Here is a 135,812-nt window from a genome sequence, read left to right as displayed (position 1 = left end):
CCCCCCCACCACCACCCCGCTCCCCAGGCTCTGGACTCCTTCACTAGGAGGCAGCCCAGGATGTCCCCTGCGTCTGATGGAGGAGGCAGCCTGGATGGAAGAGGAAGGAAGCATTGGAGCTTGGGAATGGGAAAGCCTAAAAGGGTTGATGCCATCTTCCTCTATCCTCCACCCCCATCCCAACCTCCCACCCTACAAGAGGACTCTAGCAAGCAAGTGTCTTTTCTTCTCTTCCACAGGCAGGTACGGGCCTTCCAGATGCCAAAGAGGTAGGCCTGGGCCTTCTCTGGAGCCCTAGGGGTCACCAGGCCAGTGCCCAGTTTAGCCCCACCATCCCTTGTTGGTGGCTTCTAAGCTCCCGCATTCCCTGCTATATCACACCCAACGCTAATTCATGTGGGATCTCTTCCTCTTTCCCAGCTATTCCCAGCTGATTGCTGAGTGGCCAGTGGCCGTGCTGCTGCTGTGTCTGGCTGTCATCCTCCTCTGCACCCTGGCTGGACTGCTGGGGGGCCAGCTACCCGATTTCTCCAAGCCCTTACTGGTGAGGAACCAAGGGGAGGGATGGGCCCCCAGGCCTGGCCACCTCAGCTCAGTCTGGGGCAGAAAATGGGAGTGGCGCAGCTGGGAGTGGGGAGGCAGCAGTGGGCTCTCCAGAGAGAGCTGGGAGATGGTATAGAGGTGATCCTCGTGTCCAACAATCCAGGCAGGCGGGCCAGCCTTCCCTACTCCAGGGACCCAAAGGGGCAGAGCCGAGAAGGGAGAAGGAGAACTCCCACTCCTGCCGGCCTGATCTTCTCTGCCCTCCCCCCTGCAGGGCTTTGAGCCTCGGGACACAGACATTGGGCGCAAGCTAGTGGTCTGGAGAGCGCTGCAGTCCCTCACAGGCCCCAAGAAGCTGCTTTCCCTTTCTCCAGACCTTGAGCTGAACAGGTAATGGGTTCCCATCTTTCCACTGCTGGGGGGAACCGGGGAAAGAACGAGGCCTCCAGAGAGCAGCCGAAGGCAGGTCAGAGGGCCTGGCATAGATTTCCTCTCTACCTCAGCTCAAACCCCCATACCACTCTGAGCCCCACACCCTGGAGCAGTGCCCAGGAGGGCATGGTCCGGCCTCGGAGGATGGTGGAGCCCCTGGAGGCCAGAGGGCAGGAGAGCTTCTTCTGTGGCCCCCCTGGTAAGCTGCAGCCTGGCCAGTTCCTGGCTTTAATGGTGGTTACCCCCCTCCTCACCTACGAGAACAGGAGGGCCCAGGAGAACAAATTTGGGCAGACAGAAGGGGAAGGAGCCTGGCCAGTCACATTCAAGCCAAGGAAGTTGAGTTACAGCTGGGATGAGGAGGCAGGTCTCAGGTGCTCCAGCCAGGTAGGGGCAAGCTGGATGGGGGTGTGCCACAGGGGAGGGATGCAGGCCCAGGATCAGGCAGGCAGGCACAGGTTTCAGGCTCCTGGGAATCTAAACCTCATATGGCCCTGGGTAAGCATCTTCCCTTCGGTGGGCCCAGGACCTGGGGCCAAAGGGTGAGCTCTGGGCGGTGTGTTGCAGAGAAGAGCTATGCACAGCTGGTGTTCATGTCCACCTCAGCGGGCAGCCTGTGGAACCTGCACGCCATCCATTCCATGTGTCGCATGGAACAGGATCAGGTGAGCTGGCTAGGGAGGTGCCAGGGGCTGGGTGGGGGAACCAGGGACACCAGGGACCTGATCATAAGGAAATACAGCTGAGCCAGGACTCCCAGCCTGGACTAGGAGAGAGCATTCCCTGCTTAGAAAATTACTGCAACCCTGCTGAGAGGTTCTGGGTTGGCAGAGAGAGAAGAGTCAGCTATTTCCAGAAGAGCCAAGACACAGGTGCTGGAAGACAGACCCTGCAGAGCCTGGGGATTTTCGAAAGGTCCTGAAAAGGAGCCTCAAGAGCTGTTGAGGAGGCCCCGGCCCAAGGCCCCCAGCCCCCATCAACCCAAGCGCTGCAGATCCAGTCATGCTAACTGGAGAACCATGTGCTATAACATCTGAAGAAAGTTTCGCTACTAAAAACAGTGTGAACACCACTAGGCTTAAAGAACATGTGCTCTGGAGTCAGATGCCTGAACTCAAGGCCAGCTCTAATACTCCTTGGCTGTGTGACCTCAGACACATTTCTCAACCTCTCGGTGCCTCGGTCTTTGTATATATAAAATGGGAATAATGGTAGTTTCCTCATAGAGGTGTTGTGACAATGAAACAAGGTAGAATTTGTAAAAAATATAGCATAATGACTGACAATAGTGATCTCTCAATAAATGTTAATATTGTCACCATGATCTCAGGCCCAACGCCATACATCCAGTTGACGGCAGTACAGGGCCTCTGATTCCCAGGCTAGCATTCTCTGTAACTACACCAGCTATTGTAATGTCAGCATCAGGGTGGGAGAGAAAAACAGGCATGAGGTCTGAAAAAGAAACAGCCCTATCCCTCACAAGGTTTAAGCAGACCAGTGGACAGAGATAGGGGGCTAGGGTTTGGCAGTGACCCTGATCCTGGAATGTTTTGGCCTCCACTTTTCCCACCTGTCCAGTTCCCTGGACACTTGGCCCTGTTCCATCTGTGGCTGCCACTTCCACTCCTACTTCTGTCTCAGGCAGTGCAGAGTTGGGGTGTGTGACCTGCTGGGGCCCTTAGGGCAAGACCTCTCAGGCAGAGGCCTGGGGCAGCATTCCTGAGGCTGCTCTTTGACAGAGTCAAGATGTAGCTGCTGGAACCTGGGCCTGACCAGTCAGGTTTTGCTGGGCAGTCAAGATACCTCTCTGCCTCTGCCCTGCAGCCTGAAAGGAGGTGAGAGGGCCTCGGACAGCGCTGGGGAAACCTGGGCCCCTGCACTGCCCCTGAGCTCTCTCGTGCTGTGTGTGTCCTATAGGTCCGCTCCCATACCAGCTTTGGGGCTCTGTGCCAGCGTACAGCAGCCAACGAGTGCTGCCCCAGTTGGTCCCTGGGCAACTATGTGGCCGTGCTCTCCAATCGTTCCTCCTGCCTGGACACTACTCAAGCCGACACAGCCCGCACGCTGGCCCTGCTGCGGGCCTGTGCCCTCTACTATCACCGTGGTGCCCTGGTGCCCTCTTGTCTGGGACCCGGGAAGGACAAACCCCCACGCTGTGCCCAGGTTCCCACCAAGTGCTCCCGGAGCAGTGCTGTCTACCAACTCCTGCACTTCCTGCTGGACAGGGACTTTCTGAGTCCCCAGACGGCTGACTACCAGGTGCCCTCCCTCAAGTACAGCCTGCTCTTCCTGCCCACCCCGAAGGGTGCCTCCATGATGGGCATCTACCTGGACCGCCTAGCCGTGCCCTGGGGGCTCTCTGACAACTACACATCCATCACTGGCATGGACCTGGGCCTCAAGCAGGAGCTGCTGAGGCACTACCTGGCCCAGGATACGGTGTACCCCTTGCTGGCCCTGGCCGCCATCTTCCTCAGCATCGCCCTCTACCTGCGCTCCCTCTTCCTCACACTCATGGTGCTACTGGGGGTGCTGGGCTCCCTGCTGCTTGCCTTTTTTCTTTACCGAGTGGCCTTCCGGATGGCCTACTTCCCCTTCGTCAATCTGGCGGCCCTTGTCCTGCTGAGCAGCGTCTGCGCCAACCACACCCTCATCTTCTTCGACCTCTGGCGCCTCAGCAAGAGCCAGCTGCCCTCCGGGGGGCTGGCGCAGCGCGTGGGCCGCACCATGCACCACTTCGGCTACCTGCTGCTAGTCTCGGGCCTCACCACGGGCGCGGCTTTCTACGCCAGCTACCTGAGCCGCCTCCCCGCCGTCCGCTGCTTCGCTCTCTACATGGGCACGGCTGTGCTGGCGCACCTGGCGCTCACGCTGGCCTGGCTGCCCTCCTCCGCGGTGCTCCACGAGCGCTACCTAGCGCGCGGCTGTGCGGCCCGGGCGCGCGGCCCGTGGGGCGGCAGCACGCCCCGGCGACTGGCGCTGGCGCTGCACCGGCGGCTCCGCGGGCTTCGGAGGGCGGCCGCCAGCACCTCGCGCCTGCTCTTCCAGCGCCTCCTGCCCTGCGGCGTCATCAAGTTCCGCTACATCTGGATCTGCTGGTTCGCCGCGCTGGCGGCGGGGGGCGCCTACATCGCTGGCGTCAGCCCCCGCCTGCGGCTGCCCACGCTGCCGCCTCCCCGCGGCCAGGTCTTCCGGCCCAGCCACCCCTTCGAACGCTTCGACGCTGAGTACCGTCAGCAGTTTCTGTTCGAGCGGCTGCCTCAGGGTGAGGGCGGCCACATGCCTGTGGTTTTGGTGTGGGGCATCCTGCCGGTGGACACTGGCGACCCCCTGGACCCTCGCAGCAACAGCTCTCTGGTGAGTGACCCTGCCTTCTCGGCCAGCGGTCCTGAGGCCCAGCGCTGGCTGCTGGCACTCTGCCAGGGAGCTCGAAATCAGAGCTTCTTTGGGGCCCAGCCAGAGGGCTGGCCCACGCTGTGCTTCGTGGAGGCCCTCCAGCGCTGGATGGAGAGCCCCGGTTGCGCCCGCCTGGGGCCTGGCCTCTGCTGTGGCCACTCGGGCTTCCCCTGGCCCCCCCAGCTTTTCCTGCACTGCCTCAAGATGATGGCTCTGGAGCAAGGCCCCGAGAGCACCCGGGACCTGGGAGCCCGCTTCAATACCCAGGGCGGCCTGGCTGCCCTGGTCCTGCAGTTCCAGACCAACTTCCAGTATAGTCCAGACTACAGCCAGGCCCACCACTTCTACACTGAGGTCAGCTACTGGCTGGCAGCAGAGCTGGGCAGGGCACCCCCCGGCCTGCGCCGGGGTTGGTTCACCAGCCGTCTGGAGCTGTACAGCCTGCAGCACAGCCTGAGCACCGAGCCTGCTGTGGTGCTGGGCCTGGCCCTGGCGCTGGCCTTTGCCACACTGCTGCTGGGCACCTGGAATGTTCCACTTAGCCTGTTCTCTGTGGCAGCCGTGGCAGGCACCGTGCTGCTCACGGTGGGGCTCCTGGTTCTACTCGAGTGGCAGCTCAACACTGCTGAGGCCCTCTTTCTCTCTGCCTCTGTGGGCCTCTCGGTCGACTTCACCGTCAACTACTGCATCTCCTATCACCTGTGCCCACACCCTGACCGCCTGAGCCGCGTGGCCTTCTCGCTGCGCCAGACCAGCTGCGCCACGGCAGTGGGGGCTGCAGCCCTGTTTGCAGCCGGTGTGCTCATGCTGCCTGCCTCGGTGTTGCTCTATCGCAAGCTGGGCATCGTCCTCATGATGGTGAAGTGCGTCAGCTGCGGCTTCGCCAGCTTCTTCTTCCAATCTCTCTGCTGTTTCTTTGGACCAGAGAAGAACTGTGGGCAAATCCTCTGGCCTTGTGCCCACCTGCCATGGGACGCCGGAACTGGGGAGCCTGGAGGGGAGAAGGCAGGCCGCCAACGACCAGGGCCAGTGGGAGGGGCGCCTGGGTCCTGTCCAGAGCAGTACGAGTTACAGCCCCTGGCACGACGCCGGAGTCCCAGCTTTGACACTAGTACAGCCACCAGCAAGCTGTCCCACCGGCCCTCAGTGCTCTCTGAGGATCTACAGCTGCATGATGGCCCCTGCTGCTCCCGGCTCCCACCAGCCCCTACCTCCCCAAGGGAGGTGTTCCTGGACCACCAGGCGCTCTTCAGCCAGTGCCCAGCCCTGCAGACCTCCTCCCCCTATAAGCAGGCTGGCTCCAGCCCCAAAACCCGGGCCAGGCAGGACTCCCAAGGGCAGAAGGCTGAGCCCGTGCAGGCATCACCAGAAGCCCCAGCCCACTCCCCCAAGCCCAAGCCCCAGGTCGCAGAACCTCCTGATTGCCTCTGCTCCTCAGCCAGCACCCTGGAGGGGCTCAGTGTCTCTGACGAGACCTGCCTAAGCACCTCTGAGCCCAGTGCCCGTGTGCCAGATTCCGTGGGTGCCTCTCCAGAGGACCTGGATGAAACTGAGCAAACAGTACCTGAGCGGGGCCAGCTGAATGGGAAGCGGGACACGCTGTGGCTGGCGCTGAGGGAGACCGTGTACGATCCATCACTGCCCGCCTCCCACCAGAGCAGCTCGTCCTGGAAAGGCCATGGTGGGCCAGGGGATGGCAGCCCTGTGGTGCTGCCCAACAGCCAGCCAGATCTGCCAGACGTTTGGGTGCGCAGGCCCAGCACCCACACTTCAGGCTACAGCAGCTGAGGGGGGCCCTGAGAGGCCGGACTGGGGCCCAGAGCCTGTCGGGGGTGACAAGGCAGGGGCAGCAGCAGGCTAGAGCCTGTTGGTGTTTCCTCACATCAACGTGGAGGGGTCTCACTCTCCAGCTGTGGATTTTAAACCCTGCCAGATGATCCAGCCTTGGTAGGGGCTTCTGCTTCCTCCCCACATCTAGAAGATTCAGTGGAGGGGTACGGGGGGGTGGTCTTTGGAGTGAAACGCCAAGCTCTCCTTGTGACCTGCTAAGGGCTCGTCTGCCCCACAGTGCCAACCAGGACCCACCCTCTGGAATGGGGAAGGCCACAGGTGTAGCTCCATATATCAGAGGAGGCTGACCTGGCCCCCATGCCAAGTGACAAGAAGGTCAGTGGGACTAAGGCACCCAGTCCTTGGGACCCTGCCAGGGCACCTCACCAACCAAAAGAGCCCTGGGAAGCCTCAGCAGCCTCCTGGACCTCACACCTTTCAGAGGCTTTTTATCAGGACACTTCCTTCTCTTTGGGGATCCTCTCTGGGCCAGAATTGGGCTGGGCCCTCTGTCCTTAACTACCTGTGCCCCTCACAGCCCTCAGTCTGACCAGGAATTTGTCAAGACCAGGCAGAGATGGCTGCTGGCAGTGAAGTGGAGGAGGAGGAATGGTCAGCCTCAGAGCACCCCTAAATTGCTGATGGTCCCTCATGGGGAGCTGCATTGACATGGAAGGGTCCTCTCCCCTGTTAACAACAATAAGAATCCTTTACGTCCTGCATCTTTTAGTTTGCAGAACACTTCCACACCCATCGTGTCCTGGGAATCTCACCACTTCTGTGTGGGGTAGCCTACAGTTGGTCAGGTCCTCTTGCCGCCAGTTTACAGGTAAAGACATTGAGACTAGGTAAGGTTAAGTGATTTACACAAAGTCGCGTAGCTAGTAAATGGCAGAACAGGCTTCCTGACTCATTCCACCACAACTGCCACTCTCCTCCTGTCTACCTGCCCCAGGGACGTTGGCCTGTGGCTGTCTTGATCTTTGGTCTGACACCCTCTAACAACCTGCCTTCGCAGATGCCTTTCAGTAAACTCCCCTCCTTCCTCACTTTAGGCCTCCATCTCCAGAAAGAGCTACGTTCTGAGCAAGCCTGGAGTTCCTCCCCATCTCCCTCATGCTTCCCTCCAGCTCCAGCTGAGAAGCCTACCATCCATAAGGCATCCTGGCTGTTCTGATTCCCAGGTTCAGGGTCAAGAGGAGGAGGCCTCTTCAGTGGCCACAATGTGTGGAGAGTCCCTGCCAGGAGACGCACTGAGGGCAGTAGAGGCTGAGAAGAGTTCAATTAAGGCAGGAACTCAGGGCTGCCCTCTTTAGGAGTGTGTAAGTCTGAAGCTGTTTCGCAGGTCAAGGTCCCAGCTTCCTAAGGACGGGTCTCTCTAGGGGTACTCAGCAGACCAAAGGCTGACTGCCCCCTCCCCAAAGCAAAGGGTCTCTCTGGAAGGTTTTATCCCACATGAGAGCTCACGACACCTGGAGCTTCAGCAAGTTTACTGAACACCAACTCTGCCTATGGCACTACATGGGGACAGAGGCAAGGAGGGAAAATCAGACATCTGCCCTAAGGAGCTCACTCTCTAGCTGGGGAAACAGCTCACACACACATGCAGGCATCGATGGGTCACTGATAGTAGCATGCAGCACGTGCTGAGGGCCATAGGCCTGTCACCATGACTATTGCTGGAGCTCAAGTACCCAGGAATGGTAACCAGGAAGGCTTCCTGGAGGAGGAACGACTTGAGCTGGGCTTTAGAAGTCCAAGTATCTCAAACTGGAAGGGACCTTAACAATCATTTATTCCAGCAGTTTTCAAACTTTGGAGCCTCAGGATCCTTTCTTCAAAGAATCCTTGTGTGGAAACAGTATATAAAGCAGATGAAAAGCAGCCACTCTGGTGGGTGCTGGGGGTGGGGGAGTACAGAGCCAGGTCAGCCTCCCTTTCTACTGTGCCTCTCAGGGGACCCTGGGGAACCCCTCAAGCTCCTGGTGACTCTGAAGAATGTGATGCGAAACCACTGATGCAGGTCATTTTATGGATGAGTATCACAGAGGGGAAGGGACTTTTCTAGGGCCAAAGAGACAGTCTGTGGCAGAGCTGGAGGCAAATCAGGGGGTGTTTTAGGGTTTTTTTCCTATATTGTTGAGCCCTACCTCCCACTCCGAGTAACCCATAAGAAGTGAGGCCAGAACCCCAATGAAAATATGGGCGTTGTGGAAGAGACAGAAGACCGTGGGCAGAAATGACCGGTTATGTCGGCTCCTTTGCAAGATAATGATACCCATTTGACTCCCGACACCAGGAAGGAGAGACAGTGACTAGGACTAACTTGGACCATCTCCCTGGAGGTCCGCTGGGACCTCTCTCTTCATGTCCCAGTAGAATTCAGCCTCTCTGGCCTGGCTTCTCTGCACCATGGACTATATCCTTCTGTTATCACACAGCCAGGCTGAGAGAGCTCTGGTCTCGTCTGGGACCATCAGCCAGAGGGAGGACAAGGTGAGCCCTTCTTACTGAGCATAAGCAGAAGTCTGGCCTTGACTCAAAAGCGAGTCCAACATCTTAGTGGTCTCTCAGTGACTCACCGCGGCTCTTCTGCCCTGTGTTGTAGGAAGGCAGCAGGGCCCTGGACGGAAAGGACCTGCTCCTCTGCACCCTCTTTCGTGTCTTGCAGGGGGAGACCTTGATGTCTGGGACTGGAGCGTCAGGAATCTGGCCTGAACACAACCAGTGAAACGTTCGAGAGAGCATGAAGTGGTGGCTGGGGTGGGCATCAGGGATCTGGGGACAACTGAGGGCCCTCCGCAGGGTCCCCTTCTGGCAGGCTGTGGCCACACAACCCTTCAGGAAGGCAGATGAGTCAGAGAAGCCGAGGCACCCACTGGATTTGTTCTTTACACCAGTGGGCCCAAAGGACTGGAAGAACCCAGTGGTAATCCAAAACATCACCTCACACCCAGAGTGGCCCGAACGAAGAGCAGGCTTCCCACAGCAGTGGGTAATCCCGCCCGCCTCTCTAGCCCCAACTTTGGAAAGCGGGATTTGAAGCACTTTCTATTTCCTCTGAGTTTCAGCAGATCTATTATTATCATTATGGGTGGTTACAGTGAGTGTATGGCCCTGGACACATGTGGGGAGAGGCTTAGATGCATGCTGTGAGGCAAGGGAAAACCAGTCAAAGCATTCACGATGGCTCTGGAAAATTCGAGAAATGCTTTCTTAACACTGAGACACTGCATGAACACTCATTTGGGACTTGAGGTCATTTCTCCTATTTGTGCCACAGGTCCTTGAACTCACACCCAGAGCATGAGTATATGTACCGTATGTTTTAAGAATGTAACTTGGAATAGTTTGTCACTATGGGGAAACCCATCTTTCCATGGCTTTGGTGACAATGTTAGAGATTGAATTGACCGGCAGAATCTTAGATTTTACGGGCACATCCCATACCATGATATTTAGGCAATATCTCAGCTTGAGCCTGATTCTGAAAGAGACATCTCACAGGAGATTTATAAGCCAAAGGCCCTCAGCCCCTCCAACTAACTCCTTCTCCCAGCGCATGACAAGACAGGGAGGTGGGGGAGGGGTACCAGGAAAGAGGACATATTGGAGAGTTTCTGATCTTTTCTTCCATGGTGGCCTTATCTTGGCCTTTGATAGTACACGTGGGCAATGACAAGCTCTCTGGCACCCATGCCATGCATCAAGATTTGCTTGGAAAAAAAAAAAAAAAAAGATTTGCTTGGGGGTGGGAAAAACAGACATTCCTTACAGTTTCTAACCTCACCCTTGTTCACAGGGACAGCAGTAACTCAAGGTGTAGTGGTGTTTATGCTTAAGAGAAGAAGCTGTAACTCAATTCACTGGGAAGATGAGAAACAAAAGAAAGCCACTGTGTGCTGTGTAAATGGCTGGCTGTCCCAAGCCACCTTGCACTGAAGAGCCCTGGAAGGACCTTGATAAACTTGTTATCATGAGGCCTCTGTGTGGTTATTCATGTTAGACCTTAACATAGGGAAAAGATCAACATTTTACCAAGTTCACAAACATCAAACAAGAGCTTCAGGATTGCTAACGAATATCACTCAGCTGGGCAGACTGACGTAGATTTGAATCCATGACCTCCAACCTCACCTGCAGTCTCCGCCCTGCCTAGCTAGCTTCCATTCCAGTTACTAGTTTCCATTCTTTGCAATGGTCATTTCATACTTTCTCTACCTGCTTCAGACATCAGATGCCCTTCACCTCCCTGCACCCCGACTTTCAGTAGACAAAAAACTCATTATTCATGAAGAAACCTAGAGGCATCAGAGTGAAATGTGCTCACCTTCAAGGCACCAAGTCCCCAACTCACCTACCGTGCTCCTACTGGCTTCTCAACCCATCTCTTCTGTTACAAAGAAAGAAGCAGTAATGGCCCCAGCAATGGCTTCACACACTTTGCATGAGAGGCCTTCAACTAGGGCTTGCATTCCCACAGAGACATGAACACTTTCTAGAAGGTAGGTGGGCACAGATAGTTTTAAGGGAATCAGTTTCAAGAGCTTCCTTCTTCATAATTTTCCTCTCCTCATATTCATCAGCCTAAGAAGGAGCCTTAGGTCGGCAAGTTCGCCTCCCCAACCTCCACTTTCCCAGTTGACCCTTCCTTCATTCTGACTCCTACTCTGGCATCTCCCTCTGCAGTATTTTCTGAAAAACAAATAAAAGGACTACTTGAGAATGCTCTGCTTGAGGAAGTCCTTGAGAGAGCAAAGCCAAGAACATCCAAACATTATTATAACTATTCCATATGTTCACATAGCTAAGTAGAGACTTAGAAAAAATATATATATATATTTTATTTTAAATACCCAAATTGAACTTGTAGAGATGAAAACTAAAATGTCTGATTAAAAAAAAAAAAATCCTTGGATGGAATCAACGGTTTAGACGTTTTAGGAAAAAAAAAAGGATTAGTGGACTTGAAGACATAGCAATAGATATTATCCAAAACGAAACACCAAGAGAAAAAAAAAAGTTTAGAAATGAATAAAGAGCATACACAATATACAACAAGCAGAAAATATGTCCTTTACAACTATTTAACATTATGAAATAATTTAGGCATCAACTAAAAATGAAGAGGGTGCATTTTAAAAATATATTTTTTGTGAGGGTACATGCACAAAGGAGTTTGAAGATGCTACTCTAGGTACCATCTCCCTTGCCCCTTTCTCTATGACTTTGCTCTTTTGATCATCCCATCTCCCTTCTGAAGCATCCTATTCTTCCTCTCAGCTGGCTCACTCCCATAGGCACATGTACCCACTATTATCTACATCTTCAAGAAAACCCTTCCTTGACCCCCACAACCCACCTTCAGTTATTGCCCAATTGTTCTAACTCCATTCACAGACAAACTCTTCTGCACCCGCCATCTCTGCTTCCTCGTCTCTCATTTACTCTTCAATTTGTTCCAGTGTGGCTTCCACTCCAGCCTCTCCACCAGAATTCCTCTTCTGATACTCAACAGTGACTTTTGTGTGTGTATGAGAAAACATATGCATGAGTTTATTCACTGCAGGATTTTGTACACACCAATGACTTCTCTGTTGCTAAATTAAATGGGTTCTTTTAAATTCTCATCTTGCTTGCCCTTTCAGTTATTTTCAATGGTTTATCACTCCCTTTTTCAGCAGTTTACCACTTCCTTCTTCCTAGCTTCTAAGACACCACCCTTTATTTATTTATTTATTATTTTTTTAAGATGTTGGGGGTAGGAGTTTATTAACTAATTAATTTATTTTTGCTGTGTTGGGTCTTCGTTTCTGTGCGAGGGCTTTCTCTAGTTGTGGCAAGCGAGGGCCACTCTTCATCGTGGTGCGCGGACCTCTCACTATCGCAGCCTCTCCCGTTGCGGAGCACAGGCTCCAGACGCGCAGGCTCAGTAGTTGTGGCTCACGGGCCTAGTCGCTCCGGGGCATGTGGGATCCTCCCAGACCAGGGCTCGAACCCGTGTCCCCTGCATTAGCAGGCAGATTCTCAACCACTGCGCCACCAGGGAAGCCCCTCTTTATTTTCTTCTCACCTCTCTGACACCTCTTTATCAGATGTCTTGGCTGGCACCTTCTAATCACTGCAGCTTCTAAGTACTGCCATCCCTGTCCTTGGTCCTAAGGCTCTCTGTACACTTCTTCCCTGGTGATCTCATCCAATATCATAGCTTTAAATACATATGTATACCCATGACTCCCAAGAGTATATCTCCAACCCAGACTCTCCTCCGGGCTCAAGGCTTGTATTTCCAGCCGCCTACTTGACAGCTCCACTTGTATGTCTCAAAGGCATTTCAGGTTTGCCGTGTTCAGAACTGAAATCTAAATCTCTCCCCAACACAAAATAATGCCTCTATCCACACAATTATTCAAGCCTGGGAGTCATCCTTAAGATATCCCTCCCCCTTACTCCTCCTTCCCCCACATCCAGTCTAACACTAAGTCCTGAGATTCTGCCCTCAAAAGCTGTCTTAAATGTGTCCACCTCTTTCCATGTCCACTACCACCACCACCATCCTGGCCAAGCCCCCATCATCTCTCACTTGAATGATGAGAGTAGCTTCCCAACTGTCTCTCTAATTCTGCTCTTGCTCCCCTTCAATCCATTCTCCTTGGAGTAGCCAGAGTGAACTTTTTAAAATATAAATTGGGGAATTCCCTGGCAGTCCAGTGGTTAGGACTTGGCGCTCCCACTGCCAGGGCCTCAGGTTCGATCCCTGGTTGGGAACTAAGATCACACAAGCTGCGCAGTGCGGCCAATATATATATATATATAGAATGACACTCTCCTGCTCTAATACTTCAATGATTTCTAATTACCCTTAAGAAAAAAAATCTCAAAAAAAGAAAAAAAAATCTCATTACGTTTGGACTACAAATCTCTTTACCTTTGGCCTACAAAGACTGCCACTTGACTTCTTATTTCTCCAGCTTTATCAGTACCATTTGCCTCCCATCTTTCAGTCCCTCTAGGAAAAGCCCATTCCTACCTTGGGATTTTGCATTGCTCTCCTCTTCCCCATTGCTCATTTGATTAACTCCTACTCATTTTTGTTAGTCAAACATCACTTAAGATGTCTTCCCTGGTACTTCCCTGGTGGCACAGTGGTTAAGAATCTGCCTGCCAATGCAGGGGACACGGGTTTGATCCCTGGTCCACATGTCTCGGAGCAACTAAGCCTGTGTGCTACAACTACTGAGCCCGCATGCCATGACTACTGAAGCCCGCACACCTAGAGCCCGTGCTCCACAACAAGAGAAGCCCCCGCAATGAGAAGCCCACACACCTCAAGGAAGAGTAGCCCCTACTCGCTACAACTAGAGAAAGCCCACGTGCAGCAGCGAAGACCCAACGCAGCCAAAAAAAAATGACTCTGCAATTTAAACTAGGTTTCCCTGCTTTTCTCTCATAGCACGTTGTACTTTCCCTTCATAGTTTTACTATAGTTGATGAATATATATTTATTTGGGTTTTTTCCCACTTAACTGAGATACAGTTGACAAGTTTGTGTGACTATTTGTTTGCTGTTTCCTGGATTGTAAACTCCCAGAGGGCAGAACCCAGGTTAGTGCTGATATTTGCTGCCCTCATCCCATCTGCCCACTTAGAATTGTGGTCTGGCACATAGCAGGTGCTCAATAAATAGTTGTTGAGCGAAATGAATTAGTGCACTGTTTAAGAACCCTGCCCTGTTCCCTAGGAGTAGCTTTGAATCTCCGCTTAAATTCTGGATAAGTCTTATTAAAGTTAGGACTGAGGGTAGGTGTTGCAGGTATTTCAGCTCACAGACCCTCTCCAAACCTCGCCTGCCACTCTCCACCCTGTAACGTGTAGTTTCCTGCCCATCCCTCTCTGTGTTCCTGGCTATCCGGTATCATGCACCATCCCTAACAATCACAGACCAAATAAAGAGAAAGATTGTGACATGGACTCTAAACGTGACCGCGTTTGCGTCCCAAGGCCGGAATAAGACGCCAATGACTCATAGCTCCATTTAGGCCGGCAAAGCGCATCACTCCCCTCCCCCGCCCAGACCTGGGGGATTCCACATCCACCGCGAGGAAGCTCGCGCTCGTGCCTCGATTCGGATCTTCCGTACAGCATGGCAGCCCCCGAAGGCGTCGCCCACGGCAGTGCATTCCGTACAACATGGCCGCCTACAGAGAGCGCATCGCAGCCCTCTTGCCCGGCCACCGGAAGTTTCCGTTTGAAACCCAGGCGGCAGACCCGGTCTGCGGTACGGCAGTTATTGCCGAGCGTCTTTCGAAGCAGAGCGACGAGGCCTGCGGGCAGGAGCAGCAGGCGTCTGGGTTCGGCTCTCCTGGGGCGGGAGACTGGGCTGGATGTGGGAGGCCGATGGGATGGGCTGAGAATGGAGGATTTTCTCTCTCCCGAGTCGCGCTCTTCTGGGGCCCTCCGCCTGCTCGGGCACCCTGGCTCACTCCTGGGTAACATTCGCCTTGTACCTTCCAGGCCCCAGCCGTGCCGCCTCGTTACGATGACCAGCGTGGTCAAGACAGTGTACACCCTGCAGCCCCCCTCTGTGCTGAGCAGCGGCCTGTCCGCAGGTGGGTGTCCACGCCGCCCCTGCCCCCGGGCATTGCGAACTGGCCCCGGGTGGTCAAGCCAGGAGTATGGGGGATCAAATCGGTGGAGGGGAGTGGAGGGCTCCGGCAAGGGAGGGGGTTCTATCGGCTCTGACATCCTACTCTAACTCCCCTAGAACCGGGCTGTCTAGGCTTATGATGGGAGTTAGGGGAAGGGCCACATGGTGGGAATTTAGACTTGACCCATACCCCTGCTTCCCCAAACCGAACTCTGCTGCATTCACCAAGTAGTTTTAAGTTGTTGATTATTCTACAATATTATTTCCATTAAGCTAGGAATCCCTTTTTAAACATTTACCTGTTTTATTTCCAGACGAGCTATCTGGAAGGACTGGGTTTATTGTCAGGGAGAAGAGAAGAGAGTCATATGAAAAGCAGGATACTTAGGGAGCACTAGGGTTCACACTGTGTCTGGTTCCCATTTGTAACGGCACAGTGTCTCTTATATAGTACATTCTCAGTAAACATTTGTTGAGTGAAGTGAGAGAGAAGGGTCAGGCCTAACTAGTATTCGAGAATCTTGGGAGAAGAGAGATGGTTAAAAGCAATGTTTGGGACTTCCCTGGCGGTTCAGTGGTTAGGACTCCTCACCTTCACTGCCAAGGGCCTGGGTTCCATCCCTGGTCGGGGAACTAAGATCCCACAAGATGCCCTGCGTGGTCAAAAACTAAAAAATTAAATAAATAAATAAATAAAAATAAAAGCCGTGTTTGATTGCTTTGCCATTTGCTTTGTGTTACTGGGCTTGCGGCTGAAAGTCATCTCCTAAAGTCTGCAGTTGCTGAGCTGCCTGATCTAGAGATGATGCACAGAATAGGCTCCAAACATCAGAACCTGCGGTAGGAGATTTTGAAGCAGCTATTTAAGATCCCTTCCCGGATGACTCCATGCAGTTGACCGATGGGCAGTAGCAGGATTGACCTTTGAAGTAAATGGGCTTTACTTCAAAGGCTTCAAAGGGTTCTGTTTGTCCTATGTTGCTTCAGAACACCTGAGTGGCAATTCTGGCATCAGCAACACCTAGGAGTTGATGGAGGAAATGGAGCCAGTCTTAGCTGCCTTTCCCTTAGAAAGCAGTCTCTCGTTCAGTGGGGAGCGACTGGCATCTCCCCAGCCAAGTTGGAAGTTTTCATCTCTTTGCTTTTTTCCTTGTCCCAGCTTTATGATCATATGTAACTTCAGTAGTTTAACATTTTTAGGCTGCCTCTCAGGATTTTAGATTTTAGGCATGGGTTGGTTGTTTTTTAGTTTTTTGAATAGGTAACATTCAAAATAAGGAAATATCCAAAGTGGGGAAACAATATACGGTGAAAAACAAGTCTTCCCTTCCTTGACACCAGCCATCCAGTTCCCTCCTTCGCGTCTCTCATTTTAAGGAGATGGTCTTTGTTAAATCCTGCTAAATTTTTCCTATGATGCAGCTCTTAGGATCTCACAAATATGGGTTATTGAAACCAATTCCAGTCAATGAAGAGTGTTAATTTTGATCAATTTGCTATGGACACCTTTTTGCATGAGATAGATTTCTTATTGTGTGTTAACTTATTAATACTTGAGAGAGGAGAAGGTAAATTCATGCACTCAAAGTTACCTTTTACTGCCAACAGAGACCTCAGAAAGAACCTTTTTAATACTTGTTTTGTGGGTAAGGGGAAAATAGGATGTAAGTGCCGATTGAGTGTACCTATAAATGAAGTAATTTGTTAGCCTGAGAAATCATATTTATTCCAAACTGTTGTGCAGCTAGAGTCATCAAAATAAATCTTTATCAAACACAAAGTTTCCTAATCCCTGTGATCCAGTGCTTTGTACCTCATTTCTTCAGCTTGATTTAATTGTTATGGCTCTTAATTTAGGTCAAGCTTAAAGGAGCCGTTTTACAATGAACGAAGTGAAAGTTAGTATAAACTAGAAGAATCCTGTGCATGTGCTGGGGGTGCGTGCTTAACTCCAGAACAAGTTACTTGAATTTGCTATCAAATGTAAGTGGTAGAAAGATGTGTGTGGTAGAGGGCTGGCATAAGGGCTAGGGGGACCTCTGGCGAAGAAGAATGTCATGTCAGGGCCATTTCTCTGGTTATCTGGCAGTAGCCTAGCAGGATCAGAACAGAATACCAAACAGGGAACCTAACGAGCCTCTAAACTTAACAGTGGATAAACAGTTTAAAAGGGCTGGTGGTAGGGGCTTCCCTGGTGGCGCAGTGGTTGAGAGTCCGCCTGCCGATGCAGGGGATACGGGTTCGTGCCCCGGTCCGGGAAGATCCCACATGCTGCGGAGTGGCTAGGCCCGTAAGCCATGGCCACTGAGCCTGCGCGTCCGGAGCCTGTGCTCTGCAACGGGAGAGGCCGCAACAGTGAGAGGCCCGCGTACCGCAAAGAAAAAAAAACAAAAGGGCTGGTGGTAAAGGCAGTCAGCATGGAAGAGGGAAAGAAGAATAGAGGAGCTAGTTTAGAGATGGTCTGTGAAATAACCCATGAAACTGTGACGTGTTCTATTTATTCAATAAGTAGGTTTTGAACCTCTGTTAATATGCCAGATACTCTCCTAGATGCTGGGGCACAAAGATGTCTCTTAGAGTACTAGTTAGGGAGCCAGTCTGGTCAAAACAACTAAGCAACTGCTGAAACTCGAAGCAGCTTGAGTGTAGCCTTAGGAGAGCAGGCAGAGTGCTTAGGAGCTGAACGACATAGTTCCTTTCAACTGCTGTGTGACGAAGGACTCAGCTGTGTTCTGCCTTGCTGACGGCCACACTGCCTCTCATCCTCTTTGCTGTATGAATCTCCACTTTCACATCTATACCCTCTGGCCATTCAGTTTGCTGTATCAGCAAGCTTTTGGCTACCCTCAAACACACTGTACTGTCACATTTAAAGAATTTTGGTTTCTATTCCCAATTGGTCTAGAAGTCTTATTCTTCCGAATTTATAGAGTTGCACTGTTGGGTCATGATGCGTGGGATTCCACCCTCTTGTTTTCCTTTGCAGATGCACAAACTCGAGCCACTTCTAAGAGCCTATTACCTGTTAGGTCCAAAGAAGTCGATGTTTCCCGACCTCACTTAGGAGATTCAGAAAATGATGTTACAAAAATCATCAAACCAAGACGAGACAATGGGTGAGAGTCAGAGCATCGGTATCCAATTAGAACATTGGGCTAGAAATTGCTCAGTACCAAGAATTAGGGCTTTTGAGAGCACAGGGTATCTGAAGGATTGGCCTGTAGTCAGTGGCCTATAGCAGTGCAGCATTGCTGACCTGTTTGTCAGAACCCTCTGTGTTGATCAGGTCAGAAGAGGCACAGCCAGGGTTACAATAAGAGCTATTCTTTCCTCTCTCAGCATTTGCTCTGAGTGTACAAATAGCAGCAGTGCAGTCAAACCAGCCTTAAGTGGTAGTCGTGGCGGGTGGGGCCTAGTTGTTAGCCTAGGTTGCTGCTCTGAGCAGTCCAACCCAGTGTAGTATGCATGTGTGTCCCTCCACCTGGTGTTCAGCTCCCGTGTGAGTGAGGCTGACATGAAGTAGCCACACTGTCTTGAGCCGAAGCAGGTCTGTCAGGTTGTTGAGGTGGTCAGGAGGGGAGCCCGTGCCCTATTCATAAGCTTTTTTCAGTAGTCTGGGCTGAAACAAAAGTGCATGGGCCCTCAGAGCTTCTCAAGCTTGGGCTGTCTGGGACTTGCCTGGCAGTCCAGTGGTTAAGACTCTGTGCTTCCACTGCAGGGGGCGCGGGTTCGATCCCTGGTCAGGGAACTAAACTCCCGCATGCTGCACACGGCCTGGACAAAAATACAAAAAAAAAAAAAAAAGTAATAACAGTACCGTGATTCTCTGATTGATTTCTTTGTTGTTGTTATTGTTTTAATTGAGGTATAGTTGACATACAACATTGTGTTAGTTTCAGGTGTACAACATAATGATTTGATATTTATATATATTGCAAAATGATCACCGCAGTAAGAATAGTTAACATCCTGATTTGTTTTTGCTTCTCTAGGCAGCTGAGAGCTACAGACACTGCCACCAGGAGGAACATCAGGAAGAGGTGAGCGTCAGGGTAGATGAAACCTGGCCACCGTTTTAAGGTAGTGGAGCTCAATCCTGGTTGCACATCAGAATCACTCACAGGACTTGTTTTACTGTGTTGGAGTCTGATGCCACCCCAGAAATCTAGATGGTATTTTCAGGGCTGAGGCACAGCCGATTTTGAGAACCACTGTCAGGGCAAGAATCAGTGATGCTACCATCTTGAGTACCAGACAAGAGTTTGGGGGCTCCATGCCAGGACCACTGCCCCAACCTAGCTATGGCCCATCGGCAGGAGCGGGAAGCCCTCAGGATGGGAGAGCCTGCGTGTGGTTAGTGAGTTCGAGATGAGTGTTCTGCTGCTGCTGCTGCTGCTGAGATTCTGGAGAAGGATCCATCTTTCTCTGCTTGAGACTTGCTTGGACATTTTGCAGTCCTGCAGACAGAAATAACATAAGTTGAAAAGTTTGTAGACATAGGTTTTAATTCCACATCTGTTATTTGGGCATGACTTAAAAGTTCTGAAGACAAAATACTATCAAGGACTCAGAACTTTGAAAAGGCTTAATATTGATGATGATAATGGCTATTACTTTTTTTTGATTTTTTGCATTTTATTTTTTTATACAGCAGATTCTTATTAGTTATCTATTTTATATATATTAGTGTATATATGTCAAACCCAATCTCCCAATTCATCACACCACCACCACCACCACCACTTTTCCCCCTTGGTGTCCATACGCTTGTTCTCTACATCTGTGTCTCTATTTCTGCCCTGCAAACCAGTACCATTTTTCTAGGTTCCACATATATGTGTTAATATACGATATTTGTTTCTCTCTTTCTGACTTAATTCACTCTCTATGACATTCTCTAGATCCACCCATGTCTCTACAAATGACCCAAGTTCGTTCCTTTTTATGGCTGAGTAATATTCCATTGTATATATGTACCACATCTTCTTTATCCATTCGTCTGTTGATGGGCATTTAGGTCACTTCCATGTCCTTGCTATTGTAAATGGTGCTGCAGTGAACATTGGGGTGCATGTGTCTTTTTGAATTACGGTTTTCTCTGGGTATATGCCCAGTAGTGGGATTGCTGGGTCATATGGTAATTCTATTTTTAGTTTTGTAAGGAACCTCCATACTGTTCTCCATAGTGGCTGTATCAATTTACATTCCCACCAACAGTGCAAGAGGGTCCCCTTTTCTCCACACCCTCTCCAGCATTTGTTGTTTGTAGATTTTCTGATGATGCCCATTCTGACTGGTGTGAGGTGATACCTCATTGTAGTTTTGATTTGCATTTTTCTAATAATTAGTGATGTTGCACAGCTTTTCATGTGCTTCTTGGCCATCTGTATGTCTTCTTTGGAGACATGTCTATTTAGGTCTTCTGCCCATTTTTTGATTGGGTTGTTTGTTTTTTTGATATTGAGCTGCATGAGCTGTTTATATATTTTGGAGATTAATCCTTTGTCCATTGATTTGTTTGCACATATTTTCTCCCATTCTGAGATTGCCTTTTCATCTTGTTTGTAGTTTCCTTTGCTTTGCAAAAGCTTTTAAGTTTCATTAGGTCCCATTTGTTTATTTTTGTTTTTATTTCCATTACTCTAGGAGGTGGATCAAAAAAGATCTTGCTGTGATTTATGTCAAAGAGTGTTCTCCCTATGTTTTCCTCTAAGAGTTTCATAGTGCCTGGTCTTACATTTAGGTCTCTAAAACATTTTCAGTCTATTTTTGTGTATGGTGTTAGGGAGTGTTCTAATTTCATTCTTTTACATGTAGCTGTCCAGTTTTCCCAGCACCACTTACTGAAGAGACTGTCTTTTCTCCATTGTATATCCTTGCCTCCTTTGTCGTAGATGAGTTGACCATAGGTGCATGGGTTTATCTCTGGGCTTTCTATCCTGTTCCATTGATCTATATTTCTGTTTTTGTGCCAGTACCATACTGTCTTGATTACTGTAGCTTTGTAGTATAGTCTGAAGTCAGGGAGTCTGATTCCTCCAGCTCCATTTTTTTCCCTAAAGACTGCTTGGGCTATGGCTATTACTTATTAAAAGTTTTGTGTCAGTAGCTGTGCTAAGAATTGTACATGTATTCTCTCTTATCCTTCATGATAATAATATTATGAGATGTGTGTATTAATTCTAGAAATGAGGAAACAGTCTCAGAGAGGTTACACAACTCCCTGAAGGTCATATACCACTATGTGGTGATGCCAGGATTCAAACCAACCCGACTCCATAGCCCATACTCGTAACCCCTCCACCACTTCATCTAAGTACGATTATCATTACAGCTATAAGCCACTGAGTAAAGAGAAATCAGAGGAAGAGCTCAAGGATAAGAACCAGCTCTTAGAGGCCGTCAACAAGCAGTTGCACCAGAAGTTGATTGAAACTCAGGTAAGTGATCCACCAGACCTGCCATCAGCTGCACTGGGTGATGCATGTGGAATCCTGAGGGGCCACGCCAGGTGCCTGAGCGCAGGAGAAGATGCCAGGCTTGCGCTGTGGCTGCCCCTGAGGAATGGGGCAGGCCTTACCTGTCTGTGTGGCACCCCTACAGGGAGAGCTGAAGGACTTGACCCAAAAAGTGGAGCTGCTGGAGAAGTTTCAGGACAGCTGTCTGGCAATTTTGGAGAGCAAGGGCCTCAACCCAGGTAAGAGATGGCACACAACTGCCTTCAAAGGAGTCAGTGCATGTGCCCCTTCCTGGGTGATTCTGGACTGTGCATCGGGGTCTGGCATGGTGTCAGCTGACCCAGTCAGTGCAGGGGTTGCCTAGCAAAGCCCTGAAGATTTGGGGGAGCTCCACTCTGTTCTGTTGTGATGTTGACTTTGCCTGCCCAGCGGAGTTTTAGATGGTTGTGCAGAGAGGATTCTCTCCTTCTTATCTGAACACTTTATACCATTAGTTTGGTGCTGACAGGTATGATCTTGCAAATACATCAGAAATATTTTCTTTCTTTCAAGGGATATAGCATACAGGTAACCTTCACAGGTGGAGAGAGATATAATACTGTTGAAAGGGTTCCTAAAGCTGGCTAGTTAGCAGAATCGCGGTGTTTAAAATGTGATTCCTGTTCTGAGCCTTCCCTAGAGGGCAGAGTCTGTCACAGAGAGGAAGCGGAAGAAGGGGTTACCCCAGGACTGTAAGAGAGCCTGAACTGAGGAGCCTGAGAATGCCCAGGGAAGGAGCCCAGGCTTGTTTGAATTAAGGAGTGCTGACTTTGAATGCTGCCATTAACCTGTGCATTTTAGGATATATTCTTGATAGTCACCATATATGTTTTTGGATGATTTTAATTTCCTACGTGTATGCACTGTTTTTACCGAAAATAATAAAAATTTTTAAGGCCTGAAAAGCTTTTAAAAATAGTTTTGTGTATTGTTAACGAACCCAAAAAATACAACCTATACATTTCTTTTGGACAAATTTTCCGCTGAGCTGAGGAGAAAGCAGGATGAAGTTTTGGCCATATCCATACCTAGAGAGGAAGGGGAGATAAAATCCAGCTCTGGAGGGCAGGCGTGGGTGACCTTGCCAAGGTGAAAACTCAGGGGAGAGAGTTTTCAGATGCTTAGAGAAGTTCCCCTCTAAGGGAATTTTAATTTTCTTTTAAGTTGCAGTTCCCTAGGCAAGGCTGACTTTGTTGTATTTACTGGTTTTAGGCAGTGAGACCCTGGCGGCACGGCAGGACTCCACCACGGATCACATGGACTCGATGGTGAGGGTGTGGGTGTGAGTGGGCGAAGGCCCCGTGAGCGTGAGGCCCTGCAGATCTAAGCAGGTCTCTGCCGTATGCTCGGCAAAGCCCACGAAGCAGCCTTCGGTTATCCAGGGTAGTGGAAGAGGGTGGTGGATGTGTACTCAAAGTAGCATATTTTACTCGGAAGGTGACTTTGTGCTTACAAACATGAGGGAGTCTAAGTTGAGAATGTACCAGTTTAAAACCCGTAGTAGGGTGGACCGGTAGAGACAGCTTTCTGGTTTCTCTGTTCTTTGCTTTACCAAATTTCTCCCCTTATTCCTTTGCTGAGAACTGTGTCTTACAAACGTCCAGCCTGAATTAAATCTGCCTTCTCTTTGCTTCCCTCCCTGAAGTAGAGGGCAATCGTTTGCACTTAAAGCCTTTTGAGCTTCTGTGATCTATTCCCCAGGAAGATCAGTTGTCATCTTAGAATCCTAGAATACTGGGTATGGAAGCCTTCCTCAGCTCCCCCAGGCGATTTATCACCCCTTTAGTGGCTACTGCCTTTCGTTCATATTACCTGTGTAGCACAGAGCACGTGGAGGTGGGGTTCTCTGTCCATGCTGTGGACTCAGTTCTTCCAGGCCCACGAGAGAACCCGGCACGTTTGCGGACACTCAGTCAGTGACTGAACAGATGGGATATTAGCGATCATCTGATTCAACTCCCATGAAGAGATTAGTTTATATGAAGAAAGTTCTCACATTTCAATAAAGATTTGTTACTACCTTGTACTTTTCTCTTAGCTGCTGTTAGAAACTTTGCAAGATGAGCTGAAGCTTTTTAACGAAACAGCCAAAAAGCAGATGGAGGAGTTACAGGTGAGAGGCAGACATCTCCGCAAGGCAAAATTACCATTTCCTACCACAATAGGTGGATCTGTGGAGGGCTCTTTCTTATTTATCTCTTTATTCATTTTTTTTTTTGTGGTATGCGGGCCTCTCACCGTTGTGGCCTCTCCCGTTGCGGAGCACAGGCTCCGGACGTGCAGGCTCAGTGGCCATGGCTCACGGGCCCAGCCGCTCCACAGCATGTGGGATCTTGCCAGACCGGGACACGAACCCGTGTCCCCTGCATCGGCAGGCAGACTCCCAACCACTGCACCACCAGGGAAGCCCTCTTTATTCATTTTTAATAAACTATTTTGTAATAATTTTAGATTGCAGAAAAGTTGTAAAGATAATGGAGAATTCAACTCCCCTAATACTAACATCTTACATTATCATGCTGTATTTGTCAAGACTAAGAAACCAATGTCGATGCCTTACTATTAACTAAATTCCAAGACTTTATTTGATTTCACCATTTTTTTCAACGAATTTTCTGTTCTAAAGACTCTTAGAAATGTTCACATCTGCAGGGCATGAGGCAGTGTGCAACACGCTAGGTGGCTCCAGGTTGACAGTTGACACCTGTGTGAAATCCATGCTGTAGAAACTTGATATCTCAGGGAAACCTGTAATAGGAAACCCCGATTCTTGGGTCTGGACCACTTTGGATTGCTTGGATGAACCATGGGATACTACACGGAATCCTAGAGTATTTCATTGCTCCAGTTGACATAACAGACTCTGTAGTAGAGAGAGACAATTCCTAAAACCAACACAGATAAACCTAAGATAGAAAAGACAATGTCTGTCAGTATCTCAAACAGAAGCATAATGTTCTGGTTATGGTATTGTCTTTCCTATGAGTCAGAGTTTGGTGGTTTTTTGTTTTTTGTCTTTTTTAATGTCTTTCCATGCAGGCCTTAAAGGTAAAGTTGAAGATAAAAGAAGAAGAGAGGGCCCAGTTCCTAGAACAACAGACCTTATGTAACAGTCAAGTAAATGATTTTACAACAGCCCTTGAGGAAATGGAGCAGCTATTAGAAATGTGATAAAAAGCAGGTGGCCACATGGCTCCCTCTTGGGGATAAACTCTCAGAGGAAGCCACTTAAGACATCTGCTTCTTGGCCATGATCTTCTAGGACTCACCACCCCCAGAATGAAAACAGTTTCTGCAGTTCATGCTGGAATGGCAATTCCTCCTTTAAGCAAGCATTCCCAGCCTTCAGATTGGCCAGCTCTCCTGAACCTCACAATACGTAATTGAGGCCTACAAGAGAGGGGGCCTGAAAGCTTGGATCAACCTCCTAGGCAACAGAGCGGCACAGAATTAGTATCAGGAGACTAAACCAGCCACAGCCAGAGAAGCCAAAAGGTCACATTCAGACGTGTGGGAAGAAACAGTGGTGCACAGGTGCTTCACGGGAGACATCACTGAGGAGCCCTGCGGTCCCCTCGTAACTTGGAACGCATTCTGTCCCATCCTGGTTGGGCTCTATAACCTCACTGTAAATTTACAAACTGGAAGTTACCTGAAATGGTTTAATAAATGGGGTGAAGGTATAGATAGCAATAACACCTATGAAACAATACACCTTGGAGCTTTTAATCTAAATCAGTTCTGTTTTTGTTTTTATAAAGTGTTACTTTTACAATAAATATTTCTGTAACTATTCAGACTGCAACACTGGCAAATGAAAATAGCCTTTTAACCTAAATACGTCCACTGAATACTATTGAACTAATCTAGGTAACAAGTTCAAGCCTCCAGTTTCACCCAGAATATTTTTCTTCCACTCATTAAGTGCTCTGTAGCTAGTGCCCCCCACACACACCCCAACCCCATCTTCCAGGAACATTAGCTAGTCTTCTGTGGTGTTCCCTGTTTGTAGCAGTGGGTGCCACACTCCGTCCACCAGGTTTGTGTCACTAGCGGCCTGCATTCCTAAGTATGCGTGTATCTCTGCTCTTGCTTTGCACGGCCAATCCTGGACCTGGCCCCCGGATCCTTAGTCAACTGAAGTCCACAGCAGCCACACCCCACCCCTGCAACCGCCAGTCCACCAAAGGCACCGCCATATTTCATAGTCAAACTAGGCACACTTTGGCTTTGGCCATCTCCCATTTTTTTCTGCACCTCTCCCAATTTCTTCAGCAATTCCCCCTACTCTTCAGCATTATTGGGGCTGCCCAGAGCCACCCAATCAAGTCAAGTAACGTCCCACCCTAACTTATAAGGCTAAAATTCTTTTCCTTCATACACATACAACATTCACACAGTTGGTTATGTCCCAAATATTTTGATAGGGAAACCCAGTTAAATAATTCTCACTGGTGACAAGGGCTGAATATTTTCTTCTACCCATTTTCAGGATGTTTATTGTTTAAAAGATTTTTACCCAAGTGAATTTGTAATTGGCATTTCTGGTCCCCCCAAAAGTTCTACTTCCTTCTTGGAAGGAAAGGGTGGGAAACTCAGCTGTGCGATCCTTTCCTCCTTGTCGTGCCTCCCTAGTTAACTCCTAAGAATGGAACTATCCCAACTCCTCCATTACTCATCTTGCCCAGTGTTGAGATCCTGTTTGCTCAAGGTCTGGCCTCACAAGGGGCCTTCACCTCACGGCGCTGCTTTGCACCACCAGCCAGCATTTGTGCAGTCTTGCATTTTCTTGTCTTCCCTCTGACCTCTGCTGCTCCATCTGCCTTTTGTACGTGTGGAGGTGTTGTGGTGCTTATTCTGATCTACAGCCTCAATAAATTCCTGCATTACATGAACCAATGTGATCTGCACCCTCCACTTTGTTAGACGCTATAGGAAACTTTAATGTAGCATGACATTCTTAACCTCAGAAATGCTTACAGTACATGGGGTGAAACATTGCACAGGTAATATACAAGTTGAATAACAAAGGCAATAGTTTACTAAACAGTGGGTTGTGTGATATAGTTGTGTGCTATAGTAGTTAACTCTGAGCTAGTTCGGTTGGGGGAGGCTTGATGGAAGCGGTAAACTGGGGTTGAAGGAAGAGTAATATTTAGGGAAGCTAGCTAGAGGATTGAGAACTTTCCAGGTTGGTGAACACATGGAATTTGGGGACAGTAGCGCACTCAGAGAGGGCATGGAAGCTTCACGCCCTTTCCCCATGCATCTCTTCCATCTGGCTGTTCCTGAGTTATATCCTTTTCTAATAAACCAGATCTAGCAAATAAAATACTCCTCTGAGTCCGTGAGCCATTCTAGCAAATCAGTCAAACCCAAGGAGGGGATCGTTGGAACTTCCGAGGAGAAAATAAAATTATGAGAGACTGAAGAAAAAAAAAAAAGTTGAGGGGATATCCAGATGAGTCTTGAGGAACTCAGTAAGAACACTGGGCTTCTTCAGAAGGTTCAAGATGAGAGGGGAGGAATTCCCTGGTGGTCCAGTGGTTAGGACTCTGTGCTTCCACTGCAGGGGACATGGGTTCGATCCCTGGTCGGGGAACTAAGATCCCGCAGGCCGTGTGGCACGGCCAAGATATTTAAAAAAAAAAAAAAGATGAGAGGGGATTATATCTGACACTTAACCGAGCACTTGCAATATGCCATATGTGATGTTTATGTGTGTTCCTCCTTATGTTCATTCTCATGTAATCCTCATTACAGTCACACAAGGTAAGCACTGTTAACCCTTTTTATAGCTAAAGAAAAAGGCTCAGAGAAATTATACGAAATTAATCCATATAGTTAATTAATGAAATTAGTTAATGAAATGAAGTTGATTTGCCCAAGGTCAAACAACAGGCAAGTACTGGAGAAAGATTTGAGCCAGGGAATAATGGGAGTGGAAAGTACATGGTGCTACTAGATGTTTTGAAGAAACTTAAATGCAAGCTAGGAGGTGTGGATTTTTATCATCCGGGCCAGAAGTTTACAAACTGTCTCAGTTCATGATGCTCCTGGTGTCTCAATATTTTATGACACACCAAAAGTAATACCTAAAAGTTCTAAATACCTAAAAGTTCTATTTTTAGTAGGTATTTGAAAAAATAATACAAATAAATCTAAAGAAAATATTTTTATTTTTAAATAACTACAATTATTTACTAATGGGATGTGGGGCGCAGTTTAATTTCTCAAGCCTTGGAATCAAATTGGACACTACCACCTTCCTATCCTGTTTGACACTGAGAGGAACACAGCATGACCTAATGTTGAAACTGACCTACTTTGAGCTAGTACTTCACATGTTGTCTAACATGTCATGTATCACTGTGATTCCCCCAGAAGTTTATCCCGTGGCATCCCAGTGAGCTTGCTGCCTAGGGATGCCTTTCACAGTCTGGGAACCATGAATCTAGGCAATAAGGAATCACTGATACATTTTGAGCAGATAATCACCATAATGAATGATTTAGAAAAAATGAATCTAGCACTGTGTGAAGGATGGATGGCTTGCAGGATCTTAGTTCCTGAGCCACTCCTTGGGCAGGCAGGAGGTCATGGGGCACTACCATAGCACCTTTTTTTCTTTCAGTTTTATTGAGATAAAACTGACATAGCAGTGTATAAGTTTAAGGTTTACAGCATAATGATTTGACTTACACACATCATAAAATGATTATCACAACAAGTTTGTTACTTTGTTTTTGGCCATGCAACGTGGCTTGCAGGATCTCAGTTCCCCGACCAGGGATCAAACCTGGGCCCCCAGCAGTGGAAATGCAAAGTCCTAACCACAGGGAATTCCCATTAATTTACTATTCTTTTTCTAGGTTCTTAAAATAGAAGATGAGGTAATTCCATTTCAATTTTTATCTTTTCCAGTATATGCATTTACAACTATAAATTGTCCCTCTAAGGGCCAGGTACCAGCATCCCAAATTTTGCTATGTCCTATTCTGATTATTTGTCTTTCTGTTCAAAATATGTTCTAATTTCCATTGTGATTTCTTCTTTCACCTGTGGATAATCTGGCTTCCTGTCTCATGACTCTCCCAAAACAATTTTTGATAAGGTGTGTGAAATGAAATTCACATTTTATGGCAAGACAAGAAAAATTTAAATATAAAAAAATTTCCTCTGCCCTTTAGCCTCCTGTCTCCCCTCTACTGTGCATTGTGTATCTGCATTTTGCCTCAACAAAACCTTCCCTGCTGGCAGAAATACCTGCTCAACCATAAACAGCAACATCCTCCTAGCAGGAACAAGGCAACGCCTTAAAAGACAACATTTCTTCTTGATCTTGTAAAGGGGTCACAACGACCCATCAGTTTGCACTTGCCGATCTGGATTGTGTAAACTGTCAGTGATACGTCATCTAATGTACGGCTCTGTCTCAAAAAACTTATGTAACTGTGTTTTGACTTCTAACAGGCAGAACAGTTCTTGGAACACAAATTTGAGGGTTACAGTACTCAGATTTGGCTCAAATAAAATTTTCCATTTCTCTCATAGATTGGCTATTGATTAATTTTTCATCGAAATATGCTTGGTGTAGTCAGCAGGATACCAGAGACAGCCACCAGAGGACACCTGGAAGATGCCTCAAACCGGCACTCAGTACCAGCATGGGTACTTTGAGCCTCACCAGCTTCTCAGCATCTCTCTGGTGTTCTCGTGAGTTCTCCTAATACCCAGATCTTGTTGTTTTGGTGATGATCCTGAAAATTTTATTTGGGCTGGTTTTTACTTGTCTTAAGGGGCACGTAGGAATTTCCTAGGCAGGGTCCTAGGGGGATCTGGACAGGAAGTCCAGGGAAACATAGGTAGCTGGGTTTTGTTAAGTTCGGCTTAAATCAAGAAAAAAAGGGGTAAATTGATATCAGGTCTTAACAAAACTTTTTTGTTAGTGAAATGAGAGACTGAGTTATTCAGCTCTGAAGAATAAAGGGACATTTTGCTCCTGGCCACAAGGCATCCTCAGGTGGCTGAGGACCTTGCAGAAGTGTCTGAGGATCAATCCTTACTATGCGCAGTGGTCCTACAAGGGAACCCCACTACGACCATTAAGTAAATGCTGCTTATCTGTGGGGTGCAACAGAAGCTGATAACTTAGCACTCCCCGCACCCATGACAGTCTTAGACTGTCACAGGGAGAAACAGAGACACATAAGAGTCAAACCGACTGCTAGACTCAGAAGCAGTGCACATCCAGTCCACCACACTGTCCTCAGAAAATTGTTCAGATCATATCTCATACCTGAACCAGACTACCAAACTAATAATGGGAAATCATGCCTCACGGGCCAAACAGCTCCCGGATGAATAGCCACCTATGGGAACCCCAGCTGGGTTTATGTATAACACCCATGAAACTGACACTTGCAAGCGTTTAACTTAATGGGAAGGTCTGACCAAAAATCATTTGTCCCTGAGATGGCCAAAATGGGGCACTTTCGATTTACCTAAGTTGGTAAATTTTATTTGCACACTAAATTAGAAAAAGCCGGCTTAAGATCAAACAGCTAGAATGGAGACATTTTAATTGGTACCTGGAAGCCTCAAAACGAGAGAATGATAAAATGGCTTCATTGTGAGAGACAGATCAGAAATTATCAGAAATGGTGACTAGATTAGCAAAGACCTCAGAAGTCATCACTGCTTCTCCTCCTCTCTCTCCTCCTTTGTCTCCTTCGTATCCTCTTCTTTCTGAGCTCCCCTATGCTGACCTCTCTGCTCTTCCACCTCTAATCTCAAAGGAAGAACTTGTTGAGTCTAAGGGAAAGGATAAAGACAGCCCTAAGGTAATAGCCACCCCCTTTAAGGAGAAACCTGCTCTTACCTATACACCCTTGGACTAGGACAGAACTTAAGGCCTTAACTAAGGAATTTCCAGATTGTTCACAGGATCCCTTGGGGTTTGCTAAACAATTTCATCTTACAGTAAGAACTTATGAGCCTGGATATTCAAACTTGTACCAGCTTGTACATTTACTAGTCCCTGAAAGTAAAGCAAAGGAATGGCTCCAAGAGATAAATTGGAAGGTGCCTATGGAAGATTTTCGCAAACATGAGGCTGCAGATCATCAGAAATGTAGAGAACTTGCCCACAATCGATATCAGGTTATTCCGAAAATCTTCTCCACCTGGGGGTGGGGGAACCTTTGATATGAAAGGCAGTGAGCTGAAGAAGAAAACATTTTGGTCTGGACAAGCTGACAGAGCCTGGCCTTTGTCTTAGCTGTGTTTGAGAACTTGGACTAATGAATGGGGCACTGTAAGAAGGAACACCAAGTGTTCTCATTAAATATGTAATCTCCTTTATTCCTCCTTGCAATGGGTAGTATTGTTTTCATTTAAAGATGATGAAAGGGGGGACTTCCCCTTGTGGTCCAGTGGTTAAGAATCTTCCTTCCAACATAGGGGACTCCGGTTTGATCCCTGGTCGGGGAACTAAGATCCCACATCTCACAGGGCAACTAAGCCCGCTTGTGCCTCAACTAGAGAGCCCACGCGCCCTGGAGCCCGAGTGCTGCAACCAGAGAGAAGCCCGAAGGCCACAACGAAAGATCCCGCGTGCCACAACTAAGACTCGACGCAGCCAAAAATAAAATAAAATAAATAAATATTTAAAAATAAATAAATAAAGATGATGAAAGGGAATTCCCTGGTGGTCCAGTGGTTAGGACTGTGCACTTTCACTGCAGAGCGCCCGATTCAATCCCTGGCAGCTTGGCCAAAAAAAAACCCGGTGAAACAGAGTCTGAAAAGATCCAAGAAACTTGCCCGAAGTTCCACATCTAAGTAGCAGGATTGCAATGGTGTCCCTGGATTCGGGGCGCTAAACTACCTGAGATGAGTTCTTCAAGGGCATTGACCACCCCACAGAAAGGGAAATTAGCAAAGCAAGGAAGGGGATAGAAGCCGAATTCTATCAGCTCTCCTCTTTCCCCTCATATACCATTCTTCCTTTCCTGTCTCCCTGAAATGGAGCAGGACCCTGTGAGGCCCTCCTGTGTACAAATCCTTTCTGTGTCCCCATTTATTGTTTGTAGGAAAGAGGCATTAGCCTCCTAGACCTTCCCTGAGTGCCAAAGGGCAGATTCAAACAGTTGCTAAATAGAAAAAAGAGGGAATGCAGAAACAAAGGAGGAGCTGTCAAGAAACTATAGTACAACAATAAAGCAGGGTCCTGGTTCCTCCAGAAACCAGAAATATACCTAACAATATCTTTGAGTTCTTCTGCTAGAACTAAGGCCCCACCTAGGTGGAAGATGGTAACTTCAGGCCGAGCACCAGATTCCTGAAACACCACCTTGTTACCCCACCACCAACCAATCAGAAGAAAGTCTGCACTTAGTGGAAGATAAGGAAGACTCTGATCCCCCCCTCCCCAAATGATTAACTGCGAATGGCTTCCCCCCTTTCTCCCTTTAAAAACTTTCATGGTGGAGCAGACTCTTCAGAGTTGGTTCTTTGACACGACTCTGCCTTCCCCCCAGGTTGCCTTCTGAATAAAGCAACCCGTCCTTTCCAGCCAACACTTGTCTTTCCAGCAGGAAGCAGCTGAACCCGAGCAGCTGAGTTCGGTCCACCATCACCCCACCCCTGTTAAAAATAAGTTCAGATTCTTGTTCTTAGGCACATTAAATAATTTGGAAGACAGCAACTCCTTAACAACCCCTTTCCCATAAAACTCAATCGAACTCAACAAACCTTGTTACATAATAAAGCAAATTCACTGAGTTATAACCAACGTGTACCCTAGAGCAAGCGCTCTTTTCCCCGATTTGCTTTAACAATGTATTGCTAAGCAAGGGGCACTCGGGGCTTTTCCTTTTGCTTTTTTAACACTTGCTTTCCCACATATGTTTGCAGTTAGGGGCTGCTATTTTCAACGCAGGGGGAATACTTATCCTCAACTCAAAAAAGAAGACACTCTTCCTACTCGTCCACTTTAAAAAGACCCAAACTTGACATGACCCCTGCAGGTCCAGCTCCCCCAGCAAGCGCACCAGCCTCGCGGGGCGTCGGTCCGCAGGCGGTCACCGCTGATTGGCTGGTGCAGTGGCCGGGGGAAGCGCGGCCTTCCTCGGACAGTGGAGGGTGATTGGCTGCTGGAGACCCACCCCCTCGCCGATTGGGTGGCGGAAGCGAAGCCGGGGATTGGTGGAGCGCCGTAAGACTCGCTCACAGCTGCTGGGGCTCAGGCTCCCAGGACAAGGCCGAGATGGCGACTGTAGCTTGGTTACTGGGTCGACGCGTGGCGAGCTGGAGGCCACGGCCGCCACTGCAGCCGCTCGCCGGCCTGATTACCCAGCGGGCCAACTCGCTGTTGCCCGTGGACGATGCAATCAATGGGCTAAGCGAGGAGCAGAAGCAGGTAGGGAGCCTGACCCCCCTCCCGGCCCATTTTCCGTGCTCGGTGGTCGCCCTGGCGCTCTTCTACCCAGCGCCCACCCAGCCGCGGCGTGTGATCCGGGGGCTGTAGGAGCGCCAGCGCGGGGGCGGCCGCGGGCCCCAGTCTCCCCTCTGTGGCGGCAGCAAGGCCCGGTTGCCGGAGTTAGACGAGGAGTCGAGGATAGGAACGCTCCTGGGAGACCGGGGATGGTGGGGCGGGGGGTGTTTTGGTGGAGGATTGGCAGGACTACCCGCGTGCGGCAAAAGGGCCCTCAATCTGTCTGAAGTCTTCTGACACCTCAATACTGTCTACGGCTGTGGTTCTCAAACCTGGTTAATCATTACCACGGAATCTTTCAAATACACACCTTGGGGGTGGAGTTGAAATTCACAGTGTATATAATTCTTCAACCTAGCGGGTCAAACCACAAAGTTGAAAAAAAACTTGAAAGATGTTGTTACGAATGTGGCTGAACCAGAGCCATTCCTGGAGGAAGGAGACTGTTCACTTGGACACTGGCTTGGAGTTCCCGGGGAATGTGATTCTCCTGTGGCTCTAAGCAAGTGCCTGAGCTTGCCCAGAACCCCAAAGTCCACTTGTATTTACAGTCAGCAGACAGAGCTTTGAATCACCTCAGGCAGAAAGTGTTCAATCCTAGTTCTCAAACTCTCCTGCCAAAAGGAGTTTCTAATCTCTCTTGAATAATCCCTTTTACCCAAAGGCTCAGGGACAAAAAGGAGCCTGACACGTGCCAGGAACTGAAGGGGGTGTGGCTGGAGCACAGTGAGTGGGGGATGAGAAAGGTACTGGGGAAGGCTGGATAGGCTGCAGGGGTCACCTCACACGGGGCCTTCCAGTCCTGGGTAAGGAGTTTGTCTTAATTTTTTTTTAATGGTTAAAAAAAAAAAGCATAGTTAATTTACAATGTGTTAGTTTCAGGTGTACAGCAAAGTGATTCAGTTATACATATACATATATAAGGAATTTGTCTTTTTTTTTTCTTGCGGAACGCGGGCCTCTCACCGTTGTGGCCTCTCCCATTGCAGAGCACAGGCTCCGGACGCGCAGGCTCAGCGGCCATGGCGCACAGTAGCCGCTCCGTGGCATGTGGGATCTTCCCGGACCGGGGCACGAACCCGTGTCCCCTGAATCGGCAGGTGGACTCTCAGCCACTGCGCCACCAAGGAAGCCCAGGAGTTTGTCTTTTAAGGACAGTGGAAAACCATGGAATGATTTATGTAGGGGAGTGACATTTAAGAAATAATCTTCAGGGACTTCCCTGGTGGTCCAGTGGTTAAGACTCTGCACTCCCAACGCAGGGGACCCGGGTTTGATCCCTGGTCAGGGAACTAGATCCCACAGGCTACAACTAAAAAATCCCCTATGCTGCAGCCAAATAAATAAATAAGAAATAATCCAAATAAATAAAAGCCTAATAAATAAATAAAAGCCAAATAAATAAATAAATAAAAGCCTAATAAATAAATAAAAGCCAAATAAATAAATAAATAAAAAGAAATAATCTTCAGAAAGAGAGGGGAAGATCATCTCTGAGGAAGCATAAACTGGTGGGGCCTCTAAGTTTCAGTTTGATGCTCTTTGGTGAGGTTACTTGTGTCCCGTTTCCCTGAAGGTGTCCTCAGTAGTGGAGACGCTGTCCTCAGGGGCAATTATGTACCGTTTCAGCAGCATCTGTCCACGTCTCTCCCTCTAGCTTCGTCAGACCATGGCTAAATTCCTTCAGGAGCATCTAGCACCCCATGCTCAGGAGATTGATCGGAGCAATGAGTTCAAGAACCTGCGAGTCAGTAGTGGGGCCCACTCTGAGGGGCACGGGGGGCAGACTGGGAGCTGGGCGGGGATGGCCTGGGAATTGTACTGCTGCCTGGCAGAGTTCTCATAGTCTTCTGGTAAATGAAAGCCCCCTAAGAATGCAGCCCCTTTCTGTGAAGCCCTTGGGTCTTGTTGTTCCAGATATGCCAGGCCCCTGTGACTGTCTGCTTTCTCACAACCAACTATACTCACTCCATTCTGTTGGCAGGAGTTTTGGAAGCAGCTGGGGAACCTGGGAGTCTTGGGTGTCACAGCCCCTGGTGAGTATGGTTTCTTTCCCTACAGAGAACTTTTCTTGCATGCGCCTTAAAACCATTCCCAAAAGAAGCAGGAAAGGAGAAGAAAGATCATACTCGGAGAAACCAGAGTCTCTTCCCACTTGGAGCTGAGAAAGTGCCCAGTGACTGTCAACCCAGAGAAGAGTAAACTCTTCTGTGTCTTTAGGCGGTGATGTTAACAAGGCAAAGAATTTAGGTCAGTGTGGTTCACTTGGGTCACCCAGTGCATGCTTAACAAGTTCCCCCAGGTGATCTGGGGAGTTTAGAAAACTCCAGATCAAGCAGTGGTCTGAGTACCTCAGTCTTACTGCCTCGCATAATCCCTAGGCTCTGCCCTACCGGTAGCATCGAGGCAGTACCGCTCAGGACAGTGTGTTCCTGTGGGGGATGCCTGTGTTCTCTGCCCACAGCTGGGCCCTAGAGCTCATCTGGAAGCAGACGGAGGTAGAGGGGAGAGGGATGCCGTTCTGAGCCTCCACAGTGAGGTGGCCAGATGATGTTTTTAACAGGCTGTCCCTGGGCCTGTCCAGAGTCCCCTGTGCGTCTTGCTACTTGTTTCCAGGGGGAGAGGGCAGGGAGCTGGTGGGCTTTGTTTCAGATGTTGGCCTCTAGAGCAAAGGCCAGGCCTGGCTTGCAGTGCCTTGTAAAGAGGTGAGCCTATGGCCTCGCCAGCCAAAGCCTGGACAGCCCACCCTGCTTTGGCCTGTGTTCACTGGGCATTAGAGTAGCGGTGGACCACAGTATTCTCTCCTTACATCCTCCCCTCACCACTTGGAGACAGTTCCTGGGATTTAAGCTGATCGTACAAAGTTACATCATGAGTAATGATGTAACCACTTAAAAATTAATTTAGGCTATCTTAACGTACAATAGTAGGGGGAAGGTTGCTGGGAACTCTCAAACAAGACTCTCCCATTGTGTCTTGGGGGTTTATGAGCCCCCATAAAGAATATTCTTCTGAATCAGATGCTAGTTAATGGAAGAAAGAGGCAGTTAGGAATCAGATGAAAACCCTATCCAGGGACAACCTTGAAAAGAAAGCCAGATATGAGTTCTGGTTTCCACATGGTGTCCTGGTAGCAGTTTCTAACGTTACCCGCCCATGGGCTTTCCTTCCTGGAGTCGTGCGGGTTGGGCTAACCCTTCCCTAGAGCCAAGGACCAGCCTGACTTCTTGGTCAGAGTGAACATACACAGAGGGCCTTGCCAGGGTTTACCCAGACAGCAGGGCGGAGGGAGGGGAGGCTGGCACCAGGTAACCTAGCCTCTTTGATTTTGATGTTTGGGATAAAGCAGGAGTTGCAATGACTGTTTTCTGAACCATGCCTCAGCTGACCAGAGGCAGCAGCAGGCAAAACCAATTCTGTGAGCTTGCGAGCAGGGTCCACGGCATCCGCCTGTTGACCTTGCTAGAGGGAACTTGGAATAGGTGCTATAAGAGTGTTCCTCTACTGCAAATAAATGTAAGATTCCTCTCAGTGTCCTCATTTAACCGGGCTGCCTTTTCCACTCCCCTGCGCCCCCCACCCCGACCCCTAGTTCAGTATGGTGGCTCTGGCCTGGGCTACCTGGAACACGTGCTGGTGATGGAGGAGATATCCCGAGTCTCTGGAGCAGTGGGTCTCAGTTACGGTGCCCACTCCAACCTCTGCCTCAACCAAATTGTTCGTAATGGAAACGAGGCCCAGAAGGAGAAGTACCTCCCCAAGGTGAGGAAATGGGGATGGAGAAACACGCTGATCGCATGGTGCAACCACCAGCCATGAGGCTTCTCCCCCATTGGGGAGGGCTGGTCAGCCTTGCTTTCTGTAGCATGCTGCTGCCCAGAAACTGATAGGGGTAGGAAGGGGTCAGGGATTTGTTTTAAAATACTTCAGTCAGGGCTTCCCTGGTGGTGCAGTGGTTAAGAATACGCCTGTCAGTGCAGGGGACATGGGTTAGAGCCCTGGTCCGAGAAGCTCCCACGTGCCGTGGAGCAACTAAGCCCGTGCGCCACAACTACTGAGCCTGCGCTCTAGAGCCCGCGAGCCACAGCTACTGAAGCCTGCGTGCCTAGAGCCCGTGCTCCGCAACAAGAGAAGCCACCGCAATGAGAAGCCCGCGCACTGCAACGAAGAGTAGACCCCGTTCTCTGCAACTAGAGAAATCCCACGCAGCAACGAAGGCCCAACTCAGCCAAAAATAAATTAAGAAAATAAAAAACTAAAATATGACACTAAAAAAAAAATAAAATACTTCAATCAAAAAAATTAAAAATAGGAACTTCCCTGGTGGTCCAGTGGTTAAGACTCCGTGCTTCCAATGCAGGGGGCGTGGGTTCCATTCCTGGTCGGGGACTCTCAAGCCGCATGGCACAGCCAAAAAATAAATTAAAAATAGGGCCAGAACACCTGAGTCAGTCACTGGACAACATTTACTGAGCATTTTAAGAAATGAAAGCCTAGGACTAGCTTCCCTTGCAAAGGGAATGGGAATAGAAGAGAAAGCTTCAGGCTTGTGGCTATGGGGCTTCTCTTCTAGGACTTTACCTATGCCCGGATCTGAAAGAAGTTGGAAGGGGTGTCATGTGACCAGGCAAGACATGGTATCAGTGAGCCCCTGTAGGGTATTTCTGAAGTCATAACAAGGCCCTTTGGGGTTTTCCTTGCAGCTGATCAGCGGTGAATACGTCGGAGCCCTGGCCATGAGTGAGACAAACGCTGGCTCCGATGTTGTCTCCATGAAGCTGAAAGCAGAAAAGAAAGGTGAGGATCCCCTTGATTGGAGAGCTGGAGTGGGCAGAGGGACAGACCTTCGAGGTGAGGGGGCAGTGACTGGAGGTGGCCTCTGCTGGGTTTCTGGAAGCACTTAGCAGTTGGCCAGCTTTTTGGTCCACAGAAGGTCTGGAGAACTGACTGGTTGAGACAGGCCCATACAGCTTATGCAAGTAGCCAACTTCCTGTCCTTAGGGGACCACTATGTCCTGAATGGCAGCAAATTCTGGATCACCAATGGCCCTGATGCTGACGTCCTTATTGTCTATGCCAAGACAGATCTGGCTGCCGTGCCAGCTTCTCGGGGCATCACAGCCTTCATTGTGGAGAAGGTGAGTGTAGGGGAGTGTATGGCGGGAGGCTTTTATCTCCTGAAAGTGGCACTAGAGGTGACCTCCTTCAGGTGATTGCAAAGACCATCAGGGTTTGTGTGCTCTGCCAAGGCTCCCTCCTGGGATGGGGCTGAGGCGGGAATGGAGACTGAAAGGAGGGTGGCCAAAAAGTGGAATTCAGGGAGGAGGGGTCAAGTCTGAGGACGGTGGAGCCATCCACAGAGCTGGGCTGTCCGGAGGTCCAGGAAGATGAGGACTGAAGGGAGGCCACCAGCTTTGACAACCAGGGTGTCACTGGTGGACTTGGAGAGAGCAGCCGCGGGAGCCCAGGGTATGAGTGAGGATGCAGGTGGAGACCGGAGACCGCACCTTCCAAGTCTTGTCAGTAAAAGCACAAGGGAGACAGCAGGAGTTAGAATGAAAAGTTGGGAGTTTCAGTTTGCTTTTAGGAATGGTAGAGAACTGAGCAAATTTTTTGGTAAAGAGAAAAGAAAATAGGAGAAGGAGAAAGTGAGATGCATGAGAGAGAGTGAGCAAAGCACAATGGTGAGTTGAGGGAGAAGAGGCACAGGTGGGGGATGGTGATGGTGATGGTGGAGGAACCATCTGCCTAATGGTCATGAAGTAGGAGGCCAGGGCCCCTGGGAGGGCGGGGGGACCATGGGGGCAGGGGAGTTGGGGGCAGAGAGTTTCGTGAATGAGTGTTTTAAAGATTTGCAGTACCCTCCATAGGGAGAGGGAGAGAGTGTTTCGGAATGGGACTGGAGGACAAGAAAAGTGAGCCCCCCGAAGGGCGTGGCTGAGATGGGAACTCTGCAGGTTGAGTCACGCTGCTCTCATCTCCTAGAGGGGAGGGAAGCAGCACCTGGCAGTGCTCTGATGGGCATATGCCAACGTGTTCTGCATCTGATTAGTCCAGGTCAGAGCACACAGGTGGTTGAGTTGAACCCTGGGTGGGACTCCATTAGGTACAGGTGGCAGAGGAACAAGGGTACAAAGGAATTGAGTGGGCTGGGGAGAGTGTCTTCGAAGTGATTTCCTGGGGCTTCCCTGGCGGCACAGTGGTTGAGAATCCGCCTGCCGACGCAGGGGACACGGGTTGAACCCCTGGTCCGGGAAGATCCCACATGCCGCGGAGCAACTAAGCCCGTGTGCCACAGCTACTGAGCCTACGCTCTAGAGCCCGCGAGCCACAACTACTGAGCCCGCGTGCTGCAACTACTGAGGCCCACGCGCCTAGAGCCCGTGCTCTGCAACAAGAGAAGCCACAGCAATGAGAAGCCCACGCACTGCAACGAAGAGTAGCCCCCCTCGCCGCAACTAGAGAAAGCCTGTGCGCAGCAGCAAAGACCCAACACAGCCAATAAAAATAAATAAATTAAAAAAAAAATCTTAAAAAAAAAAAAAAAGAAGTGATTTCCCCCAAGGAAGGGAACCAAAGCCAGGAAGGGTCAGAAGGGCGCCGGGGAGCTGGCATTTCACTGGGAAAGAACCGGTCTCCCGAGAACTGGGGAGAACGCAGCCAGCAGCAGGGGAGGCTGGGGTGGAGTGTTAGGGCAGCGCCTCCAGAAATGGGGTGGTTGCATACAGAGTAAGTAGACGCTGGTGTATCAGGCAAATACAGGGACTTGATGGAAAGATGGTTACTTCCCAGGGGTTTCCCTTTTCTTGGCCCCCTTGGGGACTGCTCTGTAATCAGGACCACCTTTTATTCCCATAAAGGGTATGCCAGGCTTCAGCACCTCCAAGAAGCTGGACAAGCTGGGGATGAGGGGCTCTAACACCTGTGAGCTAATCTTTGAGGACTGCGAGGTTCCTGGTGAGTCTCTGAGAATGAGGGAGCCCCTGTCCTGACCCCATCACACGCTGAGAAAGCCCATCTCTGGCTTGGAGAGCCTCACCATTGTTAGCTCACCAATGGTATGTGGCCAGAGAGTGGGCCTGCCACTGTGCCCTTGCCCACTGGCCCATAGGTGTTGGTCTCAATCTGGACAGCTGTCCTTCCCGGCCAGAGCTCCTGCAGCTGTATGCCCTACTGTGGCTTCAGGGAAGGGTGGTGTTCCCTATGTGGACCACACACTGTGCCTGGGGCTGGTATTCCAGTATCTGGAGTAGAAAGGTAAGATCTGCCCTCACCCACTCACGTCCTTCAGACGTCCTTGTACGTACATTTGCCTGTACAGCCTGTGTGAGGTATTCATTAACAATGCTAAAAAAAAACAGCTAAATAAACTGATGGAAGCTGGACTCGGTGAAGGGAAGGCAGTTCAGTTTATAGGTATTTCTCCCCTGAAGTGTAAGTGAGCGTGTGGCACATCATGAGAGAACCAGCACGCCTGCCATGCACTGATGAGACGGAGGGCACAGATTTGATCACCAGTTAGGATGGTTCTGTGTCTCAGCCATAAACCATCCCTCTGCCCCACGATCCGCCACCTGAGAAAAGTGTGCTTTAGTCATAAGGAGCATCTAGGGAGGGACAATCAGTGCAGAGCCTTCTTTGTCGGCAAGGAAAAAACTCCACTAGCATTAAAGACAGGTCAGTGGTGTCAACTCTTTGCACTCAGCTTCCTGCCCACACCTCCCCAGGCCATCCAGTGTCCTTGCTTCCTGGGTGGGGAGGTGTTCAGCAGTTTCTGTCACCAGCACCAAATGGCCCATCTCCTGGACAGGCTCTTCCATGGACCACCCAGGGGAGGGTGGAGGGTAGTATTAACCAGAGCAGACTCAACCTGGGGGAAAGAGTAATTCTCTGGTTCCTTTATGGGCACAAGTGTGTTGAAAAGAAAAATTGGGAGAGGTTGGATGACTTCTAGACCAAACTAGCTTTTCTTCTTTCCCATCCAAGGCAGCTCAAGAAGAGAAGGGGAGGATCTAAGGATTGGGCCTGTGTGTCTGGTCTTGGGGATGGTGTGTGTGTTGGGGGCAGGGTGAGGGGAGCATGTCCCCACTAACAAACTCCACTTCTGACTGGAAGTGGTAAACTCCATCCTTTTTCCTCACCTGGAGCCCTAGTTGAAGGTCAGGTAACATATTTTAATGCCTTGTGAGAGAGCCATGTTACTAAACCCAGCAACTTTTCTAAAAGCGAGGAGGCTGTGGGCAGCTCCCTTGCCCCTGACCAGCACTTTTCCCTGCAGCTGCCAACATCCTGGGCCATCGAAGCAAGGGCGTCTACGTGCTGATGAGTGGGCTGGACCTGGAGCGGCTGGTGCTGGCCGGCGGGCCCCTCGGGTGAGTGTCAGGCTCGGGGCGGGGGGTGGGCGGGAGCTGGGCTCTTGTAGCCTCCTCAGCAGGTGGTGCCGCAGCCCTCCCCTTGGGGCCGATGGGAGCCTGTACCTTATCTCCTGGAGACAAAAAAGTACCTTTCCTCTCACGTTTACTTTCTTTGCACTGAAGGCAAGTATCATTGGGTGACAGACACAAGGCCTGAGGAGCCACCCTGCTTAGTTACTCAGATGTGAAGCAAGACGCCTGAGCTCTAACCATCTACGAAGGGTCCCGCCACTCCGCCTGGTCTCAGGGGAAGGGGCACTCACTGCTGGGCAGTCAGTGTGGTGACTGAGCAGGGCTGACAAGGGTCCTCACGCTCCTTTTCTCCTCCCTGAGACGCCAGCTCCTTGTCTTGCTGGGCTGCCCCCCAGGCCTTTCCACACTAGCATTTGCCCCCCAACCAGCAATGGGGTAACAGCGAGGCCCCTCGCCAGTGTTCTCTCCTTCCCGCAGGATCATGCAGGCCATCCTCGACCACGCTATTCCCTACCTACACGTGAGGGAAGCCTTTGGCCAGAAGATTGGCCACTTCCAGGTGAGTGGAATGGTTTTGTTAAGATGTACTCTTTCGTTGGGTTCAGGATTTCTTTAACAAATGAACAAATAGGGCACTTGCTGTGGGCATTTACTATCCTTCGTCAAAAAAATGAGTTTGAGGGACTTCCCTGGTGGCACAGTGGTTGGGAATCTGCCTGCCAGTGCAGGGGACATGGGTTCGAGCCCTGGTCTGGGAAGATCCCACATGCCGCGGAGCAACTAAGCCCGTGCGCCACAACTGCTGAGCCTGTGCTCTAGGGCCAATGAGCCACAGCTGCTGAAGCCCGCGTGCCACAACTACTGAAACCTCAGTGCCTAGAGCCCGTGCTCTGCAACGAGAGAAGCCACAGCAATGAGGAGCCCGCACACCGCAATGTAGAGTAGCACCCGCTCGCCCCAACTAGAGAAAGCCCATGTGCAGCAACGAAGACCCAACACAGCCAAAAATAAATAATACATAAATTAAAAAAAAAAAATGAGTTTGAGGGAATGCCCTGGCGGTCCAGTGGTTGGGACTCTGTGCTTCCACTTCAGGGGGCCCAGGCTCGATCCCTGGTTGGGGGACTAAGATCCCGCAAGCCTCAAGCCTCGTGGCATGGCCAAAAAAACAAAAAAATGAGTGAATGCTTGGGGCGCAGGCTTCCTCAGCATGCTACCTGGCTTTGAAAGCTGTCAGGCAGTTCATCTCATGTCACCTCCCTCCCTGTTTGAGATGAATGAATGAGGCATTGTAGGGTTGGAGGGTGAAGGGAGCAGATTGTGGGGAGGGAGTAGCATTTTGAGTCACACTTTCTGGGCTGCGGGACGGTCGTGTGAGTGGAGGATGCAGCAATGCATCCAATGCATGCAGGAGGCAACAATGCAGCAGCAGCTCTCTGGCCTTAACTCCAGACCTGCTGCCATGTCTGTCATCCTAAGCAAGTCCCACCACCTCCTCTCTGTGCCCCGGGTCCCCATTCCCGGCTGTCAGGTTGCTACTGCTGACCCACTTGCGGTAACTAGGGAATGATTCTGAGAGGAGCGTGTCTCCACCACACTGACCTGGGGGCTCCCTTTGTGTGCAGTTGATGCAGGGGAAGATGGCAGACATGTACACCCGCCTCATGGCCTGTCGGCAGTACGTCTACAATGTCGCCAAGGCCTGTGATGAGGGCTACTGCACTGCCAAGGTAAGGGCTGGGCCCAGAGGAGAGCGCGCCGGGGCAGGGGTGGTTGCTGGGCCCCCTCCCCTCCGTGTGGCCCTGGCGGGGGCCCTGCTGACACGGAACCTCCTCCCACAGGACTGCGCTGGGGTGATTCTTTACTCAGCCGAGTGCGCCACACAGGTAGCCCTGGACGGCATCCAGTGTTTGGGTGAGCGGCCCCCACTCCTCACCCTGTGCTTCAGCTGAGCTGCACCTTTAGGCTCCTCCTGCCCCAGTTACTGGGAGGACATGGAAAAGCAAAGAAGAAAACTGCCAGAGGCCACAGGTTGCTACTGTCTCCAGTAGTGCCCCCCTCTTACCCTCCCGGCCTGGTCCTATGGGCACTGGGGAGTGGGGAAGAGGAGACGCCTCAGAGGTGGAACAGCCTCACTTCAATGCCGCATAGTGGTTAAGAGCACAGGCTTGAGCCAGACGGCCTAGGTTCAAATCCTGGCTCTACCACCGACCAGCTTTGTGACCTGTGCAAATTGCTTCACCTCTCTGGGCCTGGCCCCCAGTAAGTGCTATGCAGTAGTTTCTTGTCCCCCTTCTCCATGTTTGCCAGTGGTTCTCCCCTACCTTTGCCTGGCATCCTCAGCACTCTGAGTGGACTTCCGGCCTCCTGTCCACCCTCCCCACAATTAGGTAATCCCCACCCCATCCCTCTCGCCACCTTTTTTTTTTCTTTTAATTTATTTTTGGCTGTGTTGGGTCTTCGTTGCTGTGCGCGGGCTTTCTCTAGTTGGCGGTGAGCGGGGGCTACTCTTCGTCGCGGTGCGCAGGCTTCTCATTGCGGTGGCTTCTCTTGCTGTGGAGCACGGGCTCTAGGCGCATGGGCTTCACTAGTTGCAGCACAGGGGCTCAGTAGTTGTGGCTCGCAGGCTCTAGAGCGCAGGCTCAGTAGTTGTGGCGCATGGGCTTAGCTGCTCTGTGGCATGTGGATCTTCCCAGACCAGGGCTCGAACCCGTGTCCCCTGCATCGGCAGGCGGATTCTTAACCACTGCGCCACCAGGGAAACCTCTCATCACCTTTTGCTGCTTCTCTTCAATCAGTCTCTCCTCCTAGCCCATTTCTATGTATTTGATCTTCTGTTTGCTTTCCTTGCTTTGCCCACTGCCCATCACTTTTCCTGTTGTCCTTTCTCCTGTGCCCAAACCATGGCTGCAGGTGGCAATGGCTACATCAATGACTTCCCCATGGGCCGCTTTCTGAGAGATGCCAAGCTGTATGAGATCGGGGCTGGGACCAGTGAGGTGAGGCGGCTAGTCATCGGCAGAGCCTTCAACGCAGAATTCCACTAACTCCAAGGCCCTTCATCCCCTTTCCCAGCACCTAGAGGCCTTTCTCTGGAAGGAGAGACGCGGCAGCTCTTCTCCAGGCAGGCCCTGCCCACCGGCCCAGGGAAAGTGTGCAGCAGCTTAACATGGACTCCTCAGGAAGCATGCTGGCTTTTCTGGGGCTCAGTGGGAGGGCTTTGGTGACTCTGCGCCCTTGCTCTCTAACGTCAAGCCTGATGCCCCACCCCCGCTCCCAGGGTGAGCACCTTTTTTCCTGGTGAGCCCCTGCCAGGGAGCTCTCTGCTCAAGTACACAAGAAGCGTTGCCCCTCTCCTTCATTTGAACTTGGTAGCGTCTTTTCTTTCTGGGGAAAAATACCCCCCAAACCTAGCCTCTGTTTCTGCCAATTTCTAGAGGCATCAGCTCTCAGCAGCTTGTGAGTGGGCACCCCCTCTGCAGCAACCCCTCCATCCCTCGTTCTTTAAGCTGAAATCCTACCACTGGGGTAGAGGTCTGGAAATAGGCATCTCAGAACACCTGTGCCACCCAGAGTCCACGGTGGGGCAGAGGTCAGCGTGCTCGTGAAGGACGGGGCTCAATGCCTCCAGCACAACGCTGCCACCGCCACCGTCCAGTCCTGGCCATGTGACAGCCCACAGCTGACTGGGCAGCAGGCCTGGGTTGGCTGGCTTAACTCCAGCCAAGGCTGCCTGCATACATTTCTCTGGACACCCTATGGCTAATTTTGTTACAACTGCACAGTGGCTGCTGCCATTTTGTATTAAACATTTCGTGAAGCAAACCCATCTGCTTCTAAACTGGTGTTTTGGGGGAGAAGCAGTCTACTTGCTACTGCCTTCTGTCTGGCTCCAGCCCTATGTCCTTGGAGAGTGGCTGGTCCGGGTCCTGCTTCTGGCCCTTCAGCCTGCTCATTGGTGATAGGGGACACAGGGGTGGAATCAGCCCTTAGGATAGAGGAGTTCTCAACCTCCCTTTTCCAGATCTCCCAGTGATTTTTTAAAGAAAGGAGGGAGCGGTAAGAGTCTTGGAGCTAGAAGGAAGCTCGTAAGTTTCTGGAAACCATCCCCATGTTTACGATCAAGACAATTTGATTTTCCCAAGGTCAGAACTGGAGCTAGAATCCAGATCAGCAGAAATAGGGGTTCTGGGAATGCCAGGCTGGGGCCCTACTACATGGTCGCCTGGATGGAGAGTGGGACAGTTTTGGGTTGTCCCACCCCATCTAATTCCCTAAAAGAGAACTGGTTTTCTTGGCCCTCAGCCCAGCAGCGCCTGTTCTGACTTTTGGTCCTGGCCTATAGCCAAGAGCTGTTCCCAGCCTGATGCTTGTGACAGGTGGAGCTAGCTCCTTACCAGCCCCAGCCCAGTCCTATCCTGAGGGGCTTGTGGCCCTGTCCCTTCACTTCCCCACCCTGCTCCCTACTATGTTGGAGATGAATGTGGCTAAAATGGTGGTCTTGCTGGTTATAAAGTGTAGCTGGAACGAACAGCCCGAAGACGTTCAGAATGGGATGCTTCATCCAGTCAGTGTGGGTAACGGAGCTCTGCCACCAACTTGGGGAGGGTGATTTTTCTCCCAATGCTATATGTGAAATAGAAATGTTATAAAATAAAGCCAAAAAAGTGTAGCCTGAGTCATGAATGATGGGAGAGCAGGGGGCACTGGTTCTTGGTATTTGGGGTTGTTATGTGCATTGTGCAACTCTGCAGTACCAGCTCCCAGCACCACTCCTTCCTGGGGCTGCCTCATTCCACTCCAGTTTCAGGCAGGTCACTATCAGCCCAGCTCCCCTGTTGACTACCATGCCATTCTTTGTTCTCCTACTGTTTGCCCCGTCGGATGGCAACAGCAGCTAAGAGAATGGTTTTCCAAGTGTGGTCTGGGCACACCCTTTATCAGAATTTAGCAACCTGTAAAAAACCCAGATTCCTGGATGGGACCCAGACCTAATCACATCCCCAGGGGTAATTATAAAGCACAGGCAACCTTTTAGAACAGCTGATCGGGGGCCTAGAGGACACACCTCCAGAGGCCTGAGTCCTAATTCTAAACCCATATAACCTGGTAATGACAATCGCTCACCTATATAGACCTCTCAAGTCTCATACTGACATATTAGCTCCTTTATCCCGACAACCCGGTGCAGGAGACAAGGTTGCGCAGGGCCCGCTTCCTGAAGACCGGTGAGTTGCCCACGGTACCCGAAAAAACGCTAGGGGAACCGGCCACGCCCAGACGTGGAGCCAGCCCTGGCGTCAGTTAGGCGTTGGGGCTGAGAAAGGGCGCCTCTTTTTTATTTGGGGGCGGACGCCCAGTCCACGCCCCGCCCGGCTAACCCAGGACCGTTAGCCGCGACCCCCAGCCTAGGACAGGTCCAGGGTCCAGGGTCCTCCCTCTGTCCCCCTTCCGCGAGGCGCCGCACCCGCGGCGGACCCCGGCTCGGGCTCGGGCGCGGTTCCGTGGGTCCTGCGTGGAGCTCGCCTGACCCCTGCCGGCCGCCCGCCGCAAAGGCAGGGTGCTCTGGACTGGAGGCTCGCAGTCTCGTATTTCAGGATGCACAGGGCTCAGCGACGTTTTCTTCTGCCAAGTGAGGACATTAACGGGGGGGGGGGGGAAAGCCGGCTACTCTCCATCTGTATCGTTTCATACAGGAAAGGCCACTTTTAGCAATTTAAAAAGTAGAAAGGACAGAAATTCAGAACAAAGGCCAGGGGATTTTTTTGCTGGTGGGGGTGTGTGTTTGTTTTATGTGCATGGGTTTTAAACTAGGATAGTTTAAAGGCTTATTCAAAATCAACAACAACAACAAAAAAAAAAACTGCAAACCCTCCCCTACGCCCAGTTCCAGGATGAAACTCCTTTTGAATCTTTAAGAGATTTCGTTTGGTAATTCACTTCATGCCTTTAAGTGATATGCCGACTTATTGATTTAACTGCAGATGGATCTTTCAAGTGCACACATTTAATTTATAAGAAGCCCACTACATGCCTCATTTCCACAGGCCAGCAACTGGGGGTCCTGGAATCAGAGAGTTCAGATCCCCATCCACATTCCTGGCTGTTGCTGCCTTTGCCCACACTCCTCATAACCGGAACCCAGAGCCACACTAGTTCCAGCGCCCTGTGGGATACACCTGGTCACTCGGCAGGGGCTGTTTGTGAAGCTGGCCTCTCCTACACCCACCCACCCACCAACTCTCAGACACAGCTAGCCTGTCAAAATAGTTCTTGGATCCACAACAACCTGACAACTTGCCTGCCTCCTTCCAATCCACGCACCTCAACCCTTCCTCTATACTGAGCCAGAGTGAACTACCAAGCCCCTAAATACTTTGGTGGCTCCCAACACCTATAAGATCTAAGGTTTTGCAAGGCAAATATGACCCTGATCTGCGTTGGCCTTCCCCTCCGGCTGCTCCTCTCCGCATCCCTGCTGAGTACTTGTGTTCTGGTTGCAAACAGTCCTCGTGACATTGTTTCTTACCCTGCGCCTTTGCCCCAGCTGATCCCTCTGTGGAGGATGTCTTAGCCCTTCACCTTGTTCTTGCTTCCTCATCCCTAAAGCCTCAGTTCAGGGGCTGCTTCCTTCAGGAAGGCCTCCCTTCTCCAACCTTTCCCACTCGTCTGTCCCCATCTCACCCATCCTGAGTGGAGCCCCTTCTTGCTTCTCCCTGGGCATATTTGCAGCAGTGGGCTTTCCCCGCTGTCGTTTTTTTTTTTTTGGTTTTTTTTTTGTGTGTGGTATGCGGGCCTCTCACTGTTGTGGCCTCTCCCGTTGTGGAGCACAGGCTCCGGACGTGCAGGCTCAGCGGCCATGGCTCACGGGCCCAGCCGCTCCGCGGCATGTGGGATCTTCCCGGACCAGGGCACGAACCCGTGTCCCCTGCATCAGCAGGCGGACTCTCAACCACTGCGCCACCAGGGAAGCCCCCCGCTGTCGTTTTTATCTCATCTGTGTCTGTTTCCCATGCACCAGGCTAAGAACATAAGGGTCAGGATTGTGACTGAACTGCCTTTATATGCTCACCATCCAGCACAGTTTCTGGCACATAATAGGTGTTCAACAAATGTTTATTGAAAGTGCAGATGGGAGGTCATGTGATATTTAGCTCACATTTTCCAGGTACCATAGTTATTTGTATACGTGATTACCTCTGTATACAGTACAGATCTTTGAGGTCAAAGACCATTTCTCACTTATCTGAACACTCCCAACAGCACCCAGTGCTCACAGTAAGTGCTCAGTGCCTAAGTTCATGCTGAATGAGTGAAACAACAGGTGGGCCAGAGCCCTGGCCTAATCCTCAGAGTTGGCAGAGACAGCAGAGCCAGCCGGCCTCGCCTGGCCCTGCTTCCCCCAGGCCTTCCCACTCTGGAGTAGCGGGGCCCAGCTGCAGAGGGGAGGCCCTCACCTCCCATAGTCCTCTGGCCCCCCTCAGAAACAGAAAGGAACTGTGATGAGGGACCCTGGCCCCCTCTCTGCCAGCTGAGGACAAGTGCAGGGATTGGATACAAAAAGAGGGCAGAGTCGGGGCACACACCATCCTTTTTTTTCTTGTATAAAACGTAGAGTATATTTAGAAAAGTATATAACATGCATGTATGCAATGTGAAAAACAATAACACAAACTCCTGTGTACCCAGCACCCAGGCCAACGAAGAGAACATTCCAAGTACCTTAGAAGCCTGTGTGCCCCTCACTGACACGTTCCCCCCAGAGGAACCATGACCCTGAATTTAGTGATAATCCTCTCCCTGCATTTCTTTATAGTTTCCTACCTCTGTGTGTCTCCCTAAACAATATTATTTTGATCACCTGTTTAAGCTTTGTGCAATGGTACTCATACTAAATATATTCTTCTGTGTCTTGCTTCTCTGGCTCATCTTTGCATAGTTTTTAAAGATTCATTCACGTTAATGAGTGGAGCTTTAATTTGCTTACTTTTTTTCTTGTATAGTATTCCATTCTGTGAAAATACTACAATTTAAGTATCCATTTTCGTGTTGATGGACATTTGGGTTGGTTCCAGTTTGGGGCTACTCTAAAACATTCCATATGTGTCTCCCAGTTTATGTGTGCAAGTCTCCAGGTACACTCCCAGAAATGGGATTTCTGTGTTGTAGGGTATACATGATCAAGTTTACTAGGTAATTCCAAACTGTTTTCCAAAGTTGTTGCGTGACCTATATTTTTTAGAATGATGCCACCAGAAGTGACCCAGGGCAGAGGTGGCACGCCAGCCCCAGGGCCAGCCCCATGAGCTTCTTTTCAGCAAGGGAGAAAAAAATCAGACAACAAAAGAGTGTGCATTGGGGCTTCCCTGGTGGCGCAGTGGTCGAGAGTCCGCCTGCCGTTGCAGGGGACGCGGGCTCGTGCCCCGGTCCGGGAAGATCCCATGTGCCGCGGAGCGGCTGGGCCCGTGAGCCATGGCCGCTGAGCCGGCGCGTCCGGAGCCTCTGCTCCGCAATGGGAGAGGCCACAACAGTGAGAGGCCCACGTACCGCAAAAAAAAAAAAAAAAAAAAGAGTGTGCATCACTGCTTCCCTGCCCAGGCCTATAAGCCACAGACAACAAACCTTTATGGACAAGCTGAGAACCGCGCTGGGCCAGCATTGAGTTAGTATAGACCAGCCTCAGAGAAGGACAGTTTTGTTTCCACTTACTCTTCCAGGCAGCCCAACACAGCTTTGCCCCGGAAGACATGGAAGAGTATGGGCTAGACAGGTAAGTGGGAGTTTTCTTGGAGAGAGGAACGATATTCCGAGCCCAGGGATCTCAGCACAGGCAGGATCCTCCCCCCACAGAGGACAGGGGATCAGTGGAGGAAGTACAGAGGGCTGCTTTTGCCAGCAATAGACGGAGGGAAGAAAGAAGAGAAAACTAGGGCTATGCAGGGAACCACAGAGATAGGCACATCTCCATCCAAACACACCTGTGCCCTGTGCCCACTGGGCAAACACGGGTGCACACATACAGACACGTACACGGCTGCACGCACCAAGAGACAGGTTGTTAGACATGCCGCAGGAGCGGAGGCAAGGAGCGTGAGCTCGCAGCTGCCAGAGGGAGATAAGCCCAGCACTGGGGGCCACCTGCCTGGCCCACCTTGAGAGTCCCCCCCGGCGCATCCGCCTGGGCTCCAAGAGGCAGCCTCTGCAAAGCTGAGTATTTTCAGGGCAACGCAGGGCCCACCCCAAATGCTTGTTCTATTTATGGGAACGGAGTAGCAGAGTCTCAGTCCATACCTGAGTACCTTGCCTGATGCTGCCAGGTTGGGCAAGGTTGGGTATACAGTAGGTCCCTTTACTTGCTGAAATAAAATTATTTACTTAAATTTATTATGAGATGAATTAAGATCTAAAATCGGAGGAGGAGGAATCTGAAGTGAGAAGAGGCTGGGGAGGTGAGACCCGATGTCCTTCATAACCGGCCTGCAGCCTACCCAGCCCTTTCTTTCTTTCCAGACTCCTGCTGTTGGCCCAGAGTGCAAGGGTGGGGTTGCGGCCATTGCAAAGTTGTTCATTAAGACTGGAGGGATGGGAATTTTGTATGACTTCACTTACCTGGGAGAGCAGGGACCTGCTCTCCAATGCTGAGACAACTTCCAAAGTCCAGAGCTGGCAACAGTTCAAGCTAAAGAATCACCACCTAAAAAAGCTATATTTTACTCTTTTACACGAAGTTTGAATCCTGTTTTATCTCTGATTATAATTAAAACTTGTTTCTGCAAGATTAGCGAAATGATGACAATTGATGAAGTTCTGTAATGGGCACATGGATTATTCTGTAATGGGCACATTGCATTATTCTCCTTTGTGTTCGAAAATTCTTATAATAAAAAGTTAAAAATAAAAAAATTTACAAATAAAATAAAAAAAAAAACCACCACCCAGATATGCAGACCCAGCAAGTGCCGGCCCCTCTCACTACCTCTCTCCCTGCCCCCGCCTCCTGGGTGCCTCTGGACAGAGTACACCTTGCAGTAGATCCTGCAAGGCTGAGAAGAGGGCAGGTGGGAAGCAGGTTGGCCTTTGGGATCTTCATCTGCCCTAGGTACCCTCCTTTCCTGGGAGGCTGCCTGGCTCCAGAGTGAAGGAAGGTGAAGTCCACACTGGGAAGCAAGTGGGGCCCTGCCTTTTCTTCTCCTGTGCAGGATGCCCGGGTGCTTGGAACCCTGCCCCACACACCCATAAGCCCCATTCACCGACCCCCTAGGGGCCTTTCGAAGTTTCATGCTGCAGTTTTTCTGCTCTCCCCACCTGATCACCCAAATTTCCAAGTGGGCTAGAGACTCATGTCCTGGACTCCTCAGCCTGGGAGAGGCCCCGGAGGTGCCTCAGAGTATGTGGGGCCTTCTGTCAATAGGCAACAGGACAACCTGTAAGTAAGGCTGTGAGCCTTCCCCAAAGAAGGGTCAGAGAAACACAGGCTCCCCGGTGTTAGCTCTGAGGTATCTCCCTCACTAGTGTACCCTTCCCTACTTCCCTATCCCATATTCTGCATTCCTTAAACTTCCACATTCCCCTCTGCCTTGAGGATGGGGACCCCACGTGGCCACTCCTGTGGGCTCAGACTTCTTTCTTCCCCACAAGGTTCTCTGAGCTGTCCCTTCCCTCCACTCCCTGCCGCCCCAGCCTGCCCCACTCTCCAGGAAAAAGCCACCCAACTCATTTCCCTGCAGCCTCATAGAAACTTCATCACTCTGCACCTAGAGAGTATGCAAGGGTTTCCTGGGGTCCACCACCCAGTCACACCGCCAGTCAATGGATGGACCTGCTTATCTAGCCTCCTGCCCCTCAGCTAGAGTACCCCAGACACAGCCCACTTGAGTGACCCACCTCTCCACCCCGCCCCCAATCCCCAGCTTGGTGAAGAATGACCGGCATTGAGGGGCGCCAGGATTCAAAGGCGAGGAACAGTTATGGGGCCAAAGGAGCTTACAGTTTAGTTGGGGAGATAGATGTGAAACACTGATAGACATTTAATCACGCCAGCCAGTTCTAATGTTATCCATTCTTTAAGACCTAGCATGAGCACCGCTCATCCAAACATTCTCTGTCTGGTTTGCTGCTGAATCCCCAGCATTAAGCCTGGCTTAACGGAGGTACCCACCATTAAATACTTGCATAATGAATGCCTTCCCTGGGGGGCTACAAGAGGGGACCACCTGTCCTCCTGTCACCCTTCACCAAGCTTATTTAAATGAAATCAGATTTAACTAAAACATCCAGGGCGGACTTGCAGGGGGAGAGGTATAAGAGGACAGGGGAAATCCCAAGGCTTCTCCTTGAACTAAATTCTCCGATCTTTTTAGTAGCAGCTAAAAGAGCAGGGTTCTGGGGCCACAGATTCTAGCTTCTTGGAGAAGCCATCTGGACTGTCAAAGCCAGCACCGGAACTTTTATGTCTTCAGATTTCAAAGTCTGCCCTGTCGAACCCACAACTGTTGTAATCTAGTCACTGAATTAAAGTCAGAAAATTTTATAGTAAAAATAGCGGCAGGGCCTGGTGGGCAGTGTGGCAGCAGGAGGTAGTTTTCTAAGCGGATATGGAAGGTCCAGTGCTGTGCCCACCTGGCAAAGCAGGCAGACTGCAGAGCCGCTGCAGCACAGGCAAAGGCTTGCTTTCTTTGCCAGTCATTCATTTATTCATTCATCATTCAGTAATTGCTACTGAGAACTACCGTGTGCAGGCGCCCTGCCAAGCTGTGGGGAAACGGCAGGACCCAGTGCAGAGGCCTTACCCTTGCTGGCCTGGCTTGGCTTGGGAGGGAGGGAGTATTGCCGGTTCAGGAGTGCAATTGGCGGGGGGGGGGGGGGGGGGGGGGGGGGGGGGGGGGGGGGTGCGGTGGCGCTGGGTAGGGATCAGGGAGCCTCCCAGCTAGGGCAGCCTCACTTGTCTGTCCCATATTCGGATTTTTATCCTGACAGCCAGCAGGAGCCATAGAAGGGTTTAAGCAGGAGAAGGTTGCAATGTGATCAGTTTTGGGAAGATCCCTCTGGCTGCTGCGTGGAGAACAGGCTGCAGAGTGGGGATGGGGGGATGGGGTGGGACAGGGCGGATGCAGGTGCTGGGGCTGCTGTGCTGGGGTTGGGAGGAGGTGTGAGGAGTGGAGGTAAATGACAGTCAGGCTGTGGTGATGGATTAGATATGGGTGGTGGCTGAGGAGGGAGAGCGAGGTGCCAAGGATGACTCGCAGTTTCCTGGCTTTGGAAAGTGGGTGAGGGCTGGTGCCTTTACCCCAAAATCGAAACACTGGGAGAGCGCTGGGTTTGCCTGTAGTTGGAAGTTGGTTGAAGTGTATGTGATGTCCCTGAAAGACCACATTATTTCAGTGTCAACATGAGTGCAGAGGGTAAGCAAAGGGTACTTTTGATGAGGGTTTGCAAAAGGAATATTCTTTTTATAAAGAAATATGAAAATACACTCAAAACATTTTGCTTCCCTATCTAATAGTGAGATGAATGTTGCTCACAGCAACTTCATGTGTAAAATCCAAACTACTTGCTAACAGACACTTGGAAAACACAGAAATGGAGGTTTGGGGAAGCTCATTTAGGAACAAGAGATGAAGGAACAACTAAAAGTGACAAGGCTGAGGGCTTCCCTGGTGGCAGTGGTTGAGAATCTGCCTGCCAACGCAGGGGACACGGGTTCGAGCCCTGGTCCGGGAAGATCCCACATGCCGCAGAGCAACTAAGCCCGTGCGCCACAACTACTGAGCCTGCACTCTAGAGCCCGTGAGCCACAACTACTGAAGCCCGCGTGCCTAGAGCCCGTGCTCCGCAACAAGAGAAGCCACCACAATAAGAAGCCCATGCACCGCAAGGAAGAGTAGCCCCCACTCCCCGGAACTAGAGAAAGCCCACGCGCAGCAACAAAGACCAAACTCAACCAATAAATAAATAAATTTATGTTAAAAAAAAGTGACAAGGCTGGGATCTGAATCCTGGCTCCTCTACTTATTAGCTGTGTGACTCTGGGTAAGCGATCGAACCCCTCTCTGCCTCAGTTTCTTCATCAGTAAAATGGGAATAATAACTACCTGTTTCATAAGACTGGCTGAAGATTAGAAGAGAGTGTATAAAGGACTTAACCCAGTTCTGAGCTCATGGAATCTCTCCGGGAATGTTATCTATCACCACAGAACACACTCTGACAGAGAGAAACAAATGAAAAATAAAATTGCTGACTTCCCCATATGCATTTCAGTAAAGAAGAAGCATTGCCCATATAACCAATCATGATTTTTGCAAATCCCCTTGTAAGATTTTTAAAAATTAGGATAATATTCCCAAATCAGGGGAAATGTTTGTCAGACCTCATGCCTGACTCTTGGTGTCACCTGACCAGCTATTTATTCTCTGACTCAGTCTCTTGGCTGGGGGCTCTTCAGTTTCAGAGGGGCTCTCCTCTGATGGGTGGAGGGGTGGCTGTCCAGGTCAGACGCAACGTAATCAGCATCACCTTTCAGGTCCACTGGTGCCCGAACAGTGCCAGGTGTCAGTGGCGCTGTGGTTGGTTAGCATGGCACTTGCGGCCCAGACTTTAGTTTGGGGGCCTCTCCAGGGGGTGTCTCTGCTGGGAAAAGCTGATCTTGGGCTCCTGTGCATTCATTGAGGTTGAAGGAAGACGGCCAAAGAGCCACCAGTGACTCTCTGCCTCTGCTCTTGGTTTCAGAAGACTGGGGAGGTCAGTGGCTATGGCTAGAAGCCTGTAGGAGATGGAGGCTTGGGGAATGTGATTACCGATGCCACCGAAAATCTTTCCAAATGCAGAGGAAGATGGCCGGGGTCATGGAGACTGCCCCGGTGTTGGGAGGGTGAAGCGGGAAAGCCTTGGGGAGAGAGGCTGGCTCCTCCCCCAGACATAGCAAAGAGAGGCATCCAGCCTGACTGAGGCCAGAGGGGGACACACTGCAGCTGGGTGGACAGGATACAGCCACGGGCACCACGTAGTAGGGGCTTCCAGTGTGAGACAGGGGTGCAAACAGGACTTGCAGGACTGGATTCCAATACCAATACAGAAACAGGGCAGACTGCAGGCATGGCAGGATGGGGGCATGATGAAGTAGACTCATAACTGCTAATGCTCTGAGGGCATTTGCTGTGGGTCAGACACTGTTCTAAGTACTTTGCATGTCTTAAGAAGCTATAGAGCCAGGACTCCAACTCGGGGAGTCTGGCTAAAGCTTGTATTCTTTAACCACTACATGAAATGTGAAAAGAGCAAAGGTTTTAGACCTACAAAGGGTGAGACCTCTGTTAACCCTTTACGCTAAGTGCCATATTTATGTTTTTACATTTTATTTATTGGCTGCGTTGGGTCTTCGTTGCTGCACGTGGGCTTTCTCTAGTTGCGGTGAGTGGGGGCTACTCCTCATTGTGGTGCGTGGGCTTCTCATTGCAGCGGCTTCTCTTGTTGCGGAGCACCGGCTCTAGGCGCACGGGCTTCAGTAGTTGTGGCACGCGGGCTCAAGAGCGCGTGGCACACGGGCTTAGTTGTTCCTGGCATGTGGGATCGTCCCAGACCAGGGCTTGAACCCGTGTTCCCCGCATTGGCAGGCCGATTCTTAATCACTGCGCCACCAGGGAAGCCCTAAGTGCCATATTTTAAAAAGCAAAGGTAGGAACCACTCCAAGTCTGTGTGATCTTGAGCAGTTACTTAGACTCTTCAGGTCTCAGTGTCCTTATTCATTTGTAAATTTAAGAATAATATTAACCTAAAAGGGCTGTTGAAGATTAAAGAAAGAAATGCGTGTTGAGTGCCTGCCCAGGCCTTCTGTAAGACCCCTGGCTTTGGAAGACATGGCCCATTCCAGATCTGGGTTTCCTCATGGTCCCAGGAGTCTGCGGGTCTGGGCTCAAGGAATCACAGTGGGTACACTCCTGGATTTCCAGTCCATAGCCCCCCGGGTTCCTCAAAGGAGGGGTCCCCTTAACATACTCCTATTTTGACATCTGAGTGGACAAGTGTCTTGATAGCAGTGACCCCAAGGAAGCTGAGGTCCCAAGCGACCCACACCCAGATCATCACAGACGTTTCGCGTTTCTGGGAACCATCCTCCCCACTCCATTAATTTATTTATTCAGGTGCCATTTACCAGTTACTATTCAGCTCATCAAACATTATTAGGCACCTACTACTTGCCAAGCATTACACCATGTTCTTGGGAGTAGTCACCCAGAAGAGCCCACACACTCTGGACCACATTTAATTTCCCTTTTCGTCTGCAGCCTGGGCCCGTGAATCTTGGAGCATGCTCAGTAAACAATAATAAACGTATTATGAGAAATAGGCTGTGAGAATGTAATGAGGATCTCCAAGTAAGGCCCAGGGAGGCAGACACTCCAAAGGCCTGGACCATGACACACATCTGTGTCTCTGAGGCCAGAGTGCAAGGATCACAAACCTGAAGACCTTCAGGGGTCAGACACACATAAATGGTGGAAGAGGGCAAGGTGGAACCACAGCACACTGGAGCATGCCTGCCATGTAAAGATGGCATTTGCTACTTGGCACCAGCCTAACTGTTGCAAGTGGAAACATGGGCCAAAGGTAGCCAGATCTTGATTTTTCAAGAGAAACTGTAAATCTGGATTTTTCTTTTAAATTTCCAAACATCTCAGCATTGACTCCTAATTTTAGTCTTTTTTGAAAGCCCTGTGAGAAAAAAAGCTTGTCAAACAGAACTTGTCTGCCTGCTGAATTCTGCTCAAAGTTTGCCAAATTGGGCCCCCTGAGTGGATCTGTTCAAGAGGAGAGGTAGAGGGCTATCCTGGAGCTAGGTTCTGAGGGACCTATAATGCCATCCTTCCTTGGATCCAAGGATATGCGAGACACACAGGAAACCATAAAGAGGAAGTTGAAGCCACAGTCCTGTCTTCCAGGGTTTATAGACTCATCACAGAGACCCAGGCAAAGCAGGAGATGGTCAGGAAGGCATAGCAGGAGGCAGTGTGGGACCCCTGGGAGTCCAGAACATCAGGGAGTGAGGTGGACCTAAGCTTTGGGAGACCTTCACCTGAGCTTCAGAAGACCTTCCCAGGAAGTCAGGCTTGAGTCTCTGAGGATGAGGATTCCGGAGACAGAGAGCCCAGGGAGCTCCAGGAACAAACAGGAATGGGTATGACCTGTGCTGGAGACCCCAAAGAAAAGCCCTGGAAAGTTTGCTTCCAGGTGTCTGGGAAAAGGCTAGAAAGTGCCGGGCGATAGTATGAGGCTTCACTGATACGTTCCCACCCTGTCCTACTCGACCTGGCAATACCAACAGTGGTCGTGGTCCAAAGGGGCAGACAGTGGGGCATGGCTGTCCAGGCTCATAGAAATCAGGGCTGTGGGCTGGGTCCAGGGGATCCAACCCTGACCTGAGAGTCAGACAAGCTGGGGTATAAGTCTCACCTGTGTGACTTGGGACAGTCATTAACCCTTCTAAGCCTCAGTTTCCTAACCTGTGAAATGGCAACAGTGATCATGCCTGCCTCCTGGGATTGGGATGAAGACGAAACCAGCTCTATATGGTTTTTAATCACCAGTGTTCACTGCCTGAGAATTCCAGTCCCAAGTGGAGCAGAGAAAGAGCACCTGGAGGGCAAAGCTGGTCCCCCTGCTTGCCGACTTCTTTCTTGCCACTGCTCCAGGAAATGGCAGGATGGCTTAGAAGGGGCGAGGGAGGAGACGGAGGAATTGGACCCTCCCCATCCCTTCCCCGGGGAGAGAGAAGGTAGAACCCGTACTTGGCGGTGGGAGCCGCGCTGAGAGGGGACTCTTCCCCAAGGATAGACCCTTTCTGCCCAACCCACCTGGAAGGAAGGGCGGAGACCGGAGGTAAACTGTCCCTCCGAGAAGCCAGCGTTGGGTGGAAACCAAGGGGCAACATGCCCCCTGCATGAGCTATACCCCTCTGCTCCCCCAACTCGCCTCCCCAGATCTCTGTCACGCCCAGATCTGACCAGGACCTTCCTTCCCCTTAAGAGCCTTCCGTGAGCGATACCTTGGGATGAAGCCCCATGGCAGGGCTTACAAACCCGGGTGGCTCCAGTCCCGCTCCAGCCTCAACTCCCGACTCACCGCCTACTTCACAGCTCTGCGCTTTTGCTCAAGCCAGGACCCCTGCCCGGGGCGTCCTTAACTTTGCCCCTACCGATGGCAGGTCTGCGTGGAGAATGCCTGCGCCTTCATAAAGACTTTGCTCACTGCTTAGCCCTTTCTCGAACGTTCTCGCACCTCACCCCAGCTGCACACCAGGGGCAGACCTTGGCACCCCTCCTTTGGCTTCCTCAGCAGCCACTGCGTGTTCCTGTCAAGAAGTTATGTTTGTCAAGCTGTTTTCTGTCTACTTGTCCTTCTACCCCGAACACATCCCAGCCCCCGACTGGAAGCTTCTTGAGAGCAAAAAAAAAAAAACAAAAAAAAACCCACAACAAAAAAACCCCAGTCTGGTTCCTCGTGGTAACCCAAGGGCTGGCCCTTTGGCCGGGGGCATTCTGACCCCTCCAGAATCCCTCCGAGGATGGACAGCTGGGCAGGGGCAAGGGCGAGTGGGCGGCTGGATGGAAGAACTAGAGAGGCGGATGGGGCCGCTTTTGCAGAACCGGAGCGGGTGGGGGTGGGTGAGGTGAGTCCTCGACCTTCTGCAGCCGGCTCCCGCCGAACCCAGCCCACCCGGCCCCGCTCCCGCTCCCGGGGCCGGTGCCCACTGGGCCAGGTGATCTCGAACCTTCTCCCTCTCACACCCCAACAACAAACAACCCTCGCGCTCTCCCTCCGGAGAAAGGAGGTGGAGCCTGACCTCAGCCGGAGGCTGCAGCAGCTGCGGGAGGTGCGGGGGGAGGGCTCGCAGCTCCGGTCCTTGGGGGAGCCTCTCCTCCAGGGAGTGGCACGGGTGGGGGCCTTGGCGGGTTCCCAAGCGCCCGGGAAGCCCTCCGGCGGCAGCCTCGACCCTCCACGGGCGCAGGGAGGAGGGGCAGAAGGGGTGGCTTCATTGGAAGCCTGCTTCCGACTCTCCTTCTCGGTCTGGAGTGCCCTCGTAACCACCTCCCCCCTTCACACCCACCCTCCTCGAACCCTGCGGCCGCAAGGGCCGGGTAGGACTGAGGTGCCGCGTTAGCAGGAGGGCGAGGATGCAGCTCCGCCGGGCTCCCGGGAGCCGAGGTGTGCCCATCCCCCACCCTCTTGGCTGGGAGGGGGGTTGGAGGGCCCACGAGGGTGAGACGAACTCCGGGGACTCAACGACAAGGACAGGAAAGAGCCTGAAATGGGGTTTAGTCTGCAGTTGTTGGGGCCTCGGTGGAGGCAACTTGGGTAAGGGGCAGAGAGGGCACCCCAAGGGGAAGGCCTGAGGCCCTAAGAAGGGTGGGAGTTGGGAGTTGTGAGAAGGAAGGAGAACGCAGAAACAGCTTTTTCGGGGGGCGGGGGGAGGCAGGCAGCCTGCAAAGACTTCCCCTGGCCAGCAATCTGGAGGCTAGCACTGGACAGATGGGGGTTTTGGACACCGCGCCATGGACATGTGTTCCCCAAGGTCTGAGTACATGTAGCCCCCCCTTGTTCCCTCTTATGCAGAGACTGGGCCCACACAGGCTCCTGCCTCACCTTGACCTCCCCCTCATCCTGTGGCAGTGGGTGCCATTAGAGGAAAGAGAGGTCCTGTTCCGTGCTGGGCGCTCAACAGCTGGCTCCTTGGCGGCAGGAGGGGGCTTTGCCCCTCCAGCTCAGAGTCACAGGGAGAGCACTTCTGCTTCCCCCATCCCTAGGGAAAGGGGCCCCAGCAGGTAAAGACCAAACAGACGGCTGCACTTGGATTTGCCTGGGGGCAAATAATTTCTGGAGATCCCTTTAAGCAGGGGGTTTCGATCCCTTTAAGAGGGAGTGGGTCAGATAAAAGGACTATAAAAGTCCAGCTTTCTTTATTCCCCAACACCCCCCTTCCTGCGACGGGGGAGGGGGGCAAGTGCTGCAGCCGCATTTAATTGGTGTCCTGGTATCCCTGCCCCAAGGCACCGTGACCTCCAGTTTGTCCAGTGGGGATGAGGGACCAGGTAGCTCAGTCAGTGATCTTGACACCTAGAGTTCACGCACTCTTGGGGGGGGGGGGCAAGAGAACAGCTACCCCACTCCCAGGAAAGACAGGACCAGGGCGTGGAATGGAGGAAGGGGAAAGTGGTTACCGCCACCACCGCAAGGACTGCGCTGCCCCGCTGTGGTGCCCTGCCCTGTGCCAGGTGGCTGGACCCGAGGGCAGGCGGTCTGCAGGGACTGCGGCGGGCAGTGGGGGAGGTGCCTGGCGGCTGGACTGGAGATGACGGAGCAGCCAGTCTGTCCCGGCTGTCAGTCTGGTCGTACGTGGTGGGGGAGGGGTGTGCAGCGTGTTTTCTCTCAGCCCTGGATGTTTTCTCTCCGCATCTCTCTCTCTCTCTGCTCTCCCGTTCTGAGGCAGTTAACCCTTCCTGATGGGTCTGGAGGCGACTGGGTAGAGGGAGCCCCCTGCCTGGAGGCAGAGAAGGGGTGGCTCTGGAGACCTGATGAATCCATTCCTCTCTCCAGATGAAGCAGCAAATCCTTTTCAGTGGGGGACCTCTGGGCTACTGGGTGTGCCAGGGTGAGGAAAGGTGAGGGGCCCCAGGCGTTGGCACAGCTTGCCTTGGTGGAGTGGGGTGGGGGCAGCATTCATTCAGGAAAGGTTTAGAGGAAGAGGTGGAGCCCTTCCACACCTGGAATCAGCTCTGGACTGGAAAGGAAAGAAGCCCAGGTGAAGAGGTCCCTGGAAGTGGGGTGAAGAAGAGAGACCAAAAGGTCCCTTGGGGAACAGGCAGGGTGTGCAGCCCCTGGTCTCTTTATTGGCTCATTGACCGGCACTAACAAAATGGATGGGGAACAGAGGTAGATCAGTGGGCTGGCATAGAAGGAACATCAAGTGCCTTCAGCCAGCCTCTGTCTCCAAACCATAGTGAGAGCTTCTTGGGGCAAAGGAGACAGCCACCCACATGGGGGAGGCTCTGAGAGTAGAATTCCTCCAGCTGCTGGGCAGGCTGGGCAGGCTGGGTAGGCTGGAATGGGCTCTCATGACCACTCTGCCTCCTCTCCAATCACTGTTCCCTTTTTTTCCTCCCACCAGGGCCCCAAATAAAGACAACTCTTTCCCCACTCCCCCAGCCTAGGGCCATTGGATCTTCACTCCTGGATGTTGGGGAGAAGTCCAGTCCTCCAACCTCACCCTGCAACCACTTCCTAGGCCGAGCATGGGCTTCCTGCCCTTTGGGTCTCCTTTTCCTGTGACTAGGTACATTTCTTTTTTGACCCTCTTGGCCTCAATCCCTGCCCATTAGTGGGCATGCAGCCAAGGTCACCATAGGCTGGGCTGCTGACAGGGGCCCCTTCCCCTCTTCTGCCTTGGCTCTAGTGTGCCAGATGGCATGGCTCAGCACCAGCAGCCACCTCTGCTGTTACCCTCTACCACCAGTCTCTTGATGAGGGGTGGGGGACATCAGCTCACGGGACAGACAGGTGGAGGGGGTATTTTGTGAGGTGGGGGTAGGGCTGGCCTGATGGTGGTGGGGTACTGCTAGGAATCTTTGTCCTGGGAGGCTCAGGGGGGGGAGAAATCCTTTAGTGTTTTTTTATAGGTTTGGGGATTTTGCTTTCCCTAAGAGTGGGAGGTGGGAGAAGTAGGGGCAGTTGTCTTAGGAGACCCTGGCCCTTTGAGAAGTTGCTGTGCCACAGTCTTAGTGTTCAGCTTCCATTCACACCCTCCTGGGTGGCCCTCTCCTTTAAACATGTCCCCCAACACAGCTAAGACTGTCTGGGCCCCACTGACAGCTCCAGAGGCAGATGGCAAACCGTCTTTTAGGGTTCTATTTCCCAGCCATAGGGGCTTACAGCCCTGATTTTCTTAAAGTGCTGAGTCTCAAGGTCTAGGAAAGGCTAGGCATTATGTGTGGTGCAGGAGGAGTCCCTCAGCCACACTCCAAGGCTGGGTTTCTCCTCTTGCCTAGGCAGCCCCAGCACTGGGGGTGCTTCTCTCTGCCAGAGGTGTTCCTCCACTCAGCCCCTCCCTGGGCTGCTCCCAGGCTCTGGTGACTTGACACTACCCTTTTTGCCGCTCCTCCTTTTACTTCCCAAAGCTCCCCTCCCCCGCCTGAATTGGGAATGAGGCTTTGTTCTAGGCTGGACTCAGCATTTCTCAAGAACCTACTATGTGCGCATCCAGTGCTTGTTGAAGTGAAGCCCTTTGCCGGCTCTGGCGATACAAGGTGCCGAAGACACAGCCCCTTCCCGCACCTCACAGGGACCTCCCACACCTCCGTGTGACCTCAGCCTGCTGTGCCCACCCACCCCGCTGACCCCGCGAGCGTGCTCGGGCTTGGAAAGGCACGTCTGTGGGTGTGAGACGGAGCCACGGCATTCGGTGACTAGGGGGAAGCCAGGTAAGTGTCCACACTTGGTCCCATCCTGGCTTGGGGACGCGAGAGGGGGAGTCCAGCCTGGGCTGTCAGGCTGCCCACCCCCTCCTCCCTCCCCCGGAGAGCTCTGATGTTCCCCGCGGTGGTGGAAGAGGGTGTGTGGGTGTCAAGGACTCACAGACCAGGCTCTGCTGTCGGCTGGAAATGGATGAGGGTTCCACACTCTGCTTCTGAGAAGGGTGAATTAGGAGCTGGAGTGGGGGGCGGTAGGTGAAGGGGAGAAAGAGGAAAAAGAGATGCGGGTGAGGGGTTACCGAGCCAGGACCGACCTTGCTTGAAAGGAAAGGAGACGTGGCAGGCAGGGAAGTCGGAAAGATGAGGCAAGGGCGGGAGGGGCTTCTCAGCAGTCGGGGCCCTTTCGTTGGAGTCTGGGGCCCTTTCTGCAGGAAAGGGGGGTTGTCCTCGCTTGATTTTCGGCTGGTCTTCCCGAAGCCTTGCCCCGGGGGCAGCAGCCGCTGGCGAGCGTGGGGGTGTTCCTTGGCTCGCAGTTCTCTCCACTGGGTGCTGGAGAGGAGAAGGGGGACGAGGGATGTAGAGAGGTGACGGCCAGGGCGGGGGTGAGATTAGATTTCTCGGGGGGGGGGGCGCGGGTAGCAGCTAGGGGATTGGGGCTCCAGGGTCGGGTCACCATGGGATACGGGCTCATGTTCTGGAGACGAGGAGAAAATCCAAGAAGCCGGCAAAGAAAACCGCCCCCTCCACCACCCTTGGCACCGTACCCCTCCCCCCAGGCCCCACCACTCCCCGCACCGCCTCCCGCGGCCGCCTCGTGCTGCCCCCTGCGTTGGGACGACCGACCCACGGTTCTGATTGGTTGGAGACCAGGAGGGGGAGCCGAGGGCCGGATTGGCTGGCGGGGCCAGCGCAGGGCGGGGCGGCTGATTGGCGGAGCTGGCCGAGGGGCGCGCTGCTGATTGGCTGGGGACGAGGAAGCAGGAAGGAGGGCGGCGGAGGCTCCGCTCTCGGGGAGTTTGTGGGGGAACCGCGAGCGGCGTAGCGGATCCCGGAGCCCGGCCCCCGCCGCCCGCCCGTCCGGCTGCCTGCCCCGCCCGTCCGGCACCCGCCGTCCTCCCGCCCCGGCCAGGCGCGCCCGCCCCCCCGACGGCCCCGCCCGGCCGCGGCCCCCGCTCCGCCCGCCCGGCCCCGGCCCCCAGGAGGAGGCGCTGACGCAGCAGCGTGGAGCCCGGGAATTGAGCGCCCCCGGGGGGTTCCAGCCGCCGGATTCCAGCCCGGCCGGGGCCTGCGGGAGCCCAGAGCCGCGCCGTCCGCGCCGCCGTCCCGGTGAGCTAGGGGCCGCGGTCGAGGATGGGGGAAGGGGCGAGCGGGCGGGAGGGAGCGAGCGAGGGAGGCAGACGAGTGAAGGGGAGAGGACCGGTCGCCCGTCAGCGCGCCCCACCGAGCGCGCCGCGCCGCCGCCCCCGCCAGCCCGGGAAGGGACGGACGAACGGACGGACGACGCGAAGCAGGTGCGGCCGCCCTCTCGCTCGTGCCGCCTCTCTCCCCCGGGTCCGGCGCCACGGTCCCGCCATCGGGGAGTGCGGAGCGCCTCGAGGTGACAGCCCCCGGGGGCCTCCCGCTTCGCAGGCCGGGGGCGGGGTGGGTGGGGGCAGCAGGGTGGCAGCTTGGCCGGGCGGCGGCGGCGCGGGCGTCCCGGGCGGCGGAGGGCGGGAGGACGCCGGTCGTTTCTCCGCCGAGGCAGAGCCGGCTCGCCTCCGAGTGCGCGGGCGGCGAGGCCCCCGCCCCCCCGTGCCCCCTCCCCCCATCGAGGTCCCCGAGGCAAGGGGCCGCGGCTAGGGGCGGCGCCGCGGGATCGCCAGCACAGGGTGGGGGGCGCCCTCCCGCGCAGGGAGCTGACCGGTTATTGCTGGATGGGGGGCAGGGGATGGGGGCCACACCGGGGCGGGGGGTAGTGTAGACCAGATCCGATCGGACTGGAAGGAAGGGAGGCGCCGAAGAGGGAAGGGAACCGGTTCGAGAAGCGAGTGTGGGCCGCGGGAGGCCCGGCGGGGACCGTGCGGAGCAGCGGCCGAGTCCGAGGTGGGGCGGGGGATCGAAGTTGTCAGACCGCCTCTAAGTGACAGCGGGACCCAGTGCTCGCGGCCGGGCCTGGCCCTGCCTGCCTCGCCGCCTCTCCTCCAGGGCCGGGGGCCGGGTCAGGTCGGGCCCGAGGGGCCCGCTTGGCGGCGAAGCGCCGGACAAAGGCGGCGCCGGAGCGGGCGCAGGTGGTGGCGTCGGGGAGGGGAGCGGGTCCGAGCCACCCACCCCAAGGGGAGGGCGACCGGGCCGGACTCTGCCCTGGGGATTGCGGGGGCCGGGACGACCGCCGGGAGGAGCTACGGCACTGGCTCACGGCTCCAGCCTCGGATCACCTCGCTGTTCTGGGAAGAGTGGGGTCGACCCAGTGGGGCAGAGGGACAGAGGTGGGGGTGTGCACATGGTGGGCCTGGCCGGTGGTGACCGGGTTGCTGGACTCACCAGGAGAGTCCGATGAGCAGCTCTAGAGCCTGCCAGGACTGAGGGGTTTCAGCAAGAAGACTCTGTCCACAGGCAGAGGGTTAATCCCACCTGGGACATCTCCTAGTCGCCCATTGTCATTAGTCTTAAGAGGGCAGAAGACCAGTTGGACTGGGGACTAGGAAATACCTCCCAGAAGTGCTCCAGCAATCCATGGACAACTGCCTTCAGCACTAGTGAAAGAAGGTACTCACATAGAGAAATGAGAAGCTGAGTTTATAAACCCAGGCAGGAATTTAATTATTAAATAAAAAAGGTTTCCTTTCTATCACCTGAGAGACTTTCCTCCCACCTTTTCCACCCCCATGCCTTGTGCAAAAAGGAGAAAAGGACCCCAGAGAGACCACATGTCCTGGAGGAACACCACTGTCCTTGGCCAAGTAGAGGACATTTGGGAACCAGTGGCTTAAGCCATGAGTGCTTCTGACCCCGCCAGTTACCAGCTCTAAGCTGGATGCTGTTTTTGCATATGTAAAAACCCACTCAGAGCTCCTGTGATCCCATACTTAATGGAAGAGTTGGGACCACAAAAACAGGGAGACTTAGGGTGTTTAGAATGTACATATTTGATAAAATCTGGGTCCCACCCCAGGAAGGTTTTGGTTATGAGCTGCTCCCAGCTGTGGTTGACTGTAATCCCTCCTTGGGAAAACCGCCTGTCACCCTTGCTTAGTCTGAGCATGGAGTTAATTCATAGCCACCCTCCATCCCCCTCCCCAAGAGGGTCTAGACCCCAGCCTGAGTGGAGTTGAGGCTTGTGGGAAAGGGAGGTATTACCTCATGCAGGAGACTAAAGTTTTTCTGAGAGAATTTAATTGTATGTCTAAGATCCAGAGGATGATGCAGCATCTCAAGGTCTTTGTGTCTCCTGAGGGGCTCTCCAGTATGTATGTGATTTCTTTTGGTGGCAGTCAGAAGGGGGTGACCTGTCTGGCCACCAGAACCTAAAGGAGAATGGCCAAAACAATGATTCCCTCTTTGACAGGCTCTTACCTGGCAGGAGACTCATGTCAGTCAGATCAAGTGTTTAAGAGGGTTTGCTCTGGAGAGTTTAGCCAGTGAAGAGTTTCTCTCTTTTTTATATCTCCCTCCCTTTCTTCCTTTCTGTTGCCCTGCTGTTCCCATGTCAGGCCTATGTTGTTATCATGACCTCCCTGTCCCTCCTGCTTCCTCTGGCCCTTCTGATCCAGTCTGTACACAGCTGGTAGATCATTCTTTGTAAAGCACTCCTTTCCCCATGTCACTCCCCTACCCACAAACTTGCAGTGACTCCCCTCTTCCTGCAGTCTCATCCTAGACAGTGTCCCTTAAGGCTCTCCCCTAGCCATGCTGCGCTGTGCATGTTTATCTCCCTGCATCTTTGCTCCTGCTGATTTCGCCAGTTGTCCCCAGTTAGGAGCCCCTTGCCGCCTTCTTCTCCTGCCTGAACCCTACTCTCATCCTTCATCTCAGACCACTCCAGGCCAGCGTTGCTTGCCTCTGAGATTGTGACCCTGGATTTTATAACATGGTGTCTTCTTGAGTGTTTTTGTCAGTTGGAAGTTTCTTAAGGACAAGGACAGTGTGAGTATTAAACCTTTGTGTGTGTGTGAGTATTCTAGGATTTCTGGTATAGTGCTGTGCACATTGTTTTTATTGAATGAATAAATGCAGTTGGCTGCTTAGTTGAGTGGGAGCGGAAGGGAAACGTTCCCTTCTGTTTCCCTAGAAATGCTAGTATAGGAGTCCTTGGTAAGGTTTCTGACCTTTTTAAGGCATATACATAGGGTGTATTTGGGGTGCTTTAGCGTGGGGAGCAAATGATTGCTTCTGATATTCCAGCTGGTGAAGAGTCTGTCCTGTGGATTGCTCACATGATACCATATAGACATGAATTGGAAAAGGACTGTAATCCTGTTTTCCTCCTACCTTACCAGGCCATTCTCGCTACCCGGCTTTGCTGCTCTTATGCAATTTTCCTTGTTGTCCGTGCTAAATGAATCCATATGTTTTATCCCTTCTCAATCCTGGGTGTAAATGGGGGAGAAAACACGCTTCTGAGAACAGAAAAGGAAGATTCCTGGGTCTGGCGTGTGGACAGGGCTTTGGGGACTGATGTTGGAGGAGTTGTTTATAGAGGCATCGCTGATATGGGAGGCACCATCAGTCCCACACTGGACCCATCAGAAAGGAGAGCTTATGATCCCAGCTCTCTTGGAACTTCCGTTTTTGTTTACCACCAACCCTGGGCCATGGGAGAAATGGGAGAGAGGACTGGTGACTGGTTTGAGTCTAGACATTGAAAAAATAAATTCCGCATCCATCCCCTTTCCCCCAAACCTCCCTTTTGTGCCCCAGTTTGATGATTAATGGACCAGCATTTCCCTTCCAAGCAGGAATGCCACCCCTCACAGTTGCCATGGCAATGCAGACCGCTCCCCCGTCAATTAAAAAAAAAAAAATCCGCACTACTTCTCTCCTCCTTGCTTCTACAGTAGCAGGAGACAGGTTACCTCAGAATGCATCTCCTGGCCTCTCTTCTCAGCTGCTTGGGCTGTTTGTGCTGCGTGTCCTAGAACACGGCCCTTCCTCTCTTTCTGAGGATGGTCTGAGTTGCTCCACTCTAAGCAAATTGTGCCCCTCTTGGATCTAGCAGCTCCTGGAACACTTTTACAAAGAAGCAGAGAAAATTTCTGCTTTTTTAATTTACCCACAATGCAGATTAAAAACCAAAAAGAGCCTTTTTCTATCTTTTCCTTTGGGGTTAAAAAAAAAAAAAATCCCCTCCACACCGTCTCTGGTACATAGAGGTGTAAGTTGGGGAGCGTTTTGACATCCATAAAGGAAGTTTCAGTAAACCTGGAAGGGATTAAGCCTCCCAGCATACAGAGTTCACATTGGAGTTCTGTGGGGATTTTCGATTTCTTTATTTTCATTCCTCCCCACCTCTGTCCCAGCATTCAGGAGGACTTGTGTGTTTTCATTTTATCTGTTCTTATTCCTCTTGGCCTTGCTCCGGCAACATCTGGCCTCAGTGCCCTGTCGCAAGGTGTCATTAAAGAGAAAAAAAAAAAAGCTTAAGGGGAAAATGTCTCTGGAGTTGAGAAGTTGCCTGTGTTGAACTAAGGCCGCCAGTTGAAGCTGCCAGGTTTATGGAGCATTATACGAACAGCCCCAACATTAAAGGGCCTCCTTTTTATGAATGGGTTGTGAAGAATGTAAATAAAGCAGCATCTCTCAATGGGGAAGCATTTTACATAAGCAGTACTACCCCAGCCCGAGTATTTATGGGAATTTGCTAGCATAGTCTGGCAGGACTCACTTCCTTTGTGAACTTGCCATTGTGCTGGGGACTTTGGAGGGACAAGAAGAGTGTGCTTTGACACGGAGGGCAGCCCCAGTGCTCCTGCTCTGCAGGTCCCTGGCCTTGACGTGATGGGCCACCTCATGGCTGGAAGTGCCTGCTAACCCTGAAAAGGTGGACAATACAGCATATAGTCAAGAGCCTGTGATGATTAGAAGCATAGGCTCCTGGCACCTGGGGTTCTGAGATTCTGCAGCGCCTCACCCTTCAGGCTGCTTCGACCTCCCCGGAGAAGGGGACAGGGAGGTCCTGGATGATGAAATCCTGCCTGTTTTTAGGGGAGACACCTAACTGGAGTAAAATAGACTGGTTTGAATTTCAGCTCCTTTATGTTTCCCCTGCTCACCTCCTGGTACTGCCACTAACGAGCAGTAAACCGGCTAATAGGGAGAAGTAGCAGCAGCAGTGGCCGTGAGGCTGAGGCTGCAGGCGGTCTGCTCAGGGCCAGACAAGTGCCCTTGGCTCCAATGAGCTGGCTTTGCAGAGTGGCTGAGTACTAGCCTGGCCCTGGGGTGCAGTGGAGGTATTGGTGTCCTGCCCTAGGTGACTTGATCTAGCGGCTGGGGATCTAACTGTGGTGGGTTTGGTGAGCAGGCCTCAGGGCAAAGTCACATCCAGGACTTTGTGTGATGTCCCGGGAAGCATTTTCATCCAGATTCCATTTTTCCCAGTGGGAAACACCTGCAAAGATGGTTTGTTATTAACCTGTCTCAGCGTCCCACCAGTAATAATAACAATAATAATAACATTGCCCTTGAGATCTTCTGCAGGCACCAGGAATAAGAGAATGGGTTTGTCTCTCAGCCTCTCTGAGGTTTGAAATAGGAACTTATTTCTGAGGCACCATAACCAAGTTACCTGAATGAAAAAATGACAAGTGACTGGTCTTAGTTAACAGGATCAATGCCAGGCAGAAACTTGAGGTCTGCATCTTTTTTCTTATGTTTCTGTTCCAATAGGTTTGCAGGATGGGGGTGGGGGCTTTAACACACCTGGTGTGTTAAGACACCTGGTGTGTCTCTGCCTCTTGTGACCCCAGGGTCTCACCTGGAGTGGTACTTACCACCCCATACTTCCCTTCCATCTTCAGTGCCTGTTTGGGCCCCAGCCCTCCTTACATGCAGCTCTTTCAGTTTCCTACCTGCAGAGGAGAGGGGTGGTCCTTCTCCAACGGCAGCTGCCTGTCTAAATGTTTGGGGAAAATTCAGTTTGTTAATCACATTCTCATCTGGCCAGGTGGTTTAGAGGTGAATTATTATTATTACTGTTTTTTTGGCTGTGTCTTGTAGCTTGTGGGATCTTAGTTGCCCTACCAGGGATTGAACCCGGGCCTCAGCAGTGAAAGCGCCAAGTCCTAACCACTGGACTGCCAGGGAATTCCCTAGAGGTGAATTATTAGTTTTTAGAGCATCTTTGCAGATATCACAGCAAAGGTATTAGGGTGTTGCTTGATGCCAGGATATCCTGATGTGTATGCCAGAATGGAAGATGGAGTCACGATTCCACTATAGTCAGGGTCAGCAGGCCCTCCTCAGTAGTGAGGGGTGTCCCTGGAGGCGTTCACACAGTTGGGACAAAGTGTAGAAAAGAATTGTAAAACAGATGAAACGACTGTAAGAGATAATCGTCAGAGAAAATTGGAAGGACTTGGACTTATTTGGCCCAAAGAGGTAGCCATAGAGGTCAGGTAAATACATCTTCAAATATTAAGATGGCTGTTTGGAGTGTGATGACCAAATTTCAGTCTTCATTGCAGTCTGTGATGGAGATTTCATCTGATTCGAGGCGTGGTTAGATGCATGGGGGGGGGCAGTCTGTAGACTCCTTTCCTGGATTGACTGTTAAAATCAAGAAAACGTGTCTTTGTAGCCCTTACCCCTTTCGAGGATATAAAATGGGTTTGTTTCAGAAGTGCATCTAAGAGCATATTGGGAACTTTGAGCAGACTTTTCTGTAGAAACAGTTTGTAAAATTATGTTTATGTTCCCTGGCCAGTATATAGATGGCTTTCAATCGTAGTACATTTTCAATTCTTTTGTGGTGAAAAATCAGGAAAAACTAATAATGTGTTAATGCCAATAATTAAAACAGCACAGAGAAGCAGAATTGCACATGCAAGTTGATCTCGAGTGTTGGTCTGTGACTCAGCAGCCGTCCTGTGTTGCGGTTTGGGGCGTGGGCTTGGGGACTGACACCAGCCGCCCCGCCTCTGCCCTCGATGGTGTGGGAGTGTGGGCAAGTTCTTCTGCCTCTCTGTTTTCTCCACGTTAGGGTGAGATGATATCAGCCACCGGGAGTGGGGGGTGGCAAGGATGAATGAGAGTGACGGTGACTGTAAGAAGTAAGTGGAACGAGAGGAATAGTCTCCTGAGATAGCTAGGCAGGTTGGGAGAGAGAAGAAAGAGGACAGTCGTGGAAGAAGGTTGTGCTGTGTAATATGAGAGAATTCCTAAAGTAGCCTGTTGAACTGTAGATTATATTGAAGAGGTAAGGTGGACTCCTGGGGATGAGGGATAGTTTGGAGGTCAGAGTTTCTCTGGGCTGTAAGTTGGGCCATCAGTCTAGGGTGGAAATGTTATATGGGATGGAGCAGGTGGGCACCCAGATCTTCATTTGTTCAGTAAGTTCTTACTAAGCCCTGTGGATAAGATTTATTGGTAAGGAAGGCAGAGCCTGCCTGTCCCTGCAGAGCTTGCATAATGAGGGTGTTACTAAACAGTTAATTGGTTAGGCGTGAGATATTCAGGTTGGCTGCCTGTGTTTCTGTTCGCGCTGTGGGAGTATTGGGAAGCCCTTGTCTTGGGTCTTGTTCCTCATGGCTGTTTCATTCAGGACATCAGCACTTTGCTGGGGAGGCTAAGGGCAGAGCTCCCATATTGGCCTGGCTGGCCAGTTTCTTGTGTTCAGGACAAGAGATTGCACCTCCAGTCTCGGCACGCCATCTTAGAAATCCAAGTTACTGGTTCCTGGAGTGTCCTGGTGGTTGAACAGCACATATCCTTTGCCACTCCTGGGCAGGTGCCCGGAGCAGGCTGGTGAGCTGTTGTGTTTTTTGAAGAACAGTGCATCAGTACATGAGGTTTCCTCCTGGTTGACCTGTTGCTGAGCCTTGAGGTTCCCTGTCCCTGTTCCTGCTTTATTTTTTCCACACTTTAACTGCCGGGAGCAAATGGGTCCTGCTCCAGGAGGAGATTTGCTTCTGGCCTGGTGTGTGCACTGTGGAGTCTGGGTGGGAGGGTCTGAGGGAGCCTTAGCCTGGCGCTCCCTGTCCCCCAGCCTGGAGTAATCCTGTATGGAGCCAATGGTGGTGAGTCTGGGGAAAGCTGCATTTGTCTCCCGCCCTTTCCAAATGTTTAGGAAGCACATTTCTCAAAGTGCTGCCCATTTCCCATTGGGCTTAGTGCATCTGGAAAGAAGTAGATCGTAGACCCTCAGTAAGAGTCTGAAAGTCCTGGCTCAAATGTGCCCTCTGGGAAGCTGCCATGGAGCCAAGCTCTCTGTACCGAGCTCCGAGCCCTCAGTCACAGCCCTGTCACGCTGTCTTGTCCTCTGTCTTCCTACCAGCCCAAGCTCCAGTTCCTCAGTCTGCTTTGCATTTTTCTTCAGCACTTAGCGTGATACTTGACATGTATGGGGAAAGAATGAGCTTGTGTTGAGCGCCTGCTGTATACCAGGCACTCTGCTAGGCAGTTGACACACACTCTTATTTAACTTGATCCTCATAACAACCCTGCTGTGTAGGTAAGGAAACCAAGGCTCAGAGAAGTTCAAGCCATTGACCAAACCCACTTCGGATTAGCAGTGGCACGAAGTGGCTTCCAGCCCCGTGTGGGTCTTGCCTTGCTGAGCTGTGGCGAGGGGCCAGCAAACGTTGGCTGAATGAGCAAAGGTCACAAGAGGTGCCGTGTGCCTGGGAGTGAGCGACGGGTGCTCTGGCTTAGCTGGACCGACCCCTGCACATAGAGGTCTGCCTGGTGCACACAGGAGCTGGGCACTGGGAAGAAGCTAGGGGAAGGTAGGTTGCCTTCAGTAGGGACATGTGCCTTTAGAGGAAGCCTCTACAGACTAGTTTTGTATTGCATGTGATTACCTTCTAATTTGCCAGGTCTGAGTTTCTTAGAGCAGAGCACTGTGGCATGACTAAAATACAGTGTTCTCTGCCCACTGTCCTCACTCAGGGGTCTGTGTGTATTGACTTATGGGTCCCAGGGGTAAGTCTTGTCTCCCTCACTCTCAGCCCCTACCTGCAAGGAAGGGCCTTGCCCTGAGACTAGGGACTGGCTGTTGCCAGTGAGAAGGTGAAGGAGATTCCACCAACTCTGCTGTTACTATATTCCTGTACTTAATTGCAATTCTAATGTAAAATGGAGAGGTCCATTTCATAGTCTGAGTCCCCTCCCTCCCCACAGAGATGTTAACAAGAGGTGTGATATCTGGCCTTGGGTCCAGAGCCAGCAGTACATGGAGGTTCTGGATGCTCGGGTGTAGCTCTGGGCGTGTGTGTCTGGGCGCTCCCGCTGGGATGCTCAGCGTGGACAGGAGTAGCCAAAGGTGGGGCCCGGCTGTGGGGCTGGGCCAGTGGCTGCACCGGACCCTGTGTGGGGTGGGGGTGGGCCTTCCCCTGCACTGCTGCTCCTGCCTCTCTGGGCTCCTGGGAGCCCCCAGTGTGAAGTGTGAGGAGCAGGTGGTCGACAGGCCAGAGATAGGCTTGGTGCCTCCGGGGCAGGCGGGCCCAGCTCCTCAGATGGCCACGACCCGAGGGCAGTCTATAAAACAAGCCGCATCCAGACGGGTCAGGCCAGTTCCCTTTGGTCAGGCGCCGTGCTCCCTGCCCAGGTGTTTGTAGGGTCCCAGCCTGACTGCAGAGTAAATTGAGTACCCACAGCAAGTGAGGCTGAATGGGCACCAGGGAGGCCCTCTCTTCGGGGCAGTACCCTGGGGCTTGATCAAGCTCTGAGCTGCTGGAGCCAAGGCTTCTGCTCTCTCTGGGAGCCTGCACTGAAGCTGCAGTCAGATGGCAGCAGCAGGCAGAGCGAGTGCCCTCTGACCCCATCCCCTGGGCCTTTAGCATCTGAAGATCTCGCCTTTCTTGTTTCTTGGAGGCGTGGAGCTGTTATTCAGGGTCTGTGGGATACAATTTCTGCCCCTGCCCTCTTCGCTGCATTGTAAACCGAGCCCCCCAGAGTTCACCCCAGACTGGGTCCCGAGTGGGATAAGGGTGGCACGGCTGCGTTTCCCGGGGTGGACACTCGGGTGTTTTCAATGGAGCGGTAGCAGAGCAGGGGTCAGGTACAGGCTGCGTTTTCAGATTTCTCACCACTCGCGGTGGCTCTGGACTCCTCCTAATGTGGGGATTCGAGGGCTGAGGGCAGGCCACCCTCCACTGTCTGTGGGTCTGAAAGAGGGGGATCCCCAGGATGTTGGCCTGCCCGGTTCCTACTCTGCTAGGCTCCTGCATGGCCCCTAGTATCATTCTCACCACCACTCTTAAGTAAGGTTCTTTCTGATGTGTCTCTTTGAGATGAGGCATCTGAAGTTCAGCAAAGTTAGATAAGTTGCTCATGAGGGCCAGAGCTGGATCCAGGTCCGGCTGACTTAAAGCTTTGGCTGTTTCCATTTTACCGGCTCTGGGGGATTCAAGAGATACCAGCCGCATCTTTATGTGGCTTTATCACAAGAATTTCAGCAGCTTCACCTCTCTGTTTTTCCATGAAGTAACATCAACTAAATTTAAAAGAACAGGAGTTTGCCTTTGTGCTCTTGCTGCTTTTCTTCTCTGATAGCAGATTCAAGAAACTCAGTGTCGTGAAAAAGTATTATTCTGTTGAGGGGTGGCGGAGGGGCTTATTTTATTCCAAGAGAGATTGCAGAAGTGGGCAGTGCTTACTTAACTCGGTGCCTACTGTGTGGCTTTAGGTGTAATTGGAGGGAGGTGGCTTGGGTCAGGGCCCTTCCTGACCCTCACCCAGGGGACCACCTGGTCTGCTCTTACCTAAGACCGCCCCCCCAACCCCAAGTACTCCCTCCCATTACAGATAAACCAAAAAGCCTGAAAAGCAAAGTTTCAAGTGCAGTGGGTAAGAGAGGTTTCAGGAAGAGCAGTGGGGCAGAGCCCTGGGTCCTGAACCCCTAATGATGGTGGTGTGGGTGTGGCCTAGAGCTGGGTAAGTTAGGGAGAGCCATGGCCAAGGCTGAGGGCCTCTCTCTGCCCCAGGGCAGCCTCTGCTTGGGGGAGTGATCTGGTTTCGACCTGCTCATCCAGGCCCCCACCCTTGCCCTCGTTTCTCCTCTGGTGCCCACAGCCCATCTCCTCCAGGCCTTTGACCTGCCCTTGCACACAGTACCTTGGGTGTCCTCCACCTGCCCTGGTGGGCCGTGGGGGCTACGTATAAGGTGCTGCTGCAGCTTGAGGGCAAAAGACAAGGCCTCCCTCCTTTTCTGTTTCTGTGGAGATGACTTCTCCCAGCCCTGGTCAGGCTTGTGATTTTGGATTCAACTTGTGATTCATTGGGTCTTTGGCTCGGAGGACCACCGGCCGGCCACTGTGCTTCAGACTGGTTTTCTTCAGTGAGGGCTTGCTTGACATGGTCTAGGCGAGCTCTAAGACGCCCTGGGGAGTCCCTCCTAGGAACCTTCTCCTGAGGGTGCCTGAACTACCTGCCCCTGGGAGGACAGGGCTTCCCAGAGAAGAGGAGGGTAGTCTGAGAGAAGCAGGGCACTCTTGTCTGTTGGTAGTGGCAGAAAGTTCTTGGTTGAGCTGGTGTGTAAGTGGGAGGGACAGGACAGCAGGATGGTTGGCAGAGCTGGAATGGGAACCAAGCCTCCTGCTTTCCCGGGATCTTCTTCCCCCATTGAGCTGGGCCACCCCTGCAGGTTGGAGGGGCCCTGGCAGGCTGGGCGCCCCTCCACCCAGCCCCACCCCAGGGAAAAGCTGCTGCCGAAGTTCTCACACGTCCATCTGGCTTCAAAGCATGACTCACTGACTCTCTTCAGCCTGGAGTGCAGTGCGGTAGGCAGCAGAGTCCCCAGCCTCTCCTCAGGAGCGTGAGTGACATTGCTGCCTTAGGCACCACGTGAAAGCTAGGAGTTCTGCGGGTGATGGGATTTGGCAAATTCAAGGGAGGCTAGCAGGAGGCCCAATATGCTTGATTTGAAAATGTGACTTGCACCCTTTGATTTAGAAGCTTCCTGGGATCATCAGCCTCAGGGACAGTGGGTGTCCCTGAGGGACGAAGAGGGAGGTGAAGGAGTGAGATACTCTGCCGGGAACAAATTCCCAGGTTCTAGGGACAGACTCCCGAAAGTGGAAGGCTTTTCTCCGAATCTTTTTCATAGTGCAAGGGAAAGACTGAGTGGGACCAAGTATCCCAGAATCCCTGGGCCATCCATCCATGTAGCAAGTCTACCAGCAAATTGAGGGTGGGGGGAAGCGAGGGCAGACCAAGGACGACCATGGTCCGCTAAGAGCTCTTCATTGGCCAGGCTTGGAAACACCTCCCTGTGTTCACTTTCTCTTTCCCATCCACTCCTCCTTACTCTGCTTGGTGTCCATGTCCTTAAAGGCCATAAGCCCAGGTGACCTCAGCCTTGGCCACCAGCTATTCCCAGGCCCGACTCCTCTGGTAACTTGGGGCCTGTTGAGGGGCTTTGGCCCCTGCTCAACTGTGTGGTCTATTCACTGTCCTCCTTCTCCAGGCCCTTTGGGGGTGGGGGAGGGCTGGGTGCAGGCTTCCCTAGGAAATACAGATGTGCTTCTCCTTGTTCCTGCTCCTTCACCTCTGGCACAGGGGTGCCCTGCCCTTGAGGGAAGGGCCTGGGGTTATAAGCAACTGGGATTCTTTTGAGGGCTAATAAGCGTGCTGAGCAATCAGGGATGGGTGGACACCCTGATTAGAAGAAAGAAAGAGTCTTAGGTAGCCTAGCAGATGCCTGAGGTTTTTCAGGAGCACTCTAGTCTGTGCTTCAGGAATGAATGGATTTGCCTCTGTGACTCTCTGTCCTGCCTGGGGCCTGGTCTCTGGGTATGCAGGTCCCCGCATGTGGCCAGAGCAATGCCTGGCACTCCGCCTCCCTTTTCCAGTTTTCCAAGTTCTTTCTCAGGGGTGAGGGACACCCCTGCTGCCCTCAGCCTGGTTTTTGGAGCACTCTTTCTCAACTAGTGGCATGTCTCTGGAGAGAGGGTAGAGGGTACCCAGTGACCCCAGCCACTGGCCCAAGGCCACAGGAGCTACTGGAAGGGCTCTGGACTCCCTGGGAGTCCTCAGGCTTGGGACTTTCAGGGTTAAATCCTGGCCCTGCAGGGACTGCTCCCAGCTCCTCTGGTGGAGCGAGAGTGAATAACAATAGCAGCGGAGAAATCAAGCTGAAAAGCTTGCTGGGCAGGAGGGGTCCCAGAGTGCTGGGGAGGGCAGAGCTCCGTCTGACACCTTACTCGGCAGCATCTTGCTTTGTTGGGGTGTAGGTAGGGAGTGAACAGCATAGTAGTCTCTGACCACCGATGCCGGCAGTGTCCGTCCCCCCGACCCTGCCCCTCAGCTCTCCATTGCCTGGGCTGTGGCAGCTTCCTGCACACAGCCTGCTGCCTTTTTCATTTGCGGGGGTGCCCGGGGGGGCCCAGGTATGTTGGAGGTGGGGAGGGTGTCTGCTAAGCAAAGTTAAGGGATGATGCCTGGTCGCAGGCATTTTCTGTCTGGGGCTCTGGGTTTCCTGTGACTCACCCCCATCCTGCCCCCTGCCTGGCATCTTGCCTACAAGGAGGGAGTCCTGAGGAATAAGGCAGGACTAACAGGGCTGCCTGGGTTTGTCGCCTGAGTTAGTTCTTCTATTTGGTACTTTCTTTTCCCAGCTCTTAGTGGCTGGTGGGCCTTTAAAGCTGTACCACAGGTCTAGAGTGTGGTCCCTGGGTTTCCTACCTGGAAATGCTGGCCCCAGCCTTACTGACATCCCTCCCCCAGGCACTGGCACTGGGCCGTTTGGAATCTGAACTAAGGTGGGGCTGGCTCCATGGGCTGGCTGAGACCTCCCCCCACAGGCTCCTCACAGCCAGGCCTTCACTCTTGAGGGGGCTTTCCAGCAATACCCAGGTTATGGCTGTCCTGCTGTATGTGCCAGGCAGGTGTCCTCACAGGTGGACTTTGCCTCCTCCACGGCCCAGCAGGCAGGTTCCTCATCTCAGCTCCTCACTGTCCATCTCCTTATCCTCCTGTGGCCAATCTCAGAAGCCTCGAGAAGGGGGAGGGGACTGATAAAGTCTTTGAAGGAATTGGTGGGCTCCCACCACCCAAGCCCCTATCCTGGATCCATGTCCTCAGGACAGTCTCCTCCTGTCCTACGATGAGTATCTAGTGGGAGAAGAACAGGTAGAGACAACCGAGAGCTTTGCCCCCAGCTTCTTCTGTCTTCCAGCTCTGGGGTTTGCATTGCTCCATAGGGTCCCCAGGGGTTTGGTTCAGAGGAGAGTGGGGCAGCCAGTCCTTGCACAGCTGCTGGTAGCCTGACCCCGCTAGACCTTTGCACTCTGGAAGGGGGTGTCCCGGGAACATCCAAGCTGGAGATGGAGTGAGTGGCCAGAGTTACTGCAGGGGATGCGGGCCAGAGTTACTGCAGGGGATGCGGGATGGGCTGCAGTGGGGGAGAAAGCAGGCCAGGGCAGGCTTCTCTCATTGCCTGCCTTATGTCCTGCAGCTTGGAGGTACTCCATGACACACACTCGGAGGAAGTCTCTTTCCATGCTGAGTTCGGGCCCCACGGGCCGCCAGGAGCCCCTACAGATGGAAGGCAGCAGTATGGAGCAGGGGGCAGAGGGTGTGGAGCCAGGTCCTCCTGAGAGCCCAGGGCACCTCACGGGGCGCCGCAAGAACTACCCACTGCGGAAGCGCCCGTTAATTCCCGAGAAGCCCAAGGCCTGCAAAGTGCTGCTGACCCGCCTGGAGAATGTGGCTGGTCCACGGAGCGCAGATGAGGCTGATGAGCTGCCCCCCGACCTGCCCAAGCCCCCTAGCCCGGCCCCATCCAGTGAGGACACTGGCCTCCCCCAGCCCCGCAAGCGGCGCCTGGCCTCCCTCAACGCTGAGGCCCTCAATAACCTGCTGCTGGAGCGGGAAGAGACCAGCAGCCTGATGGGCACCCGCCGCAGCCGAGGGGGAGACCCCCACCGCAGCCGGGACCGTGACCGGGCCACTGGAGGCTGGGCCTCCTCCAAGAAGCGGCCCCGGCTGGGGGACCTCGGAGGAAGTCGGGACCTGTCCCCAGAGCCAGCACCGGATGAAGGGGCCCGCCGAGATGGCGATCCAGCTCCCAAAAGACTGGCCAGCCTGAATGCAGCTGCCTTCCTAAAGCTGAGTCAGGAGCGGGAGCTACCCCTGCGGCCGCCTCGTGCCCATCCAGAAGCAGATGGGCACTCCACTGAGCCACCAGCACTGAGGGCCCCGAGGCCAAAGTGGGCCAAGGTCAATGGCAAGAACTATCCCAAGGCCCGGCAGGGGGCTGGCTCTGGGGAGGCTGCAGGCCCACCCAGCTGGCAAGGACACCCTGAGGAGCCATGGCCATCTGCCACCCCTCGTGGGCCGTCCAGCCAGCCACCTTACCAGCCCCTGAGCGAGGCTCTAGAGAGCCCCTTGGGGCTGCGCCCTCACCTGCCCCTGCTGATGGGTGGGCAGGCAGCCTTGAAGCCGGAGCCCGGGCGCCCAGGCGAGGAGTCACCTGCCCCCAAGCAGGAACTGCACCAGCCCTCTTTCCCCGCACCCCAGCTCTCCCCGCTACCGATGCCTGGCAACCCCGCCGACTACAGTGGCCTGTGTGGTGGGCCTGAGCTCACCGCGCTAGGCAGCTTCTACCTGTACTGCAGCCAGGCCGGGCTGCGGTGTGGGGGCTACCCCTCCTGCTCCGTGCTCCCCGAGGACAAGCTGTCCCCAGTGGCTGCAGCTAACGCGGGGCTCCTCTTGGCCCCGAGCTCAGTGCCCGCCGCGGGCACCCACTTCCAGCACCCTCCATGGGGTTCTCGCTACTGCTCCAGTGAGGATACTGGAGTGAATGGCTACAGCATCTGTGAAATGTTGCCCCCGTCTCTTACCCACATCGGCACTACCTGTGGCGGCTGTCCCTACAAAATGCCTTTTGCAGCAGGTATGCCTTCCTGGAGGTGGGGTACACCAGGGAGTCTCTGAGAAGCAGTGTCCCAGGAGGGTGGGGCGCACTGGCGTCTGTCTACCGCGTGGGAGAGTTGGGGGTTTTGAGAAGGGAGGATTCCTCTAGTTTTGTGCCCCCAGCCTAGGAGATTCCCAGGAAAGAGACCCGTGTTTAGCTCTTAGCAGCCCTGCTCCGTACCCACTGTCTTTGGAGGTTTCCCGGCATGGCAGTTAGGTAGCTTTGTGGTGGTGAAGTGGGCAGGGTGTGTCTCTCCTCCCTCTCCACTGGGATGCCCATTCTTAGACTCTGAGTAGCAAGTTAGATGCTGAAATTAGCACTTTTGCCAAGTTGTTCCCATGTCCTTCTGCCTTCCTCGAGGAAAACTAGAATTCCTTACTTCCCGGGAACCCAGACCATCTGCATGCCAACCGAGTTCAGCATTCACGGGAGGGGTGGTGGGTACCAGGCCCCGTAGGTGGTACCAGCTGCAATAGGACAGCTTCGTCCTGGCCATACAGGCCTTGAAAGAGAAGTAATGCTCAGACTTAGAATCACCTTGCTAGGTACAGACCGGGTGGGCACACTCTGAGAACAGACAGGCTGCCATCAGGGCCTGGACTTTGGTGTCTACCTTCTTGGCAAGATCCAGACACCTGAGAGTCTCGTGCCGTAGTTGATGAGACACCCCTAAGTGATCTCTCTTTCCCCAGACTGGCAGGAGTGTCCTCACATGCCTCTCCAGGCTCCCTTCCTGGCTCCTGGGTGGAAGTGAGGTGACCAGAGCCATGCTAGCCAGCAGGTCTGCCCTGCTGCTGGTGAAGTGAGGGGCCAGGCCTTCTCAGGGCTCTCCCCTCCCCTGCACAGCCCTTCTTGAAGGGGTCCATAAAACAACTTTATAGACCGGCTGACTCTGGCCAGACTGGTTGTTTCAGGTTTTCCCATGAGTTGGAGCTCTAAGAAATGAGAACAAGCTTCTTTTTAGGCTCTTCTTTTTCTTCCGTACCACTCTCTAAGTCTAGTCACTTAAACTGTGGGACCCAAGACCCCTAGCCCCTTGCCCTGGGACACCAGTAAGCACCATGTGCCAGGCGCTTGTTCTTAGTGCTTTATATATGGGAGGCCATATGGCATGTTAATTGAGCACAGACTCTGGAGCCAGACTGAAATGTTCTCCCCACTTCTTCAGCCACGTGACTGTGGGACAAACCAATAACCAACCTGTGTCTCAGTTTCTTTAATTGTAAAATGGGGGTAAATGGTACCTACCTCATAGGGTTGCTGTAAGGATGTGAAGAATTAATACTTTGATAGGAAAACACCTAGGACACACTATATGATACTCACAACTACTACTTCTGTTGCAAGGCACGGAAAGGTAAAGTGACTTGCCTGAAGTCACACAGCTGGTAAGTGGCAGATCTGGGACTCATATCCTGGTCTCACTCCAGATCCCCTGCTCCTAAGTACGGTGGAAACCTTAGAGAAGGAAGATTAAGTCAGAGCTTAGAGATGCCATTCCCATTACTTTCCCTTCTCTCAGGCTAGAAGAGGAGATGGAGATGTCTGTGGGCCAGTCTCCAAGGTCAAGAAAAACCCTTGGCCAGTCACTGATCATCTCCCTTAACAGCCTCTGACCCCACCTGCCACCTCAGTGGCCTTTGGGTTCACACTTAGAATTAAAAGAAGCAGGCTCTGAAAGCAGAGGGGCCGGGGGGTTCCCTGCTTATCCTTACCTGCCCTGACCTCCCTCTCTCCTTTTCCCAGAAGGCTGCAGGTCCCTGGGCCAGCTGGAATTTCCTCTCCCGGAAGCCGGCCACCCTGCCTCACCTGCCCACCCCCTCTTGGGATGCCCTGTGCCCAGCGTGCCACCTGCAGCAGAGCCTGTCCCCCATCTTCAGACACCCACCTCGGAGCCCCAGACGGTAGCTCGCGCGTGCCCTCAGAGCGCCAAGCCTCCTAGCGGCTCCAAGTCAGGTCTGCGCACGGGCTCTAGCTGTAGGCACACTGCGCGGAGCAAGGCTGCCCGCAGGCCCAGCCACCCCAAGCAGCCTCGTGTCCAGCGCCCACGCCCCCGCCGCCGCCGCCGCCGCCGCACTAACGGCTGGGTGCCCGTTGGGGCTGCCTGTGAGAAAGCCGTCTATGTCTTGGTGAGTGCCAGCTCTCAGCTGATGGGGAGAAGGGAGGGTGGCGGTTAGGGACATAGGACCTGCAGTGAGTTGGGTCCCAGGAACCCCTGGCTCTGGCCACTCTGAGAAGTGACAAGGGGTTCAAGCTCAGTTGTACCCCGGGAACTGATCACACTGGCCCGGCCTGCTCCCCCAACTCGTACTGATCCTGTGCCCTGTGCCTTGGGGAGTCACGGAATGCACAATCACAGCTGGTGGCTGCCATCTCTGTCACCGACTCTTAGGGAAGCCTCCTGAAGTGTCTTCACCTCTCATCCCGGATTATAAAGTGGAGGACTTCCCTGGAGGCTTTTTGGATAAGTATGTATAGGGGAAATTGGGATAGGCAGAGAAAATTGGTGATACAGGAACATCTGGGATGATGAAAAGAATGTAGACTGAAATGTATCTAGCATGTCTTAGGTGCCAGAACCGAACTAAGCACTTTACATGCATTATCCGCTTTCATCATCACCGCTGCCCCGTGAGGTACGCACACACCCCGTGGTCCTAGAACTACCCTCATTTCACAGACGAGGAAACAGGCTTAGCAGTAGATTAAGTCATTTGCCTGTGATAAGGCTTTGCTGCTTATACCATGGTGGTTTAAGAGTCAAACCCAGACTGCCCGTTAGGAACCTTGAGGACCTACCCGGTGCTGGGGGCTTGGAGCACGAGAGCCGGCTGTCGTGGGTGTGGTGGTCAGAGTGCAGGCCCAGAAGTTTCGAGCCACTTTCTTACCCCTGTTCCCATTTCTCTTCCTTTCTCCAACGGTGAGGATTCCCTTTCCTGCCCCTGAAAGCCAGGCTCAGGGAGGAGGGGCCAGAGTGCAAACCACTTTGGTAGTCTCCCATCCTCAACGGTTTGACTGCCCTGAGGAGAGCACAGAGAGGATGTCACTCCCTCCGCATGCTGAGTGCGGCCCCACAAGCCTTGTTTGTGTCATTGGTTTGTTGCTCAGGATGAACCGGAACCAGCCATCCGAAAGAGCTACCAGGCGGTGGAGCGGCATGGAGAGACGATCCGAGTCCGGGACACTGTCCTGCTCAAGTCAGGCCCTCGAAAGACGTCCACACCTTATGTGGCCAAGATCTCTGCCCTCTGGGAGAACCCGGAATCAGGTACCCCTTGTCTAGAGTTCGACCTGGCACTAGTGTCCTGCGTCCTTGGCAGAGTCTGCCTTCCACTAAGCCGGCGTCTGTCTGGTGCTCAGGGCTGCAGACGGCCTTGTGCTTGGGTTGGATCAGCTCATTAACCTTTCCAGCCATCGGGGCCTGAGCGCCTGTCACCCTGCCTCACCTGTCAGTGCCTTTTCCTCCTCCTTCCTCCATGCCTAACAGCATTCTAGGCCACTGAATTGCCAGACTTGGCCCAAGGCAGGGGATAGGGGTGGCCGGAGCCTGCAGAATTGGCCTAGGCTTTGAAGTTGGATGAGCCTCCAGGGCAGGTGGCCAGCCCGCCTGCCTATCTAACTCTGGAGCTGCCAACTCAAGGCCTGATTGCTTCTCTTCCCCTAGGAGAGCTGATGATGAGCCTCTTGTGGTATTACAGACCAGAGCACTTACAGGGAGGCCGCAGTCCCAGCATGCACGAGGTGAGCTGCCTGGTGGGGGAGAGCTGGGGCACTGAGAACGTGGTATGGGGGCGGGGGCGGCCTGGGCATTCGAGTCCCTGGACTCATTACCATGGACACCAGAGAACCTGGGGAAAGGCCTGAGTTTTAGCCTCTTTTCCCAACACTGCCCCAATTCATGTTTTGAAGGGAATAGTAACCTTTGTCTTGAAAGGTGGGGCAGAAAGGGAGCCCCCAAGAGCAGGGGTGCCAGAATGGGAGCAAGTAGTTGTGTCTTCCTGGCGACAGGAAAGGGGAGGTGGAGCTGCACACCTTTACTGTCTGCAGCAGGAGAGGGAGGGGAGAAAAGACTCTACTGACACCCCTTGCTATCTACCAAGCCGTGTGTGGGTTGCTCCACCCCCGGTCTTGGCTCCCTTTTACTTTTTTTCCCCTCTCTGGGACTTTTCATCTAAATGGGAGAATGCACACCAGTTCCCCTCTCCTCCCCTGGGCTGGGGTGGGGGTCGGGAGGCTGATGTCAGTCAGAGGCTGGAGCGGGTACTTGGCTGCTCCTGAGTAGGACAGGACCTGGGAGGAATGCCTTGGGCTGCTTGATGAGGAGCAGTTAGGCTGAAATTCCAGGGAAGCTCCCTAGTTTCCTGGGCACTAGCTGGAATTGTCTATCTCAGGTCAGGAGTACCAGCAGAGTGGTTAATGTCTGCCTTGCTCCTGGAGCTAGGTGCTTCCCACCCTGGTAGCCAACCTCCTCCCTCCCCTTGAGCCTTTGCAGAATGAAGTCTTTGCATCGAGACATCAGGACCAGAATAGTGTGGCCTGCATTGAAGAGAAGTGCTACGTGCTGACCTTTGCTGAGTACTGCAGGTGGGTGGTGCCCTGTACCTCTGGCTAGCCTCTCCCCTCAGACTTCCCAGGGCTATTTGGGCGCTGCCTGTGATCCCCAAGGGGATCTGACTCACTGGGCCTGACCTCCTAGAACTTTCTTCCCACAGTCTGCTTCCATCATGTAACTTTTATGGAAAAAAAAAAAAAAGAAGAATGGTTCCCCCTCTGAGGCAGAGTGATTGGGGCAGAGTTGCAGAGTCGGGGATAGTTACAGTACTGCTCTCAGAAAAAGTCAAGGAGAATTGACAGGTGATTGGGAGGGAGGCCCTGGTAGGTGTGGTTCCCCAGTGACAGAGCAGATGGTTGGCAGAGAGGGCATAGGCCCAGGACAGGGATGGAGGCAGCACCTGCCCTTGTGGAGGTGGGAGGGGGTGTCTCAGCCCTCTGGGCAGGGTGGGGAAGGAATTGGTCTTCCTGCTAAGATAGCTGTGGTGAAGACAGCGAATGGTGTGTCACTGCAGATTCTGTGCCATGGCCAAGCGTCGAGGCGAGGGTCTCCCCAGCCGAAAGACAGCACTGGTGCCCCCCTCTGCGGACTACTCCACCCCGCCACACCGCACAGTGCCCGAGGACACGGACCCTGAGCTGGTGTTTCTTTGCCGCCATGTCTATGACTTCCGCCATGGTCGCATCCTCAAGAACCCACAGTAGCCCCCTCATGCCCACACTGGGGCTGCCCACGGGCAAGTGGGGCTCAGGGCAGGGGGCACTGCTTGAAGCACAGCACTTGGTTAAGGGGCCACAGGAGCCTGAGGTGGCTGGCCTGTGGTTCTCTTGTGGGGGGAGGGCAGGGGCCCCTATGGATTTGGGCCCCATGGGAGGGAAGGGGAGGCCAGGGTATATGAAAAGCATCAGAGCCCTCAGCTTGGCCCAGGGTACCTCTCTGTGGTCCCCTGGGCAGAGGCTCCTGAAGAAGCAGTCTTCCCTGAGGCTGAGCCAAGCCTCAGGGGCATGGCCCCTGGGGGGATTGGGGGAAGGTCCTTCAGGAACCAGGCCCTTCTTTATCCTCCCCTGGGCCCTTCAGGGGGGAGTGGGAGCCAGCTTTACCTCACCCACTGTGACCCGCTGCTTCCCCATTAGCCTGGGACCAGGCTCTCCCAGATTCTAGCACAGCTCCGAGCTCATTCCTTTGAGGCCTAGGGAGCCAAAGTCTGGCTCCCAGAGCATTGACTTTCTCTTCCTGGACTTGGGGCCTTTCTCTGGCATTCCTCCTTTGCCCCTGCAGTAGCCCCTGGTGCTGGGACAAGTTACCAGCCCTCACAGTCATGGGTGTGGCCCCCTTGTGGGAGTCAGCTTGCTGTCCACCTCCTGGTGAAGGCCACCCAGCAGGTCTGGCCTCCCAGAAATTAACTGATCAACATGGGGTTTGTCATGTCTGGGAGAGCAGAAGGGAGCTGGGAGGGGGTGGGGGCAGGGGGCAAGGAAAATTGCTACCTGATTTATTGAAGACTTTTCCTCTTGCCTTACACTTAGAGGTTTAGGAAACCTCTTGCAGAACTTCACACATGACTTTTCAAGCCACACCCACCTGAAATCAAACCAAAGGAGTGCTGTGGCTCCCCTTGCCCTGCCACCTCTTACCCTAGTCTTTTGTAGATTGCACTAATTTACATCCCAGCGAGAATCAACACTGTATCAGTCCACAGACCTGCTGAGCTGCAGCCACTCACTCTAGGAGCTAAGGACCTGCATTTTCAGTTTGTTCCTGTTGCCCAGGGGCCCTGTTCTCACCTCATGCTGCTCCCCAGAGTAGATTAGGAGACTCAGCCCCCTGCTATCCTTGCCAGAACTAGGCCCTGGCCCTGGCCCTGGGGCACTCCGTGTGGCGGCTGGAGCAGTCTGGTTCTTTCCTATTTGTACCAAAGAGGAGCCTGGTAGGGAAAGGGAGTGTGGCTTGGGCCCGGCGCTGGGCACATGCTCGTGAGTGATTCCACAGGCCACAACCCTGGGGACAGGAGCCAAGGAGGGCAGCACTGGGTCCCCCTCCCCTAGGGAGGGGCAGACAGACCCTGCAGGCTGAGGAGGTGGCACTGGGTGAGGACAGTTGGGCGGGAGGTGGAAGTGAATCCTGAGGGCACTCCCAGCGATCCCCCAGCCCTGTGCTGTCCCTAAGCAGATGGCTGCTCCTGATTGGTCATTGGGCTTGGGTGAGGCCTGGACCATTCAGAGGTGAATTTACACTTGGGAAACCCAACCCCAAACCTGAAGGGAAGGAACTTGGGTCCCCTTGTATTGAATAAGCTGTTTGGAGGAAGGCATCATCAGCCCAGGAGGGCGGGGCAGTAAGAGAGGTTGGCAGAGTGGCGTGGGGTGGGGCTGTGGTGGCTCTGGAGACCCAGCCTTGGAGCCTGCTCTTTCCCAGGGCGCTGGGCCCTTGCTGCCAAGGAGCCCAGCCTCACCCAGCAGGAGATCAGGCCCCTCGTCTCCCAGGAGGCAGGGTCCACTGCCCACAACTTAAATGCTTTTGAAATCTCTTAGATGTGGAAATATTTTTTCGAACCTGAAAATGCAGCTGGTAGAATTTCAATGGAAGCATAATTCATGTAAAATATATTTTAGTTGATATTTTGTAAAATGCACTTTTTGTGTGTGTCGACCCTGGTTTCTCAGATCTGTATTTCAGTGTTTACAAGGGAGGGAGGACCTTTCCTCACCTCCCTTTTGACAGAGATTAGAAGTACTTCTTTAAGAAAAAAAATAATAAATTTGAGAAATTGTATTGATTTAGAAAAGGACCATTTCCTGTGTGTCGTGTCATCTTTTTGTGTGTGGGTGCAGAGCGGCTCACCACTCTTAACCACTGCAGTGCAAGGGCTCACTGAAGTCAGTAAGCAGAGAGCACAGGAATGTGCGGGGAAACAGTGGGAGGAGAGGAGACAGAGGGAATGGGAACTCGGAGGTGACTTCTTCGCATCGTGGTGGGCTGAGTGAAATCCTTGGGAACTGGTCTCCAAGTGGTTGCGCGGTGAAGATACCGCCTCATCTCCTTGGGTCATGCCCCTGGAGAACTGGCCAGCAGAAACTGTTCGAGGGCCTTGGTATCTTGCAGCTGGCACTCCTTGCTGAGGAATTGAAGGCTGCATCATGCGGCCAAGGGCTCAGATGGCCTGGATGCTTGGTTCAGTCAACCTAGCCCTAGCCCCAAAGCCTCAGTGTTGACTGCGTTCAAGGTGGGGTGGACCTAAGGCTCTCGGGGTTCCTAGGAGGCAGATATGCTGCCCAACCCGCTCCTGCATTTTGTAAGGACATCTGGGCAGCTGCATTTCCATAGAGCTTGTTAGTGGCACAGGCACCATCGTGGACATACTGCAGCACTGCCATCAGTGTGCTGTCCACAAGAGTCCCATGAGATGGGCAGTATCCCATCATTTTACAGACGAGAAACTGGTGTGGAGACAAGTACTTTGTCTAAGGACTCCCCTAGAGTAAGTGGCCATTCCTGTATTCAGACTGCCTCACTGTGACTGCTAACACAGAAAACTGCTCAGAGAAATGAGCGCATGTGATGCAGTTACCAAAAACTTTCTCAAAGTTGTTTTTTCCTCTCCTAGTATACAAGACGTATTTACCGTTTAAAAGAAAAGAAAAAGATAAAAGATTTCAGTAGAAATAATCCCATGACCAGAAATCTACCGTCAGTGCTATTGGAAGCAAGGAGCAGTTTGGTGAGGGCTAAACGCTGATGCAGACTTGTAAACCAGTGAATGGCACATCCTGAGATGCACCGCAGCATTCGGACGGAGTAGGCAGCCTGTCCTGAGGAGCTGGAAGGCCACCAGGTTTCCCATTCTTTCCCCTTGCGCGTGTGCTGTGCTCCCACTGCTAGGATTGGGCGGGCCATGCGTGAGTCTCTTAGCTTCATCTCATCCTTCAGGAGCCCTCATCCTCTGAATTCCTCTCATCAGTGGTAACTCCATTCTCGCTAAACTCAAAGCCTGTGGCATCTTCTCCTGTTCCATCACCCCCTCAGTACAGTGTGTTCTGGGGTCAGCTGCTTTCTCCCCTCCGTGTTTGTGCTCCATTCATCTCTGAAGGATCGTGATTAGGAATTTAGGATTTAGAATCAGACCAACTCACACAAAGTCTCAGCTTCCCTGAGCCTGTTTCCTCAGCTGTGCAGCAGGGATGCGCATAGTACCTACCACCCCGGGTGACTGTGACCACTAAAGAAGGTAATGAATACAACAGATGACACCTGCCTCAATAATGTGGACACTGTTTCATAGCCTCACGGGCTCCCCGCATGTAACAGGGTGAAGTCTGGACACTTAGCTAGGTGCCCAGTTCAGATCAGTAAAGGCTGGCTACTGACTTCCGAGGCATTCCCCATGTCTGTCTCTAGTCCACGTGGCCAGCCCGGTGCCCGTGAGCACGTCTGACTCCAGGCAAGGAGGCTGCTGCTCTGTGCCCCCAGCTCCTCACCCTTCAAAATGTGTGCTGACCACACCAGTGGTCACGTGGCAGCAACTTGTCACTGGCCCCTCACCAGAGTGTCCCACCTCTAAAGGCCTGGAAGAGGGAAGACAGAGGAGAGAAGATTCCATTTCCAGACATTTCAGCATTCCCCAGTGGATAAACACTGTACCCACTAGGTACTGTCTTAAATCTAAGGGTCACCATAGAGCTGAGCCATTGTCAGTGCCTGACCGTCTAGTTCCTCTTTATTGGAGTGGCCAGGACACGGCGGGTAGGGGGAGCACACTGGGGACTCTGCTTACAGCAATTAAGACCTCCAGAAATTTGGGACTCAAATTTGGGAGTCGGTGGAGAGCACTGCGGAAGCCCCTTGCCTCCAGACCCGCTGTTGGAGTAAGGGCTCGGCCGGGCCAGAGCGTGCGGCAGGGCGTTGCGTGCAGGTCGTCTCCTTACAGCTCCCTGAGGGCACGCGCTGCGCGGGAGAGGGAACCGCGGCCTGGGTCTTTCCTGCCTTCGGGGCCTCGGCAGCTTTTGAACCCGAAGCGCGGAGGACCAGGACGGCCCTGGCTCAGGCGCCCTCTCCAGGGTGGGGGTCCGCACGCGCCCTCCCAGCCCCCTCGCTGCAGGGGTGCCCGCCCCTCTCCACGCCCCCGGCCTGGGCCCGCCCCCGCGCCTGTGTCACGGCGGGGCCGGGGGCGGAGAGCGGCCGGGCGGGACATCCGGCCCAGGTCCCTCGCCGCGCCCGCCGGCTGCCCGCCGCCCGCTCCGGTGCCATAGCCCGGGAGTCGGCTACCCCCGCGCGCGCCGGGGCCTCCCGCCAGCGCTCCGCTCCCCTACCCCATCCCGGCTCCGCGGGGCCAAGCCCTCGGGCCCGCCCCCAGCCCGAGCCCGCCTCCCGGGCAGCCCTCGGATCGGCCGGGCCCGCGCAGGCCCCCGCCCCGGGAGCACGATGTTCCCCCGCCCGCTGACCCCGCTGGCGGCCCCAAATGGCGCCGAGCCCCTGGGCCGGGCGCTGAGGCGGGCCCCACTGGGCAGGGCCCGGGCCGGGCTGGGCGGGCCGCCCCTGCTGCTGCCGTCTATGCTGATGTTCGCGGTTATCGTGGCCTCCAGCGGGCTGCTGCTCATGATCGAGCGTGGCATCCTGGCCGAGATGAAGCCCCTTCCCCTGCACCCTCCCAACCGCGAGGACGCGGTCTGGCGTGGGACGGTCCCCAGGCCTGGGAGGCTGTCCCTGGATGCGGGGGACTCGGACTTACAGGTGAGGCAGGACGTCCGTAACCGGACCTTGCGAGCAGTGTGCGGACAACCAGGCATGCCCCGGGACCCCTGGGACTTGCCGGTGGGGCAGCGGCGCACCCTGCTGCGCCACATCCTCGTGAATGACCGCTACCGCTTCCTCTACTGCTACGTGCCCAAGGTGGCCTGCTCGAACTGGAAGCGGGTGCTGAAGGTGCTGGCGGGCGTCCTGGACAACGTGGACGTCCGCCTGAAGATGGACCACCGCAGCGACCTGGTGTTCCTGGCAGACCTAAGGCCTGATGAGATTCGCTACCGCCTGCAGCACTACTTCAAGTTCCTGTTTGTGCGGGACCCCTTGGAACGCCTTCTCTCTGCTTACCGCAACAAGTTCGGCGAGATCCGAGAGTACCAGCAGCGCTATGGGGCTGAGATAGTGAGGCGGTACAGGGCTGGAGCGGGGCCCAGCCCTGCGGGGGACGACGTCACCTTCCCCGAGTTCCTGAGATACCTGGTGGATGAGGACCCTGAGCGCATGAACGAGCATTGGATGCCCGTGTACCACCTGTGCCAGCCTTGTGCCGTGCACTACGACTTTGTGGGCTCCTATGAGAGACTGGAGGCAGATGCCAACCAGGTGCTGGAGTGGGTGCGGGCACCGCCCCATGTCCGATTCCCAGCTCGCCAGGCCTGGTACCGGCCGGCCAGCCCCGAAAGCCTGCACTACCACCTGTGCAGTGCCCCACGGGCCCTGCTGCAGGACGTGCTGCCTAAGTATATCCTGGACTTCTCCCTCTTTGCCTACCCACTGCCTAACGTCACCAGGGAGGCCTGTCATAAGTGACCATGGGTGTGGGCCAGCAGTTGTTGGGGACTGGTTTTGACAATGCCACCTTCTGTGTTGCCATACAGAGAAACCCTGGCTCTGGGGCCTGGGGCTTCTCCAGATGCCTAGGTGGGAAGAATTGCCCTTGGAAGTTCCTTGTCCAGGGTGGGTGCACACAGTGGTTCAGAGGCCAGGGTTGGACAGATGGCCTGGTGCTCTCCATAGGGGGATTTCTTGGGAGCCAGTGTGATCCTTCTTGCCCTGGCAGGGTTAGATACCAGTTTGCTAGTGTAGCAACACATCTCTTCTCAAGACTGGCTCCACGGCCCTGCCTGCAGGGGTTGTGCAGTCCACTTGAGCCACCTTAACTTAACCTGTAGCCAAACCCAGAGGAGGCACCAATCAGATGACCACAGCCGGGGGCCCTGTGGCTCTGATCACCCGTTCATCCGCTCCATTTGCCTCAGGACTGGAGTCAGCAGTCGTGCCTTTTTTAAATGACTTTTGTATCTTTCCGCTTCAGACTTAGAATTTCCTACATTTGCCGGGTTCTTTCCCTTTTTTCCAAGGAAAGGAAAACTGAAAGGGCCCTTACAGGACCTGGCCCTGCAGCATCCAAAGACCCCTGTGCCCAGCCTCTTCTTGGGACTCTGGGCACTCTCTCCCGTCCCCCAGGATTGTGACTGTGGCCTCTGTATCTGGCTGCCACTTTTCTGATGCATTTATTTAAATTTTGTACTTTTTGATAGAACCTTTGAGAAGGCTTTGTTTTCCTAATAGCTGAATTTTTAATAAAGCCATTTTGTATACAAAGTCAGCATCTCTGATTCTCCCTTTGAGCTCCTGTGTGTCCACCAAGACCCCCTGATGTCTCTTTCCCCAGGTCAGGAGAGGGAGCTTGAAGGTAGAGAAGGTAAGACAAGCTGTAACTTGCTAGGGCTAGTGCAGTGGGCCATCGTCATACCATGGAGCCTTTGGGAGCTTCCCATAAGCCATACCGGATCACTGACTCAGCTTCTGGGATGCCACCAAAGGGCAAGCCCCATTAGGAATGGCTCCAGGTCTAGAGCACATCTACACGATTATTCCCTGAAGCTAAGTAAGAGATATTCCTCCTCTTAGGCAGGAATACTTCTTGACTGAGGAGGCTCTCAGATGAAAAGGGGGATCATTGTGCGAACAAGGGGAGGTTATTCCTGGCATTGAGAATTATAAGGAAGGCAAGAAGGTTGAGTGAGGGGCGGTCTTTTGCTGACTTAGATTCAGAGGAAGTTGTGGGCAATGTGGGAGGAATACAGTCAGGGTCGTAGAGGACAAGCCTCAGTGTGACCCGTTCCCCACTGCTCTCCGGAGATCCCAGACCCACCAGGAGATGGAGAATAGGAGGCTGTGCCAGCCATGCCCATGGGAGAGATTCAAGGTCAGAGCTGGCTTTTCTCTGTTAGTCCTATTTCGTACATCCCCAGTGGGAACTGCTGTACTTCAGGGACCTGGGGCTGTGGTGAGAAGTGGTGCCCGAGGGGGTGAGGGACGGAGGTGGGAAGAGCCTCCTTGCCAATGTCACTTATACCTAGCCTTGCTATTGGCCTGACTTTGGAGGAGTAAACCAACCATATTCCCCAAATTTGGGGGAGGGGGCTCCTATAGTCACTCATGTTTCTCTGCCATGACTCACCAGGAGGCCTTAACTGATCCCCTGTACAGGACCTGATCCTCAGGTCCTGGGATTTCACATTTGGCCCTGGGGATTTCACCTCAGATAGCACCTACCATGCGCTGCTGTATCTATCCAGTTACTTGTCACTCTCTCCCACCAAGAATGTGAATTGTGGGAAGTTGAGACCGTGTCTGTCCTGTTCACGTGACATTCCCAGAACCTAGCCCAAGGGGCTGGCAGGAGGTCGATGACCCAGCAGAACCAAAGTGTACATCTTGCTGCATTAGAGATGGCACTGTGCTTGGAGCCTTCTGGACCGATCAAGTCCCACCTCTACTCCTCACCAGTTGCCTACCTCTCGGAGCCTCCATGTGCTCCTCTGTATTGTGGGAATAACAATGCCTATCTGATGCAGATCGCTGTGAGAATGAAGACAGAATGAGTTAAAGGGCCCATCCCAGCAGCTGGCTCAGTAGGTGTTCTCTGAACTGCTAGTTGAACACCTGATCCCTCAGAGACCAGTGGGGACAAGGGAGAAGCCAGGACACTGCATCCACCCAGCACTGGAAAGTGGAGCTTCCTCTGGGCAGGGCTTCTCTGACCCATGACCCACTTCCTCTGCTAACCAGTCAGATCTTCTGTGAGCTTCTGGCCCCTCAGGAGCCTCCCACCCCCACCCCGCCCCCAGCTTCTTCCTCCTTTGCTGGGAACTGCCACTCCGGACCCATAGCGGCTACTCAGCCCCCCTTCCCAAAGCCCTGCAGCCTGGAGACCAGCTGCTGTGTCTGCTTCATCTCCTTTCAACCTCACCACAGCCCGCTTCCACAGGTGTTATCCTGTTTTACAGACGTGGAAACTGGCACAGAGAGAGTTAAGTATCCTGCCCGAAGTCCCACCCAGGTCCGTGTGCCTCCCAAATTATGGGGATGGGGGGTTGTGTGGAGAGTGACCGAGAGAGAGAGAGAGAGAGAGAGAGAGAGAGAGAGAGAGAGAGGAGAGAGAGAGAGAGGGAGATATTATGGAAGGTGAGGGGAGAGAGAAGAGGGGATGGGAAGGTTAAGGAAGATGAAGGGTGAGAAGGGTGAATGGGGGTGGATTTAGGGGTGTTTGCACACATTCTCCCTCTGCAGTTCTTTCATTCCTTCATTTGCAGAGAACCCAATTCAGCTCAGCTGACATTTACCAGTCCCTGCCCTGGAGGAGTGGGAGACCGATGAAGTGCTTGATGTGGTTAGCTTCTTGGCTACTTTCTGCCAGGCGGAAAAGGGTTCCAGGCCACAGAGCATCCTGACAGGCAGAACCAGACACCTGTGGTGTGGGGAGGAAGGTCTGAGGTAAGAGGGAGAGGGCCTCCTGAGGTGAACTGCAACCTACCGTCGTTCTTCTCCCTCGAATCAGCCCCTGAGGGACTTAACTTGTCATCTACCTCTCCTTTGAGGAAAATGGGCTTCTTAAAAGAAGCTGCCACGGAGGTGGCAGAGAGTTGCGCGGGTCCAGCTAGCCCTAGTGGGGCTTGCCTTCCACTGGGCACCCGGGCCAGAGCTGGGTGTGTGTGACAGCCCCTGGGTCACCAGGAGCGGGGCAAGGGCATTCTCGGGACTAGACGCCTGGGCTGTTTCTTCCTGGGATTCTCCCTTTCACTGGGTCTGCCCTCATCCCCAGGAGCCAAGCACTACGCCACTGCCTGGTGACTCTGAAGACGTCCCCAGACAACTGAGTCCTCCTGGGCAAGGGGGATGAGGCTAGCAGCTTAACTTCTCTCAGCTGAGGGTGATGAACAAGGAGAGGGGAGGAGCCCAGAGGGGCCCGGCCCTCCAGGTCTGGGTCCTGACTCCACCTCCAGGCTCCACTTCTGGTCCATCTTTCGAGGCGTCTGAAGCTACCACCCAGAGACCACCTCCCCTTAGATTCTAAGGTCCTTTCCCCTCCCCTTCCCCCTCCTACCTCTGTCCCACACCCACCGCACGGACCCTCTGCAGGAAGCAACAAGGTCCAAATGGAGTCGCTGACCTGCCCTCTGGGCAAATACAGAGCCCTCACCTTTCCCAGAGGCTGAAAGGGGACCAAGCCTGCGGGCCCCCTCCCAGGATGGATCCAGTGCTTTTATTTATCGAACCAGTCCCTGCCTGGCTTCAAATGAGAGGAAAGACATTCTTTCTCTTCCTAAAGGGAAATAAGAATTAACGATAGGTACTCTGAATTGAGAGCACCTGTGCCAGCCGTGCTGTGAAGTACTTTACATGCATCATCCTCTTCCTTCTTACAACAGCCCAGCAAGGTAAGTAAAAGTATTCCCATTTTATAGATGAAGAAAGTAATCCTAAATGACTTGTCCAAAGAGGTGGTGGCATTGAGATGAAAATCCAGCTCCGTCGAATGCATCACGAATTATCCAGCTCATTGCATTTGCTGATAAGCATTGTGTTCATTTTCTCTAGTTTTGGCGTCCTTCTCCAACCCTCTTTCCCAATACTCCACAGACCTCTCCAGCTATCATAAAATTCCCCAGATTTGCCCACCCTGAGAATCTACTTTCCAGTAGATCCAGACCATGAATATAGTATTTCTGTATCTTTTTTTTAAAATTTATTTATTTAATTTATTTATTTTTGGCTGTGTTGGGTCTTCATTGCTGTGCGTGGGCTTTCTCTAGTTGCGACGAGTGGGGACCAGTCTTCGTTATAGTGCGCGGGCTTCTTATTGCGGTGGCTTCTCTTATTGTGGAGCACGGGCTCTAGGTGCGTGGGCTTCAGTAGTTGTGGCACGCAGGCTCAGTAGTTGTGGCTCACGGGCTTAGTTGCTCTGTGGCATGTGGGATCTTCCTGGACCAGGGATCGAACCCGTGTCCCCTGCATTGGCAGGCGGATTCTCGACCACTGTGCCACCAGGGAAGCCCTAGACCATGAATATAGTAGATGTTCAGTCGGGTCTTCCAAGAAGCAGATGCCAAGGCAGAATTAGACGTGCAAGAGATTTACAGGAGAGGGGCTTCCCTGGTGGCGCAGTGGTTAAGACTGCAACGAAGACCCAGTGCAGCCAAAAATAAAATAAAAGAGATTTATAGGAGAAAACAGCTGTGAAGGATAAAGGGGGAAGGGAGCAGGAATAGGCAGGAAGTGTCTCCTGACACTTGTGAAAGGAGAGCGGGAAGGAAGAATTGGGTGGGAAGAGTCTCAGATTACAGTTCGGCTCTAAAAATCTCAGCAAGGCTAGCGGCAAAGGTTGCCTATTGGAGGAGTCCTCCACTGGGCAGAAATGGGGGGACATGAACATTGAAGCAGACTGAAAGGTGCAACGGCTGGGGACCATCCGCCAATAACACTTCTCACAGCAGGTTCTCTTGAAAGGAGATGTGAGCAGGGCACCTTCCCGGCTGCCTCACAGACCCAATTTGGCTACTCCAGCTTACGGGCACTGGTCCCATAGGTTCTGTTGACATAACGACCTTTTCAACAAACAGAAAACAGCTGTTGGCCTAGCAAGAGCCTCTAGATGTCTGGGGGATCTTGAACTAAACTCTTCTCCATGGCCATTCCTTGGCTTTATAGCAGGACTGCTGACCCTGCTCTTTTTTTGGGCTTTGGAAGACATGTGCCATCATCATGCCCAAATGCCCATACTGTAATTTTCAGGATGTTTTCTTTGCAGTTTACCCAACTCACTGCAGGTTTTGATTATCTTTGGTTTGTGTCACTGTCATTAATTGGGTGGATATTGGTGATCACCTTAGCTTAGCTCCCATCTCTCATAGGCTCACATCCTTTCAGCTGAAAGCAGATTTACCCCAAAATTGAGTCTGGCTGCTGGAGCCCCAGACTTCCCAGGGGATACAGTCTAGGCTTCCTCCCAACATTATCATCCAGCTGGACTTAAATGCCAGAGGCAGCCTGAGAGGGAAGCAAAATTCCCCTAAAGGGAGCTTCTAGGGATCTTCATGCCCAGGAGTACCAGGTGTTCTGCAGAATCCCCCTGCTGAGCTCTTCATACTGCCTGGTCCTGGACCCCTCTGCACGGGAGTCCCCACAGAAACAAAGAGAATCACAGCATTAGTCCTGATTGTGCCATTGTGAGGAGATAAGGAGAACCAAGGTCACGCCAGGTCTTCTTCTGCCCCTCAACCCTCCAGCAGGAAAGCTTTGCCAGCCTCAGCCTTTGGGTGGGGCTTGGGGGACAGAAAAACATGAGGGGCTTGAGGAGCTCAGGAAGGAGGAACCTGTTGTATTACTCCTACCACTGGCCCTGCAGTGCCCCCAGACCTGCTGGGCCACTACTTCAGTGACTGTTTGCAGATAGAGGGAGCCAGGTTTCAATCTCACAGCAGCCCAGGGGGCAGGAAGTCATCAAGTATCCACTGGATCATTTCTCCATCTGCAGCCCTGGCGAGTTGAGCTGCCCCTGAAACCCCCACCAGAGCTCCAGCAGAGTCCCAAGAGTCCAGGCACTGTGACCAGAGGGGCCATCAGAACAGAGGAGTCCGTGGGAGCTGGGGTCCAGGCTGGCCCCTGAGTGCTGCTGAGGGCCACAGGCTCCCTGGAGGAAGGCCCACGAACAGTGGGTTTGGCTAGGCAGGGGTGGGGGGAATGGGGCAAGGCTTTCCGGTTGAGGAGCTAAGCCAAACTGGGCGCCAGCTGATCCCTGGAAGTCCAGGCATGCCTCCCTCACACACACACCCCTCCCTGCCTCCCAGTGAGAGGAGCTACAATGAGCCTCTTCTACAGAAACTGCTGGATTCAGTGGCAGGCTCATCCCCTGGAAGGTGGGGGGCGGGGTGCCTGGGTGCAAGTGTCCAGCGATAAAAAGAGACCTGCTCTGACAGATGAAACAGAAGACTGGCCTAACTAAAGCAGGAAAGCCAGGAGGGAAAAGCCAGCACCTGTGCAACTTTGGGGGAGGAGTCTTCGATTTTTATCCACTGAGACTGCCCTCAGCCCAAGCACATACAGATAACAAAATGAATAGATGGAGGACTGGGGGAACGATGGGCACAGAGGAGGAAGAGAACAAAGAAGGGGACTCAGAGTCACAGCTCAGATGCCTGGCCCTCCCTGAGGCTTTTCTCAGCCACTGGCCAGTTAGCCCCTTCCTCCTCTGAAATCCCATGGTCCCTAATACATACTTCTAGGAGAGCTTTCAACCCATGGTGATACTTGTCTACCCCTGCCCTATAGGCCGGGAGTTTCCCAAAGACAAGGGCCAGACTTTGTTTCTCTTTGTATTTGTAGCACATAGTAGGTGCTCAATAAAGGTTGAATAAGTGGAAAGTCAGATGATTAGATGGATGAATACATGGATGTATGAATGGATGGATGGATGGATAGATGTGTGAGTGTGTGTGTGTGTGTACATACATGAATGGGAGGATGAATGGCTAAATGGATAAGTAGTTGGATGGATGGATGGGTGGATGGATGGATGAGGAAGTACATGGATGGATAGATGGGCAGCAAGGGGAATAGAGGAAGAAGAACTTCTGTAGGAAGAGACATCAAGAATCACAGTGAACATCTATCTGGTGGTTAGCATATTGCTTCGTAAAAGGAGAAGCCTGGAAGGAAGGAGAGATGTTCCACTAAGGAAACAATAGCACAGGTTTGGGAGATGGAGGAAGCAGCTGAGGCAGGGCTGAGTCCTGGGCTTGCTGAGATATAGGAGGGAAGGGGTGCCATGCAGGCTGGCAGGAACATAGGTGAGAGACAGATGTCATGAAAAGTAAAACCAAGAGAGGAGCCTGGGAGTCAAAGTGTGACCATGTGAATTCCCCAAAGGGAGGAACTTTCAACAGTCAAATGGCTTCCCTAAAGCAGAGGTGAAAGGGGGCCGTGTTCATTTGTTCCTAACCCATTCAGGCTTCCGGAGGAGGTGGGTCACAGCCTCCAATGGTTATTTGGGAGGGAGTCCCTTAAGGACACAGAGTGACCCGATTCCTACATTCCAGACTGTGCCACATGCCTCTGATGATCTGGAGCAAGTCCCCTCTCTCTCAGTTTCCTCACTTGTTACCTTCTCTACTTTGTGGAGTTATGGGGACTTGCAGACCACACGAGGAACGGAGTTCGACATGGCATAAAACTCTGCACAAACAGAAGGCTGGGGAGCGGCAGTGAGATGAGAGCTCAGTAGTCCTAGATTCAGATGCTTGCTCTCTTGCTCAGACACTTACTAGCTGGGCCAAGCGAACAAGCCTCTGAGCCTTTTCCCCCACAATTGAAATGAGCAAAATAACATCTGTCCTGAAGAGTTGTGAGGTTTCAAAATAAGTCACAGAACATGCCTGGCATTCAATTAATGGAAGCTAATATTACATACACGGGATTAATCAGGGCTGCTGTGTGCGACTGGATGGCCAGTGCCTGGACACGGGCTGGGTCTCCCAGAGGAAGGAGCACCTCTTTCTCATTCTCACAAAGGTACCGTCTGCTCTCCAAGTTCCTCACCTGGGAGGCTGCAACCATCAAGCCTGGGATTAAAAGTGTCCTTTCCAGCTCTAATCTCTTACCTTCCACAGAGAAGTCTCAAGGCCAGGCTGTGAACACGGCCGATGGCCTGGGCTGGGCCAGCCAGGATGTCCTCCTCCCAGAGGTGAGAGGAGGAGCTCTCGCTCTGTGTCAGGGACACCGTCATCACCCCTTGAGGGGCAGGCAGAGCAGGAAGGCCCCAGTACACGGAGTCCTGCCACCATCCCGTGCCAGAGCCTGTCATTCCATTTTCTATAGTCATTCTTTTGGTTTATGAAATCATCCCTTTGTAGATGCAAAGGTCAAACAATCATAGTTGATTAACTATTTCCTTGTGCCAGGCCCTCTGTGAAGAGATGTCTGTATACATCTTCTCCTATCTTTTATTTTGAAAATGTTCAAACCTACATGGAAGTTGTAAAAAATAGTACAGTTAGCACCCATAGACCTAGATTCATCATTTCACATTTTGCCACATTTGCTTTATCTCTCTGTGTATATAAGTTTTGCTGAATCATTTCAGGATAGACTACAGACATAGTAATACTTCACTCTCAGAATATTTCAGCATGTATCTCCTAAGGAAAAGGGCATTCTGCTCTGTAACCCAGTACCACAATCAAACCTAAGCCGTTTTACATTAATACAACAGTATTAAATCCATATTCAAAATTTCCCAATTGTCTGGATAATGTCTTTTGACTTTTTCTTTTTTGAACCAAATCAAGGATCATGCCCTGTGTTTAGCTGTCATGACTTCTTAGTCTGCTTTCATCTAAAACAGTCTCCCACCTTTCTTCCCCCTCTTTGGTCTTTCATGCCATTGACATTTTGAAGCATTCGAATCAGTTGTTTGCAGAATGTCCCTCAATTTGGATTTTCGGATGGTCTCCTCCTGGTTAGATTCAGGTTGGCCTGCATGCTTGATGCTCCTAGTGACTCTCTGATGGATTTTACTGCTCCATTTTACAGAAACGGAGGCTGAGGCTCAGAGAGGGCTGTCACGACACAGCTACTGAGAGGCTGAGCTGGGGTTGACCCAGAGAGCTTGGTTCTCAGTCTGTGCTCGTTCTCCACATTGCAGGGAGCAGCTGGGAAGTCTTATCCCTTGGGTTCTTTTTTTTTTTTTTTTTTTTTGTTTGTTTTTGCGGTATGTGGGCCTCTCACTGTTGTGGTCTCTCCCATTTGCGGAGCACAGGCTCCGGACGTGCAGGCTCAACGGCCATGGCTCAGGGGCCCAGCCACTCCATGGCATGTGGGATCTTCCCAGACCGGGGCACGAACCCGTGTCCCCCGCATCAGCAGGCGGACTCTCAACCACTGCGCCACCAGGGAAGCCCATCCCTTGGGTTCTTATGATGGATTTGTTTACCAGTCCCTTTTAGCACCTTGACCATGAATGGAGAGCAGATTTTGACAGGAAGTCAGAATAGTACGGGAAGAAGGGGGACACCCCAGGGGAGGGGCACCTTCAACATACTGTGGTGAATGCTAGCCTTCATAGCCTGGCTGGAACCCCCAAAAGCCCCTTTAAGCTGTTTTAGAAATTTGACTTTTTCTGCCCCCTTCTAGACCTCCAGTGGAAGTGATGGGGCACATCATACACACACATACCACATGCCACCGACTACCAAGGGTGTAACAGTCTTCTGGGTACCATCATCAGTGAATTCTTTCCTGTTGCCTAGCAATCCTAGGGCATTTCAGCCCTTCCCAGCCAGAGGGTGTGTAGAGAGGGCAACCACGTGACTGGTTGGGTGTCTCTTGCTCAGAAGGTCTCCTGGCCCTACTTCCTCTTGACCAGTTGCCTAACGACTAAGGTGGTCCTTGTGCTCTGTGTGGTTACTCCCTTCCTCATAGGAGATTAGCAGAATCTCTTTAGGGCCTTTCCTGCTGTCTTGGAAGCCACACAAGTGCACTATAGAATGTGGGGCTCCTCCCAGGGAGGAGTTCGTGAGAGCTAAGGGGAGGATACACATCTCACCCTGCAGTGAATCTTTGAAGAGAAGAGGGTGAAAGGAGAAGATCCAGGTAAGAACATCATCATGCCAGGACAGTCCAGCTTCTCATGGTATGGTGCCACAGAGGTTCGGAGGTCTGCTGGGTTTGGGTCCTGGCCAGTTGCTCTGTGAAGGGAGAGAGATGGATAATCCATGTACCTGGGCAGCTCCTTAATCATCTAAGCCTGCAGTGAATCTTGAATATGTGTGCATAATTTTAACCATTTTATTTGGGTAAGATTTAGAGCAAGGGTCCTTGACTGGGGTCCTTGGGACCCCTTAGAGGTCTGTGGACAGAATTCAAGAACTTGAGGGAAAGTTACATCTTTATTTTCTCTAACTTCTTCTGAGATATATAAAATATTATAAATTCATAGTTTTATGAAATATTAGTAAAATTGGTGACTTTGTCATTTATAGAAATCACAGATATATATATATATATATATATATATTTATTTATTTATTTATTTATTTAATTTATTTTTTTTCTGTACACGGGCCTCTCACTGTTGTGGCCTCTCCCGTTGCGGAGCACAGGCTCCTGACGCGCAGGGTCAGCAGCCATGGCTCACAGGCCCAGCCGCTCCGCGGCGTGTGGGATCTTCCCAGACCGGGGCACGAACCCGTGTCCCCTGCATCGGCAGGCGGACTCTCAACCACTGCGCCACCAGGGAAGCCCACAGATATTTTTAATACCACTTTTTTTTTTAACTTTCCAAGAGGTCTCACCTTATTTTAGTTTTTAACATCTTTATTGGAGTATAATTGCTTTACAATGGTGCGTTAGTTTCTGCTTTATAACAAAGTGAATCAGCTATACATATACATATATCCCCATATCTCCTCCCTCTTGCGTCTCCCTCCCACCTTCCCTATCCCACTCCTCTAGGTGGTCACAAAACACAAAGCTGATCTCCCTGTGCTATGCGGTTGCTTCCCACTAGCTATCTATTTTACATTTGGTAATGTATATAGCACTTTTTTTTTTGCTGTACGCGGGCCTCTCACTGTTGTGGCCTCTCCCGTTGCGGAGCACAGGCTCCGGACGCGCAGGCCCAGCAGCCATGGCTCACGGGCCCAGCTGCTCTGCAGCATGTGGGATCTTCCCGGACCGGGGCACGAACCCGTGTCCCCTGCATCGGCAGGCGGACTCTCAACCACTGCACCACCAGGGAAGCCCTATAGCACTTTTTAATACCACTTTACAGTTATTGAAGATATCACAAACTATCAATTACATTTATCACTACCTAGAAATTATGAGTTACCAGATCTGCCACTAGATCCTGTGAATAATATATTCATAAAGAAGCATATATCAATACCACATTTTCATTTTTTAATATGTTGATAACCAAATTTCAATATAATTGGTTTCCTTTGCAATCCTATCATTTTTTATGCAAAATATTATTCTGAGGCTTCACCAGACCACCAAAGGGAACTGTGGTACAAAAAAGTTAAGAGCCTCAGGTTTAGGCTTTGGAAGTTTTTGTCAGAATATTTAAGACACCAAAAAACAAAAAAAAAAATTTAAGACACAAGGATGTATTCTGGGACATCTTCTAATTTTGAATGTTCAGCTTTGATGCTAACCTACACGAATTATCGTATAACATTCCTGATGGTTTGAATGACTACCTTATAATCCAGTACTGCCATGTCATCTCAGCTTCCAAGTTTGCGTTTACAGCAGAGGTGACGCAAGCAGCTCCACCAGAACTGTTCCCTGGTGATAGTACAAAAAAAAAAAAGAAAAAAGAAAAAAAATGGTGTGGAAGTTGGTAGAAGGAAGTAAGGTGAACTCAAAGAACCTGCGTCCTGCGGTCGGCACCATAGTCAGGTGGGCAGAGTTCAGTGTAGCAACACAATATCATTTATCACATAAAATTAATGACTTTAATTTGAATGGTTTTTAGTTGTGATTTTGTTTGAACTTGTAATTTTGTTTTGTTTTTTACAGCAGTATAATAAGTATTAGCATAAGTCTCCTCAGCTTCAGGTTTTGTACTTACTTGAGTAACAAGTGGACACCAGAGAGCTGGGCAATTTTTCTTCTCCTTTAAGGGGGGTATGTTCCTCAAGGGTGGGAAATGCTGGGCTCCGGCACTTACTGGTAACTCTTCATGTTTCCCTCTCTAGCTTACCCCTTTTTCTTTTGAAGAGTAACTGAGTTAGGGTCTCAAGCATTAGAGTGACTCTATTTGAAAGGCTTCCCAGATACAGGATTAAACAGCAAATTACCTAGTCATTTCTAGAAATGTCAAGTGTATGATTCCTTGATTTGTCCAAAGTCACTTTCCCATATTGTGAGGACTGAAGTGTGTGGGTGGTGTTATTCCAGTGAGTGCTTTGGACAGTTTGACTTTCCCAAGATATGGCTTCCTCGTGATGTAAGCACTAATCATGGGTGGCAGTTGGGGGTGCCCTCCTGTCATGGAGTCAAGGGGGTAGGCCGGGCTGAGCATCTGGTATACATGAAATATTCCTCCTTTCCCAATCTACTTTGGAAGGCATATAAATCATGTTTTCTATAGTGCCATAGTTTAAAAATTATATATAATATATATGTATATATATACTACAGATAAAAGTGTGTGTGTGTATATATATATATGTGTGTATATATATGTGTGTGTGTATATATATATATATACTTTTTTTTTTTCCCCTGTAGTAAGACCTAAAACTTTGAAAACCTACAGTGTCAAAGGGTTCAACTTTAAGGTCTGTCTCAAAGGAGTCAAAAATGGTGATTAACTTTGACCCTCTTGAGGATTAAATATCAGGCAATTTACCAGTGTTGGCATTTTAAAATGGTGTGTAGCCCTTGTTGGACTACTTGAGTCCCATTCATTCTAGCAGTGTCATTCCCAGAACTAAAGGCTCCCTCTCTAAGAGTCCCAGCTGCTCACATTGCCTTTCCACTGCTGCGGGGGCTTTTCCAGTTGTCCTGGTGACCCTCCTCTGCTTCCAGGCCGCACACCAGTCTGTAGAGTGGCTCTTGGCCCCAGCTCTGCCCCTCCTCAGGGCAGCTTCCTCCCCACCCCAGCAGTGTGTACCTTGGGCTGTCGTGTCCGTACTTGCAAATACAGCTCCCCATACTGCCCTGCCTGACTCCCTGAGGTCAGGATGGTTTCTCTTCCATCATTCTTGCTCTTGAAGTACCCAGAAAACTCAGTTTTACATTCCTTTTCTAGAAGAAACTTGGAAAATAAGTCTCCCGGGGCCTGGCTGGAGGATACTGCTTGAGGAATATTACTCAGAGCAGCATCTGAGGAGGTTCCTAGACAAGGCGTTTTTTTTTTTGTTTGTGTGTGGGTAAAAAACACATAACATAAACTTACCCTCTTATTTTTTAGGTGTACAATACAATCTTGTCAAATAAATGCACATTGTTGTAAAATAGATCTCTACAGCTTTTTCATCTTGCATGACTGAAACTATGCTGATCAAACTACTCCCTGTTTCCCTTCCCCCCAGCCCCTGGTAAGCACCATTCTACTTTCTGTTTCTATGAATTTGACTACTTTAGATAACTCATATAAGTGGAATCATGCAGCATTTGTGTTTTTGTGGTTGGCTTATTTACATAACATAATATCCTCAAGGTAGGTCTGTGTTGTAGCATATGCCAGGATTTCCTTCTTTTGTAAGGTGGAATAATATTCTATTGCATGTATATACCATATTTTGTTTATCCATTCATCTATTGGTGGACATTTAGGTTGCTTCCACATTTGGATTATTGTGAATAATACTGAAATGGATGTGGGTGTGCAAATAACTCTTCAAGATTCTGGGGGGGGTTGTTGATTTTTAAAAAAATATTTACTTATTTATTTATTTGGCTGCGTCAGGTCTTAGTTGTGGCATGCAGGATCTTTAGTTGCGGTGTGTGAACTCTTAATTGTGGCATGTGGGATCTAGTTCCCTGACCAGGAGTGGAACCCAGGCCCCCTGCATTGGGAGCATGGAGTCTTAGCCACTGGACCACCAGAGAAGTCCCAAGATTCTGTTTTAAATTATTTTGGATATATACCTAGAAGTGAGATTGCTGAATCATGTGGTAGTTCTATTTTTATTCTTTTGTGGAACCTCCATACTGTTTCCTAGAGCAGCTGCACCATTTTACAATCCCAACAACAGTGTGCAAGCATTCCAGTATTTCCACGTCCTTGCCAACACTTGTTATTTTCTGTTTGTTTGTGTGTTTCCTTTTTCATAGTGGCCATCCTAATGGATGTGAGATGATACCTCATAGTGGTTTTGACTTGCTTTCTCTGATGATTAGTGATGTTGAGCATCTTTTCATGTGCTTGTTGACCATTTGTATATCATCTTTGAAGAAACATCTATTCAAGTCCTTTCCCCATTTTAAAAGGTCATTTGTTTTTTTGTTTGTTTGTTTGTTGAGTTGTATGAGTTCTTTATATATTCTGGATGTTAACCCTTTATCAGATATATGCTTGGCAAATATTTTCTCACATTCTGTAAGTTGCCTTTTTACTCTACTGATTGTTTCCTTTGCTGCACAGAAGTTTTTAAGTTTGCTGTAGTCCCATTTGTCTATTTTTGCTTTTGTTTTTGTTGCATAATAGGACAACAAAGTTTTGTACAATAATTGCTAATGCAATCATTGCTAATGAGACTGCTATAGACTGAATGTTTGTACTCCCCTCAAAATTCATGTGTTGAAGCACTAATCCCCAATGTAATAGTATTAGGAAGTGGGGCCTTTGGGAGGTAATTAGGTTTAGATGAGGTCATGAGGGTGGAGCCCCCCATGATGGGATGGAGACCAGAGTTTTCTCTCTCTCTCTGCCATGTGAGCACACAGTGAGATGGTGGCCATCTGCAAACCAGGAAAAGGGCCCTCAGCAGATACCAAATCTGCCAGCACTTGGACTTCCCAGGCTCCAGAACTGTGAGGAATGAAAGTTTGTTGTTTAAGCCTGTGGTCTATTGTTTTCTGTTACAGTAGCCTGAACTAAGACAGAGACTCTTACCGGTTAAAACACAAGTCAAATAACAGGATCTTATGCTTTATTTTTCATAGGCTTCCTGGAAACCACCACCTAAGTTGCAAACTTGAAGGTAATGTTGACTTGGAGCAGCAAAGCAAATTTGCTCATCTCGTGCTGGCTCCCGTCTCTGCCCATCTCTTTGACTAGAGTGGCTATGACTTTGTTCCCATTCCCCACTAACTCCTGAGCCTCTACTTTTCTCAGGAGTCTAGAGGTATTTGACCATTCAGACTGTGCTCTCATCAGCATCACTGCTCAGGAAAGCTTCCATTCATGCCCCTGTCACCAGTGGGCACCTGTGCTGGCATTTCCTCAGGGGAATACAAGTTGCATTCAGGTGGTAACAGGCCTCCTGAAAAGTTTTGGTGGTCAAATATGTTGGGGAAATCCAGCGTTACACAGAATTTAAAAGATTACTACAGGGCTCTTTTTCCTGATATGTTAATGTGTCCCTTGTAGATCTGAGTGGAAGGTGGAGACGGGAATATGCACTGCTCTTCCAAACTTATTTGACTATAGAATCCCTTTTTTCACAGGTCTGGGGTTCCTCTGAATCCATTTTGGGAAAGACAAGTCTCTAGGAGGTTCAGGCCAGCTCTTAAATCAGCTTTGCAATTTTGACTCTCTCCTGCAGATAAACACATGTACTAAATGTTTCCATCTACTTCTAATTTCCAGAAGTAGTAGAAATTAGTAGATATAATTCAGGTAGAAAGATGCATCCATGAGTGTTTATTTCTCTTTGAACTGTACATATATTTTATGTATGCTCTTTTATATATATATTTTGTCAAAAATTATTTTTCTCTTGCTTTAATTCTAAGTATCATAGCTTTTACAATCCACATACCACTATTTGGTAATCTGTGTGAACTCTAGAAATGGAGAAATGAGCTTCCTGAAGTTTTAAATTGTAGTAAGCAAATTTAAAAATTGGTCATGGGAATTCCCTGGCAGTCCAGTGGTTAGGACTCGGCATGTTCACTGCCAAGGGACTAGGTTCAATCCCTGGTTGGGGAACTAAGATCCCACAAGCCACACAGCATGGCCAAAAAAAAATGGTCGTGACAGGTTTATTCTTTTCTCAGTTATCTACTATTTTAAACCTGTTTTTTTCCAAGGATACTTAGAGACTGTGAGGCTTGGAACACATGTAAATATGACTCAGCTGAACTGTGTGCCACAGAGTAAAAAACTTCACGTTCTATCCTTATAAGCCTGTGTTCTTTCCAGGATATCTAGCATAGTGGTAAGAGCACAGGGTTGGAAATCCAGGAGATCTGTATTCAAATCCCCACTTCATTACTTGTCTGTATGACATTGGGTAAATTGCTTTAGTTCTCGAAGCCTGAGTTTCTGGATCTGTAGACTATGGTTTGTTTGGAGATTTACATGGTATAATACATGTAATGCTCTGTAAATTGCAACCTTTCATATAATACCAGCACCATTACTAGGTCTGGCCTTGTGAACTAGCAGGCAGAATGAATGACTTATTGATTTTAGGGGCAGCAAAAAGTCTTCCTACCCTCTACGTTTGTGATGGGTAATTTTGTGTGTCATCTTGCCTGGGCCACACTGTGCCCAGCTATTTGGTCAAACATTATTCTGGGTGTTTGGGGATGAGACTAACAGTTCAATTGGTAGACTGATTAAAGCAGATTACATTCCCTAATGTGGGTGTGCCACATCCAATCAGTTGAAGGTCTGAATGAAAAAATGGCCAACCCTCCTGAGAGTAAGGGGGAGCTCCTCCTGCCTGACTACCTTAAGCTGGGACATTGGTCTTTTCCTGCCTTTGGACTCAAACGGAAACATCAGCTTTTCTTGAGACTTGAGCCTGCTGGCTTTGGACTGGAACTTACACCATCATCTCCCCTAGGTCTTCAGCTTGCCCACTGCAGATCTTAGGACTTCTCAGCTTTCATAGTTGCCTGAGCCAATTCCTTATAATAAATACACACACACACACACACACACACACACACACACACACACACATTCTATTGGTTGTATTTCTTTGGAGAACCATAATACAATTTTGATGGATATTCTTAAATTTTCACAATTAAGACAATAAAAATGACTAGAAAAACATCAACCTAAGGACTGGTGTGAGCATTAAATAAAGGATTACTCATAGAACTAAGACTGAGTGAGGGTTAAAACAGAAAATATAGGGCACAAAGGCCATATGCTCATACAGTGTAGCTACAGAAAACTGTAAAAATGGGAGAATGGGGAGAACATATGTGAAAACTGAGTTTTAACTGTTCTTAGTAATTACATTGATAGTGGTGGTATTAATGTTACTCTGAGACTATTGTGTGTGTGAAGTGAGATAAAGTAGATTATTATATTTTTTTAAAATTAATTAATTAATTAATTAATTTTTTGCTGTGCTGGTCTTCATTGCTGCACACGGGCTTTCTCTAGTTGCAGCAAGCTGGGACTACTCTTCGTTGTGGTGCGTGGGCTTCTCACTGCAATGGCTTTTCTTGTTGTGGAGCATGGGCTCTAGGCAAGCGGGCTTCAGTAGTTGTGGCATGCGGGCTCAGTAGTTGTGGCTGGCGGGCTCAGTAGTTGTGCTTCGCGGGCTCTAGAGCGCAGGCTCAGTAGTTGTGGCGCATGGGCTTAGTTGCTCCGCGGCATGTGGGATCTTCCTGGACCAGGGCTCGAACCCATGTCCCCTGCATTGGCAGGCAGATTCTTAACCACTGTGCCACCAGGGAAGTCCTAAAGTAGATTATTAATTATGTGATATTCTAATTTTATCCTGCCCTGTGTCCTTGTGAACCAGGCTTCTTGGAGTGGAAGAAAAGAGATACAGATGTGATACAGAAAAGGTTAAGTGAAAACCCCATCCTGTATTCTTTTCACGAGCATGGTTACCTTCCCTTGTGCCCACAGCCTTTATGCACTCACACCCCTCATGACACGGACTCCAGGTGATTGAGATTCCCTCTTGCCTAGGAACAGCCCTTCCTTTTCCTTCCCTAGTCTCCACCCCCAGTAGCCATGTTTGTAACACAGGAAAATGCCCATCCCCTGGAAGTGTTTGGACACCTTTTACCAACCACGTGGATGATGAAGTGGAGAAAGTAGATCTGATGAAAGAAAAGCAAGAAGCTTCCCATAGAGAAGGGCTGCCCTGATCCCTGATAACTTTCTTTTCCCTGGTTTCACCACTTTCCTGAGGTCTGTCTGCATTTCTGTCCTTGGGCTCTGTGTATCCTTATACTAAATTTCCCTTTTCTGCCTAAGCTTACTTGAGAACTTGTTCTCATCTGTCAATTTGGAAAGGGTCTAGCTAATTCTTACTAAAGTATACATGACTAATAAAACCCCCTAAGATTAAAGAAACAAAAAACAGGGGAGTTCCCTGGTGGCCTAGTGGTTAGGATTCTGGGCTTTCACTGCTTGACCCAGGTTCAATCGCTGGTCAGGGAACTGAGATCCTGCAAGCTGTGTGGCCAAAAAACAAAAACAAAAGCAAACAAAAAAAAAAACCCCTTTAGTCCTGAATTTGAATTGGAAGTATCAGTAGGAACTTATGAGATAGTTTATATCTGTCTATTGATTGATTTATCAATTGATCTATCCATCCTAGCTCTGTCAACTGAAGAGGCCTAGAAACAGTGACCAACCTAGCAGCAATGAGCATCTATAGTAACCAGACTGTAGTCTTGAAATACCATTTTCTACTAAAAGAAACTACAGTTTCTTGGAGAGATGTTTGATTCCAGGTCTGGGGTAAGAGGTATACAAGATCAGCCTGGACATCTTGTTTTATTGGATAGCAAGGAAGTGATCAAAGTCTACTTCAGTCATGTCAAAAGACTTAGGAGCCAACTTAAAAAGCCTCACACCAGCCAAAGATTGGACAATTTTAACTTCAAAAAGGATAATAATTGTAACTGATTAAAACTTAGCTGCATTCAAACTTGAGTTCATATTGCTGTGAACTCAGGGACTCCCCTGGCAGTCCAATGGTTGAGGCTTCACCTTCCAATGCAGGGGGATCCCTGGTCAGGGAGCTAGGATCCCAGATGCCTCGCGGCCAAACAGAAGCAGTGTTGTAACAAATTCAATAAAGACTTTAAAAATGGTCCACATCAAAAAAACCTTTAAAAAAATAAATTGAAAAAAGTCATCTTCAGAAAATGATAGTTGTTCTTTTCAAAACTGGTAAATAAAAAGAAAGAATAAAGCATTTATTTCGCCTTTCTATTGACTTTTACCACTGGGTAACCAAGTATTAGCGGAAGGGAAGCATTTTTAAAATAAAGTACCCCAATTAATAAATAAAAAATAAGTGAAAGAATATCACCATTTCGCTATCCCCAGTGAATTAATGGATCTAGGCACTCAGCATCAACAGCCACGAACATCACAAAACCTGAGATAACCAGCGGCCAATTTGCAGGAAATACAGAAGACAGAGGAACATCTTGAACTGTGGCTTAAGGAGCTGGAAGGATATAGGAAGCAAAACCCTAAACCATCAACAAAAGTGGCTGACATTTATTAGGTGCTACTACATGCCAGGCATTGGCCTGACTTTCCATGTACGATTTCACTTCACCTTCATAACACCCCCAGGAAACAGGTACAGTTATCATGCCTAATTTGCAGATAAGGAAAGTGAGGCACAGAGAGGTTTAGTAACTTGCTCGAGGTCACATGGCTAGCAAATACGTGAGCTGGAATTTATACTCTGGCCATCTGGCTCCAGGACCTACTCCCTTAAACACTAGGTTATATTGCCTCTCAGAAAAAAGTGTTTTTTGAAAGAAATAAAAGTTATAAGTTAATAATGGTAAGTCCGTGTATACACTGACACAAACACTTACGATCCTAAATGTTATTTAAGAAGATATATGCAAATGCTGAAACCATAATATTAAACTAGGGATAGAAGAGTTCAGTGGGATCCTTCCCCTAAATCTGGTTTGATCCCCACCAACTATCACTTTGATTCTCTCAGAAAGTGAAGGTAGTGGACAGGATTGATTCTTCTGAGCATACCCGAAAATGGTGTCCTGCAACAAATTTTAAGGTCCTGTGTTGACATGGCAGTTGTCAGGAGTGATGAAAAGACGTTGGAGGCGTCCTTGTGAAAGAAGTGCCTGAGGCTTGCAGAGAAGGCAGCCAAAGTGTGGTATCTTTTTGACGTGCCCACTATCCGACAACCCACCGCCCTGCTCCCAAGAGTACAAAGAACCCACTCCCATCTCTCACAGTTTCTCTCTCTCTCCGCCTCCCTCCCAGTCAGACCCAGCCCTGAACCAAAGCCAAAATGGGGATCCTGTCTGCCGGCCCCCGGAGGACACCTCGGCCCTTGCCCTACTGCCTGGGTCTTTCTCCCACGCTCCTTCCTTCAGGCTTGACCAGATTTCTGGAAGCACCATTTACACCTGAGGGTGAATTAAAATCTCTGAACTATCTCTTGCAGAGCCATAAGCATTTACATTCTATCTCTAGCTCCTGTTAGAGGGATTCCTGACTTACAGGTGGGGGAGTTTTGTGGTTGCAGTCCGTCATCGTTCCCACCCTCCCCCACCGAGGGTCCTTGCCAGGCATTCTAAAATCACCCCTGGCAGGAGGTCACCTTCTCTCCCTGGTAATAAGGAGACCCCGGGGTCCTCTGGTGCTGCCCACGTTGGTGTCCTGCCTCAGCCCACCTGCTTCATTCCCTTCCTCCCGAAGACATGGAGACGTAAGTATTTATTAAAGTGAATTTGGGCGCAAAAGAGAGATTTTGGCAGCTTTGGCATCTTTCTTAAACCCAACGAGGAGCTCAGGCATGAGGAGAGACAAGCACCAGATGTCTGAACATAGATAACTGTCACCATCAGATAACTGTTTCTGAAAACCCTTCCTTTTAATTTATGCACAGTCTATGAATAAGTACATTTCAAATGTGCCCGAAGCCATTTTTAAGTGAGTACCAACGCTCTCAGTGTATGGCGTCTGTGCCGTCAGTATGATGTGCCGTCAAGATACTTACCTTAATGAACACTGATTTGAAAGTTTCAAACATTCTCCCTTCTCCTGACATGTATTTCAACTTTTCAGGATCCAATTCTTTCCAGGTAAAAAGGATAAAATAGAAAGAGGAGTATCCGCCTCTAAAATGGGCGCTTTGGGTGTCAGAAATTAGAGTTAAGAGATTTGAGGCGTATGCACACAGATTTTTAAAAAGTGCTGATTCCTATTCAGAACCAAGTGAGTGTTGTCAGTGTCTTCAAATGGGTCAAAATGTCTGAAGTACTGCGATCAAAAATGACTGAAATAATCCTCTGTCTTTGACTTTGGGCATCAAAGCTGTGGGTGTTAGTAAATGTTTCAGTCTCCAAAAATCTGGTCCCACACTCTCGCCTTCGCAGTTCGCATTTGTCAGAGTTGAATGAATGCCACATGCCGGTGTTGCCATGGCAGACCCTCCCCCTTGGCTTTAAGGTGGCCTCAGTGCCGTTTGAAGTGTCACAGGCAATGGTGTTGAGACCTGGGTGCTGATGCATGCTGTGAGTCAGGAATCCTGATGCACACATCCATCACCGTGATTAGTCTCTTTTCCTGTCACTTCCTGTTCCTAGTAGATCAATGGGCTAAAAATGTCCCTATATCAGTAATTGTTTACAAAACCATCTGCACGTACAGATCATGCTGTTTAGGTTTACAGGTGCATACCCAAAGTGAAGAACATTTGTCTTGTTGCTGCCATGATATATGTAGCAATCCCACCAGAGTCGATGCTCCACAGATTCATTAAGGGGGGCGCCAATTCTGTTAGTATGTGATTTCCCATGGACAAATGATGACTCTCTTTCCACTGAAATATGGTACCTCCTTCAGTGAATCCTAATGCACAGATTTCAACGTCACAACTGCACGCTCTAACAGAATAATCAAGCTTCTAGAAAGAGTTGTTTACACCTGTTGTCTCCATTTCCGAACTTCCTATTTATTCCTAAACTCCAGCGCCCATAACTCCATAGAAACATCTTTCCCCAAGATCACCAATGACCTCTGACTCACTAGATCCAGTGGGCATCTTCAGGCTCCATTCTTGACCTCCCAGGAGTATTCAACCCTGTGGACCACACTCTTTCCTGAAACACACTCCTCCCTTAGATTTCTGGACAACCCCCTCTACTGGTGTCCCTCCTCACTCTCTGACCCTACTGCTCTGGCTGCTTTGTGGACTTATCTTCATTCAGTCATTGCATGTTGAGGCTCTTCAAGACCTTTCCTGGGCCCCTTTCTCTCTTGCTTTCTCCCCCAGCCATGCATTCATGCCCAGTGTTTCAAGTACCATGTATGTCAATGAGCTCACACACAGATCTCTAGCCCAGGTCTCACCCTCTAAGTTACAGAGTTACATGTCCAGCTGGTAATTAACATCACTACTTGGATGTCTCAAAGGTACTTCCAACTCAACATGTCCAAAACTCTTGGTTTTTCCCTAAGAAAAAGGAGAAGGAGGAAGAAAAGAGAAGCGAAGGGAAAAGAAGAGACGAGAAAGAGAGAAGCGGGGGAGAAGAGGAACACACCTCCCAAGTCTGGACATTTTTTGAGCTTTATCATTATGTTCTCACAACCTGACAACCTGGAGGTCAGTCATGGGCATTAAAAATGCAATGATCTCTCGTGACAAGCTCCCAATACATTGACATCATTGGGTGAGATCCCAGCACCCCTGATCCACCCTATTCAGGTCAGCTGAAGCTGCCCCCGCTGTGCTTGCCTCTCCCACCCTACTACATTCTGTAGCTGCCATTTCCTTATTGCTCCAGCCACCCGGTGACAAAAAGAAGCCAGGGCCACCACCCTGGCCCTCATGACATTCAACTGCTGCTGCCATCAAGGCAGGGGTGGAAGGATGTTTCCTCCACTGTCACCACGCTCAGCTTTCTCAAGTCTGGGCAAACCCTGAACCGTCTGGCCTGTGAGTGGGACACCAGCTAGTGCCCTGGGATGGTGTGTACAAGTGGCCTAACCCTCTCATACCTGCCCACCCAGTTTGCTTCTCTCAGAAGTTTGGGGCAGCATTTTTCTCTTTCTTATTTAGGAGAGTTGATTTTGTGTTTTGTTTTGTTTTGTTTGGCCACGCTGTGTGGCTTGCAGGATTTTAGTTCTCGGACCAGGGATCGAACCCCAGCCCCCTGCAGTGGAAGTGTGGAGTTCTAACCACTGAATCACCAGGGAATTCCGTAGGAGAGATGATTTTGGAACCTCCGGAGTCCAACCTTGAACCCCCAAATCCCTCTCCCATTTCCGCAGGATACACAGTGGGCCTTTGTATAAAAGAGGTTCTTGGGCTTCCCTGGTGGCGCAGTGGTTGGGAGTCCACCTGCCAATGCAGGGGACGCGGGTTCGTGCCCCGGTCTGGGAGGATCCCATATGCCGCGGAGCGGCTGGGCCCGTGAGCCGTGGCCGCTGAGCCTGCGCATCCGGAGCCTGTGCTCCGCAACGGGAGAGGCCACGGCAGTGAGAGGCCCGCGTACCGCAAAACAAAAACAAAAACAACTATATATATATATATATATATATATATATATATATAAAAAGAGGTTCTTGATAGCCAGCTCCATTATCCTAGACCTAAGATGACCCCAGCATAATCCTTGCTACACTTTCCCCTCTGCCGAGATACCTCCCCCATCCCCTCAGGCTCTCACATAGTCTAAGCCTCCTCAGCTCAGTCCTTACTTTCTCAGGGCAGCCTCCTCTGACCTGCAGACCAGATCAGATCTCTCTGCGGTTTGCTCCCTCTCCTCCAGCTCTTACTACAGTTTGTAATTCTATATTTGATTTCTATCTACATCCCCCTCTAGAAGATAAGTTCATTGAAGGCGGTAATTCTGTCTTTTTTGCCCACCATCGCATCCCCAGCGCCCTGCATGACACCTGGTCTGTGGTAGGGGCTCAATAAATATCTGTTGAATGAGTGAATGAACTAAGATTCACTTCATTATGTGTCAATCTTTTGAGAGCCTGTCTTCAGTAAAACCATTGCTCCATGACAGCAAAGAAAGCACTTTGGGGGGCAGTCACTAACCAGCGTGCATTGCATATGTGAGTGCCACCATATTACTACTTGTGGGTTCAATACTCCAACCCCATATTTTATTAAAGTATTTCGTTCAGGGTGGTAAAAAACACTCTGTTACTGGCTTGCGGGAAGTTCAACCTGGCTCTGGGGGAAGGGGTCATGTTACGACACTGCAGATAAGTGGGGATACTGGTGCCAGGCAGGGAGGAGGCTGTGAGAACGCCCTAGCTCCTGCCTAGAGACATTCTATCTCCTCCCTTCAGCTGTGCAGATTGCAAAGGGCATGAAGAGGGGTGGAACAGTCCCAGAACCAAGTGACAGGTATTCCTACAATGCCCGCCGTTGTGAGGGGGCGCTTTGGAGGGGTCTCAGAATGAGACTCCGTGGCTGCCTTTCAACATTTCCGGATTTGCTTTGTGGTTTGTCAAGTCATCACACCCTGTGCTGTTGGAAGATGACAACAATATGTTTGACCAAAAAAGTGACAACAAAGCAGCTGTGATGTATTGGGATGAGTCTGGTCTTGGAGTCAGAACCAACAATCGGTTCCCTGGTTCCTGGTAAAAGGCGCACATGGAGAATGAACCCTGGGTGAATGGAGATGAGGCTCCTGGGAAGCAGTGTGGGAAGGTGGGAGGAGCACTGGGCTTGTTGTCAAGGTGATAACCATTAACTTCCAGGGAGCACTTGCTATGGGTGGGTGCTGTGCTGAGGACCTTGCAGGCATTATCTCATTTAATCCCACAATTGCCTTTGAGGGTTCTTATTATCACCAGGTTTCCATTAATGAAATCACATGTTGAAAGAAATGTGCCTGAGGTAACACAGCTAAGAAAATGTCAGAGCCAGGATTTGAAGCCAGAGTACGGTTTGACTTCACACTGGCCCACTTAACCCTGAGATACGCTGCCCATCAGAAAGTGAATCTTCCCTTATGGCTGGGTGTCTTGGGGTAATTACTTCACTTCTGTAAAACTTTTATTATCTGTAAAATGTGAATAATAATACCTATGGTGGAGGGTTTCTGTGAAGATTAAACAAGACAATGAACTCTTCAGAACTGTGCTAATACAGCAGCGACTAGCCACATGGGGCTACTAACACTTGGAATGTGGCTGGTCTGAACTGAGATGTGCTGCTAGTGTAACATATACACTGGATTTTGAATACTTTGTCTGAAAAAAAGAATGCAAAATATCTCATTAATAATTTTGCATGTGGAATATATGAGGAAATGACCAGTTAAATAAGATCTAACACTAAAATTAATTTCACCTGTTTCTATTACTTTTTTAATGTGGCTGCTAAAAAAATTAAAATTACATATGTGACTCACATTATATTTTTACTGGACAGAACTGCTCTAGAGCAGCGGTCCCCAACCTTTTTGGCACCAGGGACTGGTTTCGTGGAAGACAATTTTTCCACGGATTGGGAGGCGGGCATGGGGGGAATGGTTCAGGTGGTAATGCGAGCAATGGGGAGCGGCAGATGAAGCTTCGCTCCTGCTGTGGGGCCTGGTTCCTAACAAGCCTCGGACTGGTACCAGTCCCCAAGGGTTGGGGATCCCTGCTCTAGAGCACTATAAAGATGAGTGATTATTGTTATGGTAATTTCGCACAGAACTCTATTCCATTTCCCCTAGACACCTAGACAGAGTCTGACTTAGAATGAGTTCTCCTCTTTCTTACAAACGTGAGTTCTAATGAATTTTAAAAACTGTAGGTTTTAATCTTTTGAATCCAGTCTTTCTGATGTGTGTTTTATTGTTGTTTTTCAAGTCAACAAGGTCTTCCAAGTGGAGGGAAGTCTCTATGTCTGAGCCATATACACTTAAAGTATATAGATGACAATTTAAAACATTCTGCCCCAGATTTTTTATTCAGGTAACTGGAGAGTAAGCTGCATCTCACAAGAGCTGCTTTTTCCTTACACATGATAGAAATGATCCCTTTATTCTTCCATTACTTATCAAACGTTCCCTATCCCAATTCATAATAATGTCTGAATCATTACAACTGTTTCAAACCACTGTCTATGAAAGTATATCATTTTAATGCATGCCTAAATTTCATCTTGTTCCTTTTGATCAATCTAGATAACTTTTTGATCTTGATTCTTTCATTGAACATCATGCTATCCCTTTCAGCTTTGCGTCTGTCTGCAAATTTCTTTTTAGACCCTGTATTGTTCATTGAGGTCACTAAATGAGAACATGGCTAAAGACAGAACAGTCAACTAAATTATAACCTCCATAAGGACAGAGGGACCAAACTTACATAGCCGAAATAGAGGAGTGATCTACATTCCATACTGGAGTTATATTACAAAAAAACGCAACTTATAATGAAAGGATTTTTGTTTTATTTAGGGTAACACTAGCTGCTGTAACACATAAATCCCAACATCTCAGAGGTTTAACACAACAGAAGTTTATTTCTTCCTCATAAAACAGTCTGGTGTTAACGTTCCTGCTCAGTGGGTACCTGTCTTTCCTCTGGTGATTCCTTCCCTCACGTGGCTCTGCCATCTCCCAGGGCCTTGTCACTCCCTGCAGCCAATCAGCAAAGAAAGAACTTGGAGAAGGCACCCACATTTCTTAAACCTGGCCTGAAAATGGTATAAAATGACTTCTGTTCATATTCTACCAATGCAAATTTAGCACGTGGTCCCTCCCATAAGGGGAGCTGGAAATACAGATCCAGGATGGGAAGCCCCTTTCTAGAAATATATTACACTATGAAAGAGGAGCATGAAGTCTGGTCTATAGCTCTCTATCTCTGCTATCTTCTAAATGGTAATTATTTCCATAAGGCTGCAAAAATGCATGCAAAATAATCTAGATGTATTTTCAGACTTCACAAATCTTTACCCATTATCACTGCCCCCAAAACACATTAAATAACACTTAAAATGCATGGCATAAAATAATAGAAATAATAAAAGACTGTGTAATCATTTATGTTTTATAGGGATACTACACTATCGCATCAAAGGCAATGGTCATAAAACTGTACCCCTAGGATGGAAAGAGTTGGCTATAGAGAGTGGCAAGATGACCAACCTTCACCTCTATTCACTCCATTGTGGGGGGCAGATACAGAGAGAGGGCAAGATAAATCAATGTGAGGGAGGCAGTGGTCTGGTCTCCTTCTTGTGGCCCTTCAAGTTGATAAAGAAGAAGTGAAATGTCAACTGTTTTCTTTTTTTAATTTTAGTAACAAAAATCACGTGGTTACTCATGTTTGTTCTCTTTTGGCCAAAGTTTCTGGATGACTTGCCAGCTAAATACCTTAGAAAGATGCCTTAATACCTAAATGATCATATACATATGTGAAAAATAATGTGAAACTTTGAAGGGTAAACATGAACAATGCCTCTCAATCTCTTTATATTCCCCACAGGACCTGGCAGTGCCTTGCCACGGCAGGCCCCTGCTAAGTAGATATTGATTTTTGATGGATTAAGGTGGATCCAGAGTTTGTTATGACTGTGCCTTACCTGAGTATTCTGTTCTAAAATATTTATTTTAATACTTTTGTATATATTATAGGCATCAATCCCCTTCATGGACACTCTTTCTTTGATGTGAAAATGTACCCTATTTTTTAACTAAAAAAATTTTTTTTATTTTTATTTTTTTGGCCAGGCTGCGTGGCTTGTGGGATCTTAGTTCCCCAACCAGGGACTGAATCTGGGCCCTCGGCAGTGAAAGCGCACAGTCCTAACCACTGGACCACCAGGGAATTCCCTTTTTACTTATTTTTTAAATTTAATTTATTATTATTTTTTTGAAAATGTACCCTAAATTAAGGTCTTCTCATTGTCTTTAGTTTTGAATCTGCTCTCCAGCTCTGAATGTGACAGTTAAGGTACTAAATTTCTGTTCTATATATGACTAGACTATAATAAATAAAAATGTCTAAAAATATCTGAATACAGACATTTTCTATTTTAAATAGTAGTCACTTTTGATCATATCATTCTTATTTATCTAGTGTACTAACGTGGGGTAGGGGAGGGGATCAATTTTATGTAATAAATGACTTGTTGTAAATAGTCTTATAAAAATATAATATGTTGAGCTGTTTTAATAAGCTCCTGTCCTAAAGTGGGAAAATATTTTTATCTATAACTAAATTCCAGCAGCCACACACACCAAAAAGATTGATATATTTAACCACATTGAAAAGAAAATATCCCCACATGGCAAAAATACTATAAACAAAGTCATAAAACAATGTAAAATTTGGGGAAATTTTTGCAACTTGCATTGTTAAAAGCGAGTTTTCCTCTTATACAAAGAACTCTTAGAAATAAAACAAAAACAAAACCCCACTAATTACCCAATAGAAACATGAGCAAAGAATATAAAAGACCACACAGAGAAAAGAAATACAGTGGGCCTTAAATGTATGATAAGATGTTCAATCTCATTCATCAAATAAGTGTAAATTAAAACTACACTGAAAACATATTTCACTAAGACTTTTAAACTTATGATAACACACGCTGTAGGTGAGGGTGTCGAGAAAATTAGGAGGATAATGTGGGACAACCTCTGCAGAGAGCAACTTGACAATATCTCTCAAAACTGAAAATGCATTTAACTTTCCACCCAGCAATTCTACTTCTAGGAATTTACCTTAGAGATATAACTTATGTGCATAGTGACATGTATACTAGGTTATTCATTGCATTATTGTTTGTAATAGCAAAAATGTTGGAAACAACTTAAATGTTCATAGATAAGAGGACTGGATAATTAATTTATGGCTCATTCATACAGTGAAACACTCTCATATTATGAAAAAAAATTTTTTTAATGAGGAAGCTCTCTGTGAGCTGATATAGAAAGATCCTCAACCTATATATTAAGGGGGGACAGCAAGATGCAGACCAGTGTGAACTGTATGCTACACTGTGTAAAAGAGAGATTATTCCTATGTGCTTATTGGCACATAGAGAAACTCAGACTAATAACAATGGAGGAGAACAGATGGGAACCGGTGGCTAAGAGATGCCATAGAAGGGAGACTTTTGTGAAAATGTTTCAAATTTCTCCTGATGTTTTAGCCTTGTTAATGTATTGTCTATGCAATAAGTTAAATTTTTAGAAGTAACGAGATCTCAGTGAACTTTTAATTCAACTTTGGTGGGATGATGATGGTCTAAGGAAAATGTGAATTTTCATGACTAGTGACATAACTGTGTGGTACAGACCATCTTGTATGGCTCACTGATTGCTTCTTCTGCTCAAATCTTGTCTCCCCAGTGAAACCCACGGCCCTCGCCTCTTCTGGAGCCTCTGCAGGGTCTAACCTAGGCAGCCGTCCAGGGTCTGAGGACAACTTGTCCATTGATTAGGTCTCTGACTTTCATCTTTTTTCATCATGAGCACCTGTTATGCGTTTCCACTTCTTCCTTTCAAGTAAATCAAAATATTAGAGTGAAAGGACAAGTGAGGTAGAAAGTTGCCAGTTAAATTTGGCCTCCTCAGTGTATATCTTCAGGTTAAAAATAAGGGCAGTCTCCATCTCACTGATGAAAATGTGTTTGCTTTCTGTTCAATTACCTATTGTATGTTGGATGGTATTTTCTGGTTCAAATGGCTGTCTATATCAAATGCCAACATTTAAAAATCTATTTCCTCGCTATAATAAAAAATCTATTTCCTCCGCTCCTGTTTCAATGTCGACAACTCTATTGTTAGAATCTGCAAGTTGGTGTCTTTCCAGCCAAAAGATAATTCAGATGAGATGTTTGATTTTACGATATAAATGTGATCTCACTCCTCCGTGTGAGCTGCTTCCTGAAAAATCACTTAGTAGAGCAAAGAGAAAAAGACATGAAGAGTCCAGCAAGTGCTGTGCTGACCGCTGGGTTTGGCGGCGGCAGAGGCAGCCAAGTCTGAAATACTCCCGCCACGGGCGGAGGGGGCTCCCGGATCCCCTCCAAGAGGTGGAAACCCGCCCTCTACCTTTGGTGGAGGGAGTGGGTCCCGCCCTCAGGATCCGCAGAGAATCGTCCTAAGCAAAGCGTCCTAGCCTCGTGCGTCTCCGGAGTCCGGGTGTAAAGGGCAGCTTACAGCCCTGCCCGCCCGCTGCTTCCTGGTGGGGGAGTCTGGGCGAGCAGTAGCGAGCCAGGGGGGCAGAGAAGTGTGGTGAGAAGGATGTCATCTGCCACCCTCCAGGCTGGATCCTCAGGGCTCAGCCTGGACAACCCAGTCCCCTGGCCGCACGTGGCCCCTCCGCCAGGGCAGAAAGAGGGCGCTCAGGGCTGGATCCCCAGGTTTTAGCACCCTCTTCCCTCCCACTTTACAACCTTTTCTTTTCCCAGCCCCAGGGTTCCCTTTTTCTAATTCATTTCCCACTAGAGAAACTCTAGAACACATATGCTCGGGCAAGCTATTTGGGGTCAATTAATTAACCTGGCTGGGACTCAGTTTCCTGTTTTTTTATAGTAATATCAAACTTTACAACCTTTAGAAAACTATTGGGTAGTTTCCTATAAAGTTAAATATACACTTACTCTATTCAACTCCTAAGTATTTACCCAAGAGAAACTAAAATCTGCGTTCACTGAAACACTTGTCTACAAATGTTCATAGCAGCTTAATTCACAATAGCCAAAGACTAGAAACAACTCGAATGTCCATCAGCGAGTAAACTGGAAACACATTGTAATGTATTCATGCAATAGAATACTACTCAGCAATAAAAGGAACAACTACTGATACACGGTTCAGCATGAGCGAATCTCAAAAGGATTATACTAAATAAGCCAGACTCTATGATTCCATTTATAGGAAGTTTCTAGAAAAAGCAAAGTGGATCCATGGTCTAAGGAATCAGAACAGTGGTTTCTTTGGATGGTAAAGACTGAGAAGGGCAGAGGGAACTTTCTGGAGTGATGGAAATGTTCTATATCTTGATTGAGGTGAACGTTACATGAGTATATACATTAGTCAAAAATCATATAATTGTACTTTAAATTTTGTGTTGTATTTTATGTAAATTAAACTTCAAGTTAAAAATATCTTTGGAAAAATAATAGGACCTATCTTACAGGGTTGTTGTAATTATTAAATGAGTGAATATGTAAAGTGTTTAGAGCAATGTCTGGCACATGGATATTACCATATAAGTATTTATATAGTATTTATAGTAGTATATACATGTAGCATTTATATAGCATTTATATATAGTATTAATAATTAATCTGATATGTGTGGCATTGTGGGAAAGACATTTTATTTTAAAGTACTATATGTCAGAATTTTTTTTACTTTATTAATATATTTTATTTAACCCAATATATCCAAAACATTTTCATTTCAATATGTAATCAACATCAACTTATTAATGAGCTATTTACATTCTTTTTTCATAAGTCTTCAAAATTCTGTGTGTATTTTGCCATCACATCTCAATTTGGATACTAAATTTTCATCACAAATACTTAATCTGTATTTAGATTTTATAAAAGGTACAGTTGAAAAAGTAGATTCACATATCTAAGTTGCTCCAAAGATGCTTAAAATTTCTCCAAGAGTTGTATCAAGTATCAGTTTTTAACTGTAAATTAAATATAATAAAATGAAATTTAAAATGTGGTTTATCAGTCACACTAGCCATGTTTCAAGGGCTCGACAGCCAAATGTGGGTAATAGCTACTGTATAGGACATCATGTTCATTCAGGTATTCATCCTTAGCACCAGAAGAGACTGTTAAACTTGGAGGCAACAGAATTTTCTATAAAGGAATTCACACTGGAGGAGGTGGAATCACTTTACCACCGTCCCAACCTTGTAGGGAGTTGTGAGGATTAAATGGGGCCGTGTATCTCAGCTACATTTGTATTTGAGTAATAATAATATAAATACAGATAGTTAAGTCACCCAGTTTAACTTTCTGATGTAATTTCTATATCTGAGAAATGTTGCTTCAAGTCCACATATCAAAGAACCACAGAATGATGCAAGGGACATCACACATGCAACAATTCCATGACAAATACTCATAGATGCACCAAAAGACATCACATCAGATGTGGCTATTTAAACTGCCCCTCTAAGAGGCTGCTTGTGACAGGAGAAGGAGCTTGACGGCCTTGGTTTGAAGGCTGGTTCAGCTTTTTAAAAAATAAATTTATTTATTTATTTATTTTTGGCTGTGCTGGGTCTTTGTGGCTGCACTTGGGCTTTTCTCTAATTGCGGTGAGCAAGGGCTACTCTTCGTTGTGGTGCGCGGGCTTCTCATTGTGGTGGCTTCTCTTTGTTGCGGAGCATGGGCTCTAGGCACATGGTCTCAGTAGTTGTGGCTCGCGGGCCCTAGAGCGCAGGGTCTGTAGTTGTGGCGCACAGGCTTAGCTGCTCCGTGGCATGTGGGATTTTCCCGGACCAGGGCTCGAACCCGTATCCCCTGCGTTAGCAGGCGGATTCTTAACCACTGTGCCACCAGGGAAGCCCCCCCACCTACATCTTGATCACAGGTTGAGCAGAGTTGAGAATAAACTATTGTCTTCATTTTTAAGTACACACTGTGCTTGAGAAAGTAGTAATCAATCAACAACTGGAACCAAGTCTTCTTACTTATCAATCTCCACTGCCTTACAGAGTTTCTGTCATATTTCTGTCAAATTTGAGTAGACACTCAAATTTGTGTAGACCAAATGAATGAATTTCTTAAGCATCTACTATGAAGGCACTGTGCTTGATGTCGTAGGCATGGAGGGGAGATGTAAAGACGTTTTAGAGCCTTTTTTTGGTCCTCAGAACTAGGTGGGGAGAGCTGACAAATTTATATGTAGACATACCTAACAAAACGAGGCAGCATAAGAAAAGAGCCAGATGAGTGGAAGTGACAACATGCGTTAGGAGTTGAAAGACCATTGAGCTCCCTCTGGGGTCTGGTTTTGTACCAAAGGAGAACAGTATCTGCAGATGGGCTGGATGCAGAAAGGAGGAGAGGGCATTCTGCCACAAAGAGCAGGATGGTGCTTGACACCGCGGATAAGAGCTCTGCCACTTACTGGTTGTATGTTTCTGGGTGAGTAACCTGTGTGTGCCTCAGCTTCCTGCTCTGTAAAGCAGGAGTAGTACCTCTTACCTTATAGGGTTGTTATGAGCATTAAATGAGTTACTATGTATAAAGCACTTAGAACAGTGCCTGGCACAGGGTCAGTACTGTGTGTTAGCTATTCTTAATATTATTCTTCCTAACAGAATTTTAAAATTCAGTAAGAAATTATTCAAAATGAAAATCAGTGAGGGAAATAAAAACCTGAATTTTAACACAAGGTCTTAGGGGAATATGACTTAACCTAAGTTTACATCATAGCATTAACACTGATTTTGAGAGTCCCATGGTATCAGATGAAGATACTGCTGCTGAAATCATGGACAGTATGTGAATAGAACTTCATGGTTACATTTTATTTTTTAATTTGCAAAGTATTTTCACTTACATTATCTCAAATATTGCATCAGCGTGCCCCCAGATCCTTCAGAAATCAGTGTGGCATCTGAGGTCAGGTCAGCTTCCCTCTGAGGGTTCAGAAAATAATATACATTTTACTCTTTTCTTTTCCCAATTGAGCCTTAAACTGCCCCAAACACAAAAGATGAAGATGCACAGATTTCTGAGCTGTGTCTCCTGCATTGGCAGGCAGATTCTTAACCACTGTGCCACCAGGGAAGTCCTGGTTCAGCTTTTATTACATGTGCTATTGAGGAAGTTATTTAATCTTCCTAAGCCTCAGTTTCCTTATCTGTAGAATGGGAACAACCCCATGTGGATTTTTGGAACAACTGGATGAGAGAAGACATGTGTTTCAGAAATAAAAACTGTTGCTGATCTCTGCAGAGCGTGAATGCTGGTGATGAGAGGGTCTTGGTTGAGCAGGTTGTCTGGTGTGGTTGAAAGCATGTGTTCCCATGAGCAGTTAAGGAAGGCATTACCCAGCTATTCTCTGCCGGAGGAAGGGGGAGAGATGCAGAAGCCCAGAGGAAGATCTTGGAGGGAGTGCCTGGGGTTGGGCAAGATTCAGAGGCCTCTCAAGAAAGGGTGGATGAGGAACAGCCAAAAAGGCAACTAAGGGAAGAGATGTCTAACGGAATGAAATGCTGCACCCTGTGCTGTATGTATAAAATCCCCTCTTTGCTTGGTCTCCCCTGTAAGCCGTCAAAAAAAAACCCTACAAGATTTACTAAAGCTCTTGTGTAAGTGGATTTTTTTGGAGAGGGGTGAGAGGAATTGCTAAGTCCTGCTTCAAGAGTGACACAGGGAGGAAAGATAGGCTGCAAACATCCAAATCTGGGTTACCCATGCGCCTTGCACAGTCCTGGGTTCAGGTAACGCGCTTAAAAAAACGACACATTTTATACCGTGTTACGCGTGTGTACACGCCTGGCGGAAGAACCTGCCTCGCTCCGCGCTGTGGGCTCGGGTTAGTGCTCCAACACAAATGTTTCTGTAACAATCAGGGTGTCTTTGCACCTCCAGGTGGGCGCGCAGGCGGTGGGGATGTGGCTACAGCAGGCACCGGTTCTGCCTCGCCAGTGGACCTGCAAAACCCCTCTTTGGAGTACAAATTACTCCCTCCTACATAGCTTCAGGCTGGTGGGAGGCGCTGGGCAGGGAGCACCGAGCAACCTCCCAGCTGTCGCGCCCCGCCGCGGCCTGGTGTGACTCCCGTGCGCCGCGCAGCTCCAGGTCCCCCTCCGGGATCTGGCCACAGGGGCCCATAACCCGGGCGGGTGACAGGACCCTGTGCGCTCCGCGAGCTTTCCGCGCTGCGGCCCCTTACTCGTGACTCTGGCCTCACGCCCGTCAGCCGCCCAGACTCCCCACCACGAGAGCCGGAGAGTGAGCCGGGACACGTTCCCCGGCCCCGCGCGCTCTCCCCCGGGGCCGGGCCAGGGTCAAGGTTTCCGCTCTGTCCGCTCGCAGCGCCGCCTTCTGGCGCTGAGCCGGCGGGAACGTGCCTGAGGCTCCAAAGCGGATCTCGCACTGCCTGTTCCGTCGCCACCGACTAGGCGGAGACTGGGCGCCCGTTTGGACCCGGAGGCCGCGAGGGGCGGGGCCGCCGGTTGGGTGGCCGCCCGGGGCCGCCCCTGGGGCCTGCGCTCTGCCAAGTCGGAACAGAATGTTTTAGACCCGAGTTTTAAGACGACGCTCCGATGTTGCTTGGATTGGACAGCAGTGTGTTAAATAGGGTCAACAGCTTCAGTGAGCTCAGCTGGTGACGAGAGCCAAGCCTTCTTCCGAGCAGGTCTCAGAGCAGCCCTCCAACCCACCGAGGAGATCAGGAGTTCTTGACCTCTCCCCATGTCCCCACCCCACCCTCGTCTGCCCTGCCCCTCTGTCCCGCAGACCTCTATTTGGGGGCTAATCATGAACTCTCCTGGCTCTGACACCCTCACCTGTTGAGTGTCCATCTGTACGGACCTGGGGTTTGCCCTCTTGGTCTTTGTCCTCCTGCCCTGCCCTCCTCCTCCCTCCCATCACCTTGTCTTCCCCAGTGACCCAGTCTCCCCCAGATCTTTCCTCAGCCCCACCCCTGACCCTCATCACAGCTCAAGCTCACTCAGAAGCTTTAGCAATAACCCTAGCAGATAGACAACTCCCATCCCCATTCTCATCCCTGTTTCCCAGTCTTCACAACTCTGTGGCTATTTCTGGCTCCCTATTCCCCCACCTCACTAATCTCCATCCTTAACATGTGCCCCAAACCATGCCCTCCCCCCGCTGTCATCAAGGTTCTGACTCAGGCCTCCGCCACACCTCCCTTGAATCTGGAATCAGTGTCCCAGTTCAGCACAGGAACTTCTGACCCAGCCTGATGGAATTTGTGTGACCCACTGGTGTCCCCAGGTGAGCCTCCAGCTCCTGTCCTGGCCTGGGCCCCATTCGCAGCTGTGTCCTCACTTGTGCTCACAGAACTATCAGTGGCATCTGGAGGTCTGGCTGAATCCATTCTTCTTGTCCAGCAGGCCTGCTGGGGTCCACAGAGCAGATTCAGGTTCCTGCTTTTTTTGTCCAAAGGTTTGAAGCCCTGTTTCTTTTTTCATTTTTTAAAATTTTATTGAAGTATAGTTGATTTACAATGTTGTGTTCATTTCTGCCATACAGCAAAGTGACTCAGTTATACATATATATATAGTCTTTTTTGCATTCTTTTCCATTATGGTTTATCACAGGGTATTGAATATAGTTTCCTTGCTATACAGTAGGACCTTGTTGTTTATCCATCCTATACATACTAGTTTGCATCTGCTAATCCCAAACTCTCAGTCCTTCCCTCCCCCAGCCTCTGTCCCCCTTAGCAACCACTAGTCTGTTCTCTATGTCTGTGAGTCTGTTTTTGTTTTGTAGATATGTTCATTTGTGTCGTATTTTGGATTCCACATATAAGTGATATCATATGGTATTTGTCTTTCTCTTCCTGACTTACTTCACTTCGTATGACAATCTCTAGGTCCATCCATGTTCCTGCAAATGGCATTATTTCATTCTTTTTTTATGGCTGAGTAATATTCCATTGTATATACATATACCACATCTTCTTTATCCATTCATCTGTCGAGGGACATTTAGGCTGTTTCCATGTCTTGGCTATTGTAAATCGTGCTACTATGAACATAGGGGTGCATGTATCTTTTCAAATTGTAGTTTTGTCTGGGACTATGCCCAGGAGTGGGATTGCTGGATCATATGGCAAATCTATTTTTAGTTTTTTGAGGAATCTCCATACTGTTTTCCATAATGGCTGCACCAATTTTCATTCCCAAAAGCAGTTAAGAGGGTTACCTTTTCTCCACACCCTCTCCAACATTTATTATTTGTAGACTTTTTAATAACAGCAACTCTGACCGATGTGAGGTGGTACCTCATTGTAGTTTTGATTTGCATTTCTCTAATAATTTGTGATGTGAGCATCTTTTCATGTACCTATTGGCCATCTGTATGTCTCCTCTGGAGAAATGTCTATTTAGGTCTTCTGCCCATTTTTAGATTGGGTTGTTTTTCTGCTATTGAGTTATATGAGCTGTTTGTATATTTTGGAAGTTAAGCCTTTGTCGGTCGCATCATTTGCAAATATTTTCTCCTAGTCCATAGGTTGTCTTTTCGTTTTGTTTATGGTTTCCTTTGCTGTAGAAGCTTGTAAGTTTCATTAGGTCCCATTTATTTATTTTTGCTTTTATTTCTATTGCCTTGGGAGATTGACTTAAGAAAACATTGGTATGATTTATGTCAGAGAATGTTCTGCCTTTGTTCTCTTCTAGGAGTTTTATGGTGTCATGTCTTATATTTAAGTCTTTAAGCCATTCTGAATTTATTTTTGTGTATAGTGTGAAGGTGTGTTCTAACACATTGATTTACATGTGGCTGTTCAACTTTTCCAACACCACTTTCTGAAGAGGCTTTCTTTTCCCCATTGTATATTCTTGCCTCCTTTGTCCAAGATTCATAGTCCATAGGTGTGTGGGTTTATTTCTGAGCTCTCTATTCTGTTCCATTGAGCCATATGTCTGTTTTTGTGCCAATACCATGCTGTTTTGATTACTGTAGCTTTGTAGTATTGTCTGAAGTCTGAGAGGGTTATGCCTCCTGCTTTGTTCTTTTTTATAAGGATCGCTTTGGCAATTCTGGGTCTTTTTTGAGTCCATATAAATTTTAGAATTATTCGTTCTAGTTCTGTGAAAAACTGTCATGGGTAATTTAATAGGGATCGCATTAAATTGCTTTGGGTAGTATGGCCATTTTAACAATATTAATTCTTCCAATCCAAGAGCATGGGATAACTTCCCATTTCTTTGAATCATCTTCAATTTCCTTTATTAATGTTTTGTAGTTCTCAGCATATAAGTCTTTCTCCTCCTTGGTGAGGTTTATTCCTAAGTATTTTATTTTTTTCCTGTGATTTTAAAAGGGATTGTTTGCATTCCCTTTTTGATATTTCATTGCTAGTGTAAGGAAATGCAACAGATTTCTGTATGTTAATCTTGTATCCTGCTACCTTGCTGAATTCATTTATCAGTTCTAGTAGTTTTTATGTATAGTCTTTAAAGTTTTCTATGTATAGTATCATGTCATCTGTATATAATGACAATTTGGAGCCCTGTTTCTTAATCTCACCTGCCATTGAGGGTCCTGCATCCTCCAAGGACGTCCTGGGATGATGGAAGTGGAGGAGAGCTTGCCTACCCTCCCAGCACAGCCAGGGATGCTCTTTGGTCAGCTAAACATTCCCACCAAGAATTGGTAAAGGAAGCGAGGGCTGGTTTGATCCAGAGTCTCAACTGCCTGTTTCCTGAAGTTGATGATGACAACATATCCACTTTCTGAGCACCTACTGAGTGTATTAAGGGAAGATAATCACCCTCTCCCCTGGCTTAGCTAAATCCTACCCCTTCCATCAAGGCCCAAGCTCCATGGGGCTGAGGGCTTAATTAAGAGCCTGCCTTTGTAACTTGCCATGATTTTCTCCCTCTGTTCTTGCTTTCTTGAGAAAGAGCCAATAATGTTAACTCTGTCCCTTTGGTCAGCTCTGGAGCATCCCATCACACCTTAGGCTAGACAGCCAGTGGCATGCCAAGAGAGGCTGGACTTCGCTTTCCAGAGACACTCAGGATGTGTACCGTGGATGAGTGCCCAAGAAGATGTGTGTGTGCAGGTCTCTCATGCCCCATGAGGCCTCCACAGAGCTCTTCTTGGCTCGTGACTGAGGACACAGTGTGTCCTGCCTCTGTATGAAGGCAGGAGTCCATTCTTTCAGGGATACACACTAAAATAGTGCTTCTCACATTTTAGGATATTTTTTCTACCAGGAAAAACATTGGAGAAGGGGCCAACAGGAAGTGGCTAACTTTTCACTTTTCCAGGAAGTTCATTGATAATAATTACCATCTACCATCACCATCATTTCATTCATAAACAAACTCTTTTTAATTCTAAAAATATGGTAAGGACATCATTGAAGGATTATTAATAGATTTTGCTTGTTTTTACTTCTTGCTTTGAAATGATTTCAAACTTAGAGACAGAAAAGTTGCAAGAGTAGTACAATAAACTCTTCACTCAGATTTGCCAATTACTAAAGATTTTGCTGTATTTGTTTTGTCATTTTCCACACACACACACACACACACACGCATATGCGCAGAGAGAAAATAGTCTAGATACATACATTTCTTATCTAAACTGTTTGAGAGTAAATTGTAGATATGGCATCCCTTAACCCTGAAATACCACAATACTATTATCAAAATCAGGAAATTTAACATCTTTGGTACAACACTATTATCTAGTCTACATACCTTCTTCAAATTTTGCCAATTGTCCCAATAATGTCTCCTCCCCCATCCTCCTCCTCCTCCTCTCCCTCCTTCTCCTTCTCCTCCTTTCCTCTCTCCTTCCTCTCTTCCTCCTCTCCTCCTCCTCCTCCTCTTTCTCATCCTTTCTTTCCTCCTCCCTCTCCTCCTCCTCCTTCTTCTTCTAAGAGCTATTGTTTTCTCTGGTCCAGGATCCAGCCCAGGATCACATGTTGCACTTAGTTGTCATGTATCTTCAGTCTCCTTCAAACTGGAACAGCTCCTCAGCCTTTCTTTGTCTTTCATGACATTGATTTTTTTTTTTTTTTATGTACTGGCTAGTTTTTATGTAGAACGTCCCTCAGTTGGAATTTGTCTGATGTTTCCTCATGAGTATATTCAAGTAATGCATTTCTGCCAAGAAGACCACAGCAATAATGTGTCCTTTCTCAGTATATCACAGCAAGAAGCACATGACATTGGTTTGTCCTATGTTGAGAGATGTTAACTTTGATCACACAGTTAGAATGGTGGCGACTATGTTTCTCTACTGTTATGTTACTGTTTTTCCCTTTGGAATTGGTAAGTAATTTGTAAGGTGAAGTAACAAGTCTTTTAAATGAAATATGATTGGCTTTTTGGAAAACTCAGAGTCCTTATTTTCCTCATTTGCACTTGTCTAGTGAAAATATCTTCAAGATCATCAGTGATCCATACACTGGCTCTTGAAAATCACTGCACAAGGATGCAAGCAAGTCATTCATCTATCTAACAAATACTTGAGTACTATATATGCCAGGCACCTCAGAGGAAAGGATGGAATACAATCAGGACCAATAAATAATGCAGTCAACTATAGTCCACCTCTTTTGTGGGCTCTGGACCTAACTTCCAATTTGCGGAAAACACAGTGGGCAGAGGAACAAGTTGAACAACAGTTGGAGGAAACAGTCACTAAATTCAGAATGTGGAACATTCTGTAAGAAAGCTGACCTGTGGTCTTCAAAAGGACAAGGTCATGGAAAAAGTAGTGACTAATCTAGATTAAATGATACAACAATTCATGAACTTTGAATCTGATTTTTTTAAGATATAAAATAAATAAATAAATAAAAAGATATAATTGGGGACAATTGGGGAAATTTTCTTGTAGACTTAGGTGATGTTATGGAATTATTGTTAGTTTACTTAGATGTGATAGTGGTTTTGTAGTTATATAAGGAAATGCCCTTATTTTAGGAGATGCATGCTAAATAATGCTAATTTAGGGGTGAAGTGGCATGATGTTTGCAATTTATTTTCAAAAAATGTATTCATATATAGCGAGAAAGCAAAATGGTAAATTGTTAAAGCTTGGTAGAGAGTGTAAGGGTGCTCATAGTACTATTTTTTCAACTTTTCTGTGGTTTTGCAATTTTGAAAATAAAATTTGAAGGAAAACTATATAGGTGTGATTGTGATTAATAAAAATAAAACTCCCCTTTAAACATTGCTGAACTTATAGTAGGTATTTTTTTTATCACTGTAAGTTTTCTCTACCAATTTTTCTTCACTATGGTATGAGGAGAAGGTCCTCAATTTTTTTATATTTAAAAAGGCTCCTAATTCAGCCTTTCTGGAAAGTATCTGGGTGATATAAGAAACTCCTTACAATATATTTGGATAATATCAAGACAAAAATATATATGGGTTGTTTTGCTTGCTTGTTAAATTAATTGGGAATATTCAGTGCTCATTAGGTCCTGGCTCTGTTTCCAAGTAAGAAAAGGCAATAAACATAAACATTAAAATCAAAAAAAGAAAGAAAGAAACACCTTACAAACTTCATATCACCTTTGACTTGGAAATTTAACCAAGAAAATAATGTATTGCTGTAAAGATTCAACAATAAAGATGTTCACCCCAGTATAACAATATGTCAGTGTAAAACTGGGTATAATTTAAATGCTCAACAATAAGGAGTTGGTCAAATAAACTATGGCCCAGTCAGCCAAAGAAAGGAATATAATGCAGCCATCAAAAATGTTGTGGGGTCAGCCATGTGTTGACAATAGTTGAGGCTGGGTAATTTGTATATAGGAGCCAATTATACTAGGCTCTCTACCTTCATACATTTTTGGAATTTTCCTTAATTAAAAAAAAAAGAATGTTGCAGAACAATGTTGAACAAGTGAGTGGAAAGATATTTGTACAATATATTTAGTTTATGAAAAAAACCTGTATATACTATATAATCCCATTTTTGCTTAAAAAAAAAACTTAGAAGAAAAACTGGAAAAATATACACCCAAGTGGCCTTACCTTGCTTACCTCCAGGGATTGGGTTTACAGGTAATTTTTATTATTTTCTTTTTCCTTATTTCCTCTTCCTAAAATTTATAAGGCAAACATGAATTACTTTTATACTAAGAAAGCAATAAAAATGAAATTTGAAGGAATGTTGCTGAGTTACCAAATGTGTTCCTTTGAGGAGTCTAAAGGAGCCCCACTGAGGGTCTCTGGGGCCTTATCCAGAGGTAGGACCATCCCCGGCCACAAGGTGGCAGTGCTGCTTGCTGAGGCCGCCCTCCTTGGGTTGAGCACCCTGCCGTACCCCATAAACTGTCCTTCGCCCTTGGCTCCCCTCTTACCCTGAAAACCCAGGGGCACCCCCTGGAAGAAGAAAGACAACCTGGTGTGCACCTAGGTTAGGGATGCAAATGGTGCGGGGGAGGGGAGTGGAGATGGCTAATCAGGAAATGTTCCTTTCCTTGGGGAAACTGGTAAGCCTTCCTCACTAGAGCTTGTCTAGTTGTCTCTAGATGTGGCAGTGACTGCCAGATTGAGCATGTGTGTGTGTGTGTGTGTGTGTGTGTGTGTGTGTGTAACTGTGTGTTTAATAATATGTTCTGCATGTTTTACTGATTGTGTCATTTTCCTTGTTTGTGTGTGTTTTAATGTTTAGAACCTGTTTTTTTATTTCAGAACAACGTGGATAGAATCTTGACAAAAACACATTTATTTAGTACCCAATTCCATGCATATTTCTTCTGCTTCAGTCCACACATTGTTCATCATGTTGGAAATCCATCCTATACCTGCCTCTGAAGCAGGATCATTGTACTATACTGATAAAAATTTCAGCAAATAACAACCAATATCCAATGTATTGAGTAATGGTATCATTTTGCATTATGCTCTGTGAGCTTATCATAAAAGTACTTTATCTATAAAACAACAATGTAACTATATTTATAAAATCGTTTCCCGATTAAGAAAATAATAATTTATAGAATTTGACATTTGCTCAATGTTTTCTAAATACAACTCAGTTGTTTAAAGTGTAAAATTTAATGTTTTTTAGTATATTCACAGAGTTCTGCAACCATCACCACAATCAATTTTAGGATATTTTTATCATCCTTGAAAGAAACTCTGTATGCATTAGTAGTCATTCCCCATTTCCCCCCAATTCCCTCCCTAAACAAGCACCAATCTGCTGTCTCTATATATTTACCTGTTCTGGACATTTCATACAAATGGAATTATGCAATATATGGTCTTTTGTGACTGATTTGGCATAATGTTTTCAAAGTTCATGTATGTTGTCACATGTATCAGTAATAAAGTCCTTTTTATTGCTAAATAATATTCCATTGTATGGAGTTTTACTTATCTTCATCAGCTGATGGATATTTGGGTTGTTTCCACTTTTTGGTTATTATAAATAAAGCTGTTATGAACATTATTCATGTACATGTTTTTGTATGGATATATGTTTTCATTTCTCCTGGGTATATACCCTGGTAACTCTGTGTTTAACTTTTGAGGAACCAGCAGGATGTTTCCCAGTAGCAATGTATGTGGGTTCCAGTTTCTCCACATCCTAGACAATGATTGTTGTTATCTGTCTTTTTGGTCATAGTCATCCTGGTAGGTATGAAGTGGTATCTCATTATGTTTTTGTTTTCAATAAATTTTATTTATTTATTTATTTATTGGCTGCGTTGGGTCTTTTCTTGCTGTGCGCGGGCTTTCTCTACTTGCAGCGAGCAGGGGCCACTCTACCTTGCAGTGCGGGGTCTTCTCATTGCGGTGGCTTCTATTGTTGCAGAGCACAAGCTCTAGGCATGCGGGCTTCAGTAGTTGTGGCTCGCAGGCTCTAGAGTGCAGGCTCAGTAGTTGTGGCACACTGGCTTAGTTGCTCCATGGCATGTCAGATCTTCCCGGACCAGGGCTCGAACCCATGTCTCCTGCATTGGCAGGCAGATTCTTAACCACTGCGCCACTAGGGAAGTCCCTCTCGTTGTGGTTTTGATTTGCATTTCCCTGATGGCTAGTGGCCATTTGCATATCTTCTTTGGAGAAATGTCTATTCAGATCCTTTGCTCATTTTTTAGTTGGATTACTTGTAATTTTATTATTGTAAGAGTTCTTTATATATGTTGGATACCAGCACCTTATCAGACATCAGATTTGCAAATATTTTTGCAAATACTTTATCTGATTTGCAAATATTTTATCTCATTCTGTGGGTTGTCTTTTTTTCTTTCCTGATGGTGTTTATTCTCTGAAGCACAAAAGTTTTTAATTTTGATGAAGTTCAGTTTATCTATTTTTTCTTCTGTCACTTGTGACCCCAAGGTCACAAGGATTTATGCCTACATTTTCTTCCTATATTTCTTCTAAGAAATATATGGTGTTTTGGTTTGAGGTAGGAGGCCAACTTTGGATATCCAGTTGTTCCAGCACCATTTGCTGAAAAGACTGTTCGTTCCCCCATTGAATTGTCTTGGCACCCTTGTTGAAAATCAGTTGATTATAAATTTAAAGGTTTATTTCTAGACTCTCGATTATATCCTATTGCTCTATACCTATCCTTAGACCAGCACCACACTGTCTTGATTATTGTGAATTTGTATTAAGTTTTGAAATTGGGAACAGTGAGTCTTTCAGCTTTGCTCTTTTTCAAGATTGTTGTGGCAACTCTGGGTCCCTGGAATTTCCATATGAATCTTGAGGGAGCTTGTGAATTTCTACAAAAAATCCAGCTAGGGTTTTGAGGTGGATTATGTTGAATCTGTAGATCAATTTTAAGAGCATCGGCGTCTTAACCGTATTGTCTTCTGATCCATGAACATAGGATGTCTATTAATTAGGTGCACATCTGATTTTTTGTTTTATTTTTACTAGGCAGGAAGCTAAAATACCAGAAGGGTCTGGTTCACTCTCAAACATCTGGGTACCTCGAATAAAGCCTACTAAGCAGGTGGGTTTCATTCAGCACAGCTTGAGGATAACACTCCCTCCCTTTGCAGTACAGACAGTTGCTCAGAATAACTTGGAGTTGTTGCCACAAATGGCTGGTTTTGTACTGTAAGAAAGTTTGGGAAAGTTTTCTCTGGACTTAATTTCCTTACCTGTAGAAAGGTAATAACTATGATTACCTCAATCACTTTAGTAAAAATTTGCTAAATGAAAAAAAAGTTTAATT

The 135,812-nt window shown here is 49.8% G+C and overlaps 5 protein-coding genes across 11 annotated transcripts; all 5 read left to right on the top strand.

Moving 5' to 3' along the window:
- Positions 1–148: 148 nt before the first annotated feature.
- DISP2 (dispatched RND transporter family member 2) lies at positions 149–11,675 on the top strand. The gene is made up of 6 exons (XM_029237121.1): positions 149–243; positions 421–544; positions 818–933; positions 1,047–1,174; positions 1,543–1,640; positions 2,896–11,675. The coding sequence occupies exons 1-6, from the start codon at positions 149–151 to the stop codon at positions 6,160–6,162; spliced, it is 3,828 nt and encodes a 1,275-aa protein (XP_029092954.1). The 3' UTR covers positions 6,163–11,675.
- Positions 11,676–14,347: 2,672 nt separating this feature from the next.
- KNSTRN (kinetochore localized astrin (SPAG5) binding protein) lies at positions 14,348–25,083 on the top strand. The gene is given in 10 exon segments (XM_029236380.1): positions 14,348–14,420; positions 14,423–14,555; positions 14,719–14,813; positions 17,838–17,967; positions 18,844–18,891; positions 21,186–21,291; positions 21,455–21,548; positions 22,561–22,616; positions 23,387–23,461; positions 24,388–25,083. Coding segments are annotated over 10 exon segments (942 nt in total). The 3' UTR covers positions 24,520–25,083.
- Positions 25,084–32,578: 7,495 nt separating this feature from the next.
- Positions 32,579–45,057, top strand: IVD (isovaleryl-CoA dehydrogenase). Of its 3 annotated transcripts, none has more exons than XR_003795940.1 (12): positions 32,579–32,770; positions 34,503–34,592; positions 34,830–34,881; positions 36,438–36,607; positions 37,549–37,642; positions 37,847–37,983; positions 39,706–39,802; positions 41,124–41,217; positions 41,710–41,791; positions 42,858–42,962; positions 43,074–43,622; positions 44,146–45,057. XR_003795940.1 is itself a non-coding variant. In XM_029238219.1 (12 exons), the coding sequence occupies exons 1-12, from the start codon at positions 32,618–32,620 to the stop codon at positions 44,277–44,279; spliced, it is 1,281 nt and encodes a 426-aa protein (XP_029094052.1). In that variant the 5' UTR covers positions 32,579–32,617; the 3' UTR covers positions 44,280–45,057. The 3 variants fall into 3 exon arrangements, 2 of the variants coding, with proteins under 2 accessions (XP_029094052.1, XP_029094053.1); XM_029238219.1 differs by having other exon boundaries at positions 43,074–43,146; XM_029238220.1 differs by lacking the exons at positions 41,124–41,217; positions 41,710–41,791; positions 42,858–42,962; positions 43,074–43,622; positions 44,146–45,057 and adding an exon at positions 39,957–41,116.
- A 17,588-nt stretch (positions 45,058–62,645) lies between these two features.
- Positions 62,646–87,085, top strand: BAHD1 (bromo adjacent homology domain containing 1). Of its 5 annotated transcripts, none has more exons than XM_029239017.1 (7): positions 62,646–62,701; positions 78,279–79,718; positions 81,486–81,868; positions 82,848–83,007; positions 83,404–83,480; positions 84,223–84,323; positions 84,806–87,084. In XM_029239017.1, the coding sequence occupies exons 2-7, from the start codon at positions 78,293–78,295 to the stop codon at positions 84,993–84,995; spliced, it is 2,337 nt and encodes a 778-aa protein (XP_029094850.1). In that variant the 5' UTR covers positions 62,646–62,701; positions 78,279–78,292; the 3' UTR covers positions 84,996–87,084. The 5 variants fall into 5 exon arrangements, 4 of the variants coding, with proteins under 4 accessions (XP_029094850.1, XP_029094848.1, XP_029094852.1 ...); XM_029239015.1 differs by lacking the exon at positions 62,646–62,701 and adding an exon at positions 63,711–64,018; XR_003796017.1 differs by lacking the exon at positions 62,646–62,701 and adding an exon at positions 63,875–64,018 and having other exon boundaries at positions 84,131–84,323; positions 84,806–84,937.
- A 2,607-nt stretch (positions 87,086–89,692) lies between these two features.
- Positions 89,693–91,635, top strand: CHST14 (carbohydrate sulfotransferase 14). The gene has a single exon (XM_029238652.1). The coding sequence runs from the start codon at positions 89,710–89,712 to the stop codon at positions 90,838–90,840; it is 1,131 nt and encodes a 376-aa protein (XP_029094485.1). The 5' UTR covers positions 89,693–89,709; the 3' UTR covers positions 90,841–91,635.
- Positions 91,636–135,812: the final 44,177 nt, after the last annotated feature.

This window comes from Monodon monoceros, unplaced genomic scaffold, assembly GCF_005190385.1.
Source record: "Monodon monoceros isolate NGI ecotype Baffin Bay Population unplaced genomic scaffold, NGI_Narwhal_1 Super_Scaffold_21, whole genome shotgun sequence".
Lineage (NCBI taxonomy): Eukaryota > Metazoa > Chordata > Mammalia > Artiodactyla > Monodontidae > Monodon > Monodon monoceros.
Note: the sequence above shows the minus strand (reverse complement) of the source record. Positions and strands in the feature narration are given on the sequence as shown.

Excerpts from the sequence above, each read along its gene's own strand:
- DISP2 (XM_029237121.1), top strand. The coding sequence starts at position 149 with ATGCCATCTTCCTCTATCCTCCACCCCCATCCCAACCTCCCACCCTAC. Across the intron at positions 545-817 it reads ATTTCTCCAAGCCCTTACTG|GGCTTTGAGCCTCGGGACAC; the intron begins GTGAGGAACCAA and ends TCCCCCCTGCAG. Across the intron at positions 1,641-2,895 it reads GTCGCATGGAACAGGATCAG|GTCCGCTCCCATACCAGCTT; the intron begins GTGAGCTGGCTA and ends TGTGTCCTATAG.
- CHST14 (XM_029238652.1), top strand. The coding sequence starts at position 89,710 with ATGTTCCCCCGCCCGCTGACCCCGCTGGCGGCCCCAAATGGCGCCGAG.
- IVD (XM_029238219.1), top strand. The coding sequence starts at position 32,618 with ATGGCGACTGTAGCTTGGTTACTGGGTCGACGCGTGGCGAGCTGGAGG. Across the intron at positions 37,984-39,705 it reads CAGCCTTCATTGTGGAGAAG|GGTATGCCAGGCTTCAGCAC; the intron begins GTGAGTGTAGGG and ends ATTCCCATAAAG. Across the intron at positions 39,803-41,123 it reads TGAGGACTGCGAGGTTCCTG|CTGCCAACATCCTGGGCCAT; the intron begins GTGAGTCTCTGA and ends TTTTCCCTGCAG.
- BAHD1 (XM_029239017.1), top strand. The coding sequence starts at position 78,293 with ATGACACACACTCGGAGGAAGTCTCTTTCCATGCTGAGTTCGGGCCCC. Across the intron at positions 79,719-81,485 it reads CAAAATGCCTTTTGCAGCAG|AAGGCTGCAGGTCCCTGGGC; the intron begins GTATGCCTTCCT and ends TCCTTTTCCCAG. Across the intron at positions 83,008-83,403 it reads CTGGGAGAACCCGGAATCAG|GAGAGCTGATGATGAGCCTC; the intron begins GTACCCCTTGTC and ends CTCTTCCCCTAG.